At 40.0% G+C, this 144,179-nt stretch overlaps 2 protein-coding genes across 2 annotated transcripts; one reads left to right on the top strand and one right to left on the bottom strand.

The window, feature by feature from the left end:
- The first annotated feature begins 48,880 nt into the window (after positions 1-48,880).
- On the top strand, positions 48,881-123,289 carry VAMP7 (vesicle associated membrane protein 7). Its single transcript, XM_070462880.1, is given in 9 exon segments — positions 48,881-48,965; positions 65,751-65,905; positions 72,086-72,143; positions 77,206-77,343; positions 90,668-90,758; positions 117,721-117,817; positions 121,382-121,479; positions 121,482-121,511; positions 121,514-123,289. Coding segments are annotated over 8 exon segments (789 nt in total). The 5' UTR covers positions 48,881-48,965; positions 65,751-65,759; the 3' UTR covers positions 121,645-123,289.
- Positions 123,290-138,800: 15,511 nt separating this feature from the next.
- On the bottom strand, positions 138,801-140,210 carry LOC110122660 (cancer/testis antigen 1-like). Its single transcript, XM_020870191.2, has 3 exons — positions 139,667-140,210; positions 139,238-139,363; positions 138,801-139,037 (listed from the first exon to the last, which is right to left on the bottom strand). The coding sequence occupies exons 1-3, from the start codon at positions 140,095-140,097 to the stop codon at positions 138,908-138,910; spliced, it is 687 nt and encodes a 228-aa protein (XP_020725850.2). The 5' UTR covers positions 140,098-140,210; the 3' UTR covers positions 138,801-138,907.
- Positions 140,211-144,179: the final 3,969 nt, after the last annotated feature.

Genomic DNA, 144,179 nt, shown 5'->3' with positions numbered 1-144,179 from the left:
TATATATATGTGTGTGTGTGTGTGTGTGTGTGTGTGTGTATATATATATATGGATATAGCAGCAACAAGGATGAGCTAGAGATTATCATACTAAGTGAAGTAAGTCATAAAGAGAAAGACAAATACCATATGATATCATGCATATGTAGAATTTAAAATATGGCACAGGTATATGTATGTCCCCTCCCTCTTGAACCTCCCACTATGGCTGATTCATGTTGAGGTTTGACAGAAAACAGCAAAATTTTGTAAAGCAATTATCCTTCAATTAAAAAATAAATACATTTAAAAAAAAAAAGAAAATATGTCACAAATGAACCTATCTACAAAGCAGAAGCAGACTCATGGACATAGAGAACAGATTGGTTGCCAGGGGTAGGGGATGAAGAAGGATAGACAGGGAGTTTGGGGTTTGGTAGATGCAAAACTATTACATTTATTAAGGATAAACAATAAGATCATAATGTATAGCACAGGGAACTATATTTCAATATCCTGTGACAAATCATAATGGAAAAGAATATAAAAAATGTCTATATGTATATAATTGAGTCTCCTTGATGTATAGCAGACATTGGCACAACATTGTACAGCAGCTATACTTCAATAAAATTGTGAAAAATTAAAAATGAAAAACCCTGTATTTGTACTCTTCTCCCCTCATGATTGCTATTTCTGATATCATATTTTAAGTCTGATTGTTTTGTGTATCCTTTAATTGCTTATTGTGGATATAGATGATTTGACTACTTTTTGTTTTCTAACCTCCCTACTAACTTTGTGTATGGATGATTTCCCACCTTTACTGTTGTTTGCCTTTACCAGTGAGATTTTCCATTTTGTAGTTTTCTTGTTTCTGTTTGTGGCCTTTTCTTTCTCACCTAGAGAGTTTCCTTTAACCTTTCTGTAAAGCTTGTTTGATGGTGCTGAACTCTTAAATTTTGCTTTTCTGTATAGCTTTTCATTGCCCCATCAAGTCCGAATTAGAGTCTTGCTGGGTAGTGTATTCCTGGTTGTAGTTTTATTCCTTCTCATCACCTTAAATGGATTGTTCCACTCCCTTGTAACTTGCAGAGTTTCTGCTGAAAAGTCTGGTGATAGCCTTATGGGAGTTCACCTTTATGTTACTTGTTGCTTTTCCCTTTCTGATTTTAATATTCTCCCTTTATCTTTAATTTTTTGCCATTTTAATTACAACCTTGTCTTGGTGTTTTCTTCTTTGGGTTAATCCTTTGTGGCAGGGGTCCCCAACCTCTAGAATCTAATGCCTGATGATCTGAGGTGGAGCTGATGTAATAATAACAGAAATAGAAATAAAGTGCACAATAAATGTAATGTGCTTGAATTATCCTGGAACTGTCCCCCACTCTCAGTCTGTGAGAAAATTTTCTTCTATGAAACCAGTCCTGGTGCCAAAAACATTGGGACTACTGTTGTATGGGACTCTCTGTGCTTTCTGCACTTGAGTGTCTGTTTCCTTTCTCAGTTTAGGGAAGTTTTCAGCTATTATGTTTTCAAATATGTTCTCAGTCCCTCTCTCCCTCTCTTCTCCTTCTAGGCCCTCTATAATGAAAATATTAGAACACTTTATGCTGTCTCAGAGATCTGTTAAATTTTCCCCATTTCTTTTCATTCTTTTTTTCTGTTTAGCATCAGTGATTTCCACTACTCTGTCTCCCAGCTCGTTGATCTACTTCTCTTTATCACTTAGTGTACTGTTGATTTCTTTCAGTATATTTTTCATTTTAGTTATTGTGTTCTTTATTTCTATTTGACTGTTCTTTATATTTTCTAACTCTGTTAAAAATGTCTAACTTCTTACTGTGCATATCCATTCTTTTTCTTTTTAAATTGATTAATTTATTTTAATTGGAGGCTAATTACTTTATAATATTGTGGTGGGTTTTGCCATACATTGACATGAATCAGCCATGGGTGTACATGTGTTCCCCATCCTGACCCTCCCTCCCCATCCCATCCCTCAGGGTCATCCCAGTGCACCAGCCCTGAGCACCCTGCCTCATGCATCAAACCTGGACTGGCAATCTATTTCACATATGATAATATACATTTCAACGTCATTCTCTCAAATCATCCCACCCTCATCCTCTCCCACAGAGTCCAAAAGACTGTTCTATACATCTGTGTCTCTTTTGCTGTCTCACATATAGGGTCATCATTACCATCTTTCTAAATTCCATATATATGCATTAATATACTGTATTGGTGTTTTTCTTTCTGACTTACTTCACTCTGTATAATAGACTCCAGTTTCATCCACCTCATTAGAACTGATTCAAATGCATTCTTTTTAATAGCTGAGTAATATTCCATTATTTCTTTTCCCAAGTTCTTTGATCATCTTCATGATCACTATCCTGAACTCTTTCTTGGGTAGATTGCCTGTCTCCACCTTACTTAGTTCTTCCTATAGGGTTTTATCTTGATCCCACATTTAGACAATGTTCTACTGTCACCTCATTTTGCCTCAGTTGCTGTTTGTACTTTTATGTATCTGGTAGGTTGGTTACATTTCCCAACCTTGGAGAAGTTGCCTTTTGTAGATGACCTATGTGTCCCAGCTGTGCCCTCCTCTCTTGTCACTCAAGTCATATGATCTTGGGTTTGCCTTATGAGGGCTGTGTGGGTTTTTCTGTGGTGATAGGCTCACAATGTGTGCAGTCTGATAGGCTTAATTGCCTCCTGGTCTTGTTGGTTGTCAGATCCTGCTTTGTGCAGAGGCTACTGGCTGCTGGTTGACAGGACTGGGTCACGAGGGGCTGAATGTGGAATTCCAGGGGCCACAGGGCTAGTTCTGGGTTACTGTGGATGGAGTCAGGGCCTGAGACCTGATAGCAGTTGCCCATTCACTGGTGTAAAATGCTAGGTTCTGGGGATGCTAACCTTCTGGCAGTAGAGCTAAATCCTGGGCTCTTATTACAGGATTCAGAAGGCTCAGAGTTGGTGTCAGATCACTGATGGATGGAGTCAGTTTCTAACACTGTTGTGGGGTCTGGGGTGTCTTAAAGTTTGGATTGACTTGCTAGTGTGAGGGCCATGGCCTAGCTGGTCATGGCTGAATTTGGCCTCTTTGCTTCCACAAATTCATGTCCTGAAGTTCAGAGTCAAACAGGAATGCTTTTGGTCTAAATCACAACTTGTGATTCAATGGCTACAGATACCACTGTGACCCAATACTCAAGAAAAGGACTGCTTACCATTTTAAGATAAAGCAGTGGTTTTAGAATTAGACCTTTGAAACTATGCCCTGGTTTTCTGCACCAGTATGATGCAGAATAAAACAATATTGTTTTATTGTTGGTCAGCAATTTTCTATGAGATGTGCAAGTGCTGTTTAGCATCATCACACTCTCAGTATTCTCTATAGAAGTGTTGTTGTTGTTTAGTCATTAAGTCGTGTCTGACTCTGCAACCCCATGGACTGCAGCATGCCAGGCTTTGCTGTCCTTCACCATCTCCCATAGTTTGCTGAAACTCATGTCCATTGAGTCCACGATGCCATCCAACCATCTCATCCTCTGTCACCCCCTTCTCCTCCTGCCCTCAATCTTTCCCAGCATCAGGGTCTTTTCCAATGAGTTGGCTCTTCACACCAGGTGGCCAAAGTATTGGAGCTTCAGTATCAGTCCTTCCAATGAATAGTCAGGGTTGATTTCCTTTAGGATTGACTGATTTGATCTCTTTGCTGTCCAAGGGACTCTCAAGAGTCTTCTCCAGCACCACAATTCAAAAGCATCAGTTCTTCAGTGCTCAGCCTTCTTTATGGTCCAACTCTCACATCTGTACATGACTACTGGAAAAACCATAGCTTTGACTATATGGACCTTTGTTGGCAAAGTGATGTCTCTGCTTTTTAATATGCTCTCTAGGTTTGTCATAGCTTTTCTTCCAAGGAGCAAGAGTCTTTTAATTTCATGACTGAAGTCACTGTCTGCAGTGATTTTGGAGTCCAAGAAAATAAAATCTGTCACTGTTTCCATTGTTTCCCCATCTATTTGCCATGAAGTGATGGGACCAGATGCCATGATCTTCATTTTTTTGAATATTGAGTTTTAAGCTAGGTTTTTACTCTCCTCTTTCACCATCATCAAGGGCTCTTTAGTTCCTCTTTGCTTTCTGCCATAAGGCTGGTGTCATCTGCATATCTGAGGCTGTTGATATCTCTCCCAGCAATCTTGATTCCAGCTTGTGCTTCATCCAGCCTGGCATTTTGCATGATGTACTCTGCATATAAGTTAAATAAGCAGGGTGACAATATACAGCCTTGTCATACTCCTTTCCCAACTTTGAACCAGTCCATTGTTCCATGTCTGGTTCTAACTGTTGCTTCTTGACCTGCATACAGGTTTCTCAGGAGCAGGTAAGGTGGTCTGGTATTCCATCTCTTTAAGAATTTTCCACAGTTTGTTGTGATCCACACAGTCAAAAGCTTTAGCATAGTCAATGAAGCAGAAGAAATAGATTTTTTAAAATTCCCTTGCTTTTTCTATGATCCAACAGGTGTTGGCAATTTGATCTCTGGTTCCTCTACCCTTTCCTAAACCAAGCTTGTACATCTGGAAGCATAGAATGCTTGAATAGTGATTTAGAATCATTTTCCATAATAAAAGGTATTCTGGAATTGAGAAATACTTAAGTATTAGAACCATGGGATCTAATCCTGACTTTACTACTAAATCACTATTTTGTGTCTCACTTTCCACATTTTACAACAAGGAGGATAAATTAATAGTCTCCAAGGGCTCTTCTTGCTCTGAAATTCTGTGAAATTGTACTTCTCACCATTTTTGTCCTCCAAAACTGGGAATAGGGAGAAGAAATGTTGGATGGTTTTTATTCTTTCAGTCTAACAATTAGCTCTTGAGTTGATTAATGATTTTCTGGCAATGGCAGAATTTTAGTGAAGATGATTTAGTATTTTAGCAATTGCTAGATGCTTATAAATGTGCCAGTTTGGTGTATTGAAATTGGTAAGATTTCTAAAGGTATTTCAAACTGGCTTTAATTAATTAAATGCTGGATAGATGCAGTCCAAGCATAACCACTTAATAAATTGGCAACCAAATAAAAAATGGAATCAAACATTTTGAGCAGTTTACTGGAATGGATCTGGGCTCTACACCAAGAGATCTGTAGCAATGCTGGCAGCAGGGTGGGTCATTTTCAAACTTCTGACTCATTGACACTATACCCTTTCACCCAGGACTGAATCCTTCCCCCCAAAGAAACTACACAGTATTGCTTCATCTGTAGCAATAATGGTTGTGCTAATGTCCACAGACTAAAAGAAAATCTCCACATAAAACATGAACAGTTGTGATAAGAACCATCTTCAATTCACTGTATATTTGAACATATGAATATTTTAAAGGAGGACAATAGTGATAATTCTTAGTGCATAGAAATTTTCTTTGCTATTTCTCTGAGGTGGTATTTAAGTTGAAAACTAGATTAAAGGTAAAGAGAAGTTGCTTAGAAAAAAGGATCATAAAGTAAGATGATACTGTTTAGAAGACTACAGAATGTTATTGAAGATTTGAAAACAAGAAGCAAGATTTGGCTGTGTACATAGTGAGTAGATTAATTCAGGAAAATTTCTGTTTTCTGAGAAACTAAAGGAATGGGTATTATCTCAACTCAAGTTGTCAAGGAATTGTATTTTCCAAAAAAATCTGAGCATTTTGTTAAGTCAAGTCACAAAACTAAGAAACGCATTAGGCAGCTACTTTGTGCTCAGCTCTGTGGAAGTGCTATGGAAAATATGAGGAAGAAATGGGACTCATGCCTGAGAATACTTACAAAGACAGCATCATATAATGGAAAGAGTTCTGGACTGAGAGTCAGAAGACTTGGATTCCACCATCTTACTCTGTGATTTTTGCTGAGGGACTTCTCTCTGATCTTTAGATTTTCAGACTGTTGAAATCAGAGTCAATGAGATGGTGTGTGAGAGTACTTCAGAAATTATGAAGCACTAGTCAGATACTGTCGATGACAATACAGTTGCTGGAGGTAATAATGATGTAGTAAAAAGAACACTTTGATATTCAAGCAAACTAGGGATCGAATTCTGTCTTTGTTAATTACTAGCTGCAGAGGCCTTGGGGATTTACTTAACCTTTATGAGCCTCAGTCCCCTTTTGTAAAGTTAGAATAATGATAACAACAGTAAATATTTGTTTCATAATATTATTTGCTTGTCACGTAGTAGGTACTTGGTAATGGTAGCCTTTATTACTCATACAAATTGAATACAGTTAAATAGGAAACCATATGATATAAGCTGCAAAAGTAATGAGAATTTAAAATTCTATGTCAAAATATATTATGAGCAAAGTTCCATGATAGCAGAAAAAACTGAGAGTGTCCCTTTTCAAAAATTTTATAAAATGAAAATAGGACTTTAAAAGAACACTATTGTATGTTTTAAAAAATGATGTAAGATTAAGACAGCAGCAGTGACACAGATATGAGAATTGTTGAGGAAGTAAATTCTATAAAAGTTGATGACTCACTGGTGAGTGAAAACAGCAAGTGAGGGCAGGTGACTCAAGATTTTGTCTTTTGACTGAATATATGATGATAACAACTTATTGATGCCTAATATGAACTAGATTCTGAAAATAAGGTGATAAGTTAAACATAGTTCCTTGCCATATGACCCAGCAATCCCACTTCTGGGCATACACACCGAGGAAACCAGATCTGAAAGAGACACATGCACCCCAATGTTCATCACAGCACTGTTTATAATAGCCAGGACATGGAAGCAACCTAGATGCCCATCAGCAGATGAATGGATAAGGAAGCTGTGGTACATATACACCATGGAATATTACTCAGCCATTAAAAAGAATTCATTTGAATCAGTTCTAATGAGATGAGTGAAACTGGAGCCCATTATACAGAGTGAAGTAAGCCAGAAAGATAAAGAACATTACAGCATACTAACACATATATATGGAATTTAGAAAGATGGTAATGATAATCCTATATGCAAAACAGAAAAAGAGACACAGATGTACAGAACAGACTTTTGGACTCTGTGGGAGAAGGCAAGGGTGGGATGTTTCGAGAGAACAGCATCAAAACATGTATATTATCTATGGTGAAACAGATCACCAGCCCAGGTTGGATGCATGAGACAAGTGCTCGGGCCTGGTGCACTGGGAAGACCCAGAGGGATCGGGTAGAGAGGGAGGTGGGAGGGGGGATCGGGATGGGGAATACATGTAACTCCATGGCTGATTCATGTCAATGTATGACAAAACCCACTACAATATTGTAAAGTAATTAGCCTCCAACTAATAAAAATAAATGAAAAAATAAATAAATAAAAAAAATAAAAATATCAGAAAAAAAAGTTAAACATAGTTCTTGTCCACTTGTATGTTGCATTCTAGTGAAGGAAGCAGGATATAAACAAACAAAAATGTAGTTTTAAACTCTGGTAAGTATTAAGAGTGCTATGTCAAATTATTTCAGAGAGATGTATTAATACTAGTGAATACAAGAGGATAACAAGGTTTTGAGAGAAAAACAAAATGATGACTCCATTTTTTGAACATGTTAAGTTTTGGAGTATCAGTGGGAAACAGTTGATATCTAGAAAGTATGGGAAGATATAGATTTGGAACTCAGAGTAAGATGTGGGTGGTGGGTGTTAGTCACTCAGTTGTGTCCGACTCTTTGTGACCCCATGGACTGTAGCCCACAAGGCTCCTCTGTCCATGGAATTCTCCAGGCAAGAATACTGGAATGGGTTGCCATTTCCTTATCCAAAGATCTGGGTAATAAATATTAAAAAAAATTTTAATTCATATGATTATTATAGTTATAGGATTACATGAAGTCACGTAAAAACAGCACACAGAGCAGTAGACCCCAGAGACAGTGTGTGTGTGTGTGTGTGTGTGCATGTGCAGTTTTGTTTTAGCTTTTCAAAATTTTTTATTTCTTATTGAAGTATAGTTGATTTACAACACTGTTAATTTTTGCTATACAATGAAGTGACACACTTATGCATATATATTTATGTATTATATGTATATATATATATATATTCATTCTTTTTCATATTGTTTTCCATTATGGTTTATCATAGAATATTGAATATAGTTTCTTGTGCTATACAGTAGGACCTCATGGTTTATCCATCTTATACACACTAGTTTGCTTCTGATGATCCCAAACTCCCAATCCATTCCTTCCTCAGCCCCCATCCCCCTTGGCAACCATAAGTCTGTTCTCCGAGTCTGTTTCTGTTTCATAGATAAGTTCATTTGTGTCATATTTTAGATTCCACATATAAGTGATATCATATGGTATTTGTCTTTCTCTTTCTGATTTACTTTGCTTAGTATGATAATCTCTAGGTCCATCATGTTGCTGCAAATGGCATTATTTCATCATTTTTTATGGCTGAGTAATTCCACTGGGGCTTCCTTGGTGACTCAGGTGGTAAAGAACCTGCCTGCAATGCAGGAGATCCAGATTCAATCCCTGGGTTGGGAAGATCCCCTGCAGAAGGGAATGGCAACCCACTCCAGTATTCTTGCCAGGATAATCCCATGGACAGAGGAGCTGGTGGGTTACAGTCTGTGGGGGTCACAAAGAATCAGACACAACTGAGTGACTAACACTATGCTAGATAGACTATAATATTCATATTTAGATATATGTATATATATATATACATATATATATATATATATATATATATATATATATATATATATACTCTTCTTTATCCATTCATCTGTTGTTGGATGCTTCCTTGTCTTGGCTATTGTGAATAGTGCTGCTACAAACATATGGTGCAGGTATCTTTTTGAATTATAGTGTTGTCTGGATATATGCTCAGGAATGGGATTGCTGGATCATGTGGTAGTTGATTTTTAGTTTTTTGAGGAATCTCCATACTGTTTTTCATAGTGGCAGTACCAACTTACATTCCCACCAACAGTGAACTAGCATTCCCTTTTATGTTAATAAATTGCCTTGATGTGGTAAGAGAAAGGAAAGGACTATTAGATGTAGAATTGGAGATATTAAGCAGAAAATTAGATATGAATCTGGTGCTCAGCTGAGAGGTCATGCTGAAGATGTAACTTTGGGTGTCACCAGATCCTACAGTTTACATTCTTTATATGATCCCATCTATCCACATGTCTTTAATACATTCTAGATGAAGTGGAGCTATTCTGTTCTCTAAATTTCCTACCACTCCTGCAGGGAGTATCAGTTTGTTCATTCATTTTGGATGACAAGTTAGCAGTATGTATTAACATCAAAATGCATATTATCAATGACCAAACAATACCACTTCTCTGTATCTACCCCAGAGTAACATTTGCACACAAAAAAAATCAGATATGGCAAGAATACTCCCACAACCTTACTTGTCATAGCAAAAAAAGAGAAAAAAAACCTAGGTGTCCATCAGTAGGGGAAAGCTAAATTTAAAGTATTTCCATATCATGGAATATTATGCAATAGCTGAAAAGAATACAGAATAACTCTGGGTATTGAAATGAAAAGAGATCCAAGATAAATTGTTGAATAAAAAAAATGTTGCAGAAGAATACTTCTATTTCTATGTTGATACCTTAAGAAAAAACTATGTCTTTTGTGCTTGCATGTGTATATACATACATTTGCATATACAAATTTAAAAGTTTTAAATATCTCAAATATTATACAACACATATAGCATTGGCTACATTTGCATAGGATACAAATTTATCTACTGGCTACATTTGAGTTTGGTGGCTGTTCATTCAAGAGAAATTTTAACTTTATAAGTAATGTTTTAATTTTATAATGAAAAGGTATTTAAATATTACTTGCAAAATTGCTTTTATCTAATTTAAAAGAGTAGAGTAATTATCTGTAACTATCTGAAATCAAGTCATACCAAACTACATAATGAAGTGGTTAGGAACAGGGCCTTTGGAGTGGGGCTTCATGGATTTGAAACCTGTCTCTGCAACTTAGGAGCTGTGTTTGAGCAAAATGCATGCATTCTCTATGCTTCTATTTCCTCATTTTTAAAATGGAGATAATAACAGTTCAGTTCAGTTCAGTCGCTCAGTCGTGTCCGACTCTTTGTGACCCCATGAACCGCAGCATGCCAGGCCTCCCTGTCCATCACCAACTCCCGGAGTCCACCCAAACCCATGTCCATTGAGTTGGTGATGCCATCCAACCATCTCATCCTCTGTCATCCCCTTCTCCTCCTGCCCTCAATCTTTCCCAGCATCAGGGTCTTTTCAAATGAGTCAGTTCTCCACATCAGGTGGCCAAAGTATTGGAGTTTCAGCTTCAACATCAGTCCTTCCAATGAACACCCAGGACTGATCTCCTTTAGGATGGACTGGCTGGATCTCCTTGCAGTCCAAGGGACTCTCAAGAGTCTTCTCCAACAACACAGTTCAAAAGCATCAATTCTTCAGCGTTCAGCTTTCTTTATAGTCCAACTGTCACATCCATACATGACCACTGGAAAAACCATAGCCTTGACTAGATGGACCCTTTGTTGACAAAGTAATGTCTCTGCTTTTAATATGCTGTCTAGGTTGGTCATAACTTTCTTTCCAAGGAGCAAGCATCTTTTAATTTCATGGCTGCAATCACCATCTGCAGTGATTTTGGAGCCCCCCAAAATAAAATCAGCCACTGTTTCCCCATCTATTTGCCATGAAGTGATGGGACCAGATACCATGATCTTAGTTTTCTGAATGTTGAGCTTTAAACCAACTTTTTCACTCTCCTCTTTCACTTTCATCAAGAGGCTCTTTAGTTCTTCACTTTCTGCCATAAGGGTGGTGTCATCTGCATATCTGAGGTTATTGCTATTTCTCCTGGCAATCTTGATTCCAGCTTGTGCTTCCTCCAGCCCAGCATTTCTCATGATGTACTCTGCATATAAGTTAAATAAGCAGGGTGACAATATACAGCCTCAACGTACTCCTCTTCCTATCTGGAACCAGTCTCTTGTTCCATGTCCAGTTCTAACTGTTGCTTCCTGACCTGGCATACAGGTTTCTCAAGAGGCAGGTCAGGTGGTCTGGTATTCCCATCTTTCAGAATTTTCCACAGTTTATTGTGATCCACACAGTCAGAGGCTTTGACATAGTCAATAAAGCAGAAATAGATGTTTTCTGGAGCTCTCTTGCTTTTATGATGATCCAGTGGATGTTCACAACTTGATCTCTGGTTCCTCTGCCCTTTCTAAAACCAGCTGGAACATCTGGAAGTTCACAGTTCACATATTGCTGAAGCCTGGTTTGGAGAATTTTGAGCATTACTTTACTAGCATGTGAGATGAGTACAATTGTGTGGTAGTTTGAGCATTCTTTGGCATTGCCTTTCTTTGGGATTGGAATGAAAACTGACCTTTTCCAGTCCTGTGGCCACTGCTGAGTTTTCCAAATTTGCTGGCATATTGAGTGCAGCACTTTCACAACATCATCTTTCAGGATTTGAAATAGCTCAACTGGAATTCCATCACCTCCACGAGCTTTGTTCGTAGTGATGCTTCCTAAGGCCCACTTGACTTCACATTCCAGGATATCTGGCTCTAGGTGAGTGATCACACCATCGTGATTATCTGGGTCATGAAGATCTTTTTTGTACAGTTCTTCTGTGTGTTCTTGCCACCTCTTCTTAATATCTTCTGCTTCTGTTAGGTTCATACCATTTCTGTCCTTTATTGAGCCCATTTTTGCATGAAATGCTCCCTTGGTATCTCTAATTTTCTTGAAGACATCTCTAGTCTTTCCCATTCTATTGTTTTCCTCTATTTCTTTGCATTGATCGCTGAGGAAGGCTTTCTTATCTCTCTTTGCTATTCTTTGGAACTCTGCATTCAAATGGGTATATCTTCCTTTTTCCCTTTGCTTTTTGCTTCCCTTCTTTTCACAATATAACAGTACTTACTTCAAATGACTGTGTTAAAATAATACACGCAAGAAGCTTAAGAATTGCCTAGCACATAGTTTGTTGTTCAATCACTAAGTCATGCCTGACTCTGTTGTGACCCCATGGACTGTAGCACGTCAGGCTTCCCTGTCCTTCACTATCTCCCAGAGTTTGCTCAAACTCATGTCCATTGAGTCAGTGACACCATCAAGCTATCTCATCCTCTGTACACAGTAAAGTGAAAGTCACTTAGTCGTGTGTCTGACTCTTTTTGACCCCATGTATTATAACAGGCCATGGAATTCTCCAGGCCAGAATGCTGGAGTGGGTAGCCGTTCACTTCTCCAGGGGATCTTCCCAACCCAGGGATCAAACCCAGGTCTCCCAAATTGCAGGCGGATTCTTTATCAGTTGAGCCAACAGTGAGGTCCATAAATCTCAGGCACTTTTATTATTATTCCTTGCATTTCAATTAGTAGGCTTTTGGTTTGGCATATTTAATGTGTCTGTCTGGATATAATTCTTGTGAATAAGATGATGTAATGTATATTCATAGCAAATTTACTCATTAAATATTTTGCAGAACTGTTATGTGCAATTGTGTTCAAAGTGTTTTCATTCATACATTACTGTCTCCTTGAAAAGCCATAGTATGGTACTGTTTAATGGTTTTGTGGAAAACATAAGAAGGAAGAAAGATAAATGAAAATCACATAAATCTTCAAAGGAATACCAATTCCACTGATAGCACGCAGGGTTGAATCCAGTAAGATTAAAGTATTTTTTTAAGTTTCTTTCATCCAACAGCCACTCAGTGCTATAATACTCTCACCAGTATCCCAAATAAGAATCATCCTATTGCTTATTAAATGTTTATTTGAACAAAAGACTCATAATTATGTGACACAGACTGTTTAATTGTTGAGTAGCTAGAACTGTAGTTTATATTGACCTAAATCAGCAACTCTGCAACTTCAATAACTGGCTCCTTTCCTCATTTAGAGCTACACAAATCAATTTTGTTTCATCTTTTACATGGCAAGTTTTTGAATGTTTGTAGACATTGATCCTGCCATCCTAGAATCATCTATTTTTCAAGCTAAAAATTCCTGCACTTATTTGATCTCCTATCACTCTCTTTATCCTCTGAACCAATTCCAGTTCAGTGATGCTCTACTTAAAGTGTAGGGCTTAGTATTTTTGTTGCTGGAAAAGTACATCTGCTATTGCAACTTGCCTTTTGTACGTATCAGAGACCTAATCTGGAGCAGTTGTTCTTCTAATGACCTCATGTACTTAACCCTTCTGGTATCTAATTAAAAATAAACATATATCAGGGTCCTTATGATTCCCTGTGGAACTGCTCTAATTCATCTTTGTCCTCTGACTACTACTTTACATAAGATAACCATGAGCAGTTAATTTTGGAAACACATATGATAGAAATTTTCAGTTCACTTTTGTTCCCTTAATGTACTTTCAATCATCAAACTTTCTGGCTATATTCAATGATAATTTTCTTATACCTATTTATTCTTCCATCCCCAAGCCTATGTGAAGTGAGGTGTTAGTCACTCAGTTGTGTCCAACTCTGTGCGACCCTACAGACCATAGCACACCAGGCTCCCCTGTCCGTGGAATTTTCCAGGCAAGAATACTGGAGTGAGTAGCTATTCTCTTCTCCAGGGGATCTTTCCAACCCAGGGATCAAACCCGGGTCTCCTGCATTTCAGGCAGATTCCTTACCGTCTGAACCACTAGGGAAGCCCAACTCTATATAGGTGATACTAAAAACTAAACCTTAAATGATATTACATGGCCCAGGCTAGCCCTATCAATTGGGAAAAATCTTGGCCTACCCTAGACTCTTTCAGAAATAGGAGAAATCCAAGGGAGGCTACACCAGCATACCTGAGTCTGTTTTTTTATGCCTTTATAGACCCTTTGGTTATCAAGTTCTGACTCTTAGCGCGAATTTGCTCTGAATTCAGAGTTTTTTGTTCCTCTGGCCCACTAAGATAAATCTCAGCTGACTTCCATGAGACTTCCAAACATTGGGGTTTCATCCTTAGATCTCTTCTCAATCTATATTTATTCCCTCCTTAAACCAATCTTGCAATGTTAAATACCATACATATGCTGACAAAACAAACTGTACGTCTCCTATTCAAATCCCTCTCTTAAATACTGCCATCCATCGTATCAGATTCATCCCCAAACTGGCTCCCTTTAAAGTCATAGGATGGCTCCTGGCACACATCAGGACTACATTTGTCCTGAAAATGACTGTATTGCTTCCCACAGTCAAAATTTTACCAAAGGCTTTTCCTATAACAAATACCTAATGTCGTGTAGTTTTCTCTTTTAATCTGTTAATATAGTGAATTACTTTTATACATTTTTCTCAAGTGTCACTTTTTATTCCAACTTTTTTTTTTTGCCATGCCACACAGCTTGTAGGATCTTAGTTCCCCAACCAGCGATTGAACCTGGGCCCTCAGCAGTGAAAGTGTGGAGTCCTAACCACTGATCTGCCAGGGAATTCCCTATTCATTATTAAATATTTTTTTTTCTGATTCATTATTAAATATTAAACCTTACATCTCTAATGTAAAACCAACCATTTGATTAAATTATTAATGTTCCATATAGGTTAACATGTATTTAAAAACCCCACCCATGCAGGCATGCATGCTCAGTTGTGTCTGACTCTTTGCAATCCCATAGACCATAGCCTGCCATGCTCCTCTGTCCATGGAATTCTCTTCCCAACCCAGGGGTCAAACCCACAACTCTTACATCTCCTAAATTGGCAGACAGATTCTTTACCTCTTGAGCAACCTGGGAAACTCCTTTCTTTTCATTAATGAACTGAACATGCCACATAACGCTTTTACATTATGTAAAATGACATTTACATAGTGTCTTTATCTGATCTTAGTATCATGATTGTACTGTCTTCAAAAATAAGTTAAGAAGTACCCCTTTTTTATTGCTTGAGAAAGTTTTATTAAAATTACAACGATCTTCCTGAAATTTAGTCAAATTTGTCTGTAAATCAATCTGGACCAGATGTTTTCTTTGGAGAAGTATTTTAAAATACTGCTTTAATTTATTTTATGATTCTAGGACTATTCAAAATTGTACATTTCCTTGGGTCACTATTGGTAAGTATAAGTCAAACTACTTAATTATGATGTTGATTTCTTCTATATTCTTCTGAATATAGAAAGTGAAGAGCAACTAAAGAGCCTCTTGATGAGGGTGAAAGAGGAGAGTGAAAAGCTGGCTTAAAACTCAACATTAAAAAAATGAAGATCATGGCATCCAGTCCCATCACTTCATAGCAAATAGAAGGGGAAAAAGTGGAAACAGTGACAGACTTTATTTTTTTGGACTCTAGAATCACTGGGGATGGTGATTGCAGCCATGAAATTAAAATATGCTTGCTCCTTGGAAGAAAAGTATGACAAACCTAGACAGCATACTAAAAAGCAGAGATATCACTTTGCTGACAAAGGTCCATATAGTCAAAGCTATGGTTTTTCCAGTAGTCATGTATGGATGTGAGAGTTGGACCATAAAGAAGGCTGAGCACTGAAGAATTGATGCTTTCAAATTGTGGCACTGGAGAAGACTCTTGAGAGTCCCTTGGACTGCAAGATCAAACCAGTCCATCTTAAAGGAAATCAACCCTGAATATTCATTGGAAGCACTGATGCTGAAGCTGAAGCTCCAATACTGACTCATTGGAAAAGACCCTGATGCTGAGAAAGACTGAGGGCAGGAGGATAAGAGGGCAGCAGGACTAGATGGTTAGACAGCATCACTGACTCAATGGACATGAGTTTGAGCAAACTCCGGGAGATAGTGAAAGACAGGGAAGCCTGGCATGCTTCAGTCCATGGGGTTGCAAAGAGTCAGACACAACTTAACAACTGAACAACAACAATATTCTTCTGAATTACTTTTGTCTCTTTGACCTAACACTATTTGAGAGAAAAGGGTTGAAATCTCCATCTATGTGGTAGATTTGTAAACTCATATTCCCTTGCTTACTCACCTCAGCTCACCTTCCTTCTTTAGTCCATAAATACCCCCACCCCCTTACCTTCGAGAAGTTCCGTGACTAGGAATTAAATACTGGCCCTGCAGTGATGGCATCAAGTCCTAACCGCTGGACCACCAGGGAATTCCCTTCAGTTAATCTTCTTACTATATACAAATCTTGTAAAGATGCCAGTGCTGGGCAAGAATCTTGATGAACACCTTGGTTGTGTTCTTTAACCAGCCTTCTTTAACAGGCTGAAGGAAGAGGATGTGTGTTTGATCCCTGGTCCAGGAACTAACAGCCATGTGCTGTGGGGCAACTAAGCCCATGCCACAAATACTGGACCCACACACTCTAGATGTCACACATTTCAACTAGACATGCTGCATAGCAAGAGAAGCCTGCTTACTGGAACTAGAGAAGCCCTAATGTGTCACAACTAGAGGAAAGCCTGCATGCCTGACAAAGACCCAGGACAGCAAAAAAAAAAAAAAAAAAAAGATGTGTACTACTGAAAAAGTGTGAGTGAGGAAGAACAGGCAAAGTAATTGGGGGCTGGCTTATGGGAGAGTAAATCAAAGACTCCATCAGGTATTGCTGAGCAGCTTTTTACAATTATAAGAAAGTAAAGTAAACAATAAGACCCTATAGTGGATGCATTATGTGGAAAATATGCAACAGTTCATGGCCTATACCCTTAAGCTGTGTTGAGACCAGGCGGCTTGAGATATTGCTGTGAAGTATATCACAGAGATCTGCTGCTTGCTCTAAAACACCAAAGAATTCTGTTACTTCCTGTCCTGAATAGTGGAGAAGAAGGATGTTCTCCCAACTTCTCCTGAGACAACACCAAAATTGCAACTAGGTGCTGAACAACCATTGACAGGAGGATGTTGGAACCCCTCAAAAAAAGGTACCCTGCATCCAAGGACAAAGAAGAAGCTGTCATGAGACAGTAGGAGGGAGCACAATCACAATAAAATCAAATCCCATACCTGCCAGGTGGGTGACCCACAAACTACAGAACAATAATATCAAAGAAGTTCTCTCACTGTTGCGAAGGTTCTAGGCCCCACAACAGACTTCCTAACCTTTAGATCTGGCCAAGGTCCTGGGAATTCTCAGGGAGTCTGACTTTGAAGGAGAGTGGGATTTGATTATAGGACTTCCACAGGACTGGGGGAAACAGACTCTTGGAGGGCACAAACAAAACCTTGTGCACACCAGGACCCAGGAGAAAGGAGCAGTGTACCCAAAAGAGACTGAACCAAACCTGCTATGAGTGTTGGAGGGTCTCCTGTGAAGGCCTGGGTTGGCAGTGGTCAGCCTTAGGGACAGAGCCAGAGACATTGGTAGCAGGAGTCCTGGGAGGTGCACATTGGCATAAGTCCTCTCGGAGGTCACCCTTCAGTTCAGTTCAGTTCAGTTCAGTTCAGTTCAATTGCTCAGTCGTGTCTGACTCTTTGCAACCCCATGGACTGCAGCACGTCAGGCCTCCCTGTCCATCACCAACTCCCAGAGTTTACTCAAACTCATCTCCATTGAGTCGGTGATGTCATACAACTATGTCATCCTCTGTTGTCCCCTTCTTCTCCAACCTTCAATCTTTCCCAGCATCAGGCAGGGTCTTTTCAAATGAGTCAGTTCTCTACATCCGGTGGCCAAAGTATTGGAGTTTCAGCTTCAGCATCAGTCCTTCCAATGAATATTCAGGACTGATTTCCTTTAGGATGGACTGGTTGGATTTCCTTGCAGTCCAAGGGACTCTCAAGAGTCTTCTCCAACACCACACTTCAAAAGCATCAATTTTTTGGTGCTCAGCTTTCTTTATAGTCCAACTCTCATGTCCATACATGACTACTGGAAAAACCATAGCCTTGACTAGACGGACCTTTGTTGACAAAGTAATGTCTCTGCTTTTTAATATGCTGTCTAGGTTGGTCATAACTTTTCTTCCAAGGAGCAAGCATCTTTTAATTTCATGGCTGCAATCACCATCTGCAGTGATTTTGGAGCCCCCCAAAATAAAGTCTGCCACTGTTTCCACTGTTTCTCCAATCTATTTGCCATGAAGTGATGGGACCAGATGCCATGATCTTTGTTTTCTGAATTTTGAGCTTTAAGCCAACTTTTTCACTCTCCTCTTTCACTTTCATCAAGAGGCTCTTTAGTTCTTCACTTTCTGCCATAAGGGTGGTGTCATCTGCATATCTGAGGTTATTGATATTTCCCCTGGCAATCTTGATTCCAGCTTGTGCTTCCTCCAGCCCAGGGTTTCTCATGATGTACTTACTCAGCATATAAGTTAAATAAGCAGGGTGACAATATACAGCCTTGACGTAGTCCTTTTCCTATTTGGAACCAGTCTGTTGTTCCATGTCCATTTCTAACTGTTGCTTCCTGACCTGCATACAAGTTTCTCAAGAGGCAGGTCAGGTGGTCTGGTATTCCCATCTCTTTCAGAATTTTCCACAATTTATTGTGATCTACACAGTCAAAGTCTTTGGCATAGTCAGTAAAACACAAATAGACGCTTTTCTGGAACTCTCTTGCTTTTATGATGATCCAGTAGATGTTCGCAACTTGATCTCTGGTTCCTCTGCCTTTTCTAAAACCAGCTGGAACATCTGAAATTTCAAGGTTCACTTATTGTTGAAGAATTATTGGAGAATTTTGAGCATTACTTTACTAACGTGTGAGATGACTGCAATTACGAAGTAGTTTGAGCATTCTTTGGCATTGCTTTTCTTTGGGATTGGAATGAAAACTGACCTTTTTCAGTGCTGTGGCCACTGCTGAGTTTTCCAACTTTGCTGGCATATTGAGTGAAGCACTTTCACAGCATCATCTTTTAGGACTGTAAATAGCTCAACTAGAATTCCATCACCTCCACTAGCTTTGTTCCTAGTGATGCTTCCTAAGGTCCACTTGACTTCACATTCCAGGATGTCTGGCTCTAGGTGAGTGATCACACCATCGTGATTATCTGGGTTGTGAAGATCTTTTTTGTACAGTTCTGCCACCTGTTCTTAATATCTTCTGCTTCTGTTAGATCCCTACCATCTTTCCTTTATTGAGCCCATTTTTGCATGAAATATTCCCTTGTTATCTCTACTTTTCTTGAAGAGATCTCTAGCATTTTTCATTCTGTATTTTTCATCTATTTCTTTGCACTGATCACTGAGAAAGGCTTTCTTATCTCTCCTTGCTATTCACCCTTAATGGTACCATAAAGCCTGTAGACTCCACGACTGGGCTGCCTCAGCCAAACAATCAGCAGGGAGGGAGTACAGCCTCAACCATCAGGGAAAATTGGATTAAAGATTTACTGAGCATGGCCCTGCCCACCAGAGCAAGACCCAGTTTTCCCCACAGCCAGTCCCTCCCATCAGGAAGCTTGCACAAGCCTCTTATCCTCATCCATCAGAGGGCAGACAGGAGAATCAAGAACTACAGTCCCACAGACTCCAGAGAAAATCACAATCACAGAAAGCTAACCAAAATGATCACATGGATCACAGCCTTGTGTAACTCAATGAAGCTATGAGCCATGCCATGCAGGGCCACCCAAGACAGATGGGTCATGGTGGAGAGTTCTGACAAAATGTGGTCCACTGGAGAAGGGAATGGCAAACCACTCAGTATTCTTTCCTTAAGAACCCCAGGAACTTTTCCCTGTATTCTGTCAATTTTTGCTTTGCAGTTTTGAGGCTATAAATATATTTAAAATGTAAATTAAACACTTAGCATTCAGTGGTGATTCTTTCTATATCTAATATTTTTGTGAAAAAGTCTATTTTATCCGATATTAATGTAGGCCCACCATTTTCCTTTTCTTAGTATTTGCCTTCCATTTTTTTGCAAGCTTTTACTGATAAAAAGTGTTTTATTGGGCTAAATTCTAAACATTTGATGCTATTACTGTAAGAACTACTTTTAACAATTTATATGTAACCTTCAAATTAGCAACTTTGGATTACTTACCCTGTAATTATAAATGGAAGTTAATTCACAGAAATCCCAATTATGCAGTTGACCCATGACACATACAGAGTCAACCACACACATTCATTTGGGGAGTTAGTTCATAATGATTTCTAATTGTTCAAGCTTGCTGCAGGTATAGTTCATGTCAACAACCTCTCTGCTACTACATATTCCTGTATTTAAATACTGGACTTTAAATAATAATAGTGGTTGTAAAGAATAAGGAAATAGAACCTTGAGTTACTTTAATTCTATCATTTTGCTTGAACATAAATTAAAAAAAAATTCAAAACAAACAGTATGAGCTGTGAGATAGAACATTGGATTGATATGTTTACAATTGAAATTAAAAAAAAACTTTTTATTTTATATTGAGTATAGCCAATTAACAATGTTGTGATAGTTTCAGGTGAATAGCAAAGGGACTCAGCCATATGTACACATGTATTCAATGCAATTGAAATTTAGTATTTTAAAATTAATTTTCATTTTGAAACTAAAAAAGAAACTGAAAAGAGTGATTTCTGCATATTGTTGAATATTAAAATTTTTTTTTTCATATGAAGGATGAGAACACTAAAAAAATGTTCTACTCCTGGTGATAAATACACTAAGTATGCCACTGCTAAGCAATCGGCTCATTCTCTTTATAAGCTCTTAGAATTTTCTCCTCAAGATATTCTGAAATTCCACTATCACTAGGTGTGGGTTTTTTTTTTATTCTCCTTAAGGGCACTGCTAATAAGAAGCTGTTTATCTCTAATTCTGGAAAATTTATCTACATTATTTTTTTAAAAACTTACCTCTTCTGTATTTTAATTTTTTCTCCTTTTCTGAGACTCTTATTACCTACATATTAGCTCCTCTACTTCTATTACACATACATGTTCCCAAGGTTTTCTTTTATATTTTCCTTTCCTATAGTGCTGCTGTAAACATTGAGGTGTAGGTATCTTTTTGAATTATGGTTTTCTCTGAATATATGCCAGGAGTGGGATTGCTGGATTATACTGAAGTTCTATTTTTAGTGTTTTAAGGAACCTCCATACTGTTCTCTATAGTGGCTGTACCAATTTACATTCCTACCAACAGTGTAGAAGGTTCCCTTTTGTCCACACCCTCTCCTGCATTTATTGTCTAGACATTTTGATGATGGCCATTCTGACCAATGTGTAGTGACACCTCATTGTACTTTTGAGTTTCATTTCTCTAATAATTAGCAATGTTGAACATTTTTCATGTGCTTTTTAGCCATCTGAATGTCTTCTTTAGAGAAGAGCCTATTTAGATATTCTGTCCATTTTTGATTGTTTTTTTTTTTTTTTTTTTTTGATACTGAGCTGCATTCACTGTTTGTATATTTTGGAGATCAATCCCTTGTTTGTCACTTCATTTGCAAATTTTTTTCCCATTCTATAGATTTGTTTTTTTCATTTTGTTTATGGTTTCCTTTGCTGTACAAAAGCTTATAAGTTTAATTATTGTTTATGGTTTCCTTTGCTGTACAAAAGCTTTTAACTGGGTCCCATTTGTTTATTTTTATTTTTTATTTTCATTACTCTAGGAGGTGGATCCAAAATGATATTGCTGTGATTTATGTCAAAGAATGTTCTGCCTATGTTTTCCTCTAGGAGTTTTATAGTATCCAGTCTTACATTTAAGTCTTTAATCCATTTTGAGTTTATTTTTGTGTATGGTGTTAGAGAATGTTCTGATTTCATTCTTTTACATGTAACTGTCCAGTTTTCCCAGCACCACTTATTGAAGAGACTGTCTTTTCTCCATTGTATATTCTTGCCTCCTTTGTTATAGATTAATTGACCATAGGTGAGTGGGTTTATTTCTGGGCTTTCTATCCTGTTCCATTGATCTATATTTCTGTTTTGGGGCCAGTAACAAATACCAATATTTTGATGATTGTAGCTTTGTAGTATAGTCTGAAGTCAGGGAGCCTGATTCCTTTAGCTCTGTTTTCTTTTATCAGGATTGCTTTGGCTATTCAGGGTCTTTTGTGTTTCAATACAAATTAAATTTTTTCTAGTTCTGTGAAAAATGCCATTGGTTATTTGATAGGTATTGCATTCAATCTGTAGATTCCCTTATGTAGTACAGACATTTTTACAATATTATCCTTGCAACCCAAGAACATAATATATTTTTCCATCTGTGTGTGTCATCTTCAATTTCTTTCATCAATGTCTTACAGTTTTCAGAGTAAAAGACTTTTGTCCCTTAGGCAAGTTTACTCGTAAGTATTTTATTCTTTTTGATTCAGATTTTAATATTTCTGGTAGAGCTTGTTTTGTGATGCTGAAGTCCTCTAGGTTTAGCTTGTCTGAAAACTGTATCTCTCCTCCATATCTGAATGCTAGCCTTGGTGGATAGAGTATTCTTTTTTTTAGAGTATTCTTAATGACAGCTTTTTTCCCCCTTTCATCACTTTGAATATATAGTGCTACTTCCTTCTGGTCTGCAGTTTTTCTGCTGAAAAGTCTATTCAGAGTCTTATATACATAAATAGTTGCTTTTCTCTTGCTGCTTTAATAGTCCCACTTTAATTTTTGCCATTTTAATTACAATGTGTCTTGGTGTGTTCCTCTTTGAGTTAATCTTGTTTGGGACTGTCTGTGCTTCCTGGACCTGAACGTGTGTTTCCTTTCCAAGTTTAGTGAAATTTTCAGCTATTATTTTTTCAAATAAGTTCTCTGCCCCTTTCTCTCTTACTTGTCCTTTGGGATTCCTATAATGTGAATGTTAGTACATTTGGTACTGTCCAAAAGGTCTCTTAAACTGTCCTTATTTTTTTTCTAAAAAATTCTCAGTTAAAAAAAATTTAATTATTTTTCTGTTCAGCTTGGGTAATTCTCACTATTCCATCTTCTAGTCAAACAATTAGTTTCTGTGTATCACATAATCTACTATTGATTCCTCCTGGTATACTTTTTATTTCAGTTATTATATTCTTCAGCTCTGTTTAGTTCTTTTTCATATTTTGTAACTTTTTGTTAAAATTCTCACCCTGTTCATCGATTCTCCTCCTATGAGAATTCTTATAATCATTACCTTGAACTCTTTATTGGGTGAATTTCTTACCTCCTTTCTGTATAGTTCTTTTTCTGAGGGTTTATCTTGTTTCTTCATTTGGAACATCGTCCTATTTTTCCTCATTTTCTGTTTACTTCTATATATTAAGTAGGTCGGTTACATTTTCCAGTCTTGAAGAGTGGCTTTACGTAGAAGACATTCTGTTGACTTAAGCAAGATGCCTCCCCCTGTCGCCAGTTATATGCTTTAGGAGTTCCACCTATTTGGGCTGCATGCACCCTTCTGGTGGAGGAGCCAACTACTGTGGGCATGCTGGTAGGTGAGGCTGGACCCTGGCAGTTGGCTGCCAGGACCTGCCTCATGCAGTAGCTGCCCCACTGGTAGGCAAGTCCAGTAATCATCACGGTTGGTTGCAGGGCTTGCAGGTGCCTGGGGTTGATACTGCCTTTTTGGTTGGCATAGCTGGGTTCTGGGGTGACTGGCTATGGGATGTTCAGGGACCTGGGCCTGGTACTGGCCCACAGGTGAATGGGGCCTGGTCCCAGGGCATGTAACTGCATCACCTGGGTACCTGGGTGTGGGGCTGGGAGTGTCTCAGGGCTGGTCTGCTGCACTGGTGAGTGGGGTCCTGTCCCTCCATCACTGGCTGCTTGGCCTAGAAAATCCCCAAACTTGAGCTGCCTGTTCATGGCCAGATAAACTCTCATCACTATTAGGCTAGAGGGAGAACTTCAAAATGGCAATTGCCAGTCCCAGTGTCCTTGTGGTAGAATGACCTCCCCAAAATGGCTCTCACCATATATGTGCCCCAGGGGGAGTTCTGGTTGCCTCCTGCCTCTCTAGGAAGCTCTCCAAGATCAGTGATCGGGTCTGATACAGAGCATGTGAGCTTTTATACATACCTTTAAGAGTGACATACCCTTAAGACTTCCCTGGTGGCTCAGATGGTAAAGCGTCTGCCTACAATGTGGGAGACCTGGGTTTGATCCCTGGGTTGGGAAGATCCCCTGGAGAAGGAAATGGTCAACCCACTCCAGTATTCTTGCCTGGAAAATTCCATGGATGGAGGAGCCTGGTAGGCTATAGTCTGTGGGGTTGCAAAGAGTCGGCCACGACTGAGCAACTTCACTTTCACTTTAAGAGTGAAGTCTTCTTTTTCTTTAGCCCTCCAGCTCTCTCATTTTCAAGCCCTGCTTTCTTTCAAACCCAGTTGTTTTGGGAGCTTGTTTTCCTGGTGCAGAACACCCAGACTAAGGAACCTGATGTGGGCCTTAGAATCCTTGCTCTTTGTGAAGAACTTTTGAAGTTATGATTATCCTCCCATCTGTGGGTTGCCTACCATGGGAATGGGCCTTGACTATACTGCATCTCTCCTACCCATCTCATCATGGTTCCTTCTCTATAATTTTAGTTGTGAAACATCTTTGTGTATGTGTGTGTGTGTGTGTGTGTGTGTGTGTGTGAAACATCTTTTATGCTAGTGTTCAAGTCATCCTCATAGATAGCTACTCTGTAAATAGTTGTAATTTTCGTGTGCCCATGTGAGGAGATGATCTCAGAGTCTTCCTATTCCACCATACCACCACCCCCATTTTGTTATTTTAGAAAATTCTTTCTGACATTTAGATCCTTCAAATGTCCACACAAATTTTAGTATCAGCTTATAAATATCTCCTAAAAACCTTTTGAGATATTGATCATCTTGAGCTGATCTTTGAGTTAATGAAAATTTGACACAGCTTTGACACAACTGAGTCCTCCAATCTATGAATATGGTGGATCTGTCCATTTATTTAACATTTATCTCTCGACAAAATTTGAACAGTTAAATGTACAGGTTTTCACATATTTTGCTAAGTGTAGCTTTAAGTAAGTCATGTTTTAGATACTATTTTAGATGTGATTGTTTTTATGTCAATATTCAATTGTTAGTTGCTAATTTATTTTAAAAAATCAGTTTTTGTGTGTGGTCCTATATCTTGTGACCTTGTTCAATTGTGTATTTAATAGCATTTCTGAAGATTCACTAGGATTTTCCATTTATACAAAATGTCACTTGTGAATAAAGATTTTTTTTCTTTCCAATTTTCATGATTTTATTTCTTATACTGATCTCATTATAGTGGTTAGGATCCCCAGTACAATGTCAAAAAGAAATGGCAAGAGTAGGCATCCTTGCATTGTTTTCAATTTTAAGGGTAAAACATCAGGGCCTTTTTTGTAGATGACCTTTGTCAGGTTACTCTTCTATTTCTTTTAGCTAAGACTTTTAAAAAAATCATCAATTAGCTTTGAGTTTTTCAAATGATTTTTCTGCATATAAAGATAATCATATGGTTTTTCTCTGTTACTCTGTTCATATGGTGAATTATGACAATTTATTTTCAAATATTAATGCAACCTTGCACTCCCAGAATAAACCCCACTTGGTTGTGATACATTTTTTAATACATATTTCTGGATCCAAGTTGCTAATGTTTTGTTGAGTAATTTTATATATTTGTTCATAAGAGAGGTTGCTTTGTAGCTTTCTATTCCTGTATTATTTTAGTCTGGTTTTAATATCAAGGTTATGCTGGTCTAAAGATTATTTTTAAAATGTCCTCTCTTCTAATTTCTGGAAGAGTTTGTGTAGGATTGATATTTTATTGTCATTGTTGTTTAGTCGCTAAATCATGTCTGACTCTTTTGTGACTCCATGGGCTGTCCATGGGATTTTCCAGGCAAGAATACTGGAGTGAGTTGCCATTTCCTTCTCCAGGAGATCTTCTTGACCCAGGAACCAATACTTCTTCCTTAAATGTTTCATAGAATTTTCGTGTCCATCTGGTCCTATAATCATTTAAATGATGAATGCAGTGTCTTTCTATAATATAAGCTTATTCCAATTTTATTTTTTTTAGTCACTTTCAAAAATTTGATTTTTTTCAAGCAATTTTTTAATTTCATCTAGTTGTGAAATCTCTTGGCTTATGGCAATAGAGTCCTAGTTTTATTCCACTGTAGTCAGAAAACATACTTTGTATGATTTCACTCCTTTTAAATTTATTGAGACTTGTTTTATGGCCCCCAATATAGCTATTTTGGTGGCTAATAGTTCACATACAGTTGAAAAGAATCTGTGTTTTGCTGTTGTGTGTTTTGTTGTTCTCTATAAATGCCAATTAAATCATGCTGGTTGATCTAGTTCTTCAAATATTTTATACCCATACTGATGTTCTGTCTACTTGCTCTATCAGTTACAAAGAAAAACCTGTTGGAATATCCAACTATAATCATGTTTTGTCTATTTTGCCTTGTATTTCTGTCAGTTTTTGCTTCATGTGCATTCAGTCCCTGCTGTTATGTGCATACATATTTAGGATTGCTGTATCTTCCTAGAGAATGAAACTGTTTATCATTGTGAAATGTTTATCTTTATTCCTAATAATATTTCTTACTCTAAAATCTATTTTATATGATATTAATATAGCCACTCAATCTTTCTTTGGATTATTTTTGGATTATGTACAATTTACCACATATTTCCTTTTAACATTTCTGTGTTTTTATAATAAAGTGAGTCTCTTATAGACAACATATAACTGTGTCTTGATTTTGGATCCAAGAGAGGAGAAAATATATCTTTTCCTTTATAATATAAGGAATTCTTATTTCAAAGTCAAAGTAAGTGAAGTCAAATCAGTATGTTTTCCAAGATGAGTCAATGCCACCTGACCAAACAGGATTTTAAAAATCGCAGTAAGAAATAAGGAAAAATTAAAAATACTTCTGGGCATTTTGACACTGAATGAATAATGCATGAATTTCAAGCAGCATATAATACAAATTAAAAATTTTGAGTCAACATCTCAGGCACATTTTATAACAAGGTTGCATTAGAGAATGAAGTATAGGTCTAAGTCACAGACACAGTTGAAACACAGATATCTCTTAATGTTATGCCTTAGTATAAGGGAGCAAAGATATCAACGACCTGTAATGAGAAATCTAAAACTCGATTTATCAGTGGAATAGACTATAGCACATTGATATGTGTTCTTTTTTTCCAGTAGTTTAAAAATATACCAGATTGGTAGTACACAACCATTAACAACACAATTACTATTTTAGCAGAAGGAAGACTGAAATATGTAAGTACATGTAATTAAGTTCCTCAGTGATCAATGCAAAGAAAGAGAAGAAAACAACAGAATGGGAAAGACTAGAGATCTCTTCAAGAAAATCAGAGATACCAAGGGAACATTTCATGCAAAGATGGGCACAATAAAGGACAGAAATGGTATGGACCTAACAGAAGCAGAAGATATTAAGAAGAGGTGGTAAGAATACACAGAAGAACTATACAAAAAAAAAAAAATCTTAATGACCCAGATAACCATGATGGTGTGATCACTCACCTAGAGCCAGACATCCTGGAATGTGAAGTCAAGTGGGCCTTAGGAAGCATCACTATGAACAAAGCTAGTGGAGGTGATGGGATTTGGGTTGACCTATTTCAAATCCTAAAAGATGATGCTGTGAAAAGTGCTGCACTCAATATGCCAGCAAATTTGGAAAACTCAGCAATGGCCACAGGACTGGAAAAGGTCAGTTTTCATTCCAATCCCAAAGAAAGGCAATGCCAAAGAATGTTCAAACTACCACACAATTGCATTCATCTCACACACTAGCAAAGTAATGCTCAAAATTCTCCAAGCCAGACTTCAACAGTACATGAACTGTGAACTTTCAGATGTTCAAGCTGGATTTAGAAAATGCAGAGGAACCAGAGATCAAATTGCCAACATCCACTGGATCATCAAAAAAGCAAGAGAATTCCAGAAAAACATCTATTTCTGCTTTATTGACTACGCCAAAGCCTTTGACTGTGTGGATCACAACAAACTGTGGAAAATTCTGAAAGAGATGGGAATACCAGACCACCTTACCTGCCTCCTGAGAAATCTGTATGCAGGTCAAGAAGCAACAGTTAGAACTGGACATGGAACAACAGACTGGTTCCAAATCAGGAAAGGAGTACATCAAGGCTGTATATTGTCACCCTGCTTATTTAACTTATATGCAGAATACATCATGTGAAATGCCGGGCTGGATGAAGCACAGAGTGGATCAAGATTGCCAGGAGAAATATCAGTAACCTCAGATATGCAGATGACACCACCTTTATGGCAGAAAGCGAAGAAGAACTAAAGAGCCTCTTGATGAAAGTGAAAAGGAGAGTGAAAAAGTTGGCTTAAAACTCAACATTAAAAAAATGAAGATCATGGTATCTGGTCCCATCACTTCATGGCAAATAGATGGGGAAACAATGGAACCAGTGACAGACTTTATTTTGGGGGGGCTCCAAAATCACTGCAGATGGTGACTGCAGTCATGAAATTAAAAGACGCTTGCTCCTTGGAAGAAAAGCTCTGACAAACATAGACAGCATATTAAAAAGCAGAGACATTACTTTGCCAACAAAGGTCCGTCTAGTCAAGGCTATGGTTTTCCCAGTAGTCGTGTATGGATGTGAGAGTTGGACTATAAAGAAAGCTGAACACTGAAGAATTGATGCTTTTGAAGTGTGGTGCTGGAGAAGACTCTTGAGAGTCCCTTGGACTGCAAGGAGATCAAACTAGATCCAACTAAAGGAAATCAGTCCTGAATATTCATTAGAAGGACTGATGCTGAAGCTGAAACTCCAATACTTTGGCCACCTGATGTGAAGAACTGACTCATTGGAAAAGACTCCTGATGCTGGGAAAGATTGAAGGCAGGAGGAGAAGGGGATGACAGAGGATGAGATGGTTGGATGGCATCACTGACTCAATGGACATGAGTTTGAGCAAGCTCTGGGAGTTGGTGATGGACAGGGAGGCCTGGCATGCTGCAGTCCATGGGGTCGCAAAGAGTCAGACATGACTGAGCGACTGAACTGAACTGAACTGAATACTACCAAAGGCTTTAGCCTAGTCAATGAAGCAGAAGTATTACAGGTTTTTCGAGAACTACTTTGCTTTCTCTATGATCCAATGACTGTTGGCAATTTGATCTGGTCCCTCTGACTCTTCAAAACACAGCTTGTATGTCTGTAAGTTCTCTGTTCACATACTGCTGAAGCCTAGCTGAAGGATTTTGAGCATAACCTTGCTAGCATGTGAAATAAGCACAATTGTATGGTAGTTTGAACATTCTTTGGCATTGCCCTTCTTTGGGATTAGAATGAAAACTGACTTTTTCCAGCCCTGTGGTCCTGTGAGTTTTGCAAATTTGCTGACATATTGAGTGCAACACTTTAACAGCATCATCTTTTAGGATTTGAAATATCTCTGTTGGAATTCCATCACCTACAGTAGCTTTGTTCACAGTAATGCTTCCTTAAGCCCACTTGACTTCACTCTCCAGGATACATGGCTCTAGGTGAGTGACCGCACCATCGTGATTATCTGGGTCATTAAATCTTTCTTGTATAGTTCTGTGTATTCTTGCCAACTTACCTTAATCTCTTCTGTTTCTGTTATGTCCTTACTATTTCTGTCCTTTATCATGCCCATCCTTTCATGAAGTGTCCCCTTGATATCTCCAGTTTTCTTGAAAAGATCTCTAATCTTTCCCATTCTATTGTTTCTCTGTATTTCTTTGCATCCTTCATTTAAGAATGCTTTCCTTTCCATGGTGTATATGTACAAAAACCACTACAATATTGTAAAGTAATTAGCCTCCAACTAATAAAAATAAATAAAAAAAAGAATGCTTTCTTTTTTATGTTTATGGTACATTTAATTAAAATATTTTCCAAAATCTTTTTAGAAACTTGAAGTCTTTTCTTTCTTTATATATATATATATATATATATATATTTAGAAGTATAGTTGACTTACAATGTTTCAGGTGCACAACAAGGTGATTCAGTTATACAAATACACATATATTATTTTTAAAAGTATTTTCTATCCTAAGTTGTTGCAATATATTGACTATTGTTCCCTATGCTATACAGTAAACCTTTGTTGTTTGTTGCATATCTATTTTTTAATTAGAAATCTAGCATTCTATTCATACTAAGTCAAACAAGTAGAATCAAAATGTCATAATTTTTTTAGTTAGGCAAAAATTCATAAGTTTTCTAAAATATATATATTATACATATTTATATATATGTATATAAAAGCTTTTCTACTATACTTGATAAAGGCTTGAAAAAGAACATCAAAAAAGAAAAGATGGAGAAATTGGAGAACATAAACTAAATGAAATGGGAGCACTGAATATGAAATAGAAAAAGTGAAACAAACTAGATAAAAGTAAAAGATCATCATATAGTCCAGTTGTTTTTAAACATGACTGCTCATTAGAAACATATCTGGAGCTCTGGAGAAAAAAAGCAATACCTGAGCATTTGTATTTTTCAAAAAATTTCAAGATAATTCTGATATGCATCTGGATTTTAAAAAGTGATTACAGGTTTTTCTATTAGATCCTAGTTTTGGTGATACAGAGTTCTATTATTTTTCTGTTGACCAATCATGATACAATGGTATTAAGTGAGTAATAGTTACATAATCACAATAGTAAAAGATGTTTATCAGTTTTCACAATCAATAGCCAGACAAAAAGAAAAAGGTAATTGAAATATCAATCCATAATGGGAGCATGATTAACTTAACAATATAATTACATACAATTTGGAGGGGGTGTCAAGCAGAGTGATGTGGTAAGTGGAAGTGCATACATGCACATGTTTTCATCCACCCAGCCAGTCTATGTCTTTTGGTTGGTGCATTTAATCCATTTACATTTAAGGTAATTATTGATATGTACCCAGGTGGCTCAGATGGCAAAGAATCTGCCTGCAATGCAGGAGCCGCAGGAGACATGGGTTCGATCCCTGGGTCAGGAAGATTCCCTGGAGAAGGGAATGGCAACCCACTCCAGTATTCTTGCCTGAAGAATCCCATGGACAGAGGAGCCTGGAAGGCTACAGTCTATGGGGTCTCAAAGAGTTCAACAAAGCTGAGCAACCAATACCCACACACATGGTGCTTTTATGGAAAAGGAAATGGCAGCCCACTGCAGTATTCTTGCTGGGAAATTCCCATGGACAGAGAAGCCTGGTGAACTACAGTCCATGGGGTCTCAAAGAATCAGACACAGCTGAGCACATGCACACACACATGATCCTATTACTATTTTATTAATTGTTTTAGGTTTATTTCCTGCATATCTTTTCCTTCTCTTGTGTTTCCTGCTTGGAGAAGTTCCTTTTTCATCTGTTGTAAAGCTGGTTTGGTGGTGCTGAATTGTCTTTTTTTTTTTCATTTATTTTTATTAGTTGGAGGCTAATTACTTTACAATATTGTCTTAACTTTTGCTTGTCTGGAAAGCTTTTGATTTCTCCATCAAATCTGAAGGAGAGTCTTGCTGGGTAGAGTATTCTTGGTTGTAGGTTCTTCCCTTTCATCACTTTAAATATATCATGCCATTCCCTTCTGGCTTGTAGAGTTTCTGTTGAGAAATCAGCTGATAGCCTGATGGGGCAGTTCCCTTGTATGTTATTTGTCATTTTTCCCTTGTTGCTTTTAATATTTTATCTCTGTCTTTAATTTTTGTCAGTTTGATTACTATGTGTCTTGATGTGTTCCTCTGGGTATATCCCGCTTGGGACTCTGTGATTCCTGGACTTGGTTAGCTATTTTCTTTCCCACGTATGGGAAGTTTTCAGCTATTATCTCTTAAAATATTTTCTCTGGTCCTTTCTCTTCTCTCTTCTCCTTCTGGGACCCCTATGATGTGAATGTTAGTGTTTTTTAATGTTGCCCCAGAAGTCTCTTAGGCTGTCTTAATTTCTTTTCATTCTTTTTCTATATTCTGTTCTGTGGCAGTGATTTCCACCATTCTGTCCTCCAGGTCATTTATCTGTTCTTCTGCCTCAGTTATTCTGCTATTGATTCCTTCTAGTGTATTATTCATCTCTGTTTGTTCTTTAGTTCTTCTAGGTCTTTGGTAAACATTTCTATGTCTTCTCAATCTTTGCTTCCATTCTTTTTCCAAGATCCTGGATCATCTTCAGTATCATTATTCTGAATTTTTTTTTCTGAAAGGTTGCCTATCTCCACTTCATTTACTTGTTTTTCTGGGGTTTTATCTTGTCCCTTCATCTGGGACTTAACTTTCTGCTTTTTTTAATCACGATTGACTTTCTGTAATATGGTTTTTGTTTTAGCCACTGTGAGACTGTGCTTCTTCTGTCTGCCCTCTGATGGATGAGGCTAAGAGGCTTGTGTAAGCTTCTTGATGGGAGGGACTGGCAATGGGAAAAACTGGGTCTTGCTCTGGTGGGCAGGGCCTTGCTCAGTAAAGCTTTAATCCAGTTATCTGCTGATGGGTGGGGTTGCACTCCCTCCCTGGTAGTTGTTTGGCCTGAGGCAACCCAGCCCTGGGGTCTATGGGCTCTATGGTAGGGTTAATGGTGAACTCCAAGAGGGTTTACACCAAGGGGGACCTTCCAGTGCCCCTGTCCCTGTGGTGAGCCCCTGCTGACCCATGCCTCCACAGGAGGCCCTCCAACACTAGCAGGTAGTTTTGGTTCAGTCTCCTATGGGGTCACTGCTCCTCTCCTCTGGGTCTTGGTGCATGCAAAATTTTGTTTGTGCCCTCCAAGACTGGAGTCTCTGTTTCCCTTAGTCCTCTGGAAAGCATATAATCAAATCCCACTGGCCTTCAAAGCCAGATTCCCTGGGGATTCCCAGTCCCTTTGTTGGATCCCCAGGCTGGGATGACATGGGGTTCAGAACCTTCACAATAGTGCAAGAACTTCTTTGGTATTATTGTTCTCCAGTCTGTGGGTCACCCACCCAGGTATGGGATTTGATTTTATCATGATTGTGCCCCTCCACCATCTTGCTGAGGCTTCTCTCTGTCTTTGGATGTGGGCTATCCTTTTTTGGTGGGTTCCAGCATCCTTCTCCCCAGTTAGCTCAACTGATTGAGAATCTGCCTGCAGTGCAGGAGACTTGGGTTCGAACCTTGGGTCAAGGAAGATCCCTTGGAGAAGGGCATGGCAACCCACTCCAGTATTCTTGCCTGTGAATTCCATGGACAGAGGAGCCTGGAGGGCTATAATCCATGGGGTCACAAACAGTGGGACATAACTGAATGTCTAACACACACAGCATCCTCATGCTGATGGTTGTTTAACAGTTAGTTGCAAGTTTGGTGCTCTCACAGGAGATGAGTGCACATTCTTCTACTCTTCCATCTTGAACCAGAAGCCTAGTAACTTCTAAGAAGGCTTTCTTATCTCTCCTTGCTATTCTCTGGAATTCTGCATTCAGTTGGGTATATCTTTCTCTTTCTCTCTTGCCTTTGGCCTCTCTTCTTTTCTCAGCTATTTGTAAAGCCTCCTCAGACAACCACTTTGCCTTCTTGCATTTCTTTTTCTTTGGGATGGTTTTGGTCACCGCCTCCTATACAATGTTATGAACCTCCATCCATAGTTCTTCAGGTACTCTTGTCTACCAGATCTAATCCCTTGAATCTATTCATCACCTCCACTGTATAATCATAAGGGACTTGATATAGGTTGTGCTGGAATGGCCTAGTGATTTTCCTGTATTCCTCAATTTAAGCTTGAATTTTGCAATAAGGAGACCATGATCTGAGCCACAGTCAGCTCCAGATCTTTTTTTCCCCTTTGCTAACTGTACAGAACTTCTCCATCTTCAGCTGCAAAGAACATAATCAATCTGATTTCAGTATTGACCATCTGGTGATGTCCATGTGTAGAGTCATCTCTTGGGTTGTTGGAAAAGGGTGTTTGCTATGATCAGCATGTTCTCTTGACAAAACTCTATTAGCCTTTGCCCTGCTTCATTTTGTACTCCAAGGCCAAACTTGCCTGTTATTCTGGGTATCTCTTGACTTCCTACTTTTGCATTCCAATCCCCTATGATGAACTGGATATCTTTTTTTTTTTTCTTAGTGTTTGTTCTAGAAGGCATTGTATTTCTTCATAGAACCAGCTTCAGCTTCCTTGACATTAGTGGTTGGGGTGTAGACTTGGATTACTGTGATGTTGAATGGTTTGCTTTGGAAACAAATCAAGATCATTCTGTTGTTTTTGAGATTGCACCCAAGTACTGCATTTCAGACTCTTTTGTTGACTCTGAGGGCTACTCCATTTCTTCCAAGGGATTCTTGCCTACAGTAGTAGATATGATGATTATCTGAATTAAATTTGTCCATTCTCGTCCATTTTAGTTCACTGATTCCTAAGATGTTGATGTTCACTCTTGCCATCTCCTGCTTGACCACATCCAATTTACCTTGATTCATGGACCTAACATTCCAGGTTCCTATGCAATATTGTTCTTTACAGCATCAGACTTTACTTTCACCACCAGACACATCCACAACTGAGCATCGTTTCCACTTTGGCCCAGCCGCTTCATTCTTTCTGGAGCTATTAGTAATTGCCCTCTGCTCTTCCCCAGTAGCATATTGGACACCTTCTGACCTGGGGGGCTCATCTTCTGGTGTCATATCTTTTTGCCTTTTCATACTGTTCATGGGTTCTCAAGGCAAGAATACTGGAGTGGTTTGCCATTTCCTCCTCCAGTGGGCCATAATTTGTCTGAACTCTCCACTATGACCTGTCTTGGGTGGCCCTGCAAGGCAGGACTCATAGCTTCATTGAATACAAACATTTTAATTTAAGCTTCTGGTGTCTATGTGCAGCTAGCGGTAATAGAATGTTCACATTCTCATGAGCCATTTTACTTTCTAACTGCAGGAGTATAGATCTTTTGTCTCCTTAAGTAGGTTTATTTCTAGATATTTTATTCTTTTTGATGTGATGTAAATGGGATTGTTTCCTTAATTTCTCTTTCTGACCTTTCATTGTAAGTGTTGCTGTTGTTAAGTCGCTAAGTCACTCTGAATCTTTGCAGCCCCATGGGCTGGAGCACACTGTGGGGTCTAACTCATCCCCATTGAGTCAGTGATGCCATCCAACCATCTTATCCTCTGTTGCCCCCTTCTCCTCCTGCCCTCAATCTTTCCCAGCATCAGGGTCTTTTCCAATGAGTCAGTCTTTTTTTGTTCCAGCATTTTTGGTTGATGGCAGTCTAGCACTTGGTCATGATTTTGGTGCTCCATCAAGAAGAGGATGAGCATCCTTCTACTCTGCCATCTTGAGACCAATCCCTGCTTCACATATTTCTAACCTGCTTAGTATGTGTTGCTCCACAGACGCATCTTAAGACACAAAGCCTCTTAACCCAGCAGCAGTCTCTGTTTAGCATAATTTTCAGACCTTGCTTATGTAGTCCTCTCTCAGCCAAAATCGTTCTCTCTTTTATCTTCATTTCAGTAATATTTGCCTTAAATATTTAGGTGCTCCAGTGTTAGATGCTTATATATTTACAAAAACTATATCCTCTTGATGAACGTACCCATTTATAATTAGCCTACTTCTAATCTTCAGGCAGCTTTTGACTTAAAGCCTATATATATATATATATTTTTGGATATACATGTATCCATTCTCCCCCAAACTCCCTTCCCATCCAGGCTGCCACATAACGTTAAGAAAATCCATTCAGGCACTCTGAGTCTTTTGACTGGAGAAATTTAACCCATTTAGAGTTAAATATAGATAGGTAAGGACTTTCTGGATTTGCCAGGTGGTACTAGTGGTAACATTGGAAGGACTGATGCTGAAGCTGAAACTCCAATACTTTGGCCACCTCATGAGAAGAGTTGACTCATTGGAAAAGACCCTGATGCTGGGAGGGATTGGGGGCAGGAGGAGAAGGGGACGACAGAGGATGAGATGGCTGGATGGCATCACTGACTCGATGGGCATGAGTTTGAGTAAACTCCAGGAGTTGGTGATGGACAGGGAGGCCTGGCGTGCTGCGATTCATGGGGTTGCAAAGAGTTGGACATGACTGAGCAACTGAACTGAACTGAACTGATCTGAACTGAACTAGTGGTAAAGAACCCACCTGTCAATGCAGGAGATGTAAGAGACTTGGGTTTGATCCCTGGGTTGGGAAGATCCCCTGGAGGAAGGCATGGCAACCCACTCCAGTATTCTTGTCTGGAGAATCCCATGGACAGAGGAACCTGGGGGCCACAGTTCATAGGATTACAAAGAGTGGGACATGACTGAAGCAACTCAGGATGCACACATGTATGCACAGAGTCTTACTATTGCCATTTTGTTCATTGTTTTGTGATGATTTTAAAGTTCCTTTGTTTCTCTCTTGCTGTCTTCCTCTATGATTTGATGACTTTTGACAGTGCAGTGCTTTGATTCCTTTCTCTTTATCTTTTGTGACTCTGCTAGAGTTTTATTTTTTCTTTTTAGTTACTACTGTTGTTGTTTTAGTTGCTAAGTAATGTCTCTTTTGTGACCCCATGGACTGTAGCCCACCAGACTCTTCTGTTCATGGGATTTTCCAGGCAAGAATACTAGAGTGGGCTGCCATTTCCTTCTCCAGAGGATCTTCCCAACCCAGGGATCAAACCCATGTCTCCTGCATTTCAGGCAGATTCTTCACCACTGAGCCACTGACTATTAGGATTATGTAAAACAATTTATAAAAAGTATAAAAGCCTAATTTAAGCTGATAGCAACTTAGTTTCAACTGCATACAAGTTCTATACTCTTACTCCTCAACCCACATTTTATGTTATTGATAACACAATTTACATCATTTTTATAATGTGTATCTGTTATCAACTATTGTAGCTGTAATTATTTTTAACACTTTTAACTTTTATGCTAGAGTTAAAAGTCATTTAAGCATCACTGCTGCAGTATTAGAGTATTTTGAATTTAACTACATACTTACCTTTACCATTCAGCTTTATACTTTCATATGTATTAATGCTATTAATGAGCATTCTCTAATTTCAACTTGAAGAATACCCCTTAGCATTTTTTGTAAGGCAGGTCTAGTGGTGATAAACTCCCTCAGTTTTTGTTTGCCTGAGAAAGACATTATCTCTCCATGTCTGGGGACATCTTTGCCAGGTATACTATTCTTGGTTTGCAGGGTTGTTTTTTTTTTTTTCTTTCAGAACTTTGAATATATATCATCTCACTCTCTCCTAGTCTATAAGGTTTCTGCTAAGAAATCCACTGATATCCTTATGAGATTTCTTTTGTATATCATGAGTTGTTTTCCCTTGCTGCTTTCAAAATTCTCTGTCTTTGACTTCTGAGAATTTGATTATAATATGTTTGCTGTTGTTGTTCAATGGCTAAGTCATGTCCAGCTCTTTGCGATCTCATGGGCTGCAGCACACCAGGCTTCCCTGTCCTTCACTGTCTTCTGGAGTTTGCTCACATTCATGTCCACCCAGTTGGTGATTCTATCTAGCCATTTCATCCTTCTCCTTTTGCCCTCAATCTTTTCCAGCATCAGGGTCTTTTCCAATGAGTTGGCTCTTCGCATCAGGTGGCCAAAGTATAGTATGTTTGGGTTTAATCTTCTTTTGGTTGATCCTGTTTGATGATCTGAGTTTCCTAGATCTGGATGTTGTGATTTGGAATTTCAGCTATTATACTTTTAAATAAAACATCTTCCGCCTTTTCTTTTTCTTGTTCAGGGAGTCCAATGTGTTTATTAGTTTATTTGATGACGCCTCATGTTTTATATGATGAGGCTTCCCTGATAGCTCAGTTGATAAAGAATCCACCTGCAATGCAGGAGACCCCAGTTTGATTCCTGGGTTGGGAAGATCTGCTGGAGAAGGGATAGGCTACCCACTCCAGTATTCTTGGGCTTCCCTGGTGGCTCAGTTGGTAAAGAATCCGCCTGCAATGAGGGAGACCTGGGTTCAATCCCTGAATTGGGAAGATCCCCTGGAGAAGGGAAAGGCTACCCACTCCAGTATTCTGGCTTAGAGAATTCCATGGATTGTATAGTCCATGGGGTCACAAGAGTCGGACACGACTGAGTGACTTTTACTTCATTTCACTTCTTCTTCACTCTTTTTTATTCCTTTTTCCTCTTAACTAGATAATTTCAAATGGTCTGTTTTTGAGTTCACACATTCTTTCTTTCATTCGATCAAACCTGCTGTTGAAGCTCTCTATTGCATTTTTCATTTCATTCATCATATTCTTCAGCCCCAGAATTTGTTTTGTTCTCTTTTTATGATCTTTTCCTTCATTGTTGAATTTCTCATTTTGTTCTTGTGGTTTTTCTGACTTCGTTGAGTTGTCTATGTTCTTTTATAGCTTTCTAAGCTTTCTTAAAACAATTATTTTGAATTATTTGTCAGGAAATTTGTATATCTACATTTCTTTAGGGCAGGTTACTGGGAAATTATTGCATTCTTTCGGTGGTGATATGTTTCCGGGATTTTTTTGTTTTATATTCCCTTGAATACTTGCATTGCCTTCTTTGTATTTGAAGAAACCATCACTTCTTCTGGTCTTTACTAACTGACTCTGGGAGAAAAAGATCTTCACCAGTCAGCCTCACTAGGGACTCTGGGGCCCTCTCGGATCTTTCCGATGGATTTATCCACTCCATTCCTCTAGTTCCTTCTGGAGGGTAGGGGAGTTTTAGTCTCAATCCTGCAAAGACAGGCCAAGTACTGAGGGTCTCCCATTTGTTTCGCTAGAGCAGTGCCCTGAAGCTTTCAAGATTATGTACCTTCTCGAACCAGCAGAGTTGAGCCGGCTAAATTCATGTACTTGTGCATGGTCTGCAGAGGCTTACATGTACCTTTTATGGGGCAGGCACAGGGCACTAGTTCCGGGGAGGATGAGGGATGCATGGAGTTCTGGAGGCACCTGTGGACCAGTTGGTGGAGTCTGCAGGTGATGTATCCTACTAGGTTAGTGTATAGGCCTCTTGGTGGATTCCATGAGGTGGCTAGTAGACTCCATGACTTTTTGTTGAATTCTATACATCAGTTCCTCTGAGTCCCCATTCCTTTTCCCTGCTCCTTGCTGCCTCCTGACTATTCACTCTGCCAAAATCCTAAATGTTATGGGTGAAGTGAAAATAAAGTGGTCCTCTGGAGCAGCTAGAAAAGCCAGATATTCACTTCCCCTCCATGAGAAAACTCTCAGGCCAAGGGGATCTCTCTTGGCACTGAACCGTGCTCCTTTTAGGGAAGTGATACACAGATAAAGTAAAACTGTTCTTATTCTCACCAATGACTTGATTCTTGGATTTTTGCTCCAATTAGGTGCTGGAACCTCTCTATGGACTTCTGCATGCCCACAAAGGTATTCTTGTCATGGATGATTGTAAAAAATCTGTGTTTCTGTTGGAGGGAGGAGAGCTAAAACCCCTATTTCACTGTCTTGCTGACATTATCTTCTTGAGCTAGGCTTTTAAACCTGGTTTGACTCAACCAAATGTCATTTTCTTTGCACTCTATAATGCCACCTTCTTTGTTAATTATATCCGTGTAGAATATGTGTATGAAAATTAAACACATCTTTTCATTTTATTATACCAGATCAGGAGCTTTCAACACAAATGACCCTTCTTTCCTTGAAGTTCTTTCCTACCTTAGCCTCAATCAAACTTCATTTTCCTGGTTTCCCTCCTATCAATGTGGCTATTTCCCAGTCTCTTTTACTAGGTCCCTCTCTTATACCTGATCCTTCAATGTTGGAGTACCCAGAACTCTTCTGGACACTTTGCTTTTCAGTTCTACACACATGTCCTAAGAAATGTCATCCACTCTTGACTTTAATTACCACCTGATATGCTGATGACTTCGCCCTTTGTATCTCCAGCATACACAATTTTCTAAGCTCCATAATATATCTAACTGCATACTCTACATCTGCATATTTCAAGTTCAATATGTTGAAAATTGAACTTTTTTTCCCCCTGAAAGCTGCTCATCTTCTGGGGTTTCCAAACTCATTAAATGGTAATGGTGCTGTGAGCACACTTAGTCGCGTCTGACTCTTGCAGCTCCATGAACTGTAGCCCATCAGGCTTCTCTGTCCATAATATTTTTCAGGCAAAAATACTGGAGTGGGTTGCCATTTCATCCTCCAGGGGATCTTCCAGACCCAAGGATGGAACCTGCATTTGTCAGTGTTTCCTGCATTGCAGGCGGATTCTTTACCTGCTAAGCCTTCTCATAAATGGCAATACTATCCATTCAACTGCTTAAGCCATAAGCTTATGAATCAGTCTTATTTTCTCCTTTTTCTTCATCCCATATGTGTGTATTTGTGTTATTCACTCAGTCCTGTCTGATTCTTTGTGACACCATGGACTGGTAGCCTGTCAGGCTCCTCTCTCCATGGAATTCTCCAGGCGAGGACATTGGAGTGGGTAGCCATTTCCTATTCCAAGGGATCTTCCTGACCCAGGGATTGAACCTGGGTCTCCTAAATTGCGGGAAGTTTCTTTACCATCTGAACCACAAGAGAAGCCCATCTCATATATCTGCCTGCAGTGTGAGAGACCCGGGTTCTCTCCCTGAGTTGAGAAGATCCCCTGAAGAAGGGAATGGCTATCCCATATATACAATGGATCAAAAAAGTTCTGTCAATTTTACACTCTTAAAAAACTCTCCAATTTATTAACTTTCCTAGGTCTCCAAAACCATACCTACTAACCACAAAGTTATGAATAATGCTTAATTGTACTGCTCCAATACTTTCTTAACTAGTTTTTAACATAAAACCTTTTGTCTCCATCCAATATTTCCTCTACATAGCAAAAAGTTAAAAAAATAATTCAAATTTGATTATGTCATTAACTTGATTTTCATTTTTCTTTGTGGCTCCCTAATTACTATATCAAATTTCTTAACATTGTCACGTCACTGCCTAGTTCTCTCTTATTTCATGTCTTACATTCTCCCCTCACTTTATTCCAGGAATATTGGCCTTCTTTCATTTCCTTGAACATGCTAAGTTTTCTCCTGCTCAGGCATTTGCCCATGTTGGACTATCTAATCAATCCTTTTCACATAGCTTACACCAGCTCATTCTTTAGATATGTTAACTATAACTTATGGTTCTGGTCCCTTGAAGACTACATCATGCCCTCATTATTCACTTCTATAGCATTCAGTGCTCTCACTAGTTAGTTTAGTTCAGTTGCTCAGTCATGTCTGACTCTTTTCTAAATCCAGCTTGAACATCCAGAAGTTCATGGTTCACGTACTGTTGAAGCCTGGCTTGGAGAATTTTGAGCATTACTTTACTAGCGTGTGAGATGAGTGCAATTGTGCAGTAGTTTGAACTTTCTTTGGCATTGCCTTCTTTGGGATTGGAATGAAAACTGATGTTTTCCAGTCCTGTGGCCACTGCTGAGTTTTCCAAATTTGCTGGCATATTGAGTGCAGCACTTTCACAGCATCATCTTTTAGGATTTGAAATAGCTCAACTGGAATTCCATCACCTCCACTAGCTTTGTTCATAGTGATGCTTCCTAAGGCCCACTTGACTTTGCATTCCAGGATGTCTGGCTCTAGGTGAGTGATCATACCATCGTGGTTATCTGGGTCATTAAGATCTTTTTTGTATAGTTCTTCTGTGTATTCTTGCCACCTCTTCTTTATATCTTCTGCTTCTGTTAGGTCCATACCATTTCTGTCCTTTATTGTGCCCATCTTTGCATGAAATGTTCCCTTGGTATCTCTAATTTTCTTGAAGAGATCTCTAGTCTTTCCCATTCTATTGTTTTCCTCTATTTCTTTGCATTGATCACTGAGGAAGGCTTTCTTATCTCTCTTTGCTATTCTTTGGAACTCTGCATTCAGATGGGTATATCTTTCCTTTTCTCTTTTGCCTTTAGCTTCTCTTCTTTTCTCAGCTATTTGTAAGGCCTCCTCAGACAACATTTTGCCTTTTTGCATTTTTTTCTTGGGGATGGTCTTGATTACTGCCTCCTGTACAATGTTGCAAACCTCTGTCCATAGTTCTTCAGGCACTTTATCTATCAGATCTAATCCCTTGAATCTATTTTGTCACTTCCACTGTATAATCGTAAGGGATTTGATTTAGGTCATACCTGAATGGTTTAGTGGATTTTCCCTACTTTCTTCAATTTAAGTCTGAATTTGGCAATAAGGATTCATGATCTGAGCCGTAGTCAGCTCCCAGTCTTGTTTTTGCTGACTGTATGGAGTTTCTGTATCTTTGGCTGCAAAGAATATAACCGATCTGATTTTGCGATTGACCATCTGATGATGTCAAATACATCAGAAATACAAAGGTCCACATGTACAGCCTTCTCTTGTGCTGTCGGAAGAGGGTGTTTGCTGTGACCAGTGCGTTCTCTTGGCAAAACTCTGTTACCTTTGCCCTGCTTCATTTTGTACTCCAAGGCCAAACTTGCCTGTTACTCCAGGTATCTCTTGACTTCCTACTTTTTCATTCCAGTCCCCTATGATGAAAAAAAAGAACTTTTTTTTTTTTTTTTTTTTTGGTGTCAGTTCTAGAAGGTCTTGTAGGTCTTCATAGAACTGTTCAACTTCAGTTTCTTCAGCATTACTGGTTGGGACATAGACTTGGATTACTGTGATATCAAATGGTTTGCCTTGGAAAAAAACAGATCATTCTGTCGTTTTTGAGATTGTACCCAAGTGCTGCATTTTGGACTCTTTTATTGACTATGAGGGCTACTCCATTTCTTCTAAGGGGTTCTTGCCCACAGTAGTAGATATAATGGTCATCTGAATTAAATTCACCATTCCAGTCCATTTTACTTAGCTGATTCCTAAAATGTTGATGTTGACTCCTGTCATCTCCTGCTTGACCACTTCCAATTTACCTTGATTCATGGACCTATCATTTCAGTTCCCTATGTAATATTGGATCACAACAGATTGGAAAATTCTTTAAAAAGATGGGAGTGCCACCACCTTATCTGTCTCCCGAAAATGCTGTATGCAAATCAAGAAGCAACAGTTAGAACTGGACATAGAACAATGGACTGGCTCAAAATTGGGAAAGGAGTACATCAAGGTGTATATTGTCACCCTGCTTATTTAACTTATATGCAGAGTACATCATGCAAAATGCCAGGCTGGATGATCACAAACTGGAATCAAGATTGCTGGGAAAAGTATCAACAACCTCAGACATGCAGATGATACCACTCTAATGGCAGAAAGCAAAGAGGAACTAAAGAGCCTCTTGAGGGTGAAAGTGGAGAGTAAAAAAAACTGGCTTAAAACTCAACAATTAAAAAACAAGATCATGGCAGATGGTCCCATCACTTCAAAGCAACTAAAAGAGAAAAAAATGGAAGCAGTGACAGATTTTGTTTTCTTGGACTCCAAAATCACTGAGGAACATGAAATAAAAAGACACTTGCTCCTTGGAAGGAAGTGTTAGTCTCTTGGTCGTGTCTGACTCTTCGTGATCCCCATGGGCTATAGCCCACCAGGCTCCTCTGTCCATGGAATTCTCCAGGCAAGAATACTGGAGTGGGTAGCCATTCCCTTCTCCAGGGAATCTTCCTGACCCAGGGATCAAACCCAGGTCTCCTGCATTACAGGCAGATTCTTTACCATCTGAGCCGACCAGGGAAGCTATGACAAACCTAGACAGTGTATTAAAAAGCAGAGACATCATTTTGCTGACAAAGGTCCATATAGTCAAAACTATGGTTTTTTCCAGTAGTCATGTGTGGATGTGTATCTTGGACCATAAAGAAGGTTGGAGGCCAAAGAATAGATGCTTTCAAATTTTGGTACTGAAATAGACTTTTGAGAGTCCCTTGAACTGCAAGGAGATCAAACCAGTCAATCTTAAAGGAAATCAACCCTGAATATTCACTGGAAGGACTTTTGCTGAAGCCCCAATACTTTGGCCACCTGATGGGAAGAGGTGATTCACTGGAAAAGACCCTCATGCTTTGAAAGATTGAAGGCAAAAGGAGAAGGGAGCAGGAGAGGATGAAATAGTTGGATGGCATCACCGACTCAATGGACATGAATTTGAGCAAACTCTGAGAGACAGTGGAGGACAGAGGAGCCTGGCATGCTGCAGTCCATGGGGTCGCAAAGAGTTGGACATGACTTAGCAACTAAACAACAACAAAGTCTTTTATTTGCCTACCAGCACCATGGCTACGTGTAGTCATTTGACTGAAAAATAATAAATCATCAAAAGTTGGATGCTGCAAATGCTTGGTACGTTATGAGAAGCACTGTTCTATTGCAGGTGGAAAGAAATGTCACGTCCTTGGTGTGAAGAGAAATTTCACTGCTATGTGGGATAAACAGTTCAGTTCAGTTCAGTTCAGTTGCTCAGTTGTGTCTGACTCTTTATGATCCCATGAACTGCAGCATGCCAGGCCTCCCTGTCCATCACCAACTCCCGAAGTCCACCCAAACCCATGTCCATTGTGTCGGTGATGCCATCCAACCATCTCATCCTCTGTCGTCCCCTTCTCCTCCTGCCCTCAATCTTTTCCAGCATCAGGGTCTTTTCAAATGAGTCAGCTCTTCGCATCAGGTGGCCAAAGTATTGGAGTTTCAGCTTCAACATCAGTCCTTCCAATGAACACCCAGGACTGATTTCCTTTAGGATGGACTGGTTGGATCTCCTTGCAGTCCAAGGGACTCTCAAGAGTCTTCAACACCACAGTTCAAAAGCATCAATTCTTTGGTGCTCAGCTTTCTTTATAGTCTAACTCTCACATCCATACATGACCACTAGAAAAACCATAGCCTTGACTAGACAGACCTTTGTTGGCAAAGTAATGTCTCTGCTTTTTAATATGCTGTCTAGGTTGGTCATAACTTTCCTTCCAAGGAGCAAGTGTCTTTTAATTTCATGGCTGCAATCACCATCTGCAGTGATTTTGGAGCCCCCCAAAATAAAGTCAGCCACTGTTTCCACTGTTTCCCCATCTATTTGCCATGAAGTGATGGGACCAGATGCCATGATCTTAGTTTTCTGAATGTTGAGCTTTAAGCCAACTTTTTCACTCTCCTCTTTCACTTTCATCAAGAGGCTTTTTAGTTCTTCACTTTCTGCCATAAGGGTGGTGTCATCTGCATATCTGAGGTTATTGATATTTCTCCTGGCAATCTTGATTCCAGCTTGTGCTTCCTCCAGCCCAGCGTTTCTCATGATGTACTCTGCATATAAGTTAAATAAGCAGGGTGACAATATACAGCCTTGACGTACTCCTTTTCCTATCTGGAACTAGTCTGTTGTTCCATGTCCAGTTCTAACTGTTGCTTCCTGACCTGCATACAGGTTTCTCAAGAGGCAGGTCAGGTGGTCTGGTATTCCTATCTCTTCAGAATTTTCCACAGTTTATTGTGATCCACACAGTCAAAGGCTTTGGCATAGTCAATAAAGCAGAAATAGATGTTTTCTGGAACTCTCTTGCTTTTTTGATGATCCAGTGGATGCTGGCAATTTGATCTCTGGTTCCTCTCCCTTTTCTAAAACCAGCTTGAACATCTGGAAGTTCACGGTTCACGTATTGCTGAAGCCTGGCTTGGAGAATTTTGAGCATTACTTTACTAGCATGTGAGATGAGTGCAATTGTGTGGTAGTTTGAGCACATTTCTTTGGGATTGCCTTTCTTTGGGATTGGAATGAAAACTGACCTTTTCCAGTCCTGTGGCCACTGCTGAGTTTTCCAAATTTGCTGGCACTTTCACAGCATCTTTTTTAGGATTTGAAATAGCTCAACTGGAATTCCATCACCTCCACTAGCTTTGTTTGTAGTGATGCTTCCTAAGGCCCACCTGACTTCACATTCCAGGATGTCCAGCTCTAGGTGAGTGAGTGATCACACCTTCATGATTATCTGGGTCATGAAGATCTTTTTTGTACAGTTCTTCAGTGTATTCGTTCCACCTCTTCTTAATATCTTCTGCTTTTGTTAGGTCCATACAATTTCTGTCCTTCATTGAGCCCATCTTTGCATGAAATGTTCCTTGGTATGTCTAATTTTCTTGAAGAGGTCTTTCCCATTCTATTGTTTCCTCTGTTTCTTTGCATTGATCACTGAGGAAGGCTTTCTTATCTCTCCTTGCTATTTTTTGGAACTCTGCATTCAAATGGGTATATCTTTCCTTTTCTCCTTTGCTTTTAGCTTCTCTTCTTTTCACAGCTATTTGTAAGGCTTCCTTAGACAGCCATTTTGCTTTTTTGCAAATGGGATAGACAGCTTAGAAGTAATTCACAGCTGCTTTGCCCAAGCTGATGTTGGAATCATTGATGGCTCAGACCAGCAGAATAGGATATGTCGCGATATTGACCGGAATAAGCTGCAAAGAGAAACTGTTCCATACTTAAATGGCAATGATTTTGTAGATACTGATAATGTGTTCGCTCCCTCTAGTGACTGTGAATTTTGAAGGAGAACAGGCGTTCTCAAGGTAATTCTATTTTGAGCACGAACAGGAGGAAAATGTCCCCAGGTCCACATATCCAGGAAAAAAAGAAGCATAAACAGATGATCAGTGATATATTGCAATAATGTGAATGATTTTGATGTTGCCAAAGCAACAGTCACTGAATTTGTGAACTACAAAATAGTATATCAGGATCCAATCCTGATAAGCAGAATGTAAATCCAAGATCTCTCAGATATGACTAGAGTTCTGTGTGATATATGTATCTTATTTTAGCCCAACAGACATTTCTTGAGCCTCTAGTGTAAGAAAGATAGTTCATAATCCAGGCTCCATCTCTTCTTGGCTTTGTAATCTTTGTTGTCCATACTGTTGGGAGACTACATTAGATTATATAAATCATCAGTTCTATAATTCTAGGCTTGTTAATTGCAGGAACTGAAATGGAAATTGAAATCTTTACTACAGAAGTTCAAACTATCTAAAATCATGTATTATAAAAAGAGATTCCACTCTTCAGTAACTTGGAGAAATGGTAACAGAACTTCTAAATTTGAAAATTATAAAATTATAAAGCCACCTATTTAAATGGTTCTGCATACACTTTAGTGTGGATATCCAGAAGTACTTCAAAAAAAGAATCGTGTCCAACTTTCTGTGACCCCATGGACTGCAGCCCACCAGGCTTCCCCGTCCTTCACTATCTTCCAGAGTCTGTTCAAACTCATGTCCATTGTGTTGGTGATGTCATCCAACCATCTCATCCTCTGTCATCCCCTTCTCCTCCTGCCCTTAATGTTTCCCAACATCAGGGTTTTTTTTACAATGAGTCAGGTCTTCCTATTAGGTGGTCAAAGTACTGGTGCTTCAGCATTAGTCCTTCCAGTGAATATTCAGGACTGATTTCTTTAGGATTGACTGGTTTGATCTCCTTGCAGTCCAAGGGACTCTCAAGAGTCTTCTCCAACACCACAATTCAAAAGCATCAATTCTTCAGCACTCAGCCTTCTTTATGGTTCAACTCTCACATCCATACATGACTACTGGAAAAACCATAGCTTTGACTATATGGACCTTTGTTGGCAAAGTAATGTCTCTGCTTTTTAATACACTGTCTAGGTTTGTCATAGCTTTTCTTCCAAGGAGCAAGTGTCTTTTAATTTCATGGCTGCAGTCACCATCCACAGTGATTTTGGAGCCCAAGAAAATAGTATCTTCTACTGTTGGTTGGAAAAAGTCTATTTGTTTTAACAACACCTTTGAGAATTTTGACTGGAAAGGGGAGGTTAAGTTTGTGTGCAGTTAGAGGCTTGGGGCGGTTTCTCTCATCTTGTATGTCTGCAGCCATGAAATTAAAAGACTACTGCTTCTTGGGAGGAAAGCTATGACAAATCTAGACAATGTATTAAAAAGCAAAGGCATCACTTTACCAACAGAAGTCCGTATTATCTGGCTATGGTCTTTCTAGTAGTCATGTACAGATGTGAGAGCTGGACAATAAAGAAGGCAGAATATGAAGAATTGATGCCTTTGAACTGTGGTGCTGAAAAGACTCTTGAGAGTCCCTTGGAAAGCAAGGAGATCAAACCAGTCAATCTTAAAGGAAATCAATCATGAATTGATTTGGAAGGACTGGAAGGACTGATGCTGAAGCTAAAGCTCTGATACTTTGGCCATCTGATGGGAACAGATGACTCATTGGAAAAGACCCCGATGCTGGACAAGATTGAAAGCAGAAGGAGAAGAGGTCAACAGAGGATGAGTTGGTCGAATGGCATCACCGACTCGATGGACATGAGTTTGAGCAAGCTCCAGGAAATGGTGAGGGACAGGGAAACTTGGCGTGCCACAGTCCATGGGCTTGCAATGAGTTGGACAAGATTTGGCGACTGAACAACAACAAAGAGCAAGTCAGCAGAGAGCCGTTGAGACATGAGACAGACGAGTTTCTTAGTGGAGCTCAAGTTGGTAAGAAGGACTAGGGATATAGAAGGGATGAGGGAGTTTACAGCCAATGAGAGTAGTTGATTATTATTATTACTACTACTACTACTCTACAACTATCATTGAAAGGAATAGGAGAAAGGATTGCTGAGCGACCCAAAGCGGTTAAAAAATGTCGTGGCGAAAGTAGAGGGAATTCCTATCAGATGAATTCTTTCTTGTCTTTGAAGTAACAGGTGACGCTACCTGCTGCGACTAAGCAGGGAGACGGTTGGTAAAGCTCAGCTCTTCACTGATCCTACCAACTCAATGCTGGGCTTTTGGTGGCCCTACCTTCTCTCGTTTTCTCAACGGAATAGCGCTTGATGTGGTTGATGATGAGAATTGTTGATGGAGCAGCCGACAGCGTAGGCGATAGGCCAGCCGAAACTACCACTCCCAAGATGCAGTGCGGCTCCTGGGAAGTACGAGGACTGGGAACGCCGCCGGCCCCGCCCTGCCTCTCGCTCCCATTGGACGAGCGCTCACATTCCCAGGGGGCCGCGCGCGGGCGGGGCGCTTTTTTGCGGAAGCCGGCGGCGTCAGCTCTAGCCTCCTCTGGGAACGGGTAGTCTGCGACCCGGTGCTGACCCGGCGGCTCTGTCCTGACGCGGCGAGTTCTCGCACGGTGCCCGGACAGGTAAAAGCAGCGGGGAGAACGGGGTGGAAGGCGGGGAGACGACGGCAGGGGGACCGCAGAGATGCCCACGGGAAGGTGGAATTAGGAGGCAATGCAAGGGTGACTAGGGCTTCTCTGGTGTCGACAGTTCGAATGGTCGGACAGGTCCACTTTGGGTGAAGTGCGTTTTATGCAGCCAAAAAGGCCTCGAGCGAAAGAGTCCGAATGCGTCACAAGTTGTTACAGAAGGGGAAAAAAAATGTTAAGTTTTCCCTCACTTTGTATTACACAAGACCCCTTTGTAGCTTTTGAATCTCTTGAGATTCTTGAATCTTCTAAAAACTCTCTACGCCCTAGTTTTGATGACGTCACTTTCTGCCTTACCTTCTACTTCTGGGTTTGTAACCCTCTGCGAGCCCTTCCTCAAAGGCCCAGTGTTGTCATTTCTTCTTCCTCAGTTCAAATAGGAACTCTCTCTCTCTGCCCAGACTTATTTCCTCAGCGTCAGACCTGTATGGTGACGTTCTTGTTATTACTATTGGCTGATATTTAACAAACCGAACGCATACTAGACTCTTGAGGAAATGCTTTACACCTCCCTCCTCCATAACCCTCACAGACAGTTATCTTTATGTTTTATGAATTGCTTTCAGCTACCTGTAACTTCATGGTCTCATCCTTGATCCCAGAGGATACTGTCATGTTTGGGACATTCTTTCACTTTGAATAACTGTGACTGAAAGCAGAGCCACTCATATGTTTTACAAACATTTATTGAACAGCTAATATGAGCTAGACGCTGTTCTAACTGCAGGGGATATAGCTGGTAATAAGATAGATCGCTACTCTCAGTAGCTTACATATTTGTGAGTGTGTGTGGAACGGGCAAACAGGAAGAATCAAGATGATGTTATATGGTGGTGGTGGTGAATGCAAAATAGAACAGGTATTTTTTACTTGACAGGGTAATTTCCTGTCTTGAGAAAGTGACAAGGATTAGGTTGGGTCTCAGAGCATCACCCCAAAAGAATGTTTGCAATACCAACAAGAATATTCTTGATCTGAGACCAGATTTCAGGATTTTCATAAACATATCTTCTTTTTCTCCCATATAAATGATTGTTCTTCATTCTTCTGTCTCTTCCAAGGTTATTGCATCACAATTGGTGATTTTCTGTCATTTGCTTATTTCCTCCCTGAGAAGAGTTGAGGACTGCATTACTCTCAGCTCAACTCATTTATCTTACTTAGGGAGATAGCTTGGTAATCAAATATTGTTCTTGCCAGGTCCTACTGGATATAAAGTTACCTATCATTTATGTGTGTGTATGAAAGTCACTCAGATGTGTCCAACTCTTTGTGACCCCATGGAGCCCACCAGGCTCCTCTGTCCATGGAATTCTCCAGGCAAGAATACTGGAGTGGGTAGCTATTCCCTTCTCCAGGGATCTTCCCACCCAGGGATTGAACCTGGGTCTCCAGCATTGCAGGCAGATTCTTTACCATCTGAGCCACCAGGGAAGCCCCCATAAAACCAAAAGATGCTCAGTGTTTATTAATTTATTAAATATTTGAAGGATTATTATATGTAAGGCACTGTGCTGGGTCTTGAGAACCTAGTGAGGATAAAATATACACTTTGATCTCTCTTCCAAGAAGAAATAATTGTATACTGAGGAAATTCCCAATATACAGTCTGACAGCTGCATTTTTTTTTCTTTTTTCATTGTCCAAGATGAGATAATCACAAGAAATCTTCTGAGCAGTTGTGTACATTCTTAGATTATTCACTCTTAAATTTTATTGCATTTATTTGTTTCTTTCTGTCTTCCATATTGTACTCTGGCTCCGTTGAGTATAGCTCTCCTTTCTCACTGGTTTTCATGCCTCCAATGTCTGCTATACTGAGTGCTTAGAACATGTGTTGAACTGAAATCAAAAGACAATAGAGCAAATACAAAGTACTTAATTTATGCAAGGCCTCGTTTTTATCCCTAAATCATCTCATTTGCCAAATGCTGACCATTCCATCTCATCCAGCTAGTTCATGAACCTTCTCTAGCATGTTCTCACTTCTATGCCTTCTCTTGTTCCATGCAGTGTGCTCAGTCACTTCAGTCGCATCCCACTATTCATGACCCCATGGACTAGCCCACCAGGCTCCTCTGTTCATGGGATTCTCCAGGCAAGAATACTGGGGTGTGTTGCCATACCCTCCTCTAGGGAATCTTCCCCACCTAGGGGTCGAATCCAGGCCTCTTGTGTCTCCTGTATTGGCAGGCAGGTTCTTTACCACTAGCACCACCTTCCTGAGCATCTTCCATGTCCCCCTGCATTTAATTTAATGGGCCAGTTTAACAGTATGGCACATGATACAAGGGTGGAAAATTTAATTTTCTTAACATATACTCTGTGAAACATCCTGCTAATAAACTGTTGTAAGGATTAAACATAATACATCTCCATGCAGTAATACAATTAATGATACGGAATGCTTTCTTTTGATTTAGCACTGGCCATTACCATGCACTATGTGGCAAGTTAACTTTTCCATTTCTTTGTTCTGTTTGAATAGTTGCACAACCTTTATTCATATATCACATTGTAATTACTTGGTTTCCACTTGATACAGACACCTTTCAGTATTATTTTCTGCTTAGCTTGAGATAGTTTATGTGTTAATGTTATTTTTCCACACTGTCATTTTCAGACTATCAGATAAAAGTCTCAGCTCTTGTAAATCGTTACTGCAAGAGATAAATTTTGTCTCTATAACAGATTTAAAAACACAGCAGGAATACAAGAGTGCTTGAGTCATGATTGTCATTATGATTTTAGGATGTGCCAACCTAATAGCAGCCAGACATGCTTCCAGTACATTAAAAATTAAGCACTGTTATTTTAGGGAATTTCTTGGCACCTATGCCTTTGTAATTCTAAACACAGCACTGAATTGTGCACCATCACTCATTTAATGGGTATACGTGTAGATAATCCAGGATACTTTATATATTTTTAATGTTATCAAAATAAAAATAACAGAATTTAAAAAATTCTCTGAACACATAGATTTGAGTGTGAGAAACAGCGACTGATCCTTTTTCAATACTCAGTTCTCTGAAAACAACTTCAACTTCCATTTGAAGATGCTTCCACTGAGGTAGAGCATTTATATTGTTGCTGTGCTATTTTGTTAGCATTTTTTAAAAATGCAAGCAGCCTCTTACTTACAAATTGATATAACCCAAAAATTCCTTTGTAAGATTTTTGAAACTCTGGATGCATTTTTTTCTATACATAAGGGTATTCATGACATTTCGCTTGTTGAGTCAACCAATTGCATCTTATATAACCTTTAATTTCATGGACTGAAAGACCTTCACCACAATTTCTAATAATTCCTCTATGAGAAAAAACTGCATTCAGAATTCTCACTTGGATTCCCCAATAGTATATCTTTTTTTTTGGGGGGGTAACCCCAGCAACTGAACCAAAAATGTTCTTTCCTTGGAACTTTCTAGGCAGAAGAAACAGGTCTTTTTAATTGGAGGTTGCCCTTCTGGTCCATTGTTCTAATGACATGCCACTAATATGATTAAGGAAAGGGATTAGATAGAGGTTTTTGAGAGGTCAGGGAGGCAAGTTGGGGTGATAATATGTAGAGGGGGGAGACTAGTAGTGATTTGGGAGGAATGGTGAGTTTCCAAGATGGGGGGTTGTTGTGTCCTCAAAAAACATGTGTTGAATCCTGACCCCTGCTACCAGTGAATGGGACCTTATTTGGAAATAGGGTCTTTGCAGATATAATTAAGATGTAAGTTAAGATGAGGTCATATTGGAGTAGGTGTCCTTATGAGAAGAGACACAGAGACTGCCATGTGAAGACATGGATGCAGCAAAGGACACCAAGGATTTCTGGCAAACCACCATAAACTAGGAAGAGACAGGGAAGGATTCCCCCCTACAGATTTTAGAGGGAATGTGCACCTGCCAATATCTTGATTTGGGGCTTCTGGCCTCCAGAACTATGAGACAATAAATTTCTGTTGCTTTCAACTTTGCATCTTTTGGTATTTTGTCACAGCAGCCCCAGGAAACTCATTCAGAATTCTTAGCAGAAATGTAGTGGAATAGGGTTAATGGCTGTGGGACTAACCAAGGAGTGAGTAAGAGAACAGGGAAGAACTGTGGTAAGACGACTTTCCTTTATATTCCATTATCTTTTTTTCTCTTCTCTCTATGGCTTAGAATTTAATTCTTTTTCTTCTTGACTATGATCTTATATAGCACTTATCATTTATCGGTCATTCACATACTCCTCATTATTAGCAGAACCATGTTTTCTGACTCCATAAGCAATATTCTTTGTACCATAGTTGTTTCCATTATCCCAGTATTCCTTTAGATATTACAGATTCTGTTGAAAGAGCATTGTAGTAGGGGTACAATCAAGTGAGACTTGATTATAGGTGTGAGTTTTAGCAATATAGGAGAGAATAAGAAATGCTTGTTAGTGACATCTGAGAGGAAAATAAAGTTTCTGTGGCTTTCTACCCAGTATGTAATAGTCAGGCATTTTTAAAATTGAGGACTTTTTAAATTGACTAAAATGCTGTATGCATAGCTTCCATAGCTATCCTTATATCCAACTATGTTCCTAGTTATATTCCAAATAATGTCATCCCCCTTCTAGGTGATTTGTATGCTTGTGCTTAGTTGCTTAGTCATGTCCGACTCTTTTGCGACCATATGGACTGTGACCTGCCAGGTTCCTCTGTCCATGGAATTTCCCAGGCAAGGATACTGCAGTGGGTTGCCATGTTCTTCCTTCAGGGGATCTTCCTGACCCAGGGATGGAACCCTTATCTCCTGTGTCTCCTGCATTACAGATGGATTCTTTACCTGCAGAGCCATTGGATCACACTTTATATAAACTTGAAGATTGCTGTCACATTCCATCTAAGTCTTTTTCATGTTTAATATTTCTAGTTCCTCTAGCCATTTTTCGGGTGATAACAGTCTCCAGGTCTCTCACCATACTTTGCACTTCTGTCTAGTCTTAATACACTGTCCCGGAATTGAACTCAGTATTACGCATGCGTTCTAACCAACACAGGGTATAATGGCAAGAGTACTTAAAGAGATCAAGACACTGTTACTTAATGTAATTTTAAGATTTCATAAGCATAAGCATTTTAAGCAATTACCTCATAACCCTTCATAAAGAACTTATGGTCCACTAAGACCCTAGATATTTTTGTATTGTTGCTAAACTCAGTTTTCTTCTTGAAGGCTGCTACTTTTTCATCTTTGTCTCAGGAACCATATGATTTGTGATCTCTGTTTCTCTTTTGTGTTTTTGTTCCACTCCACAGCATGTATCTTTGACGCTTGCCAATGGACTACTTCCTTGTAAAAATTCAGTGACTGCTTTACAGTCTTAATACTGTCTATCAGTGAACAGAGCTGGGAGGTGACACTTGTTCCTTCTTGAAGTTTTTTTTTCCCCTTTGGCTTCAAGATCACCACACTTTCCTGGCTTTCCTCTTACTTTCCTGGTTGGTCCTCCCCTGTCTTCTTTGTGGGTCTCTATTCATCTACCTTTGCCTCAACTATTTGGTATACCTTGGGTTTTGTCTTCGGTTTTTCCCTCAGCTTTAGTTATGCCTTTCGTTTTTTTCTGTATGCAATGTGTCTTCAGCAAAGAACCCATGTTTAATATAGCAGGTCTAGATGAGCTTATCTAGGGGTAAGAGAGTGCAGAACCAATCCCCATGGGAAGTCAGCATTTAGAGGTCAGCTAGCAGAGGAGGATTCAGCAGGGAGACAGAAGGAGCAGCCAGACCTGTAGGAGTGTTTCCAGAAGGAGGGTTATTTAGCTGTGTTGAGTACTCTTGAGAGATCAATTGAGGTGAGAATAGAGAAGTGAATACAGAATTTTGCTGTGTAGAGGCTGTCAGTGATCTTCACAGGCATGGTTTTCTAGAGTGTTGAGAGCAAAAGCCAGATTATAGGAAGCTGAAGAACTACAAGGAGATAGAGATGCAGTGTGTAAATGATTTTAAGAAATGGAGAAGTACCTGGAGCATGTTAGAGGATCAGATAAGGCTTTTTTAAAAAACATTAATTAATTTATTTTAATTAGAAGCTAATTGCTTTACAATATTGTAGTGGTTTTTGCCATACATTGACATGAATCAGCCATGGGTGTACATGTGTTCCCCATCCTGAATTCCCCTCCCACCTCCCTCCCCATCCCATCCCTCAGGGTCATCCCAGTGCACTGGCCCTGAGCACCCTGTCTCATGCATCAAACCTGGACTGGCGATCTATTTCACATATGATAATATACATGTTTCAGTGCTATTCTCTCAGATCATCCCACCCTCGCCTTCTCCCACAGAGTCCAAAAGTCTGTTCTTTACATCTGTGTCTCTTGCTGTCTTGCATATAGGGTCATCGTTACCATCTTTCTAAATTCCATATATATGTGTTAATATACTGTATTGGTGTTTTTCTTTCTGACTTACTTCACTCTGTATAATAGGCTCCAGTTTCATCCACCTCATTAGAACTGATTCAAATGCATTCTTTTTAATAGCTGAGTAATATTCCATTGTGTACCACAGCTTTCTTATCCATTCATCTGCTGATGGACGTCTGGGTTGCTTCCATGTCTTAGCCATTGTAAACAGTGCTGCAGTGAACATTGGGGTACACGTGTCTCTTTCAGTTTTGGTTTCCTCGGTGTGTATGCCCAGCAGTGGGATTGCTGGGTCGTATGGCAATTCTATTTCCAGTTTTTTAAGGAATCTCTACACGGTTCTCCATAGTGGCTGTACTAGTTTGCATTCCCACCAACAGTGTAAGAGCGTTCTCTTTTCTCCACACCCTCTCCAGCATTCATTGTTTGTAGACTTTTTGATAGCAGCCATTCTGACTGGCGTGAGATGGTACCTCATTATGGTTTTGATTTGCATTTCTCTGATAATGAGTGATGTTGAACATCTTTTCATGTGTTTGTTAGTCTTATTTGGAGAAATGTATGTTGAGGTCTTTGGCCCATTTTTTGATTGGGTCATTTATTTTTCTGGAATTGAGCTACAGGAGCTGGTTGTATATTTTTGAGATTAATTCTTTGTCAGTTGCTTCGTTTGCTATATTTTCTCCCTTTCTGAAGGCTGTATTTTCACCTTATAGTTTCCTTTGCTGTGTAAAACTTTTAAGTTTAATTAGGTCCCATTTGTTTATTTTTGCTTTTATTTCCATTACTCTGAGAAGTGGGTCATAGAGGATCCTGCTGTGATTTATGTCGGAGAGTGTTTTGCCTATGTTTTCCTCTAGGAGATTTATAGTTTCTGGTCTTACATTGAGATCTTTAATCAATTTTGAGTTTATTTTTGTGTATGGTGTTAGAAAGTGTTCTAGTTTCATTCTTTTACAAGTGGTTGACCCGTTTTGCCAGCACCACTTGTTAAAAGAGATTGTCTTTTCTCCACTGTATATTTTTGCCTGTCAAAAATAGGTTGTACATAGGTGCATGGATTTATCTCTGGGCTTTCTATTTTGTTCCATTGACTATATTTCTGTCTTTGTGCCAGTACCATACTGTCTTGATGACTGTAGCTTTTGTAGTATAGTCTGAGGTCAGGCAGGTTGATTCCTCCAGTTCCATTCTTCTTTCTCAAGATTGCTTTGGCTATTTGGGGTTTTTGTATTTCCATACAAATTGTGAAATTATTTGTTCTAGTTCTGTGAAAAATACTGTTGGTAGCTTGATAGGGATTGCATTGAATCTATAGTTTGCTTTGGGTAGTATATTCATTTTCACTATATTGATTCTTCTGATCCATGAACATGGTATATTTCTCCATCTATTTGTGTCATCTTTGATTTCTTTCATCAGTGTTTTATAGTTTTCTATATATAGGCCTTTGGTTTCTTTATGTAGATTTATTCCTGAGTATTTCATTCTTTTTGTTGCAGTGGTGAATGGAATTTTTCCTTAATTTCTCTTTCTGTTTTCTCAGTGTATAGGAATGCAAGGGATTTCTGTGTGTTAATTTTATATCCTGCAACTTTACTATATTCATTAAGCTTAGCTCTAGTAATTTTCTGGTGGTGTCTTTAGGGTTTTCTATGTAGAGGATCATGTCATCTGCAAACAGTGAGAGTTTTACTTCTTCTTTTCCAATCTGGATTCCTTTTATTTCTCTTTCTTCTCAGATTGCTGTGGCTAAAACTTCCAAAATTATGTTGAATAGTAGTGGTGAGAGTGGGCACCCTTGTCTTGTTCCTGACCTTAGAAGAAATGCTTTCATTTTTCACCATTGAGAATAATGTTTGCTGTGGGTTTATCATATATGGTTTTTATTATGTTGATGTATGTTCCTTCTGTGCTTGCTTTCTGGAGGGTTTTTATCATAAATGGATGTTGAATTTTGTCAAAGGCTTTCTCTGCATCTATTGAGATAATCATATGGTTTTTATCTTTCAATTTGTTAATGTGGTGTATCACATTGATTGATTTGTGAATATTGAAGAATCCTTGCATCCCTGGGATAAAGCCCACTTGGTCATGATGTATGATCTTTTTAAATATGTTGTTTCTGGATTCTGTTTGCTAGAATTTTATTGAGGATTTTTGCATGTATGTTCATCAGTGATATTGGCCTGTAGTTTTCTTTTTTTGTGGCATCTTTGTCTGGTTTTGGTATTAGGGTGATGGTGGCCTCAGAATGAGTTTGGAAGTTTACCTTCCTCTGCAGTTTTCTGGAAGAGTTTGAGTAGGATAGGTGTTAGCTCTTCTCTAAATTTTTGGTAGAATTCAGCTGTGAAGCTTTCTGATCCCAGGCTTTTCTTTGTTGGAAGATTTTTGATTCCAGTTTTGTTTTCTGTGTTTGTGATGGGTCTGTTAAGATTTTCTATTTCTTCCTGATTCAATTTTGGAAGGTTATACTTTTCTAAGAATTTGTCCATTTCTTCCAAGTTGTCCATTTATTGTCATATAGTTGCTGATAGTAGTCTCTTATGATCCTTTGTATTTCTGTGTTGTCTGTTGTGATTTCTCCATTTTCATTTCTAATTTTGTTGATTTTGATTCTTCTCCCTTTTTTTCTTGATGAGTCTGGCTAATGGTTTGTCTATTTTATTTATCTTCTCAAAGAACCAGCTTTTAGTTTTGTTGATTTTTGCTATAGTCTCCTTTGTTTCTTTTTCATTTATTTCTGCCCTAATTTTTTTGTTTGTTTTGTTTTTTTTTCCTTTATTTTTATTAGTTGGAGGCTAATTACTTTACAGTATTGTAGTGGTTTTTGCCATACATTGACATGAATCAGCCATGGATTTACATGTGTTCCCCATCCTGAACCCCCTCCCACCTCCCTCCCCATCCCATCCCTCTGGGTCATCCCAGTGCACCAGCCCTGAGCACTTGTCTCATGCATCCAACCTGGACTGGCAATCTGTTTCACACTTGATAATATACATGTTTCAATGCTATTCTCTCAGATCATCCCACCCTCACTTTCTCCCATGGAGTCCAATCAAAACCTCAGTGAGAAAAAAAAAAAAAAAACCAAAAAACCCCCTCAATGAGGTACCATTACATGCCAGTCAGAATGGCTGCTCTCTGAAAGTCTACAAACAATAAACACTGGAGAGGGTGTGGAGAAAAGGGAACCCTCTTACACTGTTGGTGGGAATGCAAACTAGTACAGCCACTATGGAGAACAGTGTGGAGATTCCTTAAAAAACTGGAAAAAGAACTGCCATATGACCCAGCAATCCCACTCCTGGGCATACACACCAAGGAAACCAGATCTGAAAGAGACACGTGTACCCCAATGTTCATCGCAGCACTGTTTATAGTAGCCAGGACATGGAAGCAACCTAGATGCCCATCAGCAGACGAACGGATAAGAAAGCTGTGGTACATATACACAATGGAATATTACTCAGCCATTAAAAAGAATACATTTGAATCAGTTCTAATGAGGTGGATGAAACTGGAGCCCATTATACAGAGTGAAGTAAGCCAGAAAGAAAAACACCAATACAGTATTCTGCCCTAATTTTTATGATTTCTTTCCTTCTACTAACCCTGGGGTTCTTCATTTCTTCTTTTTCTAGTTGCTTTAGGTGTAAAGTTAGGTTGTTTATTTGATTTTTCTCTTGTTTCTTGAGGTAAGCTTGTATTGCTATGAACCTTCCCCTTAGCATTGCCTTACTGAGTCCCTTAGGTTTTGGGTTGTTGTGTTTTCATTTTTGTTTGTTTCTATGCATATTTTGATTTCTTTTTTGATTTCTTCTGTGATTTGTTGGTTATTCAGAAGCATGTTGTTTAGCCTCCATATGTTTGTATTTTTAATAGTTTTTTTTTTCTGTAGTTGACATCTAATCTTACCACATTGTGATCAGAAAAGATGCTTGAAATGATTTCAATTTTTTTGAATTTACCAAGGCTAGATTTATGGCCCAGGATGTGATCTATCCTGGAGAATGTTCCGTGTGCACTTGAGAAAAAGGTGAAATTCATTGTTTTGGGGTGAAATGTCCTATAGATATCAATTAGGTCTAAGTGGTCCATTGGATCGTTTAAAGTTTGTGTTTCCTTGCTAATTTTCTGTTTAGTTGATCTATCCATAGATGTGAGTGGGGTATTAAAGTCTCCAACTACTATTGTATTACTGTTAATTTCCCCTTTCATACTTGTTAGCATTTGCCTTACATATTGCAGTGCTCCTATGTTGGGTGCATATATATTTATAATTGTTATATCTTCTTCTTGGATTGATCCTTTATCATTATGTAGTGTCCTTCTTTGTCTCTTTCCATGACTTTATTTCAAAGTCTATTTTATTTGATATGAGTATTGCTACTCCTGCTTTCTTTTGGTCTCCATTTGTGTGAAATATCTTTTTCCAGCCCTTCACTTTCAGTCTGTATGTGTCCCTTGTTTTGAGGTGGGTCTCTTGTAGACAGCATATATAGGGGTCTTGTTTTTGTATCCATTCAGTCAGTCTTTGTCTTTTGGTTGGGGCATTCAACCCATTTACATTTAGGGTAATTATTGATAAGTATGAATCCCATTGCTGTTTACTTTGTTGTTTTGGGTTTGAGTTTATAAACCTTTTCTGTGTTTCCTGTCTAGAGAAGATCCTTTAGCATTTGTTGAAGAGCTGGTTTGGTGGTGCTGAATTCTCTCAGCTTTTGCTTGTCTGTAAAGCTTTTGATTTCTCCTTCATATTTGAATGAGATCCTTGCTGGGTATAGTAATCTTGGTTGTAGGTTTTTCTCTTTCATCACTTTAAGTATATCCTGCCATTCCCTTCTGGCCTGAAGAGTTTCTATTGAAAGATCAGCTGTTATCCTTATGGGGATCCCCTTGTGTGTTATTTGTTGCTTTTCCCTTGCTGCTTTTAATATTTGTTCTTTGTGTTTGATTTTTGTTAGTTTGATTAATATGTGTCTTGGGGTGTTTTGCCTTGGGTTTATCCTGTTTGGGACTCTCTGGGTTTCTTGGACTGGGTGGCTATTTCCTTCCCCATTTTATGGAAGTTTTCAACTATTATCTCCTCATGGCTTTTCTTTTTGTCTTCTTCTTCTGGGACTTCTGTGATTCGAACGTTGGGGCGTTTAACATTGTCCCAGAGGTCTCTGAGGTTGTCCTCATTTCTTTTAATTCTTATTCCTTTTTTCCTCTATGCTTCATTTATTTCCATCATTCTATCTTCCACCTCACTTATTCTATCCTCTGCCTCAGTTATTCTACTGTTGGTTCCCTCCAGGTGGTTTTGACCTCAGTTTGCATTATTCATTATTGATCGACTCTTTTTTATTTCTTCTAGGTCCTTGTTAAACATTTCTTGCATCTTCTCAATCCTTGTCTCTAGTCTATTTATCTGTAACTCCATTTTGTTTTCAAGATTTTGGATCATCTTTACTATCATTATTCTGAATTCTTTTTCAGGTAGACTCCCTATCTCCTCCTCTTTTGTTTGGTTTGGTGGGCATTTATCATGTTCCTTTACCTGCTGAATATTTCTCTGCCTTTTCATTTTGTTTAGATTGCTGTGTTTGGGGTGGCCTTTCTGTAGGCTGGAAGTTTGTGGTTCCTCTTTATTGTGGAGGTTGCTCCCTGTGGGTGGGGTTGGACTAGTGGCTTGTCAAGGTTTCCTGGTTAGGGAAGCTTGTGTCTGTGTTCTGGTGGGTGGAGCTGGATCTCTTCTTTCTGGAGTGCAATGAAGTGTGTCCAGTAGTGAGTTTTGAGGTGTCTATGGGTTTGGTGTGACTTTTTGCCCCCTATGTATTAATGCTTAGGGTTATGTTCCTGCATTGCTGGAGAATTAGCATGGTATGTCTTGCTCTGGAACTTGTTGGCTCTTGGGTGGAGCTTGGTTTCAGTGTAGGTATGGAGGCTTTTGGATGAGCTCTTGTCTATTAATGTTCCCTGGAGTCAGGAGTTCTCTGGTGTTCTCAAGTTTTGGATTTAAGCCTCCTGCCTCTGGCTTTCAGTCTTATTCTTACAGTAGCCTCAAGACTTCTCCATCCATACAGCACTGATGATAAAACATCTAGGTTAATGGTGAAAAGATTTCTCCACAGTGGGGGACACCCAGAGAGATTCACAGAGTTACATGGAGAAGAGAAGAGGGATGAGGGAGATAGAGGTGACCAGGAGGAGAATAGGGGGAGTCAAAAGAGGAGAGAGCAATCTAGCCAGTAATCAATTCCCCATGTGCTCTCCACAGCCTGGAATACCCAAAGAGATTCACAGATTTAGGTAGAGAAGAGAAGGGGGAGGGAAGAGATAGAGGTGACCTGGGGGAGAAAAAGGAGAGTCAAAAGGGGAGAGAGCAATCAAGCCAGTAATCACACCCCTAAGTAAAAATGGGTACTGAAGATTAGATTCTTAAAGGTACAAAATTGATAACAAATACCAAAAAGCAAAGATTAAAAATCTAGAGTAGAGGTTAGACTCTCAAAAATACAATATTAAAAATACAAAACAAAAGCACAAAAACTATAAAAAATATATATGTGGAAATTTGCTTTAAAATAGAGTTTTTTTGCAAGGTAATAGTAGGTTATAAAAATGAAAATTAAGGGAGTAATAAAGAACTTAAAAATAAAAAATTTTTAAAAAGTTAAAACATGTTAATAGTAAAATATATCTAGGAATTTCTCTGGAGCTGTTGAGGGCAGTGTGGGGTCAATTCAGTTTCAGATAGTTCCTTGTTCCAGCTTATATTTCTTCTCAAGGTCTATAGGCCCCTTCCAATGCTTAGTCAGTGCTAACTACAGGGTTTTAATCTGTTGCACCTGTAACTTTTAGAGTGGCTCCCTGTTCTTTATTTTGGCATCTTCTGTCTGTCTGTAAGTCTCTTCATTGTCTTAATTTCCGCCCTGACAGAAGGAGGTGAAGGTGGTCACTTATTTAGGCTCACTTGTTCAGTTGTGTTGTGGGGAGGGAGGAACACTGCAAACAAATATCACTGGTGTGTGTGGGGAGTGCTCGCAGTGTATGGACCACACTGGGTTTGCCCCAGCTCACGATGGCCTGTGCTTTCCCAGTCTACACTGCTCAGGCTCCAGGTTGCTCTGCAGGGGAACTGTCCAAAGCAGGTCCTGTGTTTTGTGCCCTTCCCAGGTCCAAGCAGCTCAGGTGACCAGGTGCTTGGCGAGCGCACTGTCCCAGGTGGGCCGTGCATCTTAATCACCTCCCTGGTCCTGGCCACTTGGTTTCCCGGGTGCGCCGTGAGAGCACCATCTCAGGTGTGCTGTGTGTCTCCTCTGGGGAGCTGATCTCAGGCTGTGACCCTCCTGGCAGATGTCAACCGTCCAGGATCCCAGGAAGACGTGGTTAGCAACTGGGAGCCTGCTCACAGTTTGGTGGAGGATGCCGTCTCTGGGGCTGAGATTGCCCCTCGCCTTCTGGCTCTGGCTGTTGCACTCCTGCCTCTCTGCCTCTGGAGGGTGAGGGGCCGGTCCGCAGCCAGCTCTCTTTTGGTGATCATTCAGTCCTTTGTTCTGTGAGCTGGCCAGGCTGTGCCTTAGGTTAGAGCTTTTTGTGGGAAAGTTCTCTCTCTCTCTTTCTTTTTTATCCTCTCTCTGGCTATCCCATGGTTTGGGTTGCTATCTCACGTTAGCTCCCTCAGATTGCCCTCAGGGCATTCAGGCCCTGTCCTTACCCTAAGCAATGCAGCCGCACCTCCCTGTTCAGCCCCCGCTTGCTGATGGCAGACGTGAGCATCTGGGCTACTTCTTCCACTGGCAGTTGTAGTTAGGCTTGTATTCTGTGGGTTTTCTTTTTCTTTCTCCTGGTTATGTTGCCCTCTGAGATTCCAAAACTCCCCACAGACCTGCCAGTGAGAGGGTTTCCTGGTGTTTGGAAACTTCTCCTCCTTCACGACTCCCTCCCCAGGATGGGTCTCCATCCCTAACTCTTCTGTCTCTCTTTTTGTCTTTTATATTTTGTCCTACTCCTTTCAAAGAGAATGGACTGCCTTTCTGGGTGCCTGGTGTCCTCTGCCAGCGTTCAGAAGTTGTTTTGTGGAAGTTGCTCAGCATTCAAATGATCTTTTGATGAATTTGTGGGGGAGAAAAGTGGTCTCCCCATCCTATTCCTCCACCAGTTGAGGCTTTTAGAATCAAGGGATATAATGTATGAGCGAGTCATTTGGAAATTAAGACATGCTACTACATATGTGTTTGGAGAAACCCAGGAAGAAGATGGCTGAGAACACAACCCTGGAAACACTTTCATATAGAGAGTGAAATGAAGAGACCTCAAGAGGAGTTCAGCTCAAGAGACAGATGAGCACTTCTGTATAGTGTCCTTCTTACCAAGGACATTCCAAGAGGGAATCAGTGGATTCCCTCACCTCAATATAATTGCTGTGTTTCACAAAATGTGGTCCTGTGAATCACCTGCATCTAGACCGGGTTGGCTTAAATGTATAGTTCAGGGCCCTACCTCAGGCCTACTTGAATCAGAATTTCAGGAGATTATACCAGGGATTTGAAGTTTTAATAAGGGATTCTCACTCTGCCACCCAGGATGACTCTGGCTTATTGGATGAAATGGAACATGTTAACAAATAGCATTAGGTTGAAGAGTTAGTTGAAGAATAGGAAGACATTTGTTCATCCCTTTTATAAGTTTATGGCATTAAATAAGAGAAACCTGACTGTTCTATGGGGAAAGATAGTATAAATTCATAAACGTGAGGAAAATATGGGCAAACCTTTTTATTGAAGTATGCTTTATTGTGCTTCATGGATATTGCCTTTTTTTTTCAAAACAAATCAAAGGTTTGTAGCAACTCTGCATTGAACAGGTCTGTCAGCATCACTTTTCCAATGATATTTTGCACATTTCATGTTTCTGTGTAACATTTTAATAATTCTTGCAATATTTCAAAATTTTTCATTTTATTTGTTATGGTGATCTGTGATCAGTCATCTTTGATGTTACTACTATGACTTGCTGAAGGCTCAGATGATGGCTAGCATTTTTTAGCAATGAAGTGCTTTTAATTAAGATATGTACATTCTTTATTTAGACATAATGGTGTTGCACACTTAGTAGACTATAGCATATTATAAACATATCTTCTGTATACATTGGGAAAGCAGAACGTTCATATTACTTGTTTTATTGTTATATTTGCTTTATTGTGGTAGTCTAGAACTGAACCTCCAGTATCTCCGAGGTATTACTATAGTGTTAAACTCATGCTGTATTGTTTTTGAAATATTTTGTTTATAAAAGATCTTACAGAGACAAGTGCTCGGGCCTGGTGCACTGGGAAGACCCAGAGGGATCGGGTGGAGAGGGAGGTGGGAGGGGGGACCGGGATGGGGAATACATGTAAATCCATGGCTAATTCATTTCAATGTATGACAAAAACCACTGCAATGTTGTAAAGTAATTAGCCTCCAACTAAAATAAATGAAAAAAAAAAAAGAACAACAACAACAACAAAAAGATCTTACAATAATTTATAGAACCATTCCTCTCTTGTGGAAGATTTGGGTTATTTTCACTTTGTTTCTGTGATGGTTAATGCCTTCATAGTAGAGGCAGTATACAGTATAGAGATAAAATTGTGGGTTTTAGAATCATATTTCCTCAGTTTAAATCACAACTTTTGCCACTGTAATTTTAGTTCTGTAATTCTGGATAAATTATCTAAGTCATCTATCCTTAAGTTTCCTCATTTTACTATAAGTGTCATAATAGGGTATTAATTTAATTGATATAAGGATTAAATGAGTTAATAAATGTAAACTGCTCAATATTGTGCCTGGTATGTAGTAAATACTTAATAAATATGGGATATTATTGTTGATAATGCATGTATTTGTGAATCTAGACTCTAACTTTTATTGAACTGTTTCCCTAGGGTAAAATTTTCAAGATGAGATCACTCCATTAAAGGATGAAGATATCTTTCTGTCCCTTTTCCATCTATAGTCATTGCTTTTCAGGGGGTGATATCTGTGCTGTATAATTTGCAAATGCAACCTATCTATCAGTGTAACTGTGTGTGTATGTATGTATCATATGCATTGCATTGTATACACACACACATATACATAAAAGTATATATGTGTATCCATTTGATTTGTCTCTATATTTGAATGCACATCAGTGTGTTTTAGGCTTGTACAAGACTGTGACCTTGTTAAGTCTGTTCAATATTGTCTCCAGATGGGTGTTGGTAAATGATAGTAAGTTACTTTTGAAAGGTTATGTCAAAGAAATATTCTAAGTCTTATGTGTCTTTTTTTTTTTGATAGATTGAAGCCATGGCCATTCTTTTTGCTGTCGTTGCCAGGGGAACCACTATCCTTGCCAAACATGCTTGGTGTGGAGGCAACTTCCTGGAGGTGACAGAGCAGATTCTGGCTAAGATACCTTCTGAAAATAACAAACTAACGTACTCACACGGCAAGTGAGTTCTGCTCTGTGTGGGTAGTGGGTAAAAGAAGTGAATTTTATTATTATACTCAGAACAGTAGAAAACTAGAAAAGCAAGCTTCTCAGCAGATAATTTGAATAAGCTGACAGAACAATAATCTTTACCAGCTTAGAAAATGTCTGGTTCTATTAATTTTAAATTTAACTAAAAATTACTTTATTCTGTCACCTAAGTGATATTCGTATTTTAAAGAACAATATGGAAATGTTAGATGTAAAAGTGACTCTGCTATAGAGCTCTAGGGTATGTAAAACTTGATATAGTTATGATAAATAATAATTATTTGTTCATTCTTTCTGTAAATATTTACTGAGCACTTGACTGTCACCAGACACTTTGGTGGTGCTGGAGATACAAGAAATTACTCAGTATTTGTCCTCGTTGTTTAAAGGAGGTTATAGTTTAATGAAGGAGATGGTCAAATTCATAGATAATTATAGTAGAGAGTAGAAGGTAATGGGTAGGGGGGTGGTATTCCAGGTAGAAGGAATAGCTGATAGAAAAGTATGGAGACATGAGCTCATAGTGCATATTTAGCGAACTTTGAGTGATTCTCTGTGACTGGTGCCCAACGTCATGAAAATAAAGCTAGAGAGATTGACAGAAGAGAAGTCCTATAGGGCCTCATAGGCCATGTTAAGGGGTTGTACATTACACAATGGGCAATGGGAAGGCATTGAACATTTCCAGCTGGGGTGTGACATGGTAAGATTTTGCTTTAGAAAGATCACTGTTGTGGCTGGTTGGAGAATGAATTGAAGGGGGCATAGGTGGAAAATCTTAGTAATCATAAATATTGCCTCAGCCTTCCTCCTTAATACTTAAAAAATCTTTTGCTACCTAACTCATCCTAATTTCCTTAGACCCTATCTCAGGAGGAGGTCCTTGCTGGTTTCCAGAACTAACTCCTTGTATCATGTAGGATTTAGTGTAAGCTACTGCAACAGAGAGATCCTAAAAGACAGTGTTAATTTATGAGATAACCCAGAGATGAGGACTTTGGGACTGTTGGAGTGGCTCTGCCAGTTTTAATTAGTGCCTTCCAATTCTGGCCAAGGCAGCTTCTTCAGTTCTGGCATTTTTTAAGGTACAGTCCAGAAGTGGCTGATAGTATTGTTCACTACATCATTATGTAGCTAACCTAGCTGGAAATGGAGACTAGAGTTTGTCATTTCTAGCTATGTAGCCATGTGCTCAGCTAAAACTCCATTACTCTGGAAGAAGTTATAGGGTATCAGGAGACAGCTCTCAATCTTCCAGTCTACTTTTCTGGGCCTCCAAAATATTTGGATGTACTCTACTTCCCAAAGAACATACTTCCTCTCTGCAGGAAGTGGCCCCCAAAATTTATGATTGCTTTGTCCAACTCCAGGTCCAGACAATCTGGGTGATACAGTCCACTCCATCATACCCAGGGGTGACTCCTGTGGCCTATTGACATGTAGATGTCACTGCTTCCCAGCAGGATTCAAATAACTACCCCACAGCAATTTCAGAGACTCCTGTTCTGACCCAGGAGTGGTTCTGCTTTGCTGGAAGAATTTCTTCATCTTTTCTCCCTTTGTTCTCCCGGAGACTCTTCCTGGTACATTATCCTCTGTGGCCACGTCCAAAATGGGTATTAGTGAGTTTGTCATCTTTGGGAACTGTACAGGTTGCGTAGTCTACTACTTGCTGGTATAGTTTAGGGTCTGAGAAGTTACCTGGGGGTTAAATGACCCCAGTTGCTTGTGAGTATGGCTTTAGGGTTTCTTAAAAAATTTGCTGGGCTTAACAATCGTGTTTCTAGTCAGTTCCCAGGAAAATGCTCAAGGAAAGCATGTGTCATCTTTTTAGAGGCAAGACTGGGAAGCAGGGTATGTACCTTCTACTCATATTTTATCAGGCAGAACTTATCACATAGCCATATCTAACTCTAAGGGAAGATAGACTATGTAATCCAATGAAAATGTGGTTATACTGCAAGAAAGCAATGTTACTCATCTGCTATGTCTTTCTACCTGCACCGTTACCCAGTCCTACCTGGTCTCATTCGGAGTAAGTATCCATCACTGAGTTGTTTCTTTCTTTTTAAGCTTCTACCTTGGTTTCTTTCCTATAATCATGTTCTGTCATCCCAATCAAAGATATCTTTTATTTTAGTCAGTTCAGTTCACTCAGTCATTTCCGACTCTTTGTGACCCCGTGAACTGCAGCACGCCAGGCTTCCCTGTCCATCACCAACTCCCGGAGCTTACTCAAACTCATGTCCATCGAGTTGGTGATGCCATCCAACCATCTCATTCTCTGTCATCCCCTTCTCCTCCCACCTTCAATCTTTCCCAGCATCAGGGTCTTTTCCAGTGTTATTACTATATACCAAAAGTAAAAGTTCCATTTTACTGTATGAAAATAATTTCTTCCTGAAATCTGACCTTCTTGCTATTTCTTTCTTTCATTAATAGCATCACCAGTCATTCAGCTGGCTGACCTTAAAACTTCAGAATCACATTTGACCTCTTCACCAAATCTTTGCCATTCTGCTACAAGAGGTATTTCAGTCTCCTCTCTCCACGTTCATCATAGTGCTTGTTCAGGCATTCATTGTTTCTTATTCCTAATGACCTCCTCCTAACTGGTTTTTTGGCTTCCCTGGTGGCTCAGTCGGTAAGGAATCCACCTGCAATGCAGATCACCTGCAGCACAGGAGACACGGGTTTGATCCCTGGGTCAGGAAGATCCCCTGGAGAAGGGAATGGCAACCTACTCCAGTATTCTTGCCTGGAGAATTCTATGGACAGAGGAGCCTGGCAGGCTGCAGTTCATAGGGGTGCAAAGAGTTGAACATGACTGAGTGACTAAACCACAACTGGTTTTTCTGCTTCTAGTTTGTCCCTCCTTAAATCTGTATTCAACATTCCTAAGATGATACTTTCTTGCTTAAAACCCAAACTAAGCCTTCATTATTTTGTCTATTTCTGACTTTTCTATCTTTGTCTCTATAGATATCTTTGTCATTCCCAGACCTATCTATGTTATTTTAAGCTTTGGTATATTTTTTTCTTTATTTTGCACCTTGGAATGTCCTTCCCCTCCTAGGCCCCCTGGTACATTTTTGCTCATTTTACAGGTCCCAAATGAAATACTTTCTAATTTTCACTTTACTCCTTCTAAAAGGGTGATTCTAATAATGTCCCTTCCTTCAGCAGGTACTCAGGGTAGTTTCTTAACACAACTTGAAAAATTTCTCAAAATCTGCCTCTTCTGGCCTCATCTCTCACTACTTGAGACCTCAGTTTTGTTCTTCAGCCACACTTAGCTATGTGCATATCATTTCTGGGTTCATTCTCTCTTTCTAGCCTCTGCAATAGCTGTTACTTTTTCAAAATTTGAGTTGTTCTTCCTGAGCTTATGTTTCCTCTTCTATAAACCTCTGAAAACTCCAAGACTGTGCCAGGTGCCCCCTTTTTATGTGTCTCCATCGTATCCTGTGTTTATCCATTATAGCAGTTCTGACACTGTGTTATAATTGCAATCTTCATTTTTTGTCTCTGTCCCCTGACTGTAGGGTCCTTGATGGCAACAACTATACCTCATTACCTCCTATGGTCTTTGCACCAAGGTACTGCCAAGTGTGGTTTTGCTGTTGTTGTTCAGTCACCAAGTTGTGTCTGACTCTTTGTGACCCAGTGGACTGCAGCATGCCAGGCTTCCCTGTCCCTCATCATCTCCTGGAGTTTGCCCAAGTTCATGTCCATTGAATCAGTGATGCCATCCAACCATCTCACCCTCTGTTGACCTCTTCTCCTTCTGCCTTCAATCTTTCCTAGCATCAGAGTCTTTTCCAATGAGTCAGCTGTTCACATCAGGTGGCCAAATATTGGAGCTTCAGCTTCAGCATCAGTCCTTTCAATGAGTATTCAGGATTGATTTCCTTTAAGATTGACTGGTTTGATCTCCTTGCTGTCCAAGGAACTCTCAAGAGTCTTCTCCAGTACCACAGTTCAAAAGCATCAATTCTAAGTGTGGTTTCAGTTCAGTCAGTTCAGTTGCTCAGTCGTGTCTGACTCTTTGCGACCCCATGGACTGCAGCACAGCAGGCTTCCCTGTTTTATCACCAGCTCCCGGGGCCTGCTCAAACTCATGTCTATCGAGTCGGTGATGCCATCCAACCATCTCATCCTCTGTTGTCCCCTTCTCCTTCTGCCTTCAATCTTTCCCAGCATCAGGGTCTTTTCCAATGAGTTGGTTCTTTGCATCAGGTGGCCAAAGTATTGGAGTTTCAGCTTCAGCATCCATCCTTTCAAAGAACTTCCAAAGTCCTTGAGAACCCCATGAACAGTATGAAAAGGCAAAATGTGTGGTTTAGCAGAAACAAATTTTGTGGGGGAAATGATGACTTTCATTTTTGCACCTGCTGTGTTTGTCTATGGTATGTCTAGTTAGATATGTCTAGCCAACAGTAGCATATTCAAGCCTTGAGCTCAGGAGATAGGTCAAATTTAGTTTTGGAAATCAGTGTAATTGTATTAGCTGAAAACAGGTATTGACAGCAAAACATGAAAGTGGGTGCCACCCTCCAAGGAGTCTTTGTGAGAAAAGCAGAGGGCTGAGGATGCTGGAAAGCATCAACAGAGAGGGAAAGAGATTACCATATAAACCAGGCAAGCCTGGTGTCAAGAAATCTAGTGAAGAGAGAGCAGTTTCTAGAGGAAGTGGTCAGCAGTATCAAATGTATCAGAGAGAGCCACTGGATGTGGAGTGTGGAAATCATTGGTGGAGTTGATGTGAACAGTTTCAGAGTGGTGGAGGAAGACATTTGAGTTCCAATATCTCCTTATAGTTCACATCAAACCTCTACGTGAACATTAATGATACAGTTCATCAGCTACTCTTGTCTATCTACTTGACCAGGGTAGAAATCTGAGAAGCAAAATCCGAGTTATCCCTCTGCCTCAGCCCCAGTAGCCAGTCCTCAAGTTCTTTTCTCTGTTCCTCCTTCTTCGTTGCCCATAGTACTTTAGTTTGTTTCCTTCACTGTTCTACTTCAGTAGTCTCCTGTCTGCTCCTCCTCTTGGTCAGCTCTCATACTCTAGCCAAAGCATCCTTTTCGTGGCAGTTCTGATCACACTGTCCCCTTGCTAAAACCGTCTGATGCTTGATCATTGTTCTTAGGATTATATAGATATAGTGAGACTTGAAAACCTTATACAAGATTTGAAAGTATTTGCTTACTTACAACCTCCTTTGTGGAAGCCATTTATTTTTGTTCTGTACATTCTATACTTTAGCCATGTTAATTAATTTTACTTTCAAACCCATTATGTGCTGTTTTATCTCAAAACCCTTAAGCTTGTTGGTCTCTCATTCCAGAACTCTCTTCACTTCTTCTTCTTGCCATCTCTTACTTAGTCTTCAGGTTCAGCTTAGACATGTGCTCCGGGATGTCCTCCAGTTACACTTTGCCAAACTCCCCTATATAGATATAGGTGTCTCTTCTATATCCCCATAGCACCATGTACTGCCTTTAACTCTTCCCCTCCCCTCTAACTCTTTATCATCCTCTTTACTATGCAGTTCCACAATTGCCTGCACTTTCATTCTCTGAAGGCAGGGACTGATGATTTTGCTTATTTGTATCCTCAGCACCTAGCCCAGTAACTGTCTCCTAGTCGATGCCAAATATATGTTATTGTTGAGTATCTGGTAGAAAAAAATGTTTGCTCTGTGTGGCCCATTTGGGTGTTTATCTTAATTATGTGTCCTTCAGATGTCATCTTTTGTTCAAACCTTAAGAATCTGAGACTTCCCTAGCAGTCCAGTGGTTAGGATTCAGTGCTTTCACTGCTAGGGCCTGGGTTCAATCCCTGGTCAGGGAACTAAGATCTGGCATGCCATGCAGCAGAGCAAAAACAGTCCAAGTATGCTTTCTTAGATATTATTTTTATGGATAATGTGCATGATGTTGCACTATTTAGTTAAGATAGAGACCTTGTTTTAATTTCTTTATTTATATCTATCAAGTTTGACTATAGGGGAGAGGGAAAATAGACAGTATTTGTAAATAATATGGTCATGTTGGCAGTTCTAAAATTTCTTATATGTAGATAGAAGATAGAAGTGAAAGAGATATTGCTCATAACCACAGTAAGTTTTATATCTTTTATTCTACAGTTATCTGTTTCATTACATCTGCCAAGACAGGATTGTATATCTTTGTATCACTGATGATGTAAGTAATTTGAGGACATGTTGCTCTTTAACTGTGTGTAATATTAGTAGAGTTAGTCCTTAATTATCTGTATCTTTGGTGGGTAAAGTTGATGCAAATATAACTTTCTGTAGCTCAAAATTGTTTTTTATGCTTTGCATTTGTCATATAGAGCAGCGAATCACAGAAAAAGTTGATATCTGGGTATACACAAATCAGTTTGGTTTTGTAGAGTTTTAACTGAACCTTTTATTATAACTTCTACACTTAATTTATTGTGTAGTGAAAATTGGTGTTCATTATTATGATTCTTCAGTATCAGACCCTCTCAAAATTTATCTGAAATAGTAAATAGGTTATTTCATTCCTTTAATCAATAGTTAGTGAATTTTTTAATGTATGTGGACTTTGGGAAAATAAAATCACAACACATTATAATCAACTTTGTAAACCCATAGTTTACATTGATAGGTTGTTTTTTGAGTATTTGAAGCTTGATGCAAAATGCTCAATACCTTAATAATGTCATCAAGGTCCTCTCTCCTCTCTGCAATCCTAGTGTCGACTTATTCTTGGACACATTTCCCTTATGGTTTCAAAGAGCTATGTGCTTATTTATTTGTGTCCCAAAAAGAGGGGCTATGTCTTCTCAAGTCTCTTCCTGCAGGAATGAGGAAACTCCCCAGAGGCACACCTTTCTCTTCTCCCACTTTCAAAGTGGACTTTTCATGCCTTATTGGCTAGGACTAGGTTATGTACTTCTTTTTAAATTGATCACATACAAGAGGCATGGAATTGGCATGATTGCCATAGGTCATGGTTCTTAACGTTTATTGTATCACAGACCTCTTTGCTGTTCGTGGATCCCTCCCAGAATTTTTTAAATGCATGATTTTATTAGGTTGCTGCAAAAGTAATAGTGGTTTTGGACCCTGAGATTTAAATCATTATAACTAGGCTCAAACACATCTTTATTAATCAGAATAGGAACCATTGCAGTCAACACATTTTTGCCAATGAGAAATAAGCTTGTTTATTCCTGTAGCATAAAAATCCGTGCTTCAGGATTTGATGAACTCTTGGAAAGCATTTTCTGTGTCCTGCTGGTTGTGGAAGCATTTTCCCTGCAAAAAGTTGTTGAGATGCTTGAAGAAGTGGTAGTCAGTTGGCAAGAGGTCAGGTGAATATGGCAGATGAGGCAAAACTTCATAGCCCAATTCATTCAACTTTTGAAGCATTGGTTGTGTGACTGGCCAGGCATTGTTGCAGAGAACTGGGCCCTTTTTGTTGATTGATGCCGGCTGCAGGCATTGCAATTTTCGGTGCATCTCCTTAATTTGCTGAGCACACTTCTCAGATGTTAATGGTTTTGCCAAGGTTCTGAAAGCTGTAGTGGATCAGATGGGCAGCAGACAACCAAACAGTGACTAATACCTTTTTTTTCCTTGCTGCAAGTTTGGCATTGGAAAGTGCTTTGGAGCTTCATCTCAGTTCAACCACTGAGCTGGTTGTTGTGTAAAATCCAGTTTTTGTCACACATCACAATCCAACCAAGAAGTGGTTTGTTGTTGTGTAGAATGAGAGAAGGTAACACTTCAAAATGATGATTTTTTTTTTATTTATGGTCAACTCAGAAGGCAAAATGGTTGTCTGAGGAGGCCTTAAAAATAACTGAGAAAAGAAGAGAAGCAAAAGGCAAAGGAGAAAAGGAAAGATATATCCATCTGAATGCAGAGTTCCAAAGAATAGCAACAAGAGATAAAGAAAGCTTCGAAGTGAACAATGCAAAGAAATAGAAGGAAACAATAGAATGGGAAAGACTAGAGATTTCTTCAAGAAAATTAGAGATACCAAGGGAACATTTCACGCAAAGGTGAGCACAATAAGGACAGTAACAGTAGGCACCTAACAGAAGCAGAAGATACTAAGAAGAGGTGGCAAGAATACACAGAAAAACTATACAAAAAGATCTTCATGACCCAGATAACCACGATGGTGTGATCACTCACCTAGAGCCAGACATCTTGGAGTGCAAAGTCAAGTGGGCCTTAGGAAACATCACTATGAACAAAGCTAGTGTAGGTGATGGAATTCCAGCTGAGCTATTTCAAATCCTGAAAGATGATGCTGTTAAAGTACTGCATTCAGTATGCCAGCAAATTTTAAAAGCTCAGCAGTGGCCACAGGACTGGAAAAGATCAGTTTTCATTCCAGTTCCAAAGAAGGGCAAAGCCAAAGAATGTTCAAACTACTGCCCAGTTGCACTCATTTCACATGTAGCAAAGTAATGCTCAGAATTCTCCAAGCCAGACTTCAACAGTACATGAACTGTGAACTTCCAGATGTTCAAGTTGAAGTTAAAAAAGGCAGAGGAACCAGAGAGAGATCAAATTGCCAACATCTGTTGGATCATAGAAAAAGCAAGAGAATTTAAAAAAAAACATCAACTTCTGCTTCATTGACTACTCTAAAGCCTTTGACTCTGTGAATCACAACAAACTGGAAAATTCTTAAAGAGATGGGAATACCAGACCACCTTACCTGCCTCCTGCAAAACCTGTATGCAGGTCAAGAAGCAACAGTTAGAACCAGGACATGGAACAACAGACTGGTTTCAAATTGGGAAAGGAGTATGTCAAGGCTGTATATCATCACCCTGTTTATTTAACTTATATGCAGAGTACATCATGCAAAATGCCAGACTGGATGAAGCACAAGCTGGAATCAAGATTGCTGGGAGAAATATCAATAACCTCAGATATGCAGATGACACCACCCTTATGGCAGAAAGTGAAGAGGAACTAAAGAACCTCTTGATGAAGGTGAAAGAGGAGAGTGAAAAAGCTGACTTAAAACTCAACATTCAAAAAACAAAGATCATGGCATCTGGTCCCATCACTTCATGGCAAATAGATGGGGAAACAATGGAAAGAGGGGGAAACAATGAGACTTTATTTTCTTGGGCTCCAAAATTGCTGCAGATGGTGACTGCAGCCATGAAATTAAAAGGACCTTGCTCCTTGGAAGAGAAAGTGTGACCAACCTAGACATTAAAAAGCAGAGACATTACTTTGCCAGCAAAGGTTCATATAGTCAAAGCTATGGTTTTTCCAGTAGTCATGTATGGATGTGAGAGTTGGACCATAAAGAAGGCTGAGCACTGAAGAACTGATGCTTTTGAACTGTGGTGTTGGAGAAGACTCTTGAGAGTCCCTTGGACTGCAAGGAGATCAAACCAGTCAATCCTAAAGGAAATCAACCCTGAATATTCATTGGAAGGACTGATGCTGAAGCTCCAATACTTTGGCCACCTAATGCAAAGAGCCAACTCATTAGAAAAGACCCTGATGCTGGAAAGATTGAAGGCAGAAGGAGAAGGGGATGACAGAGGACAAGATGGTTGGATGGCATCACTGACTCAATGGACATGAGTTTGAGCAAGCTCTGGGAGATGGTGAAGGACAGGGAAGCCTGATGTGTTGCAGTCCATGGGTTGCAAAGAGTCGGACACAACTGAGTGACTGAACAACAACCACAGTACGCAACCACTTATCAAACTTTTTCACCTTACTAATTTCCTTCAAATGCCAAATGACCATAGAATGATCAACATTGAGTTCTTGGGCAACTTCTCATGTAGTTGTAAGAGGATCAGCTTTGATGATGCTCTCTATAAAACAAGAAATGCTCATTAAAATGACATGTAACATGACCACATGTATTTAAAAATGTATTTCAATATCAAATGGCAAAGTTCAACAATGCAAAATCAAAATTACTTTTGCACCAACCTGGTAATAACAGTTATAATGAAATTCAGTATTCAGGGCTTCCCTGGTGGCTCAGTTGATAAAGAATCTGCCTGCAATGCAGGAGACCTGGGTTTGATTCCTGAGTTGAGAAGATCCCCTGGAGAAGGGAACAGCTACCCACTCCAGTATTCTGGCCTGGAGAATTCCATGGACAGAGGAGCCTGGCAGGCTACAGTCCATGGGGTCACAAAGAGTCGAACACAACTGAGTGACTTTCATTTTCACAGTATTCAAAATAGTATAAATATTGATTTAGTAGTATATGCTTCTTTATGAATTCACTAATAACAAGATATAGTCACGGGTTTAATAAACATAGTTTTGATGTGGTGATAAGTATTAATGATATTTTGAGAGATGTCTGTAACTGATGATATATGCAAAAAAGACTTCTCTTGGTGACAGAGTCCCAGGTACTATTTAATACTACTCTATTTTGTTACTACATTCACAGTTGAAATTTGAGTTAAAGATTGGTGAAAATAATGATGAGATTTTTTTTAATCCAAGTACATTGGCCCCTTGAATTTGGACCATTGACCCAACTTTAAGAACTTTTGGCTTAGACTACTCATCTTAGGTGAAATGGAGATGTGTGTCAACCACAGTGATTATCACAGTGACTTATATTCCCTGGTTTCACAGTATCTTCTAAAATTATTTTAAAAATCCAGTTATATCTGAAATGACTGATGTGAAAGTTCTGGGAGTAGGTGAGAAATAGCACTGAATTTGGGATGGTCAGAGTTGAGTCTTACATTTCTTAAGCTATAATTGTACTTTTGTGTATAGGTTACACACACACTTTTTGACTGGAACTAGACAAGAATACATTCCTTGATCTTTTCAAGTATACCACCACTATTGAAAAAAGTTAATTAAAAATTTATGTCAGTAGTGTTATCTTTGTGTGTGAAAGACTGTACTATTACTATGGATTTCTCAAGCATTTTCTTGTGCTGGGCTTTCTAATAGATCCTGTGAAAGATATGGATGGGGTAAAACCCAATTTCTGCTCTTAAGATGGTAACCTAGGTACTGTTATCTTAGTTGGCAGTAATCTAACATTTGGATTCAACTCAGCTCTTTCATTTACTAGTTTCACTTTTAGCAAGTTAGTTTCTTTTCAGAGCCTTTGTTTCTTTATCTGTAAAATGAGGTCAGTTCCTCCTCATAGAATCATTGCTCAGTAAATATTAGCTGTTCTTATGGTTGTTGTTAATCATCCATATCATTTTTGTTTAGTGTTAACTCTGTATTCATCTCCTCAGGATTTTGAGCGTTCGCGAGCCTTTAATTTTCTGAATGAGATAAAGAAGAGGTTCCAGACTACATATGGTTCAAGAGCACAAACAGCACTCCCATATGCCATGAATAGTGAGTTCTCAAGTGTCTTGGCTGCACAGCTGGTAAGATATTTCTCGGGATATAGTATTTGATTCATATCTTCTTTATTCCTTTAAAGAACCATGGATGTAGGGGACCCTGACCTGCAGTGTATTTTTCTGACTGTTATTATATGCCAAGATAGTAAAACTTCCCAGATTTAAAAAAATATATGAATGGGCCATTTTATTTTTTTTTTTTTCTTATAAATGTCTGTTTAATTCATAGGAAAGGTGTGGGATGATGAAATATTCATTCACTTGATAGCTGTCTGTCAACAGACAATTGCTATGATAATGGCAATTTTTGTGAATATAGGAGACTGAAAACATAGTTCTGTCATGGCAAAACAATGACAGGAGTATCAGGTATCCACAGTTTAGTAAACAGAATAGTTATCTACCATCTGGATACCGTTCAATCTCCATAAATGCAGTGTATTCAGCAGTTACAAGGTCACCTCTGTGCCCACAATAAATGGACCAATTTTGCCATTTAGACTTGGCATATGCTCCAGAGGTGTTGATTATTCAAAATACCTGTTTGTCCAAGTCTATTAGGCTTTAAAACTACATTTTAATGGCCCCTTATATTTAAACCCTATTTAATATGGCAAATGCTCGAGAGCTACTTACAAACACCATTAAATTTCATCACTAATTACAAATAACAGGAATGAAATTAGCACCTGTCTCAGCTGCTTTAGATTTTGGATTGCACTTAATAAACAACTGAGAGAATCCTCTGTTGCTAAACATTCACTTGGGCTATTTGCATTCTGATTATGACTTACACTCATATAGTCATCTGAAAAGGCATAGGACCTAAAGACATTGTTTCTTATTTGAACTGAAAATCATGTTTTGGCATACAATATTGTGAAGTAATTAGCCTCCAATTAAAATAAATAAATTAAAAAATAATAAAATCATGTTTGTAATACTTCACATTCTGAAATAATTTTTCTGTGTGAGCCATCAATTTATCTTATATAAAACCATTCTTGTCTTAAAAGCTACTAAAATGATAAAACTAGTAAATAGGTATTTTCACACACACAAAAATGGAAAAATCATTAGAATAAACACACACAAAAAGAATCCCTTAAAACACAAAACCTCTTAAAGATGTGAAACCCTGGTTTCTCTAGCCATCTTCTGGGCCTTTGGCTTGTGCTGCTAGAGATACTAGAAAAGTTTTAAAGCAAAAACAAGGCAATTAAATTGTAAAAAATGTTCAGTGCTACCCACAATGCCATTAAATAGCCTCACTTATTAATAATAACAGGAACTTTTGGAAAGTTTCATACTCAGTGAAACCACATTGAAAGAGTGTGCATGAAATTATATAAAAAGCAGTCTGATTAGAAAAAAAATGTCATGAAACCTTCTCATTAATGTCCAAGGTAAATAATCGTAGTATAAAACACTTTCCTATCTTGGAATGGGCCATTTTAGGATGGAAAGTGATATTCTCTATAAATGGTGGTCAGAGTATCTCATGATTGGGAAGGAGATTAAAGATCATCTTCAACTACCCTTTTAATGTGTAAATCCACTCAACATGCCAAATGGTGTCTTAACCTGTACATTAACCTCTACCCTCCCACAAGGTAAATTTAATTTTTGGGTAGCTCAGTTGGTCATTTGAAAGCCTGTTTATCTGTATGAATACCTAATTCTCAGTTTGGTGAATTTATACATATGTATATACTTTTTTCAGATACAAAACATCTCATGACCCTAAAGGATTCCTCATGTTCCTATGCAGTCAGGTCCTTCCCTGAGGCAACCGCTGCTCTATTTTTGTCACCACAAATTAGTTTTATCTTTTCTAGAATTTCTTATAAATGGAATCATACATTATATACCCTTTTGTATCTTCCTTGTTTTGCTCAGTGTAAACTTTTTGATATTGATCCATATTGTATAAATCAGTAGTTGTCTTTTTTTCTGAGTAGTATTGTATGCATATAACACAATTTGTTTATCCATTCACCTGTTGCTGGATATTTGAGTTACTTCCAGTTTTCAGCTATCACCAACAAAACTATTATGAACATCCATGTACAAGTCTTTGCACAGACATGTGTTTTTATTTTTCTTTGGTAAATACCTAAGGGTGGAATTGCTGGGTCATATGGTGAATGATGTTTAATTTTATAATGAATCATCAAACTTTTTTCCAAAGTGGCTGTACTGTTTATATTCCCACTAGCACTTCCAGTGTTTCTGCATACTTGCCAACTCTTGTTATGGTCTGTCTTTTTAATGTTATTCATTCTTGTGGATGTGTAATGATATCTCATTGTGGTCTTATTTTGCATTAAAGAATGCTTACTCTTTATTCATCAAACTGTATGAGTGCAAAGACATAAGTTTTATCAATGATAGTGTTGTGAATGAGAAAAAAGGACTCACTGTCATTGAATAATTTCCTCTTTATTTCTCCTGTAAGTGTTGTTTTTAATACCTTTGTGAGGATTATACTTCTAAATATGCATCCTGTGGGGATGAAGTTCATTTAAATAGTTATGAGTCTTTATTATTCAATTGTTTTGTTTCATACTTCCACTAGGAAATACTTATATACATACATCTATGTAAAACACCATCAGCAAAATATATACCAATGCCCATTTGAAAATAAATAGGGTCAGGTTGATGGCCAAGTTGGTGAATTAGGAAACCCTGAGCTCACCTCCTTCCATGGACACACCAAAATTACAACTATTTACAGAGCAACTATTATGAGAAAGATCAGAAGACTAGCAGAAAAGATCTTATACTACTGAAGATATAGAGAAGAAACCACAACAAGACAGAGGGGCAGACACACAGTATAATCAAGATCCATACCTTGGAGTTGGTGGCCCACAAGTGGAATGATAATTACAATTGCAGAGATTCTCTCCAAGCAGCTAGGGGCTCAAGCTCCACATGAGGCTCCCCAGCCCTGGAGTCCTCCATTGGGAAGAAGAGCCCCCAGAATATTTGGCTTTGAAGGCCAACAGGGCTTAATTTCAAGAGTGCTGAAAGACTGTGAGAAATACTCTACTCTTAAAGAGCGTGTATAAAATCCACATGCTCAGGAAATGAGGGCAGAAGCAGTAATTTGAAAGGTGGATCGGATCCACCTGCTGATCTTGGAGAGTCTCATGGAAAGGTGGAAAGCCACTGGAGCTCACCCTAGGGACATAGACGTTGGTGGTAGGCAATTTTGGGAGCTCATTCTACCATTCTTTACCAATGGAGCCCATAAGCACAATTTAGGAATCTTCCCTTTAGCATATTAATGCCAGGACATGGCCCTACCCACCAGCCTATCTGCACCAATACTGAGACATCTCAAGCCAAACAACTAGCCAAGCAGGGAATCAGCCCCACTCACTGCAGGCTGGTTGCTTTAAGAATCCCTGAACCTATAGGGGGCTCAGGACATGGCCCTGCACACCAGTGTGTGTGCACTAGCCCTGGGAATCCCCACTTAGGCCCTGCAGCCAGAGATCCTGGAACCTGGATCTGCCCACCAGTAAGCCAGCACTATCCCCAGGGCCAGGATCACCTACCAGTGAGCAAGCGCCACCCCAGGACCCCCTGGACCCCAGCCTCACCCACCAGTAGGCTGGCACATCAACTCTGGGACCTTCAGAAACCTTCAGCCAGAGATCCCAGGGCCCAGCTCCACAAACCAGTAGGTCTCACCAGCCAGTGGACAAACAGAAGTCTCAGGACCCACTGGGCGCTTGCCCTGCCCAGCAGCAGGCCAACACCAGCTCTGGGACCCCCCAAGGGCCTTCAGCCAGAGATCCCAGGACCCCTTGGGTCTCTGTAGCCAGCTGCCTTGTGACCTGACCCTGCCCACCAGTGGCTGACAGCCTCTGCACAAGATAAGGTCTGGAAACCAACCAGACTGGGGGCCAGCTATGCCTACCAGATTGTCCACAACAGAAGGACCCACACAGCCTGTGTAGGTATTGTCCCTACAGCATACAGCTCTGGTGACCAGAAGGAAGTGCACTGCTAGGATTCCTAGGACGTTTCCTAGAAAAGGCCACTTCAAGGTCGGGAAATGTAATCAACTTACCAAATACATAGAAATTAAAAAGGAAATTAGGCAATATGAGACAGAGGAACATGTTGCAAATGAAAGAACAAGCGAAAAGCCCATAAGAAGAGCTAAGTGAAGTGGACATAAGCGACCTACCCAATAAAGAACTCAAGGTGGTGATTGTAAGATGATCAAAGAATCTAAGAAATGATTGGATTAACAGAGTGAGAAATTAGAATTTCTTACAAAGAGTTATAATATGTAAAGAATGTCCAAGCAAAGGTGAAGAATACAATAACTGAAATAAATACACTAGAAAGAATCAACAGTGAATTGTATGATACAGAGGAATGGATCAGTGAGCTGTAAGACAGAGTAGTGGAAATCACTGAAGCTCAACAGAAAAAAAGAAAAAAGAATAAAAAGAAATGAGTACTGTTTAAGAAACCTCTGAAACAACATCATATGTACTAACATTTGCATGATAGGGCTCCCAGAAGAAGGGAGAAAAGGGGGCAGAGAACATATTTGAAAGCAAATTAACTGAAGACTTCCTTAACTTGGGGAAAGAAACAGATATCAAGGTCTAGGAAGGACAGAGAGTTCCCACAGGATCCACCCAAAGAGGACCACACCAAGACATTTTAATTAAAATGGCAAAAATTAAAGATAAAGAGAGAATATTAAAAGCAGCTGGGGAACAGCAAAATGTTGCACACAAGGAAATTCCCATAGAACTATCAACTGACTTTGCAACAGGAGTCCTGAAGGCCAGAAGGGAATGGCATGATATTTTTAAAGTGGTAAGAGGGAAAAACTGACAACCAAGAATCCTCAACAAGGCTTTCACTCAGATTTGATAGAGAAATAGAAAGTTTTACAGATAAACAAAAGCTAAAAGAGTTAATCACCACCAGGCTTGCTTTAAAGGAAATGTTTCAGGGGCTTCTCCAAGCTGGAAAAAAGGTTTCAAGAAGAAATATGAAAATTATGGAAGGAGACTTCTCATTGGTAAAGGCAAATACACTGTAAAGGTACTAAACCAACCACATATAAAGCTATGAAGAGGATTGCAAAAAGACTAAGATCACCCATAACCACAATAAGGGATTTCAAAACAAAAAGAGGTATATATTATGATGTCAAAACAGTAACTGTGGGAGGGGGCATAAAAAATGTGGGGTTATTAACATGCATTTTTACTTAAGAGATGAGAAACTTAAAATATTCGTGTATATATATACAGATTGTTGTATACAAACCTTATGATAATCATAAACCAGAAAACCTTTACTAGATACACACAAAGGGAAAGAAATCCAAATATAACACAAAAGATACTAATCAAATCATAAGGGATGAAAGCAAAGGAACAAAAGAAAAGTACAAAAACAACTGAAAAACAACAAAATGGCAGTAAGTACATACCTATCAATAATTAAATGTAAATGGACTAAATGCTCCAATCAAAAGACACAGAGTGACTGAATGGATAACGAAACAAAACCCATATATATACTGCATACAGGGGACTCACTGTGGCTCTAAAGACAAAAACAGAAAGTGAAGGGATGGGAAAGGTTATTCCATGCAAATAGGAATGAAAGGGAAACTGGGATAGCAATACTTATATCAGAGAAAATAGACTTTAAAGCAAAAACTGTAAGAGACAAAGACATTACTTAATAATAAAGAAATTAATCCAAGAAGATACAACAACTGTAAATGTATATGCACCCAGCATAGGTGCACCTAAATATATAAGGCAAATATTAATAGACATAAAGTGAGAAACTGATAGCAACACAATAATAGTCAGTCAGTCAGTCAGTTCAGTCGCTCAGTCATGTCCAACTCTTTGCAACCCCATGAATCGCAGCACGCCAGGCCTCCCTGTCCATCACAAACTCCCGGAGTTTACTCAAACTCATGCCCATCGAGTCGGTGATGCCATCCAGCCATCTCATCCTCTGTCGTCCCCTTCTCCTCCTGCCCCCAACCCCTCCCAGCATCAGGGTCTTTTCCAATGAGTCAACTCTTCGCATGAGGTGGCCAAAGTATTGGAATTTCAGCTTCAGCATCAGTCCTTCCAATGAACACCCAGGACTGATCTCCTTTAGGATGGACTGGTTGGATCTCCTTGCAGTCCAAGGGACTCTCAAGAGTCTTCTCCAACACCACAGTTCAAAAGCATCAATTTTTCGGTGCTCACCTTTCTTCACAGTCCAACTCTCACATCCAGTAGGAGAGTTTAACACCACACTTACCTTAATGGACAGAGCATCCAGACAGAAAATCAGTGAGGAAACACTGTCCTTAAACAACACATTACACCTAACTGGGCTTAATTGACATATATAGAACATTTTGTCCAAAAGCAGCAGAATACACATTCTTTCCAAGTGCACATGGCACATTCTCCAGGATAGATCACATGCTGGGCATAAAACAAGCCTCAGTAAATTTAAGAAAAATTGAACTCATGTCAAGCTTTTTTTTCTGACCACAATGTTATGAGGCTAGAAATCAACTATAAGAAAAAAAAAAAAATAGTACAGAAAACACAAACACTTGAAGGCTAAACAATATGCTACTAAACAATAAATGGATTACTGAAGAAACCAAAGAGGGAATGAAAAAGAATACCTGGAGACAAATGAAAATGGAAACACAGTGATTCAAACTCTGGGACCGAGCAAGAGCAGTTCTAAGAGGGATGTTTATACTAATAGAATTTTACCTCAGGAAACAAAGAAAATATCAAACAAACATTACACCTAAAGGATCCAGGAGAAGAAGAAAAGACAAAACCCAAAATTAGTAGAAAGAAAGAAATCATAAAAATGAGAGCAAAAATAAGTGAATCAGAGATGAGGAAACAATAGAAAAGATCAGTGAAGCTAAGAGCTAGTTCTTTGGTTAGATAAACAAAGCTGATCACTTTTGTCCAGACTCATCAAGAAAAAAGAAATAGGGCTTAGATCAATAAAATAAGAAATGAAAAAGGAAAAATTAAACAGATAACACAGAAATGCAAAGTTCATAATAGACTACTATGAACAACTATATGCCAATAAAATGGACAACCTAGAATAAATGGACAAATTCCTAGAAATGCACACTCTACCAAGACTGAACCAAGAAGAAATAGAAAACATGAACAGAAGAATTACCAGTAATGATATTGAAAATTGAAGTTTTAAAACTTCCAACAAACAAAAGTCTAGGACCAGATGGCTTCACAGGTGAATTCTACCAAACATTTAGAGAAGAGTTAACACCTATCCTTCTTAAACTCTTCCAAAAATTGCAGCAATAGGAACACACTCCAAACTCATTCTGTAGGTCAGCATCACCCTGACACAAAAACCAGACAAAGATATCACAAATGAAGAAAATTACAGGCCATTATAGCTAATGAACATAGATTTAGAAATCACAATATTAACAAACTGAATTCAACAATACATTGGAAGGATTATACACATGATCAAGTGGGATTTATTTCAGAGATGCAAGGATGGTTCAGTATCTGGAAATCAATGTGATACACCATGATAACAAACTAAAGAATAAAGACCATATGATTATCTCAATAGGTACAGAAAAAGCTTTTAACAGAATTCAACATCCATTTATGATAAAACCTCTCAACAAAGTGGGAACATACCCCATCATAATAAAGGGTATATATGACAGGCCTTGGAGAAGGAAATGGCAATCCACTCCAGTACTCTTGCCTGGAAAATTCCATGGATGGAGGAGCCTGGTAGGCTACAGTCCATGGGGTCGCAAAGAGTCGGACATGACTGAGTGACTTCACTTTCTTTCTTTCTATAGTTTCTTTTGGAGAAGGAAATGGCAACCCACTCCAGTGTTCTTGCCTGGAGAATCCCATGGACAGAGGGGCCTGGTGGGCTGCAGTCTATGGGGTTGCAAAGAGTCGGACATGACTAAGCAACTAACACACACACACACACACACACACACACACACACACACACACGACAGGCCTACAGCTAACATCATACTAAGTGGTGAAAAACTGAAAGCATTCCCTCTAAAATTAGGAATAAGACAAGGATTCCATTCTTGCCACTTTTATTCAACATAGTGTTGGAACCCCTAGATGCAAAAAAGAAATGCATGGAATCCAAATTCAAAAGGAAGAAGCAAAATTGTCTGTCTTTGTAGGTAACCATCATACTATCTATAGAAGATCCTAAAGATACCACTAAAAAAGCAATTATTAGAAATAATACAGTACAATTGCAGGATACAAAATTATACAGAAACCTATCGCCTTTCTATATACTAACAACAGACTATCAGAAAAATAAATTAAGAAAACAATCCCACTGACCATCACATCAAAAAGGATAAAATACTTAAGAATGCATTTAACTAAAGAGGTAAAAGACCTGTACTCAGAAAACTTTAAGAACCTAATGAATGATATTGAAGAAGTTGGAAAGATATACTGTGCTCATAGATTTGAAGAATTTATATTGTTAAAAATGATTATACTAAAAATAAAGACTATGCTATGCATTCTACAGCGGTAATGCCATTCCTATCAAAATACCAATGATGGGTTTTCTTTTTTAAAAAAGTAAAACAAATAATTCTAAAATTTGTGTGGAAACACAAAAGATGGCAGAATGGCCAGAACTATCTTGAGAAAGAAGAACAAAACGATGTATTACACTCCCTCATTTCAAGATGTACTACAAAGCTGCAATAGTCAAAACAGTATGCTACTGTAAAGAAAAAATAGAAACAGAGATCTGTGGAATAGAATGCATGCATGCTCAGCCTTGTCCAACTCTTTGTGACCCCATGGACTGTAGTCCAGGCTCCTTTGTCCATGGGATTTTCCAGGCAGGAATGCTGGAGTGGGTTGCTGTTTCCTCCTCCAGGAGATCTTCCCAACCCAGGGATCGAACCTGTGTCTCTTGTATCTCCTGCATTGGCAGGTGGATTCTTTACCACTGAGCCACCTGGGAAGCCCATGGAACAGAATAGAGAGCCCAGAAATAAACCCATGCACATATGGTCAGTTAATCTATGACAAAGGAGGCAAGAATATACAGTGGGGAAAAAAGCTGTTTTTTTCCCTTTCCACTAAATGGTGTTGGGAAATCTGGACAGCTACATGCAAAAGACTCAAACTGGACTGCTTTCTCACACTGTGGACACAAATAAGTTAAAAATGGATTAAAGATTTAAATATAAGACCTGAAACCATAAAACTCCTAGAAGAAAACATAGTATACTCTTTGACATTGGTATTGATAGTTTTTTTGGATATGTCTCTGACAAGAGAAACAAAAGTAAAAATAAACAAATGGGAGTACATCAAACTGAAAAGCTATTGCTCAGTGAAGGAAATTACCAACAAAATGAAAAGGCTGCCTACTGAAAGGGAGAAGATAATTTGCAAACAATATATCTGGTAAAGGGATAATACCTACAATGTGCAAAAAACTGATAAAACTTCAACATCAAAAAACAAACCAACTATAAAGTGGACACAAGAGCTGAATAGCTGTCTTTCCAAAGAAGACAGATGGCCAACAGGCACATGAAATAGATGCACAATATCACTATTTGTCAAGGAAATGCAAATCAAAACCACAGTGAGAAATATTACCTCACACTTGTCAGGATGGCTCTTGTCCAAAAGGCAAGAAATTAACAAGTGTTGGTGAGGATGTAGAGAAAAAGTAACCCTCCTGCACTGTTGGTGGGAGTGTAAATTGGTGCAGCCACTATGGAAAACAGTATGGAGATTCCTCCAAAAATTAAAAATAGAACTATCATATTATCAGCAATTCTACTCCTGGATATTTGTCAGAAGAAAACAGAAACACTAATTAGAAAAGGCACATGCACCCCTATGTTCATTGAGCATTATTTACAACAGCCAAGATATGGAAACAACCTAAATGTCCATCAATAGATAAATAAATGTGATATGTGTATACACACACACACACACACACACACACACACACACACACACACACACACGAGTATTACTCAGCCATAAAAAAGAAGGAAATCTTGTCACTTGCAGCAACATGGATGGATCTAGAGGATGTCTTGCTAAGTGAAAAAAAGAGAAAGACAGGTAATGTATGATTTCACTTATATGTAGAATCAAAAAAAGAAACATAATAAAACACTAACAGAGATACAGATACAGAGAAGAAATACATGATTGCCAGAGGGAAAATGTTGGGGGCAGGACAGAAATAGGTGAAGGAGACTGAGTACAAAATTCGAGTTGCAGTGTAAAAGAGTCACAGGTATGACATATGCCATGTTGCAAATATATAGTTGTAACTGTATAATGTCTTTGAATATTGACATATGATAACTAAGCTTACTGTTGTGATCATTTTGAAATGTATAGAAATACTGAGTTCCAGAGAATAGCAACGGAAGGTAAGAAAGACTTCTTAAGTGAACAATGCAAAGAAATAGAAGAAAACAATAGAATAGGAAAGACTAGAGATCTCTTCGAGAAAATTAGAGATACCAAGGAAACATTTCATGTGAAGGTGGGCACAATAAAGGACAAACGGTATGGATCTAACAGAAGCAGAAGATATTAAGAAGAGGTGGCAAGAATACACAGAAGAACTGTACAAAAAAGGTCTTAATGACCTGGATAACCATGATGGTGTGATCACTCACCTAGAGCCAGACATCCTGGAATGCAAAGTCAAGTGGGCCTTAGGAAGCATCACTATGAACAAAGCTAGTGGAGGTGATGGAATTACAGCTGAGCTATTTCAAATCCTAAAAGATGATGCTGTGAAAGTGCTGCACTCAATATGCCAGCAAATTTGGAAAATTCAGCAGTGGCCACAGGACTGGAAAAGATCAGTTTTCATTCCAATCCCAAAGAAGGGCAATGCCAAAGAATGTTCAAACTACCACACAATTGCACTCATTTCACATGCTAGCAAGGTAATGCTCAAAATCCTTCAAGCTAGGCTTCAACAATACATGAACCAAGAACTTCCAGATGTACAAGCTGAATTTAGAAAATACAGAGGAACCAGAGATCAAATTGCCAACATCTGTTGTATCATAGAAAAAGCAAGAGAATTTCAGAAAAAATTCTGCTTCATTGACTGTGCTAAAAGCCTTTACCTGTGTGGATCACAACAAACTAGAAAATTCTTAAAGAGATGGGAATACCAGACCACCTTACCTGTCTCCTGAGAAACCTGTATGCAGGTCAAGAAGCAACAGTTAGAACCAGACATGGAACAATGAACTGGTTCCAAATTGGGAAAGGAGTACATCAAGGCTGTATATTGTCACCCTGCTTATTTAACTTACATGAAGACTGCATCATGTGAAATGCCAGGCTAGATGAATCACAAGATGGAATCAAGATTGCTGGGAGATATATAAAAAACCTCTGATATTGCAGATGATACTGCCCTAATGACAAAAAGTGAAGAAGAACTAAAGAGCCTTTTGATGAAAGTGAAAGAGGAGAGTGAAAAAGCTGGCTTAAAACTCAGCATTCAGAAAACAAAGATCATGACATCTGGTCCCATCATTTTATGCCAAATAGGTGGGGGGAAGTGGAATCAGTAACACATTTTACTTTCTTGGACTCTAAAATCACTACAGACAGTGACTCCAGGCATGAAATTAAAAGATGCTTGCTCCATGGAAGAAAAGCTATGACAAACCTAAACAGTGTATTAAAAAGCAGAGATATCACTTTTCCGACACAATCCATCTAGTCAAAGCTATGGTTTTTCCAGTATTCTTGCCTGGAGAGTCACTATAGAGAGGAGTCTGGCAGGCTGTAGTCCATGGGGTCTCAAAGGTTCAGACATGACTAAGTGACTAAGCACAGCATAAAGAAGGTTGAGTGCTGAAGAACTGATGCTTTCGAACTGTGGTGCTGGAGAAGACTCTTGAGAGTCCCTTGGACTGCAAGGAGATCAAACCAGTCAGTCCTAAAGGAAATCAACCCTGAATGTCATTGGAAGGACTGATGCTGAAGCTGAAGCTCCAGTACTTTGGATACCTGATGCAAGAGTCAACTCACTGGAAAAGACCCTGATGCTGGGAAAGACTGAAGGCAAAAGGAGAAGGGGCGACAGAGGATGAGATGGTTGGATAGCATCACCTACTCAATGGACATGAGTTTGAACAAACTCTGGGAGATAGTGAAGGACAGGGAACCTGGCCTGCTGCAGTCCATGGGATCTCAAAGAGTCAGACATGACTTAGTGACTGAACAACAATGTGTTGTACAGCAGAAACTAACAAACTCTTGTAGGTCAATCATACTCTCAAAACAAACTCATAGAAAAAGAGATCAGAGAGCTGGGGTTGTGGGGAGGGATGATTGGATGAAAGTGCTCACAAAGTACAAACTTCCAGTTATAAATAAATACTAGGGATATAGTGGACAACATGATAAATATAATTAACAGTGCTTTATGTTATATATGAACATCATTGAGAGTAAATTCTAAGAGTTCACATCATAAGGGGAAAAAAGTTATATAGGTTCAGCTGGCCGCAAAACTTTCAATTTAGCCAGTTTGTCTTTAGCTCCAGGTGTGTGTGTGAACTTCTAAACAAATCTGTGCCAGGATCTTGTCTATAAATGGAAATAATAATAATGGTATCTTCATAGAGTTTTTGCATGGTTTAAATAATATCCCATATTTGAAGCACTTAGCACAGTGAAGTGACTGGAATATTGTATATTAAGAAGTCCACAATTATTTGCTATAGATAATAACTTCAAAATATATACTCTCATCAATGTCTTACATTTTTAGATCCTATAAGAAGCCAATGAAAATAGCATGCATACTCTGATCCCAACAGATACAAAAATAGATGCCCAGAAGCTGGGCCAGTCCCTACCTCATCACACCCAAGAAATGGGAAAAGATTAAGAGTACCTTTTCCCTAACCTGTTACCTCTGCTTCAACTACAGTCTTTTTTCCTTTCTTCCTTGTCTGGACAGATTATATAACACCCTACTTCTGCCCAGGGATCTCAGATATATATTTGATATAATATACTTAGCTTTCTTTCATTTGAAATAAGGTGATCTTTTTATAACACTTATATTTCATATGGTAGCAAATTTTATGCTTGTGGTTTGTTTTTTTTTCCCTAGGTCTGGTAACATCTCTTTTGTGCCTATGTTGTAGCTTTCCTCAGTGTCATTCCTCTTTTTGTTTTTGTATTGTGAATAGCATCTGGGTATCATAAGTTAAATCATATATTTTTTTTTATAGAAGCATCACTCTGAGAATAAGGGCCTAGATAAAGTGATGGAGACTCAAGCCCAAGTGGATGAACTCAAAGGAATCATGGTCAGAAACATAGGTATGTTTCATGACATAGTCTGCATGTATGTGGGCAAAAATGATATTAGATTACTTGATTGGGGTCAGATCATTCTAGAGAAACTGAAATAGCACTTCTTTATTCTTAATATTGGAAGCTAATTGTCAGCTGAGTTGTGGATATTTCTTACCTCTAATACTGCCTGCTATATGAATAGTTTCTTTTTTTAGCATTTATGACTTTCTTCATTCTAAATTGGTTAGTTTAGGGACTTCCCTGGAGGTCCAGTGGTTAAGACTTCACCTTCCAATGCAATGGATGTGGGTTCAATCCCTGGTTGGGGAGCTGAGATCCCACATGCCTTGAGAGAAAAAAACCAAGGCATAAACCAGAATCAGTGTTGTAATAAATTCCGTAAAGATGTTTTTCAAAAATAAATATGTTAGTTTACTTAGCAAGACTTATGTCTGAGACCCTTAAATAGTGCCGCAATTTAGAATAATTCAGTCAATTTGGGCTAGAAATACCTAGATAGTTGATATTATCAGTATAGATACTTAGAGTATAACTCTTTAACCTCCTTATAAAGTCTGTAGCTCTTGACTGAAAGAAATAATTGGATCAGAAAACTGACTGTTGTATTCTTCAAGAGAACGAACTGTGACATAAATTCCATTGGCCTGTGTTTTGTCAAGAACCTATATAGCACATTAAAATAATCCAATCAAATACATCAAGTTTATTTTTTGATTGATTATAATGATGGTATTTAGATTTAGGATGATGTTAATTTTTTACTAGCTCCAGTTCTCACATTGTAGTTCTTGGGCTAGCAGCATCAGTATCCTCTGGGTTCAGTTCAGTTCAGTCGTTCAGTCATGTCTGACTCTTTGCGACCCCATGGACTGCAGCACACCAGGCTTCTCTGTCTGTCACCAACTCCTGGAGCTTACTCAAACTCATGTCCATCAAGTCGGTGATGCCATCCAACCGTCTTATCCTCTGTCACCCCCTTCTCCTCCCTCCTTCAATCTTTCCCAGGGGTCTTTTCCATTGAGTCAGTTCTTTGCATCAGGTGGACAAAGTATTGGAGTTTCAGCTTCAGCATCAGTCCTTCCAATGAATATTCAGGACTGATTTCCTTTAGGATGGACTGGTTGGATCTCCTTGCAGTCCAAGGGACTCTCAAGAGTCTTCTCCAGCACCACAGTTCAAAAGCATCAATTCTTCAGTGCTCAGCCTTCTTTATGGTCCAACTCTCACATCCATACATGACTACTGGAAAAACCATAGCTTTGACTAGACAGACCTTTGTTGGCTTCATGTACCAGGTTTTACAGCTGGAAACTGGCTTTAAGAAGCGTTATCACCTGACTTATCCAGGACCAATCTGTTTCCTTAGAGTTGACTGTGATTAACTTGCAAGTAGCTTGAATTGAGCTGTCTGAATAGTGAAATGTTTGAGCTGTCTAAAATCATTTCTTAAACTCTAGGGAAAAACCTCTAAGAATTGAGATCCCAGTTATCTAAATATTTTGAGGGTACTCTCCCCAACAGGGTTCCAGCTGATCTTATGTTTAAAAGCAATGGTCCTTGCTCATGGGCCTTCTAACTAAATGGACTGACTTGCCCAAAGGCAATTTAGAATACCAATGGCCAATGGGGAACTTTTGAAATTCTCAAATTTAATATCCTCAAAGCCAGATTTAATTACAATAGCTCAAAAATTTCCAGACCTGAGTGGAATGCTTATTTCATTTGGTATTTTGGGGCTTCCCAACACTATCAGAAGTCTCCTGAAAATTTCCTCTTTAAATAAAATTTTAAAATGAACTGAGGTGAACAGTGAAACATCTTGCTGTGAAATCATCAATTCGACTGAACAGTGTATTTGAGGCTTAGTTGAGCAGTAGCAGACACTTTTAGGTAGCACTGATTTAGAGGTTTCTGTTATAGTAACAGTACTGTTATAAATATTTTTATGCCTATGATTTTTTCTTGGGCTTCTCAGGTGGCTCAGGGGTAAAGAATCTGCCTGCCAATGCAGGAGATGCAGGAGACACAGGTTCAATCCCTGGGTTGGGAAGATCCCCTGGAGGAGGAATGGCAACCCACTCCAATATTCTTGCCTGAAAATCCCATAGACAGAGGAGCCTGGTGGGCTACAGTCCATGAGGTTGCAGAGTCAGATACAGCTTAACAACTGAGCATCATGCTTATTTTTCTTGTTGTTTTGTTGGAGATTAATTCCAAGAAATGGGATTAATAATCAAAAGCCAGAAACATATTTGCATTTCTTAATATGTATGTCTCTTGGTTATTTGAAGGGATTTTCTTTCATTGATATTAATTTTGATTGTATGTCTAGATGCAGACTAGAGAACCTCATGAAAAACTACTAATATTTTTCTTTTTGGTCACCAAATAGATTTATTTTGCTTGAAAGTGGAAGCAGCCAACTGCTGAAATATTATTTATTGCAGATGCGTAATGTTCCCAGAAAATGAACCCTTTTAATCAACTCATCTTAAATGACTTATTTTTAGAATTATAGAAATAGCAAATTTAAAATGTAGGAAAAACATGTCTAATCTTCTCCTTTTCATTTTTTAGCAGCTTTATTGAGATGCAATTCACATATCATACAATTCATCCTTTTAACCTATACAATCCAACTGTTTTTACTATATCCACAGAGTTGTGTGACAATCATCACAATCAATTTTAGAACATTTTCATTATCCCCAAAAGAAATCCTGTACCCATTAGCAGTCATTCCTCTTTTCTCTTCAACCTCCAGACCTAAGCAGCAATTAATCTCCTTTCTTTGTACATGTATTTGCCTGTTCTTGACATTTCATATAAATGGAGTTATATAAAATTTGGCCTTAGTGATTTTGAAGTATATAATACAATATTATTGATGATGATTAGTATGCTGTACACTAGATGTCCAGAACTTATTAATCTTCTAGTTGCAAATTTATACCCTTTCACAGCATCTCTCCATTCCTTTTTCCCCCAGTCTTGGTACACACCATTCTGGTTCAACAAGGTTTACATTTTTAGATTCCACATATGAGTAATATCATACAAAATTTGTCTTTCTTTGACTAACTTATCTCATTAAGCATGGTGCCCTCAATATTCATCCCTGTTGCAAATGACAGGACTTCCATCTTTCTCATGGCTCAGTAATATTCCATTATATATATATATGCACCATGCCTTCTTTATCTATTCATCCATTGATGGGCACTTAGTTCATTTACATATCTAGACTGTTGTGAATAATGCTGCACTAAACATGGGAGTACAGATACCCTTTCAATATCCTGCTTTCATTTCCTTTAGATGGATACCCAGAAATGCAGTTGCTAGATATATGTGTTAGTTATAATTTCTTAAGGAAACTCCATGCTATTTTTGATAGTGATTGAACCAATTTACATTCCCACCAGCAGTGCATAAGGCTTCCCTTTACTCCATATGCTTATCAATACTTATGTCTTATCTTCTTGCTGATAGCCATTCTAATTGGTATAAGGTTGATATTTCATTGTGCTTTTTATTTGCATGTCCCTGTTGATTTGTGATGTTGAGCATTTTTAATGTACCTGCTGGCCATTTGTATATCTTCTTTGGAAAAATTCTCTTCAGTTCCTCTGCTTATTTTTAAATCAGATTTTTTTTTTTGGTTATTGAGTTGTATTAATTCCTTATATATTTTGGATGATAAACCCTTATCCAGTATATGATTTGTAAATGTTTTCTCCCATTCTATAGGTTACCTTTTCATTTTGTTGATTGTTACTTTTCCTGTCCAGAAACTTTTTAGTTTGATGTAGTCCAGGTTACTGATTTTGCTTTCATTGCTTGTGCTTTTGGTATCCTAAGTATCATTGCAAAGACCAATGTCAAGAACTTTCTTCCTATATTTTCTTCTAGGTGTGTATAGGCTTCAGGTCTTATGTTTAAGTATTTTATCCATTTCAAATTAATTTTTGAGTGATGTATATTGGGGTCCAATTTCCAGTTTCTGCATGTGGTTATCCATGTGGTTTTCTGAACACCATTTTTGAAGAAGTTATCCTTTCCCCTATTGAGTATTCTTGACTCTCTTGTCAAATCTTAGTTGACCATATGCATGAGGGTTTATTTCTGATCTTTCAATTTTGTTCCTTTGGTCCATGTATCTATTTTTGCCAGTAATACTATTTTAATTACTATAGCTTCATTAGTATAGCTTGAAATCAGGAAGTCTAATGCCTCTGCCCTTGTTCTTCTTTCTCAGGATTTCTTTGGCTATTTGGGATCTTTTTCGGTTCTGTACACATTTTAGGATTTTTTTCTATTTCTGTCAAAAATGCCATTAGAATTTTGATGGAGATTGCATTGAATCTGTAGGTGACTTTGGCTAATATGAGCATTTTAACTATTAATTTTTCTGATCCATGGACATAGGATATATTTCCATTTGTTTGTATCTTCTTTAATTTCTTTAATCAACATCTTGTAGTTTTTTAGCACACAGATCTTTACTTCCTTGGTTAAAATTATTCCTAAATATTTTTTATTTTATGGTATTGTGATTGGGATAGTTTTATTACTTTTTTGATATTTTGTTGTTATATAGAAACAACTGGTTTCTGTATGTTGATTTTACATCCTGCAACTTGACTGAATTCATGGATTAGTTTAACAGGTTTTTTGGTTGAATCTTGGAGATGTTTGATGTATAATATCATATTATCTTAAATAATGGCAATTTTTCTTCTTCCTTTTCATTTTGGATCCTTTTTATTTCTTTGTCTTGTCTGATTGCTCTAGCTAGGATTTCTAGTACTTTATGAATAACAGTGATGAAAGTGGGTACTCTTGTCTTGTTTCTGATATTAGAGGAAAGACTCAATCTTTCACCATTGAACATGATGTTAGGCTCTGGGTCTGACATATATAGCCTTTATTATATTGAGGTAATATATATATTACTTCTTTCTATATTCAAGTTGTTGAGAGTTTTTATCATGAAATTATGCTGTATTTTTTTCAGTTGTATTTTCTGCATCTTTTGAGATGATCATAAATAGTTTTCATTCTATTAACATTGTATATCACATGTATTGACCTGTGTATGTTGAACTACTTGTGTAGTTGAACTATCCTTCCTTCCTAGGGATAAATCCCACCTAGTCATGGTGATTGTTTTGATGTGTTGTTGAATTCAATTTGGTGGTATTTTTTTTTTAGAATTTTTGTACCTATATTCATCAAGAGTATTGGTTTAGTTTCCTTTTCTCATAGTGTCCCTATCTGTCTTTGGTATCAGGATAGTGCTGGCCTTGTAAAATGAGTTTGTGAGTGTTCCCTTCTAAGTTTTTTCAAAGAGTTTGAGATGAATTGCCATTCATTTTTCTTTAAATATTTGGTAGAATTCACCAGTGAAGCTGTTTGGTACTGGGATTTTGATTACTGGTTCAGTCTCCTTTGGTGACCCTGGTTCAATTCCTGGGTTGGGAAGATCCCCTGGAGAAGGGATAGGCTACCCACTCCAGTATTCTTGGGCTTCCCTTGTGGCTCAGCTGGTAAAGAATCCGCCTGCAATGCAGGAGACCTGGGTTTGATCCCTGGGTTGGGAAGATCCCCTGGAGAAGGGAAAGGCTACTCACTCCAGTATTCTGGCCTGGAGAATTCCATGGACTGTATAGTCCATGGGGTGGCAAAGAGTCGGACATGACTGAGCGACTTTCACTTTCAGTCTCTTTATTCATTATTAGAATGTTCATAGTTTATTTCTTTCTGATTCAGTCTTGGTAGGCTGTATGTTTCTAGGAATTTATTCATTTCTTCTAGGTTATCCAGTTTGTTGGCATATAATTATTCATAGTAGTGTCTTATGATTCTTTGTATTTCTGAGCTATCAGTTGTGATGTCTTCTCTTTTATTTCTGGTTTTATTTATTTGGGTCCTGTTTGTCTAGCCATAGCTTTGTCAATTTTGTTTATCTTTTCAGAAAACCAGCTCGTAGTTTTCTTGGTATTTTCTGTTGCATTTTTTTGGCCTCTATTTCAGTTAATTTCCACCATAAGTTTTGTTATTTCCTTTCTTATGCTAATTTTGGGCTTACTTTGTTCTTTTTCTGATTCCTTGAATTGTAAAGTTTAGTTGCTTATTTGAAAGCTTTCTAATTTCTTAATATATTCATTTATCACTATAAATTTCCCTTTCAGACTGTTTTTGCACCATCCTATATGTTTTAGTGTGTTGTCTTTCCATTTTTATTTGTTTGAAGTTTTTTTTTTTTAATTTCCATTCTGATTTATTTTTTGACCCATTGGTTGTTTAGGAGTGTGTTATTTAGGTTCCACATATTTGAAGATTTTCTACTTTTCTTTTAGTGTTGATTTCTAGTTTCATGCCATTGTGGACAGAAAAGATAGTATGGCTCAATCTTCTTAAATTAGTTAAGACTTGTTTTGTATCATATCATGTAGTCTTATCCTGGAGAATGTTCCATGTGTACTTGAGAAGAATGTGTATTCTGCTACTTTGGATGGAATGTTTTTTACATGTCTGTTAGGTTCACTTGGTCTAATGTATGTTTCAAATCCAGTATTTCTGTTTTGATTTTCGGTCTGGATGACCTATTCATTGCTGAGGGGGGGTATTGAAGTCCCCTAATATTATTGTATTGTCTGTTTCTCCATTCAGATCTTTTAATATTAGCCAAAGATAATTAGGTTCTCTGATGTTGTATGAGCATATCATTATGATTGTTATATCTTCTTCTTCTTTTTTTTTTGTTATATCTTCTTAATGAATTGACCACTTTATTATTTTATGATGACCTTATTTGTCTCTTAATACCATTTTGGGGGGCTTCCCTTGTGGCTCAGCTGGTAAAGACTCTGCCTGCAATGTGGGAGACCTGGGTTCGATCCCTGGGTTGGGAAGATCCCCTGGAGAAGGGAAAGGCTATCCACTCCAGTATTCTGGCCTAGAGAATTCCATGTACAGTCTTATTTTGTGTGATATTAAGTATAGTTAATACTATAAAGTGAAAGAGGAGAGTGAAAAAGTTGACTTAAAGCTTAACATTCAGAAAACTAAGATCATAGCATCTGGATCCATTACCTCATGGGAAATAGATGGGGAGACAGTGGAAACAGTGTCAGATTTTTTTGGGGGGGGCTCCAAAATCACCGCAGATGGTGACTGCAGCCATGAAATTAAAAGACACTTACTCCTTGGAAGGAAAGTTATGACCAACCTAGATAGCATATTAAAAAGCAGAGACATTACTTTGCCAACAAAGGTCTGTCTGGTCAAGGCTATGGTTTTCCCAGTGGTCATGTATGGATGTGAGAGTTGGACTGGGAAGAAAGCTGAGCACCGAAAAATTGATGCTTTTGAACTATGGTGTTGGAGAAGACTCTTGAGAGTCCCTTGGACTGCAAGGAGATCCAACCAGTCCATCCTAAAGGAGATCAGTCCTGGGTGTTCATTGAAAGGGCTGATGTTGAAGCTGAAACTCCAATACTTTGGCCACCTATGAGAAGAGCTGACTCATTTGAAAAGACCCTGATGGTGGGAAAGATTGAGGGCAGGAGGAGAAGGGGACAACAGAGGATGAGGTGGCTGGATGGCATCACCGACTCGGTGGGCATGAATTTGAGTAAACTCCGGGAGTTTGTGATGGACAGGGAGGCCTGGCATGCTGCGATTCATGGGGTCGCAAAGAGTTGGACACAACTGAGTGACTGAACTGACTAATTGACTAAGTATAGTTATCCCCACTTTCTTTTGGTTTCTACTTGCATGGAATATGTTTTCCCATTCCTTCACTTTGAGTCTATGTGTGTACTTCAGTCTGAAATGAGTCTCTTGGAGGCAGTATATAGTTGGGTCTTCCTTTTTTTTTTCTAATCTGTCCAACCAGTCTGTGCCTTTTGATTGGTGAATTCAATCTATTTATAATTTGATTAATTATTGATATGAAAAGCCTTACTGATTGCATCTAATTCATTGCTTTCTGGCTGTTTTATAGTTTTATTGTTCCCTTTTTCCTCTATTTCTGCTAACTTTTTAAAAATTGGTGATTTTCTGTAGTAGTGTCCTCTATTTCCCCTTTCTTTGTCTTCTGTGAGTCTGATATAGATTTTTGTTTTATGGCTTCCATTGGGCTTAAATAAAGAATCTTATAGATGAAGCAGCCCATTTAAAACTGATAGCACTTGTCTCATGCATCCAGCCTGGGCTGGTGATCTGTGGTGCACTGGGAAGACCAAAAGGAATCGGGTGGAGAGGGAGGTGGGAGGGGGGATCGAGATGGGGAATACATTGTAAATCCATGGCTGATTCATGTCAATGTATGACAAAAACCACTACAATATTGTAAAGTAATTAGCCTCCAACTAATAAAAATAAATGGAAAAAAAAAACTGATAGCAACTTAACTTTGCATACAAAAAGCTCCACCCATTTTCTGTCCCTCTTATATTTTTGCTATCACACTTTGCCTCTTTTTATATTGTGTATTCATTAACAAATTATAGTAGCTGTAGTTATTTTTAATACTCTTTTGCTTTAACTTTTATACTATACTTTTTTAACACACCATCATATTACAGAATTAGTCTTCTAAATCATCGTATTTACCTTTACCAGTGTATTATATATTTTTATATGTCTTCATGTCACTAGTTAGCATCTTTTCCTTTCAGCATTTCTGCATTGTGAGTCTGGTGGTGATGAAATCCCTCAGATTTTGTTTGTCTGGGGATGTCTGTATTCCTGCTTCATATCTGAAGGATAACTTTTCTTTACTGTTCTTGGCTGGCAATGTTTTTCATTCAACATTTTTAATGTGTCATTCTACTCTCTCCTGGCTTGTAGGGTTTCTGCTGAGAAAACTGCTGATAACCTAATGGGGATTCTTTTGTAGGTCACAGTCTTTTTCTCTGGCTGCTTTTAGGATTTCTCTTTATCTTTGTTTTTTGACAATATCACTATGATTTATCTTAATAAAGTCTTTTTGCATTAAGATAAAAGGGTGATTAGCATCATGAATTTGGATGTCCAAGTCTCTTCTCAAGTTTGGGAAGTTCTCAGCTACTTTTCTGCCTTTTATCCCTCTCTTTTCCCTCTGGAACCCCAGTTATTCTAATATGTGTATGCTTGATGGAATCCTATAGATCACATAGGCTTTCTTGATCCGTTTCCATTATTTTTTCTTTGTTATCCTTTAACTTCAGATTTCCTATCCTCTAGCTCATTTGTTCTATCTTCCACTCAGTCTATTCTGAGATAGATGCTCTCTATTGCATTTTTCATCTCATTCATTGAATTCTTCAGCTCCAGGATTTGTTTAGTTCTTTTGCATGATTTCTATCTCTTCATTAAATTTCAGATTTTGTTCATGTACTGTTTTCCTTATTTTGTTAAATTGTCTTTCTGTGTTTTCTTGCTGCTCTTTGTTTCTTCAAAACTGCTATTTTGAGTTCTTTATCAGCTAAATCACAAAATTTCATGCCTTTGATTTTGGTTATTGGTGAATGATTATCTTTTGGTGATGTCATGTGTTTTCTTAATTCTTCATCTTCCTTGGAGTTTTGTGTCACTGCTTTCATATAAGAAGTATCAGACATCTCCTCACATCTTTATTAGTTCCCTTCAGGTGGGAAATTCTATTCATAAATCCTGTTATATCTGGGATTTTCTCTGACTTTGTGTTGACATACCAAGCTCCATGTTTCTTGCTCCTTCTTGTGGCATAATTTTTAAGCTTTTGTGTCTTCTCTGGTCTTAGAGCTCACCAGGGTGTCTGCTAGAAACATCTGTTTTGTTTTGCCGAAGATAGCACTACAACTCAAGTTTATGGTTTCTCCCTTGCACACAGACCCTGGTCAGATACTTTGAGAGCACTCTTTTTATTGGAGCTTGCTCTTGCCACTGATGTCAGGAGTATATATAAGGAGATAGCTGGAGAAGGGGGGAGAGGTGTGAGTCTTGCACCCTGGGCATTGCAGGTGATTGTGGGACTGGTGAAGGGATCATGGGGTGAGGGTTTCCCGTAAACTTGTGAATGGACTTTCTGCTGAAGTCCTGAACACAATCATGAGGAACCATATCCTTTGATAATGTTTGATATTCTTACCTGCTTCTTTCCTGATCGCCTCCATTCCCCCTCCCCACAGTCATGGAAATCCAGCCTCAAATTTGTTTTGTTTTGCTCAAGTGGCATGCTGTACTCTCCCTCAGCAAGGCCGAACTTCTACAAATTCTCTTTTGTCCTTGGGTGCCTGCCCAAGTCAGCACTATTCAGATTTTCCCTAACCCCACCTTGACCAAGGGTTGGGGCAAATCACCAGTCCTGCTGATTCTACAGCCCATGTGATGGTCTGTCTGCCTGTTACCAATGTATAGGTGGATGAGAATCCTCCTAGGGCTCTTGGCATATGATGCTGGACCCTAAAATTCTAACAGAGGGGCTCTTGTTCATGGATAGATGTCTAATTAGTTGCTTAAAAGGAGGGATAAAAGAAGGAATGTCTTATGCCACTATGTTGCTGACATCACCCCACTTTTCCTTGTTATATTCAGAGTTGAGCTCACTCTCTCTCCTGTATTGCAGTAGTCTTTTCTTTTTTTTTTTCATTTGCTGCACCATATGGTATGTGGGATCTTAGTTCCCCTACCAGGGATCAAACCAGTGCACCGTCATTGGAAGCATAGACTCAACCACAGAACTGCCAGGGAAGTCCCTGTTGCAATAGTCTTGAATAGTCTTTCTTACTGTTTTTGATGAGCAGAATTAATTCTTTTTAATAATATTTCTCTTCCATCATCTTTCTTGCCTTGTTTCCATTTTTTATGCTATTGTAAATGGAATTTTTCTTTCATTCTTGGATTTATCATTGCTTTTGTATAGCAATACAGTCGGTTTTTTGTATTTTGATCTTGTACAACCTTGTTGAACTCATTTATCTTAATCGTCCCTTATGATTTTATATGTACAGGATCATACCATTGGAAAATATAGTTTTAATTCTTCCTTTCCAATCTGGATAATTTTCATTTCTTTCTCCTGTCTAATTGCCCTAACTAGAACCTCTGGTACAGTGTTGAATAAAAACAGCAACAGTGGATATGCTTGTCCTATTCTTAATCTTAGGAAGACTTTCACAGTTATGTATGATGTTAGCTGTGGTTCTTTCATAGATGCCATTCATCAGATTCTGGAAATTTCCTTCTATTTCTTGTTTGTTGAGTTATCATGTAAAGGTGTTGGATTTTACCAAGTGCTTTTTGCATCTATTGAGATGTTCATGTTGTATTGTCCTTTATTTTATTAATACATTGCAATCATTGATTTCTGAATATGAAAGTAACCTTGCATTTCTCAAACAAATGCCACTTCATCATGGTTTATAATCGTTTTTCTATCTTGCTGGATTCATTTTACCAGTGCTTAACTGAGGGCTTTTTAATGTATATTCATAAGATACATTGATGTATTATTTTCTTGTAATATCTTTGTCTGGTTTTGATACTAGACTATTACTGACTTCATCGGATAAGTTGTGAGTATTCCCTCTTCTATTTTTATAAAAATTTGTGAAAATTGGTATTAATTCTTGAAATGTTTGGTAGAATTCACCCTTAAAGCCATCTGTGCCTGTACTTCTGTTTGTGCAAAGTTTAAGAATTACAGATTGAATATCTTTCTTTGTTGTAGCTCTGTTCAGATATTCTATTTCTTCTTGAGTCTATTTAGGTGGTTTGTGTCTTCTTAGGGATTTATCCATTTCATTTTTCTAATGTGTTGACATACTCTTGTTCATAGTATTCTCTTAGTATCCCTTTCATTTCTGTGAAGTTGATAGTGATTATTTTAGTAATTTGATAATTTTCTTTCTTGTTTTTTGGTCTGTTTATGCAAATATTTGTCAGTTTTATTGATGTTTTCAAGCCTACTTTTGGTTTCATTGATTTCTCTGTTGTTTTGCTGATATTTTTTCTGCTCTAATGTTTATTATCTGCTTCTCCTTTTTAGCTTTGGATTTAGTTTGCTCTTCTTGTTCCAGTTCCTTAAGGTAAAAAGATAGGTTATTAATTTGAGATCTTTTGTCTTAGTCAACTTAGAGTACTATAAAAAGTACCACAGACTGGGTAGCTTAAACAACAGAAAGTGATTGTCTCAACAGTTCTGGAAACTGGAAATCCAAGATGAGGGTGCCTGCATGGTTGGGTTCTGGTGGGAACTGTCTTCCCAGCTTGCAGATTGTGCCTTATCACTGTGTCCTTAGATGGCTGGAAATAAAACAGGGAACAAGCTCTCTGGTGTCTTTTCTTGGAAGGACATGAACCTCATCATAATCCTGCATGACCTTATCTAAACCTAATGATTTCCCAAAAGCCCCATCTCTGAATTAGGGGTTAGGGCTTCATTATATGAATTTTTAGGAATGCAGTTCAGTCTATAACATTTTCTCTTTAATGTAGGTGTTTGCTGCTATAAATTTCCTTCTATTCACTGCTTTTACTTCGTCTCATAAGTTTTTCTTCTGTTACTGATTTCTAATTTCATTCTCTTGTTGAGTGAAACAGCTGAGCTCCCCCATGCCTGTTCTTTTTTATATGTCTGGATCACACTTCCCTGTTTCTTTTCATCTCTCATATTTTTTTTTGAAAAATTGGACAGTTTAGATAATGTAGCAACTCTGGGCTCTATTTCCCAATTCCCAGGGTTTGTTGTTTACTTGTGCAGTCACTTGGCTGGACTTTTTCTTTGAAGTCTGTTTCTCCCACAGTGTGCAGCCTCCAATGTCACTTCTCAGAGGGAACAGCCTTGGGCATGCCCACAGTCACCCTGGAATGGCAGAGCTCTCTTGGTTTCTTTTCCTGATCTCACTATTAAGCCTGCCTTAGTAGTATCTCACCCAGCTGTTAGCTTCCACTAATTGCAGGCTAGTTGCTCTATTTTTATTTTTCTCACAGTTCCCCAGACATAAATTCCTCCAGTGATCTAATTAGGTTTGTGTTTCTTTGTCTTTGCAGCTAGTCTTAGGTGTTTGTTTTGACTTCAGGAGGGTTCTTCTTAGCTGATTCTTCCCCAAATACTCTCTGTTAACTTCCAGCTGTCCCATAGTTTAACTTGTTATTCTCATGAAGCTACCAGCTTCATCGTCATTGCTTACATCCAAAATCTCCATTGTTTTTTCTAAATTTTTGTTGTTTGATTAATTTATTTATTTTAATTGGAGGCTAATTACTTTACAGTATTGTAGTGGTTTTTGCCATACACTGACATGAATCAGCCATGGGTGTACAACATTGTTTTTGACAGCACCCTTAGGCTTGAACCTGCCCATATTCTGTTCCAAATAAAGTCTGAACTCTCAGGGAAGATCTGTTCCTAAGTCTGCCTTTCCCCTTGGGAACAATCTATGAACCACTGCTCTCATGCTGTGGATACGGGCAGCGAAGTGCTTCTCCTAGAGTGACACCCTTGCTCTGCCATTGGAGTGCTGGGTAAACCCGGTCTTCTTGGCTTGCCTCCTTCCAGTGTGGAACCTCTGCTCTATGAGTTATGTCAGGGCAGGGACACTCACAGCCCAGAGTTCTTGTCCTGCCTCCTGTGGAAGAGCTTCTGCCCTGTGTGTTGGGGGGGCTTGGTAGAGGGAGGAGCCCTCACACCTACCATCCATGCCATGCTTGAATAGAGCTTCTGCCTCACGAACCTGGGGCTGGGGTGAGGTAGGAGGAGAAATGTTGATGAGTTGCCCCTCATGGGGAGAAAGCATAGTTTTTGAAAGGGACCTGAGGGAAAAGAGAGCTCCCAGGCTTTATTTGCCAGAAGTAGAGCTGCCATTTCACTGAACTGAAGGATGAAGTAGATCGTGGCTCAAATGCCCGAGACTCTCACTGTTCTCACTGAGAGTTCATTGATTTTCTTGTATAAATGTTTCTCCATTTGCTGTATGCCCTTAGGACAGTCACAGTTTTCACAGACTTTGAATTGTTTTTGTTTTTTTCTAATTTTTACCAGTTGTGATGGTTTTATTGGACAGACACTCTGGGCAGGACCTCACACTGTGATTCTGGAAATGTCCACCTCTTATTTGTTTTTACTCTCAGATCATACCCTTCATTTAGGTGTTTGCAAACTACAGCTCTTGCATCAAATCTGGCCTGTCTTTCTACATAGAGTTTCACTGAAACACAATCATGCCCATTCATTTATCTGTTTGTGTCTAATGTGTACACCCCTTTGCTTAGTCTTGTCTGACTCTTTGCAACTCTATGGACTGTAGCCCACCAGGCTCCTTTGTCCATGGGATTCCCAGGCAAGAAACTGGAGTGGGTTGCCATTTCCTCCTCCAGGGTATCTTCCCTACCCAGGGATCAAACCAGCATCTCCTGCTTGGCAGGCAGATTCTTTACCACTGAGCCACCTGGGAAACCCTTATGTCTGCCAGAGTTGAGTACAATCTTTTATTTCTTGAAGATTTAAGTGCTTTTGTAGTAAATATGAGTTGTCACAAATACAAGCTGTAATTAAAATCAGATTTGTGTTAAAGCCAGAATTAGCAATTTTGTAATATAAACATGATATTTTTTCTTTTCCCGACATTTTCAGATCTGGTAGCTCAGCGAGGTGAAAGATTGGAATTGTTAATAGATAAAACAGAAAATCTTGTGGATTCGGTAAGTATGGGATATGATAGTATTGTAAAGTAGAGATACTGTGGTTAATGGCTAAAATAATAGGGAAATGTCTTAAAATCGATACTTTAGTGGAGTTTTTTTTTCCTTTCTAACCCCCATTACATGACTACTTTGTGAAGATGAGGATAACAATGAGGCATAGAAAAATCCACAACTCATTAATAGCCATAAAGGAAGCTTTTGTTTGGAAAATATACTCAGTATAAAAGAACATTTTTTTTTAAAGCTTTGGATTGGTGCCTACATAACTTAGCACTTCAGTTGCGTAGAAGTGTACATTTTATAACACACAGAACAAAAGTACAGGCCACTTGTGACCCATGATGAATGCTGAAAACCAGACAGTAAAGTCACTTTCTTGCTTACCATGAGAGCTTGACTTTTCCCTGCAGTTAATGTGTGTCTCTGCATTTTCCATTTGGTTAGCAGATGAAAGTTTTGAAGAAAGATGATAGATATAGAAAGAGTGAATAGATAGTGAACAGAAGGAGGGCAGAGATCAGTCACAGTTTGGATCTACAAATTGGCATGAAGAATAGTAGTTTGCACCTTGAAACAGATATAAATGAGTGATCTTGTTCATTCTTACTGATAGTAAATTGTAGTGGTTTACAGCACAAGCTCTAGAGTCTGTTGCCTGAGACTGAATCCTATCTCTGCCACTTGCTAGTTGTGTGACCTTAGGCAAGTTACTTAACCTCTCTCTGCCTCCAATCATCGTATATAAAATGGAGATGTAGCTTTTTCATAGTATTTTGAGAGTTAAAGCACACAATGCATGCAAAGTCCATAACACAGTGTCATATATATAGTAAGAGCTATTTAAAGGTTCATTGTTAGTTTTATAGGGACATCTGTTAACAGTGGGTCTTAGGGGAATAGTGTGGTCTTTAGCCAGAGTACGTAGAAATTGAAGGAAGGGTGGCACCATAGAGGAAGTCAAAACACCAGGGTTCTATAATGTGTCACTTTGTAAACCATTGCTTGGGGACAAAGAGGGAAGACACGTTATCTGATTGTAAATCTGCTGGCAGATTTTTTGGTATTTCCAGTCCATCAGACACGACTGAGTGACTACCCCTCACTCACTCACTCACTCAGTCCATCTCTTAGTTATTCTTGATCCCTGGTTGTTATTATTTAGTCACCCAGTTGTGTCTGATTCTTTGCGACCCTATGGACTATAGCCCCACCAGGCTTCTCTGTCCATGGGATTTCCCAGAGAAGAATACTGGAGTGGGTTGCCATTTCCTTTTCCAGGAGATCTTCCTGACCCAAGGATCAAACTGGTGTCTCCTGCATTGGTGAGGCAGATACTTTACCACTGAGCCACTTGGGAAGCCCCCTTAATCCCTGGAGATGACCCTATTTAACCAGTGGCCTGTGTTTGACCAGTACTAGTAGAGTCTGCACTTTTCAAAAAAAAAAAAAAAAACACTTCTTAAGTTTGTTGATTAAATGACCCAGAATAAAAAAAGGTATTAATTAACTAACTGCTGCCTCTTTTTATGGAAGAATAACAAATACAGCAAAGTACAGCAAGTATACTATTAATAATGTGTAGCTCAGTTATTTTTTATATATGCGCTTATACCCCTGTAACAGACTTCCCTTTTCATACTGCTCATGGGGTTCTCATACTGTTCATGGGGTTCATACTGTACATGGTGATGGAATTCCAGTTGAGCTATTTCAAATCCTAAAAGATGATGCTGTGAAAGTGCTGCACTCAATATGCCAGCAAATTTGGAAAACTCAGCAGTGGCCACAGGACTAGAAAAGGTCAGTTTTCACTTCAATTCCAAAGAAGGGCAATGCCAAAGAATGTTCAAACTACTGCACAATTGCACTCATCTCACACACTAGTAAAGTAATGCTCAAAATTCTCCAAGCTAGGCTTCAACAGTACATGAACCGTGAACTTCCAGATGTTCAAGCTGGGTTTAGAAAAGGCAGAGGAACCAGAGATCAAATTGCCAACATCCGTTGGATCATCAAAAAAGCAAGAGAGTTCCAGAAAAACATCTACTTCTGCTTTACTGACTACACCAAAGCCTTTGACTGTGTAGACCACAACAAACTATGGAAAATTCTTCAAGGGATGGGAATACCAGGCAACCTGACTTGCCTCCAAATAAATCTGTATGCAGGTCAAGAAGCAACAGTTAGAACTGGACATGGAACAACAGACTGGTTCAAAATTGGGAAAGGAGTACATCAAGGCTGTATATCATCACCCTGCTTATTTAACTTCTATGCAGAGTATATCATGTGAAATGCTGGGCTGGATGAAGCACAAGCTGGAATCAAGATTGCTGGAAGAAATATCAGTAACCTCAGATATGCAGATAACACCACCCTTATGGCAGAAAGCGAAGAACTAAAGAGCCTCTTGATGAAAGTGAAAGAGGAGAGTGAAAAAGTTGGCTTAAAACTCAACATTCAGAAAACTAAGATCATGGCATCTGGTCCCATCACTTCATGGCAAATAGATGGGGAACAGTGGAAACAGTGACAGACTTTATTTTCTTGGGCTCCAAAATCACTGCAGATGGTGACTGCAGCCATGAAATTAAAAGATGCTTGCTCCTTGGAAGAAAAGCTATGACCAACCTAGACAGTATATTAAAAAGCAGAGACATTACTTTGCTGACAAAGGTCTGTCTAGTCAAAGCTATGGTTTTCCCAGTAGTCATGTATGGATGTGAGAGTTAGACCATAAAGAAAGCTGAGTGCCAAAGAATTGATGCCTTTGAACTGTGATGTTGGAGAAGACTCTTGAAAATCCGTTGGACTGCAAGGAGATCCATCCAGTCAGTCCTAAAGGAAATCAGTCCTGGGTGTTCACTGGAAGGACTGATGCTGAAGCTGAAGCCCCAATACTTTGGCCACCTGATGTGAAGAACTGACTCATTTGAAAAGACCATGATGCTGGGAAAGACTGAGGGCAGGAGAAAGGGAGGATAGAGGATGAGATGGTTGGATGGCACCACCGAGTCAGTGGATATGAGTTTGCATAAGTTCTGGGAGTTGGTAATGGACAGGGAAACCTGGTGTGCTGCAGTCCATGGTGTCATAATCGGACACGACTGAGTGACTGAGCTGAACTGAACTGAGCAGGATTCAAAGGTGGGTCAGTGATAAAGAATCCGCCCGCAATGTAGGAAACACAAATTCGATCCCAGGGTATGGAAGATCCCCTGGAGAAGGAAATGGCAACGCACTCCAGTTCTCTTGCCTGGAAAATCTCATGGACAGAAGAACCTGGCAGGCTACAGTCAGTTCATGGGGTTGCAAAAGAGTCAGACACAACTTAGCGACTAAACAATAACACACCCATGTAAATACCACCTCTGTTGTGCTGTGCTTAGTTGCTCAGTCATGTCCGACTCTTTGTGACCCCATGGACTGCAGCCCACCAGTCTCCTCTGTCCATGGGGATTCTCCAGGCCAGAATACTGGAGTAGGTAGCCTTTCCCTTCTCCAAGGATCTTCCCAACCCAGGGATAGAACCCAGGTCTCCCTCATTGCAGGCAGATTCTTTGCCGACTGGGCCACCAGGGAATCCCAAACACCACCTAGATCAAGACATACATCAAGATATAAAACACCATCAACACCTCAGAAAGCTGCCTCATGCCTCTTCCAGTTAACAATCCCTAACAGAGGTCATTTTTCTGACTTACATCACCCTAGATAGTGTTTTTTCCTGTTCTTAGAATGTATAGAAAAATGGAATCATATGTTATATATTCTTTTCTGTCTGACCTCTTTCACTCACCAGTATGCCTATGAGATTCATCCATGTTGTTGAGTGCAGTAATAATTTATTATTTTTATTTTTTGTACTACATATTCCATTGTATAAATCTACCAACCACAGTTTGTTTATCCATTCTTCTCTTTGGGCTTTAATTCTGTATTCTGTATTTTGTTCCATTGTTCTGTTTGTCTGCCTTTATGCCAGTACCACACTGTATTGCTAACGGTGGCTTTATAGAATTCCCTAAGTCCTTCCCTATGTTCTTCTGCAGGATTGTCTTCACCATTTTAGGTCCTTTGCTTTCCATTTATGTTTCAGAATAAGCTTGTTATTTTCCATCCTTTTTTTTTTAAAAAAGTGTGTCTTTGATTGTGATTGCATTTAATAGGCCAATTTAGGGAAATTTGGGAATCTTGACAGCTTTGAGTCTTTCTATGCATAAACCTGGCATATCTCTGCTTTGCATAGGATTTCTTTAATTTTTCTTACCAGTGTTTTTTTTACTTTTTTGTATACAAGTCTTGCACATACTTTGTGAAATTTACCTTTGAGAATTTCATGGTTTTGTGTACTATTGTAAATTTAAAATTTTGTTTTCCAATATTTATTCTCATATATAGAAATGAAGTTGATTTTTATATATTGACCTGGTTTATATCCTGCAACTTTGCAAAATTCACTTATTCTACTAACCTTTTGGTAGATGCTTGCTTTCTATTTCTTTTCCTTGTCTTATTACACTGACTAGAACCTACATGATAGTGAAGACAAGTCATAAGAATAGACATTCTTGCATGGAGCACATCTTGTGGGGAAAGATTCAGTTATTTTCAGTTATGTTGTTGTAGATTTTTTATAGGTACACTATCAGATGAAAGAAGTTCTTTCAGTTCCTCATTTGAAAGTTTTATTCATGAATTTTATCAAATATTTTTTCTCTACTTAGAGAATTATATAGTTTTTCTCTTTTATTCAGTTAATATTATTGAACTTAACTTACTAAATTAATATTTATTTCTGAATGTTAAACCAGCCTTGCATTCCTGCAAGGTCATAATCCATTATCCTTTTTATATAATATCTTACTGGATTTGCCATTGACCTATTCAGGAATTTTGCATCTTTGTTCATGAGGGATGTTGGTATGTCATTTACTTTTATTTGTGGGCTTTGGTATCAGAAATATGCTGGCCCCAACAAACAGGTTGAAAAGTGTTACCTGCATCTCTCTGTCCTCCAAAAGAGTTTTTGTGCTAGTACTATTGAAATTATCTATTCCGTAGTTATTTGGAAGAATTCAAATGTGAGGCAGTCCCAGCCTGGAGTTTTCTGTGTGGGAAGATTTAAAATCTACCATGTTACTATTTGTTTCCTGTTTGTACCATCTATTCTTTCTTCCCCTCACCTTCTCTTTCTGTTGTTTTCTTTGTTTAAGCAGTTGATTATCTTTTAAAGAGATTTAAATAGTTTAAAAAAAACACATCATTTCTGTTTACCCATGTAGTTAATATTTCTGGTAACTCTCTTCATTCTTTTCTGTAGGTCCAGATTTCCGTCTGGTGATATTTCCTTTCTGCCTATAGGACATCTTTCAAAATTTCTTGCATTGTAGGTCTGCTAATAATGAATTCTTTCAGTATTTGTATATCTGAAGTCTTTCATTTCCTTTTTTTAAAAGGTATTTTCACAGAACAGAATTTTGCATTAATTTTTTCATTCAATATTTTAAGGATATTTCATTGCTGTCTTTTATGTTGTTTCTGACAAAAATTCCAATGATGCTTTTACATATATAATGTGTCTTTTTCCCCTCTGGGTCCTTTTAACATTTTTCTATCATTGGTTTTAAGATATTTGATTATAATATACTTTAGTGTAGTTTTCTTCATGTTTCTTTAGCTTTTGGTTTGTTGAAGTATGAGTTTGTAGTTTTTAATCAAATTATGAAAATAGTCAGCTATTATTTCTTTGAATATTTTTCTGTCTTTCCTTCTAGTAGTCTCACTATATCTACATTAAACTATTTGAAGGTCCCACAGCTCACTGATGCTCTGTTCATTATTTTTTGGTCTTTTTTCTTTCTGTGTTTCATTTAGGATAGTTTCTGTTACTATGTCTTTGAGTTTACTTGTCTTTTTCTTCTGCAGTTTATAATCTGTTACTCCCATTTTATGTATTTTTTGTCTCTACAAGGATCTTTTTTGTGTTATCTCTTTAAACATTTGCAAGCTTTCCTTTATGTTCTTGAATATATAAAGTGTGCTTATAATTGAAATGTTTATTCCACTTACATGTAATGTAAATATTGGGAGAGTTGGGTTTAAGTAAGCTATGTTGTGCTTTGGTTTTTATTTGCTTCGTCTTCTTTGTTCCTCTTTTTTATTTTTTTTATTCAAGTATTTAAAAAATAGTTTCATTTTATCACCTCTTGATTTTTTAATAGCTTTTTAAATTTATTTATTTATAAATAAACCGCAAACCATACAGTTGACCTATTTAAAGTATACAGTTCAGTGGGCTTTGGCATATTATATTTTTCTAATTTTGAAATATATATAATAAATTTCCCATTTTAACTATTTTAGTGTATAATTCAGTGACATTAATTACATTTACAGTGTTGCGCAACCATCATAGCTATCAATGTACAAAACTTTGTCATTGTTCCAAACAGAAATTCTGCAACTGTTAACCAATTACTTCCCATTCTTACTCTCCTCAGCCCCTGATAACCTCTTATCTACTTTTTGTCTCTATGAATTTCCTTTTCTAGGTACCTATAATTGGAATCCTATAGTTATTTGTCCTTTTGTGCCTTACTTATTTCACTTAGCATCATATTTTCAAGTTTCATTCGTATTGTTGCATGTATCAGAATTTAATTTCTTTTTATGCCTGAATAATATTCCATCATATGGATATACCACTTTTTTTTAATCCATTCATCTGTTGATTAACCATTGAGTTATTTCCATCTTTGGGCTCTTGTGAATAATGCTTCTATGAACACTGGCATTACAAGTATTCATTCAAGTCCCTGCTTTCAGTTACTTTGGGTATTTATGGAGGAGTGGAATTGTTGGATCATATGATAATCCTGTATTTAACTTTCTGAGGGACTACCAAACATTTTTTTCTTAACTGCTGCACCATTTTATAGTCCTGCTATCAATGTACAAGGATACAAGTTTTTCCACATCTTCACCAACACTTGTTATTTTCCATATTTTTGTTATAGTCATGCTCATTGGTATGAAGTGGTATCATTGTGGTTTTGATTTTCATTTCCCTAATAACTAATGGGGCTTCCCCTGGTGGCTCAGCAGTAAAGAATCCACCTGCAATGCAGGAGACACAGGTTTGATCCCTGGGTTGGGAAGATCCCTTGGAGAAGGAAATGGCAACCCACTCTAGTATTCTTGCCTGGGAAATCCCATGGACAGAGGAGCCTGGCAGGCTACAGTTCATGGGGTCACAAAGAGTCAGACAGGATTTTGCAACTGAAACAACAACAATGACTAGTGATGTTAATCATCTTGCCATGTGCTTTTTGTTTTTGTTCAGTCACTAAGTCGTGTCTGACTCTTTGAGACCCCATGGACTGCAGCATGCCAGGCTTCCCTGTCCTTCACTATCTCCCAGAGTTTGCTCAAACTCATGTCCATTGAGTCATGATGCCATCCAACCATCTCATCCTCTGTCACCCCCTTCTCCTTTTGCCTTCAATCTTTCCTAGCATCAGGGTCTTTTCCAATGAGTTGGCTCTTTGCATCAGGTAGTCAAAGTATTGGAGCTTCAGCTTCAGCATCAGTCTTTCCAATGAATATTCAGGACTGATTTCCTTTAGGATGGACTGATTTGATCTCCTTGCAGTCCAAGGGACTCTCAAGAGTCTTCTCCAGCACCACAATTTGAAAGCATTAGTTCTTTGGCAGTCCGCCTTCTTTATGGCTCAACTCTCACGCCCATACCTGACTACTGGAAAAACCATAGCTTTGACTATACAAACCTTTGTCAGCAAAGTGATGTCTCTGCTTTTTAATATGCTGTCTAGATTTGTCATAGCTTTCCTTCCAAGGAGCAAGTCTCTTTTAATTTCATGGCTGCAGTCACCATCCGCAGTGATTTTAGAGCCCAAGAAAATAAAATCTGTCACTGTTTCCACTTTTTCCCCTTCTAGTAGGTTGGTGCAAAAGTAATTGTGGTTTTGCATTGTTGAACTTTGCTGTTTGATATTGAATACATTCTTAAGTAAATGTGGTTATGTTATACATCATTTTAATGCACATTTCTTGCTTTATTTTTTTTTTGCTAATGACTTATTACTTGCTATTTATTTTATATTTATTTTAGACTAGGGAAATGATGTTAGACAAAAAGCAAATTCGAGCAATTTTCTTATTCAAGTTCAAAATGGGTCATAAAGCAGCAGAGACAACTCACAACATCAACAATGCATTTGGCCCAGGAACTGCTAATGAACATACAGTGCAGTGGTGGTTCAAGAAGTTTTGCAAAGGAGACAAGAGCCTTGAAGATGAGGAGCACAGTGGCTGGCCATCGGAAGGTTGACAATGACCAATTGAGAGCATTGTTGAAGCTGGTGCTCTTAAAACACCACAAGAGGTTGCCCAAGAACTCAGCATCAACCATTCTATGGTCATTTGGCATTTGAGGCAAATTGGAAAGGTGAAAAAGCTTGATAAGTAAGTGTCTCATGAACTGCCCATAAATCAAAAAAATCACTGTTTTTAAGTGTCATCTTCTCTTATTCTGTACAACAACAATGAACCATTTCTTGATTGGATTGTGACATGCAATGAAAAGTGGATTTATACAACAACTGGTGATGACCAGCTCAGTGGTTGGACCAGAGAATAAGCTCCAAAGCACTTCCCAAAGCCAAACTTGCACCAAAAAAAAAAGTCATGGTCACTGTTTGGTGGTCTGCTGCCTGTCTGATCCACTACAGCTTTCTGAATCCCAAGAAAACCATTACATCTGAGAAGTATGCTCAGCAAATCGATGAGATACACTAAAATTGGCAACTCTTGCACCCGGCATTGGTCAACAGGATGGGCCTGGTTCTTCTTTATGACAATGCCCAACCGCACGCCACACAATCAGTGTTTCAAAAATTGAATCAACTGGGCTACGAAGCTTTGCCTCATCAGTGATATTCAACACCTGACCTCTCATCAACTGACTACCACTTCTTCAAGCATCTCAACAACTTTTTGCAGGGAAAATGCTTCCACAACCAGCAGGAGGCAGAAAATGCTTTCCAAGAGTTCATCAAATCCCAAAGCACAGATTTTTATGCTACAGGAATAAACAAACTTATTTCTCATGGCAAAAATGTGTTGATTGTAATGGTTCCTATTTTGATTAATAAAGATGTGTTTGAGCCTAGTTATAATGATTTAAAATTCACAGTCTGAAACTGCAGTTACTTTTTCACCAGGCTAATATTTGCCATGAAGTGATGGGACCAGATGCCATGATCTTAGTTTTTTGAATGTTGAGTTTTAAGCCAGCCTTTTCACTCTCCTCTTTCACCCTCATCAAGGGAGGCTCTTTAGTTCCTCTTCACTTTCTGCCATTAGAGTAGTATCATCTACATATCTGAGGTTATTGATATTTCCCCCAGCAGTTTTGATTCCAGCTTGTGATTCATTTAGCCTCACATTTTGCATGATGTACTCTGCATACAAGTTAAAGAAGCAGGGTGACAATATACGACCTTCACATACTTCTTGCCCAATTTGAATACTGGAGTAGATAGTCATTCCCTTCTCCAGGGGATCTTCCTAACTCCAGTGATCTTCCTGGGTCACTGCATTGCAGGCAGATTCTTTACCATCTGAACCACCAGGGAAGCTATGTGCTTATTGGCTATTGGTGTATCTTCTTTGGAGAAATTAGTCAAGTCCTTCGCCCAATTTTAGGGCATCATCAGCTGCTAATGAAATCATCAACATGGAGTGGATAGGCCATAGGCTTGCCAGCTTGCCCTTGTCATTTTCACAGGTTTTTTTTTTCTTTTTTAACATATTCTTGTTCTTTTCTATTTATACCCACCCCTACCTGTCTCCGTGGAAAGCTTTGGTAAGGCATAACAATTGTTCTGTTTAGTTGAACTGGTTTTAAGTAGGTGATTTATTAGTGTTCAGATATTAACCTGAGACTTGTGGAGAAATCTTCAATCCGTTGAATTGCTTAACTATATTAGTTTTATTGCTCACTGGTGGTGGTGTAGTCACTAAGTTGTGTCCAACTCTGTGACCCCGTGGTCTGTAGCCTGCCAGGCTCCTCTGTCTGTGGGATTCTCCACACAAGAATACTAGAGTGGGTTGCCATTTCCTCCTCTAGGGGATCTTCCTGACCCAGGGATCAAACCCATATCTCTTGCGTCTCCTGCATTGCAGGCAGATACTTTCCTGACTGAGCCATCAGGGAAGCTCATTGCTCACTATTACTACTTCTTCATATTATCTTCCTCCTCCTTGAATTCTTTATTGTGACTTTGTTTGTGAGTAATTCTAAAGAGTTGAGGCAACTGAGAAGTTCACCAGCTATAAGCAGTTTAGAGGTCACAGTCCCCAAACAGCCCTCAATTCTGACACCAAGTGCAGGTTTGTTAATTCCCCAAACCACTCTCAGGTTTGATAAGTCACTAGAAGGTCTTTGTGAAAACTATTATTCCTACAGTTATGGTTTTTTACAGGCAAATGTTACAGATTAAGCTCAACCAAGAGCAGAAGCACATTGGGGTGGAGTTCAGGGGAGGTACCAAAACCAGAGTTTCTGTTGTTCTCTCCCTGTGGGCTTGTTACTCTCCCAGCATAGATGTGTGGTGACATTGTCAACAGAAAAATATGTTGATCAAAGAAATTGAAAATTTTATTCGAGCCAAATTTGAGGATTATAATCTGGGAACAGCATCTCAGAAAGTTCTGAGAACTGTTCCACCCACTGGAAGTCAAGGCACAGTTCTATAAGTTTTTTTGAGACAGGGCTGGACATTAAATGACGTATTATTGACAGTTTACACAATCCAGATTGTGGCCCCTTACAAGATTAAGAAAGAATGTTATCTTTAAGTTGTCTTGTTGGTGCTGGTAGAATGTTGGTCTTTATGGTTGAGCAGGTATTTTGCTGATGGGGAAGATTTGGTCGATGCCTAATGCAGATATACAATGCACAGTGAGAGAAGGGAAGAAGCCAAAGGATTGAGAAAATGTTTTATGTTTAAATTTTTCCTATCTTGCCATCAAATAAATTTATTTCACAACATATGCAGGGTATTGTACAACATGGAAGCTTGCCCAGGCTTCATTGCTCAGTTTCGTTGTTGTTTTTTATTGGAGCATAGTTGGTTTAACAATGTTATGTTAGTTTCTGGTATACAGCAAAGTGATTCAGTTATACATATATGTATATATACATGTGTTCTTTTCCATATCCTTTTCCATTGTGGTTTAATTATTGAATATAGTTCCCTGTGCCACAGTAGGACTTTGTTGTTTCATTTTTCATTGCAATTTCATTACATAAGCATGATCGATTTATGATTGCCTACTTGCTTAATCTCAGTCTCCAGTCTAAACTCCTCTAGGTCTGACCTAAACCCCTATCCTAAATCATATAGTTGGTCTTCCTGGAGTGACTAGTCCCTGCACTGAACTAGTTACCATTTGACGGGCCCATGGCTCAAAAGCAAGAAAAGGTTGTCTATCAGGAGCTGAGGGCAAAGGTCAGATCCCTTTTCAGGCAAGGTTAAATTCTTTACAATACAGTTGGTAGGCATTTGGGTTGTTTCCAGTTTTGAAATTAAACAAATAATGCAGTTGGAAGCATTTCTATATATGTCTTTAGCTGAACTTGTACATACCTCTCTGTTGGGTATATATCTAGGAGTGGAACTTCTGAACTATTAGTGATTATTGTTTGTTTGAAACTGCATTTGCTCTGGTGGGAATGGTTCGGTATATATTGAGAAATTGATGCTGCAAAAGAAAATGGATAACTGAAGGAGTGAAGTTCTTTGGGTTTGGGCCCTGATATGAGTAAATACATATTTAATTCCTGTGGGAATTAAACAGTTCTTATGCTTCACAATAGCAGGATTAAATGGGGCAGAATAGGCAAATGTGTTTCCAGCCAACTGGCTCATAAAGAAACTTTCTTATTGGAAGCATAAAGAGAAAAAGGCTTTTCTGCTAGTAGGGAGAACTACTTCTAGTGGTCATTGTTACATGCACTGCTACAGTGCAGAAGAAAAAGGAGGGAACCCTTCACAATGGGCTTACAGCTTACCATATATATGGCAGAGTCCTGCTTTGGGAAACTAGAGATTACAAGTGGCCAGTCTACATGTGAAGAGAGGGAAGGTGTAAAGAATGTTGGGACAGAATTATTGAAAGTAAAAATTTTGCAGGTATTATTGCAAATCCGTCATGTAGTCATTGCCAGGGATCAAACAATTCATGCTTTTTTTTTTTCTAGTCTGTCACCTTCAAAACAACCAGCAGAAATCTTGCCCGAGCCATGTGCATGAAGAATCTCAAGCTCACTATCATCATCATCATCATATCAGTTGTAAGTTTTGTCCTTTAGTGATTTTATCTTTCAGTCTCTAAGAAATTAGGTGTTGGAATTCCTTCTCATTGATTAGCACTCTGAAATGAGCTACGCATAACTTTTAATGCCAAAATGTATGACTAGGCATTTACTTTCCTCTGAGGTTACTATGATATTCCTGGTTATTTCATGGTTTTCTCACTATTAAAATGGGATTCTTTTCAAATTACATTTTCTAGTTGAGTCCATATTCTCTACTTTCTAGTTAATTCTGTTATCTATTTGTTTCTGTTTTTTCTTTTCTAATTCCTCTTTTTGTTTCTGGCAACCTTGTATAAGTTTTATCAGTTGTAATAGTTTGTCAGTTGATTCTCTGTGTGCTGTAGATCAGGAGTCAGCAAATGTTCTGTGAGGTCCAGGCTTTGCAGGTCACATACTGTCTGTGTCACATATTCTTTTTTTTTTTAATGTTGAAAATTATAAAAACCATTCTTAGCTCACAGGTGAAGGCTATAGTTTACTGACTCCTGCTGTAGGTTAATTATCTCAGGTTAATTAATTAGATTAATGCTGTCTGTTAATAATCTTGACCTTATCACATATTTACTAGCGGTGTTGAATAATTACAGTATCACTGAGAATTTTTATTTAGTTCCTGGTTTTAATTGGAATGCTTCTAATATTTATGAGTGATATTTACTATGAATTCATATTAAACTTTCATTGTGAAGTGAAAGAACCTTTTATTTCTAGAGTACTAAAAGTGTTTGTTTTTAATCAGGAATAGGCTTTCTCCACCCAATGAATTGATAATAAAACTACATTTACTATTAATATATTGAATGACATTAATGAAAGCAGTAATAATTAACTTTTCTTTAATTTCTGGAATAAGTACTAAGAAGTACTTTTTAATGCATGGTGAGTTCCATTTCCTAGTATTTACTTACTATAATGCAGTAGTTCTCTTGTGCGTGAATATAGTCTATATATGCTGTTCTCCTTTTGGAACTCTAATACAAACAGATATTGGATCACTTTGAACTATCCTGCATGTTTGGTAGCCTTTTTAATATGTTTAAGCTCCTTTCTTGTATCACATTCTGGATGAATCATTCAGCTAACTCTTCCAGCTCTGTTCATTCTGCTATCCAGGTCTTCATTTAAAAAATTAATTGATTAATTTTAAAATGTTTATTTTTGTAAGTGAAGTGAAAGTTGCTCAGTTGTGTCCAACTCTTTGCAACCCCATGGACTATACAGTCCATGGAATTCTCCAGGCCAGAATACTGGAGTGGGTAGCCTTTCCCTTCTCCAGGGATCAAACCCAGGTGTCCCACATTGCAGGTGGATTCTTTACCAACTGAGCCACAAGGGAAGCCATGTTTTAAATTTCTAGGGATGCTTATTATATTTTAACATTTTTTCATGGAACTTTTATACTTGTTAACAGATAATCTCTCTTCTTGAATTTTTTGAATATATATTAAAAGATATATCACAGGGAATTAGTTTATGCAATGGCAGGAGCTGGCTAGGCAAGTCCAAAATCCATAGAGCAGGTTGTTGTGAAGGTGCTCAGTTGGGTCCCACTGTGACCCCATGGACGGTAGCCTGCCAGGCTCCTCTGTCCATGGGATTTTCCAGGCAAGAATACTGGGTGGGTTGCCATTTCCTTCTGCAGGGGATCTTCCCAGCCCATGGGGTCAACCCAGGTCTCCTGCACTGCAGGCAGACTCTACCTTCTGAGCCACCGGAGAAGCCCAGTTACTTAAAGTCAAGTGATTATGAGCTTGAATCACATCTACAGAATACAGCAACACCTAGATTAGTGTGTGTTTGGGTAACAGTTCATTGTAGCCTCCCGAAGTTGACATACAAAATAGACTTCCCTGAAATGTAGTTAGTTATGTTTATGTGAAATAGGTATATTTAAAAATTTTATTTATAATATAGTAAGTATTGATAGTTGTGTGTGTGTGTGTGAGTTAATCAGCCGTGTCCAAGTTTTTGTGACCCCATGGACTGTAGCCCACCAGGTTCCTCTGTCCATGGAATTCTCCAGGCAAGAATACTGCAGTGGATTGCCATTCCCTTCTCCAGGGGTTGGTAGTTATAAACCACTCTAAACAGGAGCTCTCTGGAGTCTTCATTTTTAAGAGGGTAAAGAAGTCCTGAACCAAAAGCTCCAGAACTGCTGCTCGAAGGAGTTTGGGAGGAACGGTTTCCTTTGGGGGTAGTTGGTGTCTGGGCAAAGCAGCATTTCCTCCTCATCCTCTTGTCATTTACGGAGGCTCAAAGGTAACTCTGAGCAGGTATCTCTGACTCAACTCCCATTCTCCTTGACCTCTATTGAAGGTCTTTCCGACTTAGACAGCTGGACCTGCCTAAACGAGAAGGGCAGCCCCATCTATTCATGTTATCCTAGAAATTGTGCTATCGCCTTGCGTGTCTTCTTGTTCAGGATCCATGGTATCCAAGGCTGGCACATTCTTGACTTCTCAGCTTAGCTTCCTCTTCCTTCCGTGATCTAGGAATTTAGATTGAGTTATTAAAGTAGATAGTTGTTACATTTCAGATTATTTTAATCGATTACTGATTATTTTTGTTGATTACTTGTTACATTTGGAGGACCTTGCCACCTCTTTGACAAAAAGTGCTATCACCTCAAGTATTGCACTTCAGCTTTAAAAATCCTTATATTTTAGCTGTGGCAAATGTCAGCTTTATATCAAGTTGGAATATCCGTGTGTGTGAATGTAATTTGAGCACTTTACTGTATTCATTAATAACCATAATTTTCCCCAACATTTGTAGAGAAAAAAAATCCATATTTTTTTCTAAGCATGTAAGTAATGAAATCAGTTACTTAAAGATCTTAGAAGGTTATAATTTAAATCAAAACAAAATGACTGACAATGCAGTGAACCTAAATTTGATAGTAAACCTATTTTTGGAATATAGTAATGTGAGCAAGCATATACCATTAAAATAGCATAATTTACAATTATAATATCATAATTAAAAAGTGAATACATCTTTATAGGACTTGTATTTTTGCTGTGTTACTTACAATTGAATAAGTACAATTAGTGTCATCCACTGAGAGGTTCATGGCAACATTCTTGCTCATAGGTGGTATAGATATAGAGTCTACTCACGCTTTTTATTATTTTTAATCACCCTAATAATGAAAAATAAATCCATGTGCAAAATCTAAAAATGTACTTAATACAAAATTGTACCTCAAGGGAATTATGTTAATTTGTGACTCTTATGACAATGATGTTATCAGTAGAGTGGCTTATATAGTTCTTAGTCTGCTCACTTCCCAGTGAAGAGAAACAACCACACTGCTTTGTTTACCAATAAAAAAAAAAAACAGTGGAATTCAAGTGGATGTATATCAGAAAAGATCATTTTAATTCTACTACTATCTTTGAAAATACTTGATTCGTGTGTTGTATTATTATACCACTGCTACTCTGATGGAACCAAAATTTGTTCATTGGTCTTGCCTTTATATATTATTTAGGAGCCTGTGATAGATTCAAGAAAATAAAATTGCCTTCTCCCCCACACCTAGGTATTCATCTATTTGTTTTGTCACCTCCCTGTGGTGGATTTACAAGGCCAAGCTGTGTGAAGAAATAAAGTTATCACTAACCAAGGATATGAGAGACCAAGAGTTAAAAGCAATCTGTGTGATTCAGGCCTTTTAATACTGAGAGATGGTGTCTGCTGGCCGCTTCACCCTTCTTCTTTCTTTCTTTTTTAAAAATCTTGTTCCACACCTCCAGATTTATCTTTGTCCTGTCAACCTGTTTATTTTATTGCACTTCAGACTGAACCATTTATTGTAGCAGTAGCCTTAAAAAAAGCATTGTGTTTCTTTGGTTTGTAAACTAGTGTCATCTACTTGCAGAAACATTTTGTTTGTAATTGCACAAAGCTATCACCAAGGTAGAAACCACCTGTCTTATGAGCTGTTGGCTAAAATTTGGATGACCTTTGTGCACACAAAAGTTGAAAAGACTGATAGTGTTGCTAACAGCTTGTCTCAATGTCTTTTGATTTTGAAGGGTTTTAGGTGCTTGAAAACAATGTTCATGGAGAATTGTTGTTATTTGGGGAATTGTAATGCAATTATTGGTGTTTCAAGGAACCCAAGCAGGTAAAATATTGATATTAAACAGTTTATCTCAGTCAGAAGGGGAATGTTTTGCTAGCCTGTTAGAAGCACACAGAATTATCCTTATCTCCATATTACTAACTTTTAGGAAGAGAGTTTTGATCATTCACAAACTTCACAAAGCTTGATATCCTCTCTTTCCCTGTTGCAGTTGATTTCAGAAGATGGTGGTTTAAATATTGTTGAAGGCTAGGGTTTATTATATATTCCTTTTCCTTTGGTGGATGTTTAGGGCAATTGTATAGATAATAGAATGGGCAATAGAGGGCTTGAGTAGGCGCATTCCTCTGATTCACCAAAGAAAAAGAAGAGAACCATAGCCAACGTGTTAACATTTTCGCTTTATGAAGGGAGGTAGTGCAGGAGAACTTTTTCAGCCTGGGAAAAGCCCAGGCTGAATATAATCAATGATCAGTTCCGGGGTTTGGGTTTAACTGGTGTTGAACAATAGTTTGAACATCCTTTGTGGTTTAGTAAGTTCTTTAACCTGCCTAGTTTTGAAGATTATTTTTTGTGTAACTTAAGAGTAGACAGTATGATATCTAGAAACAATGTAAAGACATTTTAGCTAACATCCATGTAACTGCAGTGTGAAAAAAACTGGAATGTAATCATACTGCTTTGGCTACTCTGGCATCTGTTAGCTAGTGTGTACTTTTGGTGTGTATCTGAAAGGACAACATTTGCTCTGTAGATCTAATTGCATTTATTTCTCAATAAAGGCCAGTAAATGGAAATTATATTACATTTGACTGTTTTCCCAATGAAAGAACAAATTTGTCTATGAAACCTAGCCACCTGTTTAGCCTAGTCATGTGCCTTGAATATATATATATATATATATATATATATATATATATATATATGTCACATAATCTGGATCCTGCTACCTGTTCTTCCATCTAAACCTTTCAGTTCATGCTGATTCCTTTATTTGACATAATGTTTTCAACCCACTGGAACCCTTTTCCTTGTGATCATGTATAATGGAAATGTTTTTTCAGTTCTCTTGATCAACACTAATGTATTTTCATTCCATTAGCATTTTGTATTGGAAAGCATTTGTTCCATGAAAACATTTGGCGTTCTTAATTTCAAAATGTCTTTAATTCAACGAAAAAGACTGAAAGCTCATTTCCCTTTCTTATACACACCTGAATAAAAATGATGTGCATGTTTCAGGGATAAATTCCTTAACCATCTCTTGGTCTATTTATGTATAGGAATGCTTTTTGAAGCACATACCTTATTTTAAATGATGCACAAACTGAAGACATTAATAAAAATTTAAGAGTAATACAATGAGTTGCTTGTTTGAGAATTTCTTCATGGAATCTAATTTCTTCTGATGACATTTTGCCATAGTTTGCAGAACAAAAGTGTTTTACTTGTGATGAAAATGCATTTTAAAATGTGACCTGGAGCCTTAAAGAGCTATAGCAATGTCTCAGGTGTATGAAATTTTCTTCAAAATCAACAGACACAAAAGTTAAAAAAATATGTGGGCCATACTGTAACCAACAAAAAGATCATGAAATGACCACACAGCCTCTACATCCATCATCCTGAGACCATGGTTGAGACAGAACAGCAAAAGAACCCTAGGGATTGTAATCCATTTCAACTCAACTCTGACTGGTTCTGAAATAGATGACTCAAAGGAAGGCATACAAGGGTGAGAGCAAATAATTTGTTATAGCAAAACAGATTTAGGGAAAGAGAAAAAGAGATAGAATGGCAAAGATCAAATGTACAAAAAGCTGGGCCATAGCAAAATAATAATGGGTCACTTGGGGCCTTTGAATCTCGGTAACTGAAGTAAAGAATGATAGAATATGTTTTAGTTTGTTGTAAAGCAACTCAGAAACAGCCCATTTAGCTTTCCCCAGGCCTCCTTGAGGCCGACACTTAGAGATGAGCTGGGGGAATGCTATTTATTTATTGTTCAGTTCTATCGCTCAGTCGTGTCTGACGCTTTGTGACCCCATGGACTACAGCACACCAGGCCTCCCTGTCCATCACCAACTCCCAGAGTTTACTCAAACTCATGACCATTGAGTTGGTGATGCCATTATTTGTTGTTATGAACAGAAAAAGAAGTGGCACAAGCTAATTATTTCTCTTCAAACTGTTGGCCATAAGGTCAAATAGTGTCACACTTTGTACATTTCTTTCAGAATAAATGGGCAGGATTTCCATCAGATAATGATTCTTCCTTGTCTAACTCTACCTTCCTAGCCTCAAGATGGACATAGAAATCGGGTTGCTTGCCTGGGAGTCTTAATGGAAATTTATATAACAACAAAAATAGCAGCCGTAGACCCTTGTGTGATATTTTACATTAGAAGCAGAACTGTTTGGACCACTCTTTCTTTTGAAAAATAATAAATAGGGTAGAGTGGTGATAATAAATGGGGCATTGTGGTGGTGGTGGTTGACCTATGATTCAGTTTGAATTCAGTGAGGAAAACAGCCGAGACAAGGATGATGGAAATAAGGGGTTTAGTACACAGGTGCATGACAAAGTAGGAAGAGATGGTCTGGAAATGAGGTGCCAGGGGATAAGAGGAAGAGTCCTAAATATTTTCACTTAATGTACTAGTGCTGGTGAACAGTTGGAAAACCTGAAAAGCCCTATGTGTCTGTTTGCCATAATAGGTGTGTGACAAAGACTGTGGCAAAGAAGCAATGGTTTTAGTAAACTTGATGCCAAGTGCCCTATTGTGTCCCCAGTTGGTGAGGAGGGCCAGTATTCAAGAGGATGAGCTGGATGCAGAATGGAGGAGATTGAGACAAAGCCAGGAGATATGCCAGGTACCTTAGCATCTTCATGTCTGAGTGCCTTGACCTGCAAAGAATATTGGCCTCCACTTTCCTTCCGCTTTCCGAGTCTCACGTGAGTTCATTTCACTGGCAAAACGGAATTCTAAAAGCATATAGGGAAAGGAGTTTCAACGAAATTCCCAGCTTCTAGCCAGAACAGTGCTGCCAATCTAGCCCAGCCAAGCTCTTCCTGGATTCATTCTAAAGAATGGTTCAACTGTTTCATCTTACGGAGAAAGACCACTTGAGAAGTTAAAGCATTGTTTTGGTCATGGTACATTGTACAAGATTATTTTGGATTTGTGTTGTTTATTAAACTGGTGGATTCGTGTTGTTTATTAAACTGTTTAATAAACTGTTTAATAAACATCTATATTCAAAATATATTGTGACTTGTTACATCTCTTCCAAAAAGAGGAATGGCTGTGAAAGAAAATTTGTATGCACAGGTTGACACCCTGATTTACCTTTTTAAAATTCACATTCCAAGTTTGGACCAACATAAAACTAATAAAAGTCTTATGGGCTCAAGAGGAGAGGAGGTTCACACACACACACACACACACACACACAGAGACATATTAATGGCTGATTCGTGTTGTTGTACAGCAGAAACCAACACAACCTTGTAAAGCGGTTATACTCCAATTAAAATAAAAGTATCATGCACAGAGAGAGGACATTAAATTCAGTAATACCCCTTAAAGACTTCACTTCTGGATAAGATGGAGTAACAGTATATTTACCCTCCTGCCTGAAATAACCCACTAAAGGGATCATTTTTAAGACACTGGATTCCAGGCAATGAAGGGGTAGTGATGTTTCAAAGGGCTGAACCCAGTTATTGCCCCAGCTTATGTTGAGAGAATATTCTGGCCACAATAGAATGAGAAGGAACCCAGGGTATTTGGTAGAGTAGTCAGAAGGGTCTTGCATAAACCAGGCTTTCTCAGTCTTTGCACGGTGAATGTTTGGGACCAGGTGTTCTTTGAGACTGTCCTGTGCATTGTAGGATGTTCAGTAGCATCCCTAACCTCAAACCACTGGATGCAAGGAGCACACTCTCCAATTGTGACAACCAAAAATGTCCCTGATGTTCCTGCCAAGTTGGAATAGGGGAGCAAAATCAACCTTGGCTAAGAACCACTGGCCTACAAAACTAGCTACTGTTGTTGTTCAGTCACTAAGTCATGTCTGATTCTTTGCAACCCCATGGACTGCAGCATGTCAGCCTCCTCTGTCCTCCACTATCTCCTAGAGTTTGCTCAGATTCATGTCCATTGAGTCAGTGATGCTATCTAACCATTTCATCCTCTGTTGCCCCCTTCTCCTCCTGCCTTCAATCTTTCCCAGCATCAGGGTCTTTTCCAGTTAGTTGGGTGTTCACATCAGCAGTCCAAAACATTGGAGCTTCAGCTTCAGCATCAGTTGTTCCAATGAGTATTCAGGGTTGATTTCCTTTAGGATTGACTGGTTTGATCTTCTTGCTGTCCAAGGGACTCTCAAGAGTCTTTTTAGCACCACAATTTGAAAGCATCAGTTCTTCGGTGAGCAAGCATCTTTTAAGTTCATGGCTGGAGTCACTGTCTGCAGTGATTCTGTAGCCCACAAATATAAAATTTGTCACTGTTTCCACTTTTTCCCCTTCTAGTTGCCATGAAGTGATGGGCCCAGATGCCATGATCTTAGTTTTTTGAATGTTGAGTTTCAAGCCAGCTTTTTCACTCTCCTCTTTCACTTTCATCAAGAGACTCTAGTTCCTCTTCACTTTCTGCCATTAGAGTGGTATCATCTGCATATCTGAGGTTGTTGATATTTCTCCCAGCAATCTTGATTCCAACTTGTGATTCATCCAGCCTGGCATTTTGCATGATGTACTCTGCATAGAAGTTAAATAAGCAGGGTGACAATATACAGCCTTGTCATATCTTTTCCTAGTACTGAACCAGTCAGTTGTTCCATGTCCAATTCTAACTGTTGCTTCTTGACCCACATACAAGTTTCTCAGGAGACAGGTAAGGTGGTCTGTTATCTCTCTTAAGAATTTTGCACAGTGGAAGGGGACATAGGTAAAACTATGGCTGATTCACGTTGATGTTTGGTAGAAACCAACAGAATAAAGCAATTATCTTCCAATTAAAAATAAATTTAAAAAGCGAGTTTTTCAGTTTGTTGTGATCCCTACAGTCAAAGGCTTTAGTGTAGACACTGAAACATAAGTCGATTTTTTTTTTAACTCCCTTGCTTTCTCCATAATCCAATGAATGTTGGCTAATTGATCTCTGATTCCTCTGCTTCCTTGAAACCCAGCTTGTACACCTGGAATTTCTCGGGTCACATTCTGCTGAAGCCTAGTTTGAAAGATTTTTAGCACGACTGCCAGCATATGAAATGAGTGCAGTTTTACACTAGTTTGAACATTCTTTGGCATTGCTCTTCTTTGGGATTGGAATGAAAACTGACCTTTTCCATTCCTGTGGCCATTGCTGAGTTTTCCAAATTTGCTCTTATTGAGTGCAGCACTTTAACAGCATCATCTTGTAGGATCTGAAATACCTCAGTTGGAATTACATCATCTCCAGTAGCTTTGTTGTAGTGCTTCGTAAGGCCCACTTCACACTCCAGAACGTCTGGCTCCAGGTGAGTGATCACACCATCGTGGTTATCTGGGTCATTAAGACCTTTTCTGTATAGTAGTTCTGTGTATTCTTGCCACCTCTTCTTAATCTCTTCTGCTTCTGTTAGGTCCTTACCATTTCTGTCCTTTATCATGCCCATCCTTGCATGAAATATTCCCTTGATATCTCCAGTTTTCTTGAAGAGATCTCTAGTCTTTCCCATTCTATTGTTTCCTTTTATTTATTTTTTTGCACTGTTTATTGAAGAAGGCCTTCTTGCCATTCCCTGGAACTCTGCATTCAGTGGGTGTATCTTTCCCTTTCTCCCTTCTGTTTCACTTTCTTCTTTCCTCAGCTATTTGTAAAGCCTCTTCAGACAACCATCCTGCCTTCTCGCATCTCACTTTCTTGTTGTCAGTCACTAAGTCATGTCTGACTCTTTGTGACCCCATGGACTGCAGCATGCCAGGCTCCTCTGTCCTCCACTATCTCCTGGAGTTTGCTCAAATTCATGTCCATTGAGTTGATGATGCTATCTAACCATTTCATCCTCTGCTGCCCTCTTCTCTGGTTGCCTTCATTTAGATAGACATCACAAAACTTTTGCTTCATTGTGTTTTGGTTTGTTTGGGAGGAGTTAGTCATCATGCATTATCAATACTTCCCTGGAAAGGTTTTATATTCCCTCAACAACTATCCTAAACAAACCCATTTCTATCTAATAAAGGCTGTTGAAGCCTGGCATGCTGCAGTCCATGGGGTCGCAAAGGGTCAGACACGACCGAGCAACTGAACTGAACTGAATAATTATTAGGGCCAGGTGGCCCCTCTGCCTTGTTAGTCCCCAACCCACGAAGACTTTCCCTGAAGTGCTCCTGGCACCCATGAGACCAGTCAACTATTCATGAACCTTGACTCAGGACTGTATGCCCTGTTTCCAAGCACCGCCTGCTGCCGTGTCAACTATCAACAGTCCCAGTGACCCCCGGCCATGCAAAGAGCAGCTGCAAATACTTCTGATCATCCCTGGATCTTGATTCCACCATGTAAGTTACTGGATAATAAACTGATCCATTGATTACCTGGAGCTGCCTGTCTCTGTGTTTATGGACCCACCTTTGAGGGGAGGGGACCTGCCTGAGGGAGGATGGATGTGCACTAGTGGGGGACACTCACCGATGGTCCCCTCGTCTGTCCATCTATCCAAGGCCCACCACCCTGTCCGTGTCCATCCCTGTCCCTCTCCAGGAAACCTTGCTTTCTAGGCTCCAAGTGCCCACACTTCCCCATCTCAACTCCTGCACGGTCGAATTGAGTTTGCGGGTTTCCTGGCCAATTTCCTGGCTCACACGCTTGCTCTTGGTTGGTGTCCTCAATACACCTGGGCTGACAGGTGATGGCCCCCTCTAGTCATCATTCAATGCTTCACCCAGCTGTGACACTGCCCCAAATGCAGGAGAGGCAGCCCTCCTGCAGAATGTGGGAAGGTCTGACCAACCCCAGGGTGGATAGCGTGGCTTGGGTCACTAGGCAAGCATAGCTGAGTCCTCACTCCTCAGAATCCATGCCCCCGTGGGCCTTCCATTGCCTCTGCTTTTGTGAGCCAAGCAGGGCTGCGTGGTCTGTGGTCATGGGGGGAGGGACGCAGACACAGGCTCCCCCAAGGGCACCCATGCTGACCGCACCAAATGGGCACTGCACCAGTACTTCTGCAGGGCGGGTTCGCCTGCACACAGAGGTCAGGCCTCTGCTCCGGGCTCCAGGAGGTCATCTTGAGTCCTGATGGAAGTGTCTGAACTTGTGGGCCTTGCATCAGGCTGGTCTGTGCTGATGCCACGGGTCGGGGGCTCGAGGCTGAGGTCAGGCCCGTGGTGGTCCCCAGGTGGATGTGATGGACTCAATGAACCCTGCACCTCAGGACTCAGGGGGCCCCAACCCTTCTCCTGACCTTTGCCCTTGGCTGCTTTTACCCTGCCTCCTAAGCAACTCTGCGCCAGCTGCAAAGAGAAGCTTGCTCGCACACACTTTCAGGGCCCAGGGCTCTCCTGGGCAGGCACATGGCAGCCCATGACACCGGTCCCCCAAAGGCCATGGAGGGCTCACGAGGGCAGGTCCCTCCCAGGCCATGGGGCACCCCTCCAGCTTCACACACAGGAAGCATGCACATAGTGCTTGTTGCAGGCTACCCCCAGCCCACCTATTGGTCGGAGCTGACCCTGGGCACTTCAGAGCAGGACCTGAACTAGGAGAGTCTCCTGCACAGGTCCATGGCCCAAGGCTTCACTCTGCAGCCTCCTTCCAGTGAAGCAAGTCTTCTAAAGGCTTTCACTGCACCCAGGCCACTGGGCTCCTATCTCCGCCCCGCTGCACCACCCCCCACCCCCCACCCCCCACTTCCCCCTGAGTCCTGGATTGCTCTTGTGCAGAGATGGTCTTTGTGAAGTTGTTCCCTACTCATGGGCCAGTTAAAATTATGAGAAAAGAAACCAGAGTTACAGCCACATGTCCATCCTGACCTTCAGGACCCCACACCTGTTCCTTGGTCCTGACCTGTGCAGCAAGCCCTGTTTTATGCAACTGTGAGCCCCTGATGGGTGAAGATTAGCTGACCTGGGCAGCCTGACCTAGCTTGCCGGCCCTTCTCAGGTATTCCTGGGTTGGGGTCTATATAAACACCCCATCCAGGCAGCAAGAGGTGAGTGGGGCTCTGCTGGACCTTCCACGGGACTTGCAAGGCTGCCACGTGCTGAGAAAGAATGTGCTGCCCATGCTTGCTCTCTGAAGCCTCCCCAGGCAGAAGTGAGGATGCAAGAAAAAAGGCAGTGGGGGCCACAATGGAAGGGGAAACTCAGGTAAAGTGACAGCTTCCAGAAGAGCACCCAGGCCAGGACCATCCTGCCTGGTCTGCAGGCACCAACTCAGCAAGGGAGCTGTCACTAGTGTGACTCCCAACACTTTCCTCCAGCCCGTAAGGTCTTTCCACATATTTCGGCATTTTACTTGGGAAGGATGGATAAGCTTCAGGAGCAGCTGGCCTGGGGGCAGCTAACCTTTACTCCCAGATGCTGCTTGTGGCCCACCAGCGTCCCAGTGAGGACATTGTTTGCAGGGGCAGGGATACAGGGTCTGCTGGCTGCATGGGAGAAAGTCCCCACCCCGACCATCTTCAGAATTGTTCATCCTAGTGTCCTAATTGGGTTTTCACCTGTGTAACTGGTGGGTTCTTAATGAGCAATGTGAACAGTGACATTAAATGTCCTCAGTCAGGACTAGATACTTACTGTGCCACATACAGGTGTAAGAACCTGGGGAGGCATGTGCAGCCAGTACCCTAGGGACAGGCTTCAGACTTGACCCCTCAACATTTTGGAGTCCATCCACTGCTTTAGCATTTCTGAGGGCCCAGTGTTGACTCTAAGGATTCCATAATCCAGCCCCCATCTGCCTTTCCTGAGACCCACACTTCTAGGATCCTACAGAGCAGGGCCTGTGTGAGTTCTCTGTGGCTTCTCTAACAAATGACCACATGTTGGGTGGTTTAAAACAATAGGAGTTCATCATCTTCCAGTCCTGGAGACCAGACACCCGAGATCAACGTGGTTCAGGGCTGAGATCCCTCCAGAGGCTCCAGGATAGGGTGTCTCCTGCCTTTTCCAGCTTCGGGGGCACCAGTGGTCCCTGGGTTTGTGGCGCCCTCCTTCCCAACTCTTCCTCCATCTTCACGAGGCTTCTCGTCTGTGTCCTCTTTCACCTCTTATAAAGGTACCTGTTGAACTTGGCTCTGTGATCGTCTGCCAAGTTTTGAATTCTTATTCGCTGACCACCCCTAGGAGACTTCTTGAAGGGGTGTTATTTTTCACTTACAGCCCCACGGACCTTGTGAATATTAAGTGCATGGAAAGGTTGAAGGCGGGAGAAGGGGACGACAGAGGATGAGATGGTTGGATGGCACCACCGACTCAATGGATGTGAGTTTGAGCAAGCTCCGGGAGTTGGTGATGGACAGGAAAGCCTGGCATGCTGCAGTCCACGGAGTTGCAAAGAGTTGGACACGACTGAGCATTCCAACTGCACTGAACACAGCTGTAGAGTTGCTGTTATAAAAAATGGCCACAAGGGGGCAGCATTTCTTCATGTTCTACCTTTTCTTTTTCTGTGCATTCCTTGTTTTATTTTGGAGTAGGGTTGATTTCTGATACTGTGTTTCCTGTCGATGGACCACTTGGTTGAATTTGTTGCAGGGAAAAGAGAAAAGAAAAAAAAAAAGGCTTCTCCGTGCCTCAGCCAGTAAAGAATCTGCTTGCCAATGCCGGACAGGCGGGTTCAATCCCTGAGTGGGTAAGATCCTCTGGAGAAGGGAAAGGCAACCCACTCCAGTCTTCTTGCCTGGAGAATCCCACGGACAGAGGAGCCTGGTGGGCTACAGTCATGGGGTCACAAAGTGTTGGACACGACTGAAGTGACTGAGAACACATGCAAAGGGGAAAAAAAAAAAGAGGAGTGAGTTTTTTATTCTTTCCCTTTTTTTTTTTTTTTTGAGAACAAAGGGGATAAAGAGAACAGTGAGCAGGCCTGAACATTCCGAGTTTTGTTTGGTTTTATGTTTTTTGGTTTTTTGGGTGTTTTGTTTTGCTTCGTTTGACTTTAACTGCTCTTAAATCTGAATGTCTGTAACTAAGTTTGCTTCTCTGCCCCCTTACTCTGCAGGAGCTACGATTAACATTTTTTCCTTGGACCCTATGCTAAATACACCCCTATCTGGTGTTGACCTTTACAACACCTTTCCCCTTGCACTTACGCATCAGGAAGCGGCTGCAGAACCACCCCAACTACCAGTCAGCTACTGGGTGATTGACTTCAGTCTATGACCGTCTCTGAAAACATGCAGGGGGAAGAAATGGAGATCCTATCCCCTTTTTTCCTCATCACCGACTCCTGACTGTGAGCCCTTGCCTTATATAAGCCCCTAGACTCTTCATGGGTGGGGTGGGGGGCACAGTCCTTGAGGCATGACCCTACTGTGTTCCCCTCTCTGCTGGCTTGAGAATAAAAGCCACCTTCATATTTCCTTCAAACTCTGTCTCTGTATTTTTTATTTGGCTTCACTGGGCAGAGAAAGCCAAGGTTTCGACCAGCAGAAATGCTAGTTTGGCCATTGTCAGTCGACCTGCCCTGAAAACAAGGGTGCGTGGGTCCCTGTGAATTTTGACTTTTTCTGGGTCTGAGCCCAGACATGGGATTGTTGGGCCTTGTGGTTTCTGGATGTTTAGTTGATAAGGAACCTCCTTGCTGTTTTGATATTTCCTGCACCCATTTCAACCCCACCAAGAGTGTAGGAGAATTCCCTTTTGCCTCCATCGTCTGCAGCCCGTATTCTCTGTAGATATTTAGACGGTGGCCATTCTGACCTGTGTGAGGGGATTTTTCATGGGAATTTTGATTAGCGTGGATGTAATACATGGTGGTGTGCTGCAGTCCATGGGACTGCGAAGCGTAGGACGTGACTGAGAGACTGAACTGAATACATAGTGAGCTGGAGGAATTTTCCTGGCGCTTTTCAATATTGTACAGTGTGATAACAGTTTACCTCTTGAAATTGTCTTCTTGAAAGGTGGCCCTGTTTGAATTCCTGTCTGATGATTTACCCTGGGACATGACTGGATGGCAGGTGTCATTCATAGTCCCGTAGGCCTTGTGAGTATGAAGAGCCCAACAGCACTAGGTTTAACGTTGTTGTTCTGGAAGACGGCCCTAAGGAAGCAGCATTGCTTCCTGCCCCACTCTGGTCCACAGGCATTGAGTCTCATGGAAAACTCTGTTCATGGATTGTCAGCTAGAGTGGAATGTGCCAGAAGAGACACCCAAGGCTTGAGTCTCTTCTCCTTCCCCCTTACCCAGTGTCCCCAGGACACATCCCAGTTTTTTGGAACACCACTCTGCAGAGGGTGCTGTCATCTGTAGGTGGGGTGACCCTAAGGACGGAGGCTGGAGGTAGGAACCCCAGCCTAGGGGGACATACAGTGGCCAGGGGACCTTGCAAACCTGTTGTTTACTTAGAAACCCTTGGACCTTGTGAATATTAAATGCCCCATAACGTGGCTTTCTCTTGATGGGCGGGGATGTGGTTCTCCCTGTTGTTTGACCTGAGACCAAACTGTGGGCGAGGTAATGAAGACAATGGCGTCCTCATTTTAAACATCCCGTGCACACACTGCTGCACTCAGTGCCCCCGACCCACGCCTCCGCTGGAGACTCCTGGACACTCACAGGCAAGTCTGGGTCAGTCCCTTTTGGGAACACTGCTGTTTTCTTCTGGGTCCTGGTGCACACAAGGTTCTGTTTGTGCCCTCCAAGTGTCTGTTTGCCCAGTCCTGTAGAAATTCTGTAATCAAATCCCACTGGGCTCCAAAGTCTAATTCCCTGGGACTTCTCAGTCCCTTTGCCAGATCCCCAGGTTGGGAAATCCGTTGTGGGTCCTCCAAATTTCCTAACAGCATGAGAATTTCTTTGGTATAATTGTTCTGCAGTTTGTGGGTCATCTGCTCAGTGGCTCTATGGTGGGGTTAATGGTGACCTCCTCCAAGAGGGCTTATGCCACACCCAGGTCTGCTGCAGCCAGAGCCCCTGCCCCTGTGGCAGGCCACTGCTGACCTGTCCCTCCACAGGAGACACTCAAACACTCAAAGGCAGGTCTGGCTCAGTCTCTGTGGGGTCTCCTGGTGTGCACAAGGTTTTGTTTGAGCCCTCTGAGTGTCTCTGGCAGGTATGGGGTTTGATTCTAAACACATTTTGCCCCTCCTACCGTCTTGCTGGGGCTTCTCCTTTGCCCTTGAACGGGAGGTATCTTTTTTTGGTGGGATCCAACATTGTCCTGTCGATGGTTGTTCACAGTGAGTTGTATTTTGGAGTTCTCACAGAAGAAGTTGAGCACATGTCCTTCTACTCTGCCATTTTGTCATTTTGGATTAAATATTTAGTAAGCAAAGTAATGCTGAAAAGTCTCCAAGCCAGACTTCAACAATACGTGAACCATGAAATTCCAGATGTTCAAGTGGTTTTAGAAAAGGCAGAGGAACCAGCGATAAAAACTGCCAACATCCGCTGGATCAGCAAAAAAGCAACAGAGTTCCAGAAAGACATCTATTTCTGCTTTATTGACTATGCCAAAGCCTTTGACTGTGTGGATCACAATACACTCTGGAAAATTCTGAAAGAGATGAGAATACCACCACTTGACCTGCCTCTTGAGAAATCTGCATGCAAGTCAGGAAGCAGCAGTTATAACTGGACATGGAACAACAGACTGGCTCCACACAGGAAAAGGAGTATGTCAAGGCTGTATATTGTCACCCTGCTTATTTAAATTATATGCAGAGTACATTATGAGAAAGGCTGGGCTGGATGAAGCACAAGCTGGCAGCAAGATTGCTGGGAGAAATATCAATAAAATCAGATATGCAGATGACACCACCCATGTGGCATAAAGTGAAGAACTAAAGAGCCTCTTGGTGAAAGTGAAAGAGGAGAGTGAAAAGTTGACTTAAAGCTCAACTTCCCTTTCCAGTACCCCCTTGCCTAGTTGGATCCAGACACACAGGGCTCCTTGCCCTGTATGAAACATTAGGGTACATTTAAGAAAATTTGTCAGACACCACCATGGAGAAATTGAAGAAGACCTAAAAATGCAGAGATGTATCATATGCATGTTCTTCAATCATGTCTGATGAGAAGAATTGATACTGCTCAAGGCTCAGTTTCCCCAAAAGTCACCTATAGAGTGCCTCAAAATGCCAGCAAACATTTTTGTAGAGATTGATGAGCTGATGTCTTAAGCAAATACTTTCTTTCTTTATTTCGTTCCATCGGGCCTTATTTGGGGAATGTGGACACGTCATTGTGTCAGACGGGGCCTTTTGTTGCAGTGCACAGACACTCCAGTGGCGATGCCCAGGCTCAGTTGTTGCTCCACTGCAGGTAGGATCTGAGTTCCCAGACCAGAGATCAAAGTGATATTGCCCGCATTGTGAGGCAGATTCTTTCCTAAAAGATTTGTCTGTTTGTTTATGTAATTTTGGCTTGGCCGGGTCTTGGCTGCTGCACCCGTCGGGGTTTCTCAAGTGGTGGTGAGTGGGGGCTATGCTCTGGTTGCAGCAGACAAGATTCTCATTGCGGTGCCTTCTCTTGTCGCGGAGCACAGGCTCTAGGTGCTCCAGCTTCTATCGTTGCGGCTGTTGGGCTCTAGGGCATAGGCTCAGAGGTTGTGGTGCTCGGGCTTAGTGGCATTTCAGCTTGTGGGATCTTCCCTGTGCTCCCTGCTTTGGCAGGTATTGTCTCAACCACTGGACAACCAGAGAAGTCCCTGATGAGCTGATATTGAAATGTATGTGAGACCAGAAGCCCGAAGGTAGCCTGAAGAATTGTGACGATGCACAAATAAAAAGACTAACACAGCCTAGTTTCATAGCTTACTGTACATGTTCAGTACTGGAGCTGTGGATCCATGGGACAAGACTGACAGTCCAGAAACATTTCCGGACATTTGTATGTGGTCAATGGATATTCGGTAGAGCAGTTTAGATAATTCAACGGAGGGAGGATAGTCTTTTGTTGACCAAATGGTTGTGGAATATCCATATGGGGAAAAACAAACCTCCATTTCCTTGTGTACTTACCTTCCGTCATTCACAAAGATTACATTCAAATGCTCAGAGCTCTACATGCAAAAGCTAAAAGGATAAAAAATTAAGCATTCGGATGAGAACTTTGTGACCTTTCAGTAGGCAAGTCTTTCACATATGAAGTCAATATCGATAAGCATGAAGAACCAAAAGAACAATATGAACCCAGACTTCACCAATCAAAAATGTCAATCAGATTCTATCACTACTCTGTTGAAAATTGTATGAGTTTCCTAGGGCTTCCATCCTAAAGTACCACGAAGGAGATACCTTCAGAAAAGAGAAGTTTGTTCTCTCACGCTTCAGGAGGCCAGGAGGCCTCTGAGAGTGTGATGTTGGCTGGGCTGATTCCCTCTGGTGGCACCGAGGGTGAGTCAGTTCCAGGCCTCTCTGGTAGGTTCTGGTGGTGGCCCGCAGCGCCTGGACTTCTGTGCCTTGTAGACACTTCACTCCAACTCTTCCTCTTTCTTCACACAGCCTCTCTGTGTGTGTGTTCACATGGCTTTCTTATAAGTGCATCCAGTCATTTGATTAGGGCCGCCGTAACACAGTGTGACCACATCTTAACTAATTATATCTGCAAAACCCTATTTCCAAATCAAGTCACATCCACAGGCTCGAGGGGTTGGGACTTCAACGTCTTTTTCGGGGGGACACAATCCAACCCACAGCCACCCTCCACCACCTCACACTTCACTCTGAGCACAAGCCCTCAGCATGTCCCCTGAGGCCTACGCATCCAGTCCCTGTCAGCTCTCGGCCCCCTGTCCTGCTGCTCTCCTCTTCACCCACTCTGCTCTGGCCACGCTAGTCTCCTCACGCTCCCAGACCTCCTCCAGGTTCACTCAGTCCCTGCTTCACAACGAAGACAACCCCGACCACCCGGTTGAAAATGGAAAACCACTCCTCCAAGTGCTCCCTCTCTTGTTGCACTTCCTACCAGAGTTCTCATCACCTTACCATAGGTTACATAGTGTAGTTGTTTTTTTTCGTTTCTTTTTTCGCACTTTTAAAAAAATTTTATTATTTTGTTTCTTGAAGGATAAATGCTTCTGAGCCTGTGCTCTAGAGCCCAATAGCTGCAACTACTGAAGCTGGAGCACCTAGAGCCTGCCAATGCAGGGCACATGGGTTCGATCCCTGGGCCAGGAAGATCCCACATTTCCGGCGCGACTATGCCCGTGTGCCACATCTACTGGGCTCACCACGATCTAGAGTCCGTGCTCCTCGACAATGAGGAGCCTGAGCACAGCAAGTAGAGAGTAGCCCCCGATGGCTGCGAGCACAGAAAAACTGCACACAGTTACCAAGAGGCGGCACGGCCAAAAGTAAACAAATAATTTTCATGAAAAAAAAAATTTCAAAGAGTCCTTGTTTCCAGCTATAGCCTTCTCAGACATGGACGATTTCAGTTCATTAAGTTCATCCTACACTAAGATCTGCTCTGGTCCTAAAGAGCCAACCTTAAAAAGTAAGACCCAAAAGGATCAAACTGTTTCCAAGCATCTTAACAGGATTTCACAATAAAGCTCAAGAATAAGTCTAGGAATAGAAAAATATCAAGCATGCAAGGGAAATTCGATAATGCTTGGCATCCAATGTAAAATTACCGGGAGGCAAAGAAGCAGGAAACTCCAATCCATTATAACAGAAATCAGTGTGTTGTTGTTCAGTCGCTCAGTCAAGTGTAACTCTTGGCGACCCCACGGACTGCTCTCGCTAGGCTTCCCTGTCCTTCACCATCTCCCAAAACTTGATCAAATGCATGTCCGTGGAGTCGTGATGCCATCCAACTATCTCGTCTTCTGTCATTCCCTTCTCCTCCCACCTTCAATCTCTCCCAGCATCAGGGTCTTTGGCCATGAGTCAGCTCTTCGCATCAGGTGGCCAAAGTGCCGGGGATTTAATTTTAACAGAAATCAGTTAAAATGCATCAATTAGAAAGGAAGAAATAAATGTGTATTTCTTTACAGACAAAATGATTGTCTATGTAGGAAGGTCAAGGGGATCGATGAAAGAGCTATTACAATTAGTTAATGAGTTTAGCATGGTTTCAGGATACAAGGATACTCTTGAGAGTGCCTTGGACTGCAAGATCCGACCAGTCAGTCCTAAAGGAAATCAGTCCTGAATTTCCATTGGAAGGACTGAAGCTGAAGCTTCAACACTTTTGCCAGCAGATGTGAAAAGCTGACTCACTGGAAAAGACCCTGATGTTGGGAGAGATTGAAGGCAAAAGGAGCATGGGAGGACAAAGGATTACATGGTTTGACAGCATAACCCACAGAATGGGCATGAACTTGAGCAAACTCCAGGAGACAGTGGGGACACAGAGCCTGGTTTGCTACAGTCCATGGGGTTGCAAAGAGTTGGACACAAGTTAGAGACTGAACAACAACAACAACGTTCTGGTATTTTATCTTAATATATAAATGTAACTATAAAACTGACAAAATATTCCAAAATCAATACTGAATGGCAGTACACAACATTCTTACTCTCCCACTTCTTAGATTGTCCTCACTTACGTTGTGCTCCTTGAATATCTGGATCTCAGAACCTCCCCTCGAACCGGAAGATGAATGCAGTATTAGGAAGTGAACAAGCTACAACTAAAGTCAGAGACAGCACAGTAGCTCACTTTTATTTTCTGCAGTTAGCAATCACCAAACAAACGATGTGGACCCTCCCCCACCCCCGCCCAAAACAGCACCACAGGCACAAGCTGAAGCCCGATCAAACTACTGCAGAAAGCAATGCCCTCGGGAAGGACACTTGAGACTAGGGCACATAGGCTAGGTTTAAAGCCCTCTTCTGTGCTGAGGCTGGGCGGGCACAAAGTTCAGCAAGGTCCACATCACCACGGAAAGCTGCTCCTGACAGAAGGCGACGGCCGTCTGGAGCAAGGCTTGGTCTTCAGCAGTCAATCGGCTAAAAGGGAGGGAAAATGAAATTCAAGTTCCCGCCAAGAAGGAGGAAGAGGAGCATGTCCTCCCTCTGTCCCCGCACACCAACAAGCCCAGAGCACCACACTTCTCCTCTAGGCTTAACCCTCCATGATGGCTCCTCCCGGGCTGAGACTGGTCACCACCCACCAACCCTCCCTCGTCCCGGCCCCCTTTAGAACTGACAGAACCAACATGCGGCCACGAACGTAGAGCTCCCTCCGAACCGGCCATCGCAGTTGAGTTAAGTGAGTCAGGAAGTAGCGGGCGTTGTCCGCCTCCGCGTACGATGAGAAAGACACGGCGAGGCTGCTGGTGGAGATACAGTTAAGGCACCATCCACACGAGTCATTTTGGCTGTACTTCAGGCTCCCTGCTCGCGGAGACCTGCCTTCTCCCACAAGGCCACCGCCCGACCCTCTGGTTCCCTTCAGGTTGCTTTTCCTCACCACCTTCCCCTGGCAGCCAGGCCACCCCTGACCCATACCCTCCAGCCCCCCAGAGTACCCTCCCCCTACACTTTAGGCCCCACCACCTGCTACTCCTAAACAACCCCTAGCCCACACCCCGACCCGTGCGGCCACTTGGCCCACCAGGGCTCCTGGAATAGGATACAACTGGAAGACTCGGTTACTCAGAACTCCGGCTCCGGGTGCAGCAGCTCCACCAGGCCCTGGTGCGTGGGGTGCCCCCGGGATCTGCGGAATGGCAGCGGCTGCGCCACCTGACTCTCCGGCAGCGCTGGGCTCTCTGGGATCAGCCATGTCGCCGGAGCCGGCAGGGACTCCTCGACTGACGGCATCTCCAGGGCCAGCTGGGTCGCCAGGGCCATGGCGGCCAGCAGCACCACCCGGCACACCTTGGCTGCCCCGTGCTGTGCCCGCTGCAGAGGCCTCGGCACCTGTGTCTTCATCGGCTGCCCTGGTGGTTCCTCCACCGTGTGCCTCAGGCTCCATCTTGAACCGCTCTCCCCCGCCCTCCGTGGCGGGAAAGACTGAACCGTCCCTACAGAACCCACCCCTGTGATGAGACCTGCAACTCAACATCGGCAGAGCGCCTGCGCACACACACCCTGGTCCTGCCTCACGATTGGTTCCCACCAACCATTGGTTCCCGCGATGCCTGCAGGCTCTCGGGCAAAACGGCGCCCCCTGTTGAAACTTCACATGTTCGCGTGCCATGTCGCCCCAATGTGCGTGCGCAGACACACACCCACGTGATCTGGGCTTTCTAAGTCAACCCTGCCTCAGGCCAGAAACCTGGTAAATGGCTCAACCGTGAGGCCTCTGGGTGGCGCTCCACCCTTTAGTGTGGGGGCAGCTCCTCAGTGCGCATGCTCAAACAGACCCCGCCCCACTCCTCAGGGCCCCCGACGGTTTCCACTCCAAGCCTGCAAACCCCAAGTGAGCCCCGGTCCCTGTGCACCTCCAAGTCTGTGTTGCTGCCAGCCTGGCGTCGCTCACAGGTGACCATCCTGCTGAGCGCAGGTCCTTGTCATCGACTCCCAGAAGGGAGTCGGGCACCCCTGGGTCAGGGCCGGTCTGTCCCTCTGGTGTCTCACACATAGCTCACGTGCATGTATGTGCGTCTGTGTGCGTGAGCGCATGGGCAGGTGCATGCATATGGGCACGTGTACACGTGTGTTTGTGAGAGAGAGCACGTGCCCAGATTCATGCACTTAGGTGTGTGTATCTGTGCGTGTGCCCAAGAGAGTGCCCTTAACACAGGTGCCTGCCCGTCGGCGTGTGCGTGGGTGTGTTTCAGAAAGAGAGAGCACAAGCACAGATTCATGCACGTAGGCGTGTGCATGTGTCTGTGTGTGGAGGTGCTTGCACATGGGCATGTATGTGTGGTCACGAGAGAGCTTGTGGTCAGGTGCGTGCACATGGGTCTGTCCCTGTGTGCAGGTGTGTGTGTGTGCGTGTCACAGAGAGCACGGTTGAATTGCATTCACATGGGCATGTGTGTCTGTGTGCATGCTTGCACAGGTGGCTTCACATGGGAGTGGGGTGGCCTGGCCCTGGAGGCATGATAGCAGGGATGTGGAGCCTGCCGTGCCTGCCCGCCTGGGGAGGAAAGCGGGGACTGCTGTTGGACACACTGGGGATGGCATGGGGCTGGGCTGCCTGGGGCTCCAGGCACACAGACTGCAGGGACTCCAGTCTGTGGGCTTGCCCGGGGCCCCTCAGAAGCACCAGAGGAACCGGATACACTCAAGGACTGGGGGAAGGGCAGTGTTCCCCGGGAGCCCGCCGAGTCTCTTGCCCTCTTCCGTCCCTGATCCCCATCCCCTGGGCTGGAGAGTCCTCTCAGCCCTCACATCTAAGGCCAGCAGCATCCCCCCTCCACCAGTGCAGGGAGAGAGGCCCCGGGAGTGGCAGCCCAGGGGTGGGGCATCCGTGTCGTGCCTTCCCACCCACCCAGTTTCTCTCCATTCTGGCTCCGAGTCAGTTTTAGGGTGTGGGTAGATCCTGTCTACTGCCTGTGTCTGTCCCCTGCTCCGTGGCCTAGAGGACCCCAGCGGGGAGCCTGGACACATCTCTCCCTCAGGGGCCCACTCTCAGGTTGGGGGGACATTTGTAAGGGCAGTCGTGCTGTAGAAGGGATCTCACAAGACTACGATGGACTAGAGGGCGAGGGGCTAAGCCACATGATCCACCAGTGTCCTCCCTCTGCCCACTGCACATCTGCACCTGTGCTCTTCATCCATAGTGATAGGTAACACTTGCTACAGTCCATGCACTGTTTCATGTGCTTTCCATGGGTTCGTCCATCAGGTCAGCATTTCAGACATTATTGCCATGTCGGCATCCTGTCTCCCATGGTGCAGGTCTCCTCTACACAAATCACACACACCCACTCTCTCCCCAACACCAGCGGCTCAAAGTCTTGTGCATTTTGGTTTCTGCATTTCTCAAAATATGATGACCGTAGTGCTCCAGCAGGCACTGGGCTTAAGTTGGGTCTGAATGGTGAGATCTGCAAATGAAAATGATAGTGCCAATGACAAATAATGTGTGTGACAAGAGAGTGACAGAAGTATGAAGGAAAGACACTGTATGATAGAATGAGTTCCTCAGAGAGGTTACCACTGTGACATGTGCATGGGTTTTGAGTGAGTGTGACAGAGGGAATGTGTGACTGGGACAGGAATTTAAAAGGACAGAATGCGACGGGAAGAAACTAAGATGCAGATGATAGTGACAGCAGTAGTGAGCGCCCAAGATGATAGATGATAACTTAACGTGTACGGAAAATGGTGAACAGTGCCTCCGGATTCGTGATCTCCAGAGGAGAACTTTTAATTCTGGAACCAAGAGACGCAGTTTCAGTCACTCAGTGCTTTGTGAAGTAGAAATTTTGTTAAAGTGAAAGGGATAGAAAAGGCTTCTGACATAGATATCAGAACGGGGTAGAAAGAGTACCCGGTTTGCTAGTTTAAGCGGAGCATTGTATACGCTTCTGCTAGCTGCTGAGAATAAGTAAAAGGATGACTCAAGGCTACGAAAATGTTGCCCAGACCCTTCCCCATAGCATACATCCCAGGATGACATCAGCAGGATATTAACCAGAAGACATGGGTTAACTCAGAGCTCAAGGCCATGGAAGTTTTACGCAGACCTTCTCCCATAACATAGGTTCTGAGCTCAAAAAAAAAAAAAAGCAAAAAAAAAAGCATGTCCTTGAGCAAGAGATTCTGCTGCCTACCAGGCCTCCGTGTCTAAGAAAAAATAATGTGAAAAAGAAAGAATGTTCACCTCCTCCTTAAAGAGCCTTGGTCTCCCTAGCAACCTGCCGAAAATAACTCTCTCAGAGATACCATGAGAGCATAAGTGTGTGGCCCACAGAGTGTCAGAGAGAGAGAGTCTAGGAGAGAGCGGGTGTAGGATTAGGGTTAGGGATAAGTGTGATGGAAAAGGCATTATAGAGTGACACGGGAATATGCCAGAAAGAGTGTGTGTGACAGATAATCTGACTCAGTATGAGAAAGCAAATCTGAGAGATAATGTGTACAGAAGAAAATGGGTCTGTCACACATGGCAGAGTGTGACAGGGAATGAAGCAGACCATGGGAGGCAGCAGCCTGGGAAAGTGGATCAATCCTCGGGGCCCACGTTTCCCTGAGGCCGGCCATCCCCAGGTCTCCGCCAGTCTGGAGGAAGTCAGCAACTTGATTTGGCTCAGATGCCCAAGCCACATTCTTCCCAATCAGTTTCATCAGTAATAAAGCTGATATTTAGGTTGAAACACATGCAAAGTAGATGTGTCAAAGGCTGCAGATGCTAAGCTGGACCTGTTTGAAAGGAGTGGGAAAGGACTCGCAGCAGGCATGAGCGGATGGTGTCAGTGAACTCCTTGTCGAGGAAATGATTCAGGTGGCCCAGTTTGTAAGTCAGTTCAGTTCAGTCGCTCAGTCGTGTCCTACTCTTTGCGACCCCATGAATCACAGCACGCCAGGCCTCCCTGTCCATCACCAACTCCCAGAGTTTACCCAAACTCATGTCCATCAAGTCGGTGATGCCATCCAACCATCTCATCCTCTGTCATCCCCTTCTCCTCCTGCCCTCAATCTTTCCCAAATCAGGGCCCTTTGCAACGAGTCAGCTCTTCGCATCAGGTGGGCAAAGTCTTGGAGTTTCAGCTTCAACATCAGTCCTTCCAATGAATATTCAGGATTGATTACCTTTTGGATGGACTAGTTGGATCTCCTAGCAGTCCAAGGGACTCTCAAGAGTCTTCTCCAACACCACAGTTCAAAAGCATCAATTGGCATAAGGCTTTGGCGTAGTCAATAAAGCAGAAGTAGATGATTTTTTGTAACTTTCTTGCTTTTTTGACGATCCAGCAATTTGATCTCTGGTTCCTCTGCCTTTTCTAAATGCAGCTTGAACATCTGGACATTCACGGTTCACATACTGTTGAAGCCTGGCTTGGAGAATTTTGATCATTACTTTGCCATGGTGTGAGATGAGTGTGGTTGTGTTATAGTTTGAACATTCTTTGGCATTGCCTCTCTTTGGGATTGGGTTGAAAACTGACCTTTTCCAGTCCTGTGGCCACTGTTGAGTTTTCCAAATTTGCTGGCATATTGAGTGCAGCTCTTTCGCAGCATCATCTTTCAGGATTT

Source organism: Odocoileus virginianus, unplaced genomic scaffold (genome assembly GCF_023699985.2).
Source record: "Odocoileus virginianus isolate 20LAN1187 ecotype Illinois unplaced genomic scaffold, Ovbor_1.2 Unplaced_Scaffold_16, whole genome shotgun sequence".
Classification (NCBI taxonomy): domain Eukaryota; kingdom Metazoa; phylum Chordata; class Mammalia; order Artiodactyla; family Cervidae; genus Odocoileus; species Odocoileus virginianus.
Note: the sequence above shows the minus strand (reverse complement) of the source record. Positions and strands in the feature narration are given on the sequence as shown.

Bases quoted from the DNA above. Each gene is read 5' to 3' on its own strand.
- LOC110122660 (XM_020870191.2), bottom strand. From the start codon at position 140,097: ATGTTGAGTTGCAGGTCTCATCACAGGGGTGGGTTCTGTAGGGACGGT. The intron at 139,364-139,666 runs GTATCCTATTCC...TATCTCCACCAG, and splicing joins AGTAACCGAGTCTTCCAGTT to CAGCCTCGCCGTGTCTTTCT. The intron at 139,038-139,237 runs GTCAGTTCTAAA...CCTCCCTTTTAG, and splicing joins CGTGGCCGCATGTTGGTTCT to CCGATTGACTGCTGAAGACC.